The sequence below is a fragment of the Hevea brasiliensis genome, chromosome 7, assembly GCF_030052815.1.
Source record: "Hevea brasiliensis isolate MT/VB/25A 57/8 chromosome 7, ASM3005281v1, whole genome shotgun sequence".
Lineage (NCBI taxonomy): Eukaryota > Viridiplantae > Streptophyta > Magnoliopsida > Malpighiales > Euphorbiaceae > Hevea > Hevea brasiliensis.
This window is the reverse complement of record NC_079499.1, coordinates 36,977,230-37,121,408: the sequence shown is the minus strand read 5'-3', so window position 1 is coordinate 37,121,408 and position 144,179 is coordinate 36,977,230. Positions and strand designations below refer to the sequence as shown.

General features: G+C 35.1%; 1 protein-coding gene across 5 annotated transcripts; it reads left to right on the top strand.

Annotated features, from left to right (window-relative positions):
- Nucleotides 1-75,506: 75,506 nt before the first annotated feature.
- Nucleotides 75,507-128,832, top strand: LOC110662130 (CBS domain-containing protein CBSCBSPB3). 5 transcript variants are annotated; one of them, XM_021821014.2, is made up of 15 exons: nucleotides 75,525-75,855; nucleotides 76,115-76,283; nucleotides 76,370-76,502; nucleotides 79,330-79,500; nucleotides 80,975-81,053; nucleotides 81,170-81,283; nucleotides 81,418-81,484; nucleotides 88,884-88,989; nucleotides 89,059-89,117; nucleotides 115,035-115,141; nucleotides 115,226-115,356; nucleotides 116,737-116,813; nucleotides 116,896-116,985; nucleotides 118,498-118,532; nucleotides 128,130-128,264. In XM_021821014.2, exons 1-14 carry the CDS (start codon nucleotides 75,707-75,709, stop codon nucleotides 118,525-118,527), a joined length of 1,482 nt encoding a protein of 493 aa, XP_021676706.2. In that variant the 5' UTR covers nucleotides 75,525-75,706; the 3' UTR covers nucleotides 118,528-118,532; nucleotides 128,130-128,264. The 5 variants fall into 5 exon arrangements, 4 of the variants coding, with proteins under 4 accessions (XP_021676704.2, XP_058006055.1, XP_021676706.2 ...); XM_021821012.2 differs by lacking the exon at nucleotides 118,498-118,532 and having other exon boundaries at nucleotides 75,507-75,855; nucleotides 128,130-128,832; XR_002496260.2 differs by lacking the exons at nucleotides 118,498-118,532; nucleotides 128,130-128,264 and adding an exon at nucleotides 116,115-116,204 and having other exon boundaries at nucleotides 75,523-75,855; nucleotides 116,896-116,952.
- The last annotated feature ends 15,347 nt before the right edge of the window (nucleotides 128,833-144,179 follow it).

Sequence of the window (144,179 nt, the reverse complement as noted above, 5' to 3'; positions counted from 1 at the left end):
GGTTGTCAAATACATTCTCCATGAAAGACTTAGGGGAGGCAACCTATAATCTTGGGATTCGCATCTATAGAAATAGAGCGAAAAGAATAATTGGTTTATCCCAAAGTCTATACTTGGAAAAGGTGTTAAAGAGGTTTAACATGCTTGATTCCAAGAGAGGATTGTTACCAGTGAGACATGGTATCCATCTTTCTAAAGAGATGTCTCCAAAGACACCTGAAGAAAGAGATAAAATGGCCAGGATTCCATATGCTTCGGCTATTGGAAGTTTAATGTATGCAATGTTGTGTACTAGGCCGGATATTGCATATGCTGTTAGTTTGACTAGCAAGTATCAATCCAATCCAAGTTTGGAACACTGGATAGCTGTTAAGAATATCCTTAAGTACTTGGGAAGAACTAAGAATTTATTCTTGATTTATGGAGGTGGAGACTTGCAATTGGATGGTTATACTGATTCAGATTTCCAATCAGATATCGATGATAGAAAGTCTACCTCTGGATATGTGTTCATTTATAATGGAGGTGCAGTCAGTTGGAAGAGTTCCAAACAGAGCACGACTGCAGATTCCACTACCGAGGCTGAGTATATTGTTGCATCAGATGCTGCAAAGGAAGTTGTTTGGATAAAAAAGTTCGTGACAGAACTTACAGTAGTTCCTTCCATTGAGTCAGCAGTTCCACTACACTGTGAAAACAATGGAGCTGTCATACAGGCTAAGGAACCAAGGTCTCACCAGAAATCCAAACATATAGAAAGGCGCTACCACATTATCAGAGAAATAGTTGGACGAGGCGATGTAGCCATGCAGAAAATAGCATCAGCTGAAAATCCAGCTGATCCATTCACTAAGCCTATGTCAGAGACTCAGCTAGACCGACATCTTGAGAAGATGGGTCTAAGATATTGTAATGAATGGCTCTAGTGCTGGTGGGAGATTGTTAGTAGTATGCCGTAGAGCATATCATTTAGTATGTATCTTGTACATGTTTTTATTAATAAAAGGCATTTCCACTTTTTCATTTACATAAGATATTTATGTGTAATAAAAAAGGTCCATTGATATTTTTGTTAGAAATTCTATTCTTAAGTTGTTAAGAATATGAGTGACAGTATTTCTAGTACAAAGTATCATAAATAGGTTCACAATCGAGGATACTTCATAATAAGGACATGACTTATCCAGAAAGATTGTATTTATGTTTGTTTCCAAGTTATTTATATGAGATATAAATAAGATAGAATGGTGAGTCTCATGCCATATGACAAACATGATAGGCACTTATAAATGATAAGTAGGCCGAACCAGTGACACTTATGACAAGCACATGGAGTTTACTCTTGTCAATGTTTTGTCATAAATCATATCAGTGCATATAATCTTTAGACCTAAGATAGCACAGTTATCTTATATATAGGTAGTTTCAGTTTGATACTGCTTTCATACTTGTACTGTGTATGGGTATATGGGCATGTGTTGGCTCCTACTAGTTATATATGGAGGTAGGTGTTGATCAAGATGGAATCTGTTCCTCTAAGTAAATAAAGATAAAATCCTATGTTCATTTAATTGTTCTTGATGTTTCAAGTTCCTGGCCAGGACAGATAGATTTAATCAGAAAAGAGTTTCTGATGAGAAAATCTTTTTAATCAAGAATTGGAATTAAAAGAGAACATAATATTCATAGCAAATGGAGTTTGACATAAACCATGACTCCAGCTTGAGTTGGGATTTTGTAACAGAGAGATTCTAGTGCATGGTAACATATGATTATAAGTTCATTTGAGGTAAACCTTATTACTAATTGGGTGGCCATGGCATGCTATGCTAGATGTTAACCATGGTCTATGAGGCGCATAAAATGATTTAGAGAAATCATTTATGGTAAGAAAGAGTTCTGATGATATTAAGAGTTCATATCATATCTCATTGCCAATTAGTGATGAGCCTAGTAAGTCACACACATACACAAGTTATCACCTAATTAAATATGATTTAATTAATTAATTAAAGAGTTTAATTGATTAATTAAATAGGTTTGGTTTGCAATTAGATTGCAAAGTCCTTAGCATGACTTGAAATCAAATCTAGATTATTGGATGTATAGTATAAATTAAATTTATATTTAAAGTGTTTAAATATGAATTTAATTAATGAGAAATTAATTAATAGAGATTAATTAATTAATTTATATTTGATGTAAATTGATTAGAAGAAAAGAAATAATTATTTTGGGTTAAGAACTCAAAATTAAGACACAGGGGTATTTTGTTCATTTCACAGGGTGACATGTGGCACCATGAGATGGTGACACATGGCATTATACATAAGCTTGCCAAATATCTTTTAATCATGTAAGATGATTAAAATTAAGATTAAATATAGGTTTGACACTTGGCACAATGTGATTGGGTCAATTAAACCTAGAACCAATCAAAGGGTGACATGTGGCAAGGGTTTAAGTGGTGACCTAGCTATATAAGTATTGTTATGAAAAATAAAACATGCAAGCTGCTGCCTCCCATTGTGTGCCGCCACCCTTGAGACTCACATTCTCTCTTCCTCTTCATCTCTCATCTATTCCAAGAGATTAGAAAACAATCTCTTGAGTTAAAAATACTAGAAATCGTTTCTAGTGTCCTGTTTACATCTTTAATCTCTTAAAAAAAAGAACTTGATTTTCTAAATAATAGAAAAAGCTTTAGAAGCTGTTCAAGGGCTGCCATAGGTATTCTTGGTGTGGACAGGCTAGTGGGACAAAATCTGGTGTCCTGAAGATGAATCTCAAAGGCGCAAATACACTGCAGTGCATTAAGAAGTTAGTGTGTTTATTCTTGATTTAATCTAGGGTTCTAAAATTAATCTGATTAATTCTAAAATCTTAAATGGTAAATACATGTCCAAAAACATATTAAAAGTGTTTTAATATGTTGTTTATCATTGAAATCAAATAGATAAAAATAAATATTGCATGAAACATGTGACCCTAGGTGAAAATTTTTGAATTCAATGGTATAAACTTGTGTTTGCCACGCTTTCGCTCCTTCACCATATTCATTGGTGTATGCATGGAAGCAGTTTTACCAATTGAGGTGAAGATTCCCTCTCTATGGATCTTAATGGAAGCAGAGTTGGATGAAACTAAATGGGTCAAAACAAGACTCAATCAGCTCAATCTAATTGATGAGAAAAGATTAGCAGCAGATTGTCATGGACAGTTATTCTAGTTTATAATGGCTATGATGTTTGATAAGAATTATGACCTTGAGAATTCCAGCCTAGAGACATTGTTCTGAAGAAAATATTGCCAAATCAGAGCAATCCTTGGGGCAAATGGTCACCAACTTATAAAGGACTGTATGTGGTCAAAAAGGCATTTTCTGGGGACACTTTAATCTTCACTCTCATGGATGGAGAAGAATTATAGAAACCTGTAAATGCAGATGCTGTAAAGAGTTATTATGCCTAAAAAAAAAAGTAGGGGTGAAAACTCGAAAGAGTACTCCTAGCAAAATGAGGGAAAGAAGGCAAAACCCATAAGGGCGCTTTCTATAAAATGAGGGAATGATGAAAATCCAAAAGAGCATCCTGAAAAAGTGAGTTAAAAAAAAAACTAGGAGTGAAAACCTGAAAAAGCACTCCTAGTAAGACTAGAAATGGATAAATAAGGCTGGTTGATGAGCTCAGAGTTGAAAGGCAATAAGTGACCATGGCACAAAGGTTCTTCTCAAATGGCTAGTATCTTTGGTATTGAAAGGGTCCTAAAAGTTAATTAAAAGGAATTTGTGAGACTTCCCTTATCTTTTCTTTGAAGAATTGATTACCTTTCTTGTATTCTTATTTCTCATTATCAAAAATCAAAATGTCAATTTTTCCTATACTTTATGCATGACCCGCCAGCCCATTTATTTTGGAATTTGCGCTGTTAACTTATTAACGTTTTATTATAAGGTAAGAATTTAAACATTAGTAACTCTATACATATTGCTTTGAGATTGCAGGGGATAAAAATCAGCGAACAAGCAGCATACTAACGCAAGATACCACCAAAGAGATTGGAACTCCAGCTAAAAAAAGGGGTAGGAGTGAATGAAGCTCCTAACAAAAAAAGGTGAGGATTGGAGAAGCTACTCTCTATAACAAGGAACCTCTAAATGACTAAGAGGAAGGGGATTGGAGACGAATGAAAAAAACCTTGTCTTTGGGTCTACTTTTACTTCTCCCATCAATCATTCGACTTCAGGTTCATGATTAAGTAAACTTTTGATCGGGTACAGTTTCCTCACCAAATTTGCTTTGAAGATTGAATATTCAACCTTTTGTAATTAAACTCATGTTAAATTTGCTAAGCTTAAAATTAGCCTATTTGTTTAGGTATAATAGTAATCATTTGTTCTTAACATCCTAAGCTTTACTTTGTATTAATTTCTTGTTATCAACCTTTGCATTCTAGATCCAAGTTGATTTTAATTTCCTGCAATTTAATTTTCTATTATCAACCTCTGGATTCAAGATCCGAGTTGATTCTAAATTTCCTACAATTTAATTTTTTATTATCAACCTCTGAATTTAATATCCAAGTTGATTTTAATTTCTCACAATTTAATTTTCTGTTATCAACCTCTGGATTTGAGATCCAACTTGATTTTTAATTTCTTGCAATTTAATTTTTTACTATCAACCTCTAGATTCAAGATCCAAGTTGATTTTAATTTCTTACAATTTAATTTTCTACTACCAACCTCTGGATTCAAGATCCAAGTTGATTTTAAATTTTCCGCAATTTAATTTTCTGTTATCAACCTCTGGATTCAAGATCCAAGTTTATTTTAATTTCCTGCAATTTAATTTTCTGCTATCAACCTCTGGATTCAAGATCCATGTTGATTTTAAATTTTCTGTAATTTAATTTTATGTTATCAACCTCTGGATTCGAGATCCAAGTTGATTTTCAACTTCTTGCAATTTAATTTTATGTTATAAACCTCTGGATTTAATATCCCAATTGATTTTAATTTCTTGCAATTTAATTTTTTGTCATCAATCTCTGGATTCAAGATTCAAGTTGATTTTAAATTTCCTGTAATTTAATTTTTTGCTATCAACCTCTAGATTCAAGATCCAAGTTGATTTTTAATTTCCTGCACTTTAATTTAATTTTCTATCCAAAATATGAGTTTACATCTTTACATGTTTCCTATTTAAGGAGAATGAAATTAAAATTTCATTTTCTTTAATAGAAAACATGTAAAGAGGGGCAGCTGTAGACACTATATTTTGGTTGGTTAATTTGTTGCAGAAATGAAAATTCTAGTCTAATTAATTTTCATCTATTAGTTCATCAATTTCATATAGTTTCTGAATCAGGATCCGATCCCAACATTATCCGATCTCGATACAGGTTACAAATCTGTTGTAGTCCGATCTTGAAATTGCCCAAACTCAATAATATCGATTTTAAGTTTCATCAATAATAACGGTCAATAAATTCTTTTTTTTTTGGCAAAAATGACAATTCTAGTTTAATTAATACGCAATTGGCTTACATCTACTGAAGTTTTGATATTAATTAATTTTGTGTAGTAAGTTCTTGAATCGGAGTTCGATTCCAACATTATCCGATCTCGATAAAGGTTATAATTCTATTGTAGTCAGACCTTAGGATTGCCTGAACTCAATAATATTGGTTTTAAGTTTCATTAAGCTCAATCCTATATACTTCGAGTTTCAGTTTCTCGGAAGTTTGAGTGTTGATTATCCAATCTCCAAGCTCATTCTTATTTCAATTTTAATCCAAGTTTGATTTCCTGGTAAATAACCCGATCTTAATAATTATTTTTATTTTGTTCTAGTCCGGTCCTTAGACCATCCAATCTTAATAAAGTTCAATTTATGTATTTGCTTAAATTTCAATTTTGTTCTCTATTGAAGTTTGGTATTATGTTTTATTTCCAATTTTTATGATGTTAGTCTGATCTCTAAAGCTCTTTGCATATAATTGAACTCGTAATTTAATACCAATCATGTGATTATCTGAGCTCGATAAGAAAATAAGAAAGACCAATCTTAAAGAAATCTTTTATTTCATTAAACATTTGATTACATCATTCCGCAAGCGGGTCCTCCTCAGCCCGCTCATCAATCACATTGTTTATATCCTCTCCCTCCAGTTCACTCTCGTTCTCAGCCTCAACACCTGGGGTAAGCTTCTCGAGCCAGGTAAAGTCCTCTTTAGGATAGCGCTTAATGAGCTCGGTTAGGAGATCACCATGGGCCTGCACATAGGTACTGGCTTCCTTCTCTAAGGCTTCATTCTCCTTCACTTTTATCTCCTCAGCAAACTTAGCCAATTGGTAGCTTGACTAGCCTAGGCATCTTTGAGTTCCTTCCGTAGTCGAGCTATTAGCTCTTCAGAAGACTTTGCTTGTTCCTCTAATTCTACAATCTGGGCATTCATAGCCAGGAGCTGGTTTTTAGGAGACATGGCCTCCTGAACTACTTCAGAGATCTCCCTCCTCAGAAAGTCCACTACATAGGAAGCCCTCTAAGCCCAACTCAAAGAACACAGGTGAAATCCATTCCGAACCCAAGTCAAGGGATAAGAAGAATAAACAAAAGGCCAAATAGAAGAATAGGCCGTAATTAGTGAAAAAGATCTTTGATAGAGCAATCTATGTGGAAGCCAGGGGAATGCACTTTGAGGTCCACTTTAAATTCATCAATAAGCCTCATATTTTGCTAGTTGAGATTGCTAAGAAGATGGCAAAGAGTCCATAGTTTGGCTTTGCCTGGAAGAACTAATATTCATTATTGTTTCGTAAGGCGAGCCGATGTAGTTCGACAAAAACTTTCACTGTGGGCTTTAGGCCTTTAGCTTGACATAAACCTCAGGAAGCCACTAGAGTTCACCATGAGTTATGATGCAATTGAGCCATGTAGACTCGATTGTATCTCAAGACATCCTTATAAAATGGATCCGAAGGAAATCACAGCCCAGCTTTGAACTGCTCTTCATAAACCATAATCTGATCTCCCTTCTCAAGAAAGTGATCAGCTCGAAGATCCCCGTGACATCTAATGAGCTCGAAAGCATTGGTCAGGAGATTATACTCTTGACTGATCTGTGCCAGCTTGGAGAAATAAAGAACTAACGCTACCTTGTCCACAGGGAGAGCTTCTTTCCTTGGGGTCAGAGCTTATCCCCGGTTCGACATGGTGGGCTGGTTAGAGATCGTATGGACCGCTATTCCAATCTCAGGTCACCTATTTGGTCTGACCTCTTCACCCTCATCGGAGGTCCATGAAACACATACTGATGGTGGGCTCCCCACTCTCTGACTATTAGTGCTGCTCATTTTCAGTTGAAGAAGGATAATGGCAATGGAAAAAGATCAAACAATATACCTTCAATGAAAAATGTTGTCGAAGATCAAGAATTAGGAGGAAAATCGCCGGAGATTTGAGAGAGAAGAAAGAAAGCAGAAATGTGGAATGTGAGAATGACAGCCTCTCCCCTATATATATAGCCTTGGGCATTTAATGCTAGCGAGACTCGAAGCGATATCTCGATTAACAAAAATATTTAATGTTTTCCTAGTATTCAATGCACACTTGGAAAAAACTGGAGAAGGATAACTCAGATAAAAGGGATCGAATGAAGGGCTTTTGAGTGACCACAAAAATCAGACTAAAAGAGTTAGATAGAGGGCGATTAGAGAGACCGCAGGTTTTTAAGAGATCAGAGAAAGTGACTTTATAAAGGGAGACATAGGACATATCAAGAGAGATCGAATAAGGATGTTTCAAATAACTGAAGATCAATTCAAGCAGAGAGACCTGATAAAAAGATCATAAACCACTGGATCAGAATGATGTCAAATTAAGATCGAGGTAGAAAAGTTGTGAGAGGATTTTTAGAGACATCACTTCGAATCCTAGCCTTTGTTTTACAAAATCAAATTTTCACCATTAGATTTGAGTTAGTTAAAGTGATTGGGGTATAATTCAATCTTCACCATTAATCCTACTTATAAGGATGAATCCGGGCTATTGATTCAAGGCAGTTAAAGCATTTTGGTATGGTCCAGTCTCTACAATTGATTTTATTTATAAGGACAAATCTCAGGCCCTCGGATTAAAGCAATCAATGCAAATTTGATACCTTCCAATCCCAACCCTTAATCTGATTTGTAAGGCATAACTCTCAACCATTGGATCAAAGAAGAAAAGGACAAAGGAGTCCTAGATTGATCGCTGCCTTTAAATCCTTTGTCACTTTAATTCTTGGTCACTTTAATTCTTGACCTTTAAATGTTATCCTTTTAAATCCAAACCCTTCTTCTTGACCTTTGAATGTTATCCTTTTAAATCCAAACCCTTTTTCTTTTTCATTTTGAATCCTAGCCCTCTATTTTAAGGCCCTCGTTTCCTATAAATACCCAAAATTTTTATTCTTAAAGTGGTCCTTTTTTCTCGAAAAGAGTTAAAAGAATATAAGGAGGCTTTAGAAATGTCAGTTTTCTAAAGAATTTTCATTGTAGTATCAGCATCAGACAGCTTACTTTCATAAAAGTACCTTAACCCATCACTTCTACAAATTAGTTTGATAGCGCTTTGGCTCCATTTTTTTGAGCTTCATACCCCAGAACTCATTTACCCCATCATTGTGAAAGCCCATTTGCAGGTAAAACTATTGACATCTACATGTTTCTTTTAAGGGGATAAAGTCATATCCACAATGTTACGTAAGCTAGAATCTGAGCTCTATAAATATGAAGTCATAGCGAACTCTTAGGGGGATAAATTTAACATTAATTTATGCTTGTTTTGTAAATATTATTGTTGTCATTGCAGTACTATAAAATATCATTTTTATCATTTTATTTTATATTAAAAGCATGTTTCTCATTTCAAAATAGTTTAGGAATAATAGTTTGAGTTCGGATCAAATAATAGGTAGTATTTAGAGTTCGGATGTCATAAAGAGAGTGAAGAGAGTTCGGATGTGACTGTAAGAGATCGGCAATAATAAAAGTAGGGTGCGTTAGAATGAGTTCGGGCATTACAGGGTTAGCAAATCTGTGAGATTAGAAATAACACGTATAGAGTTACGGAATAGTGCATTTTTATAGCATTTATGTCATTTTATTGTTTAGGAAATAATAAGAGTTCGGGAAAAATGCTGCATAGTATAAAATATAGGAGTTCGGGAGAGAGTCTTTTCCCTGAACACCCATATGAAAAGTAATTTTTTTTATGAAAACCACAATCTCTTTATATAATAGTGGGAGTTCGAGAAAGAGTCCTTTCCTGGAACCCCTTTCATATATATATGAAAGGCATTTTCTCTCTCAAAGTTTTCCTTTTCAAATATTGTGAGTCCAAGAGATAGTCCTTTTCGGGAACCCCCTTCCATGTTTATGAAAAGCGTTTTCTCTCAAAGTTTTCCTTTTTAAAATATGGGAGTTTGGGAGAGAGTCCTTTTCTTGGATCCCCTTTTATATTTATGAAAAACATTTTCTTGGTTCTCTCAAATTTCAGAGAAAAGTCTTCCATCTAATATGTCAACAAAAATGCAATTTTGAAGCACAAGGGAGAGTCCTTCCTTAGATTATTTTCTTATTAAGGGAGAGTCCTTCCTCTAATTTGATAATCTAAGCTCGCAAAGTTTGACTTCATCTCTCTAGTTGTGAATTCGTCTATCAATACGAGTAAAGATTTTACGATTGATATTGCCGATGATGAGACTTTGATTCAATAACTGAGAGTCTTCATTGATGAAGAAAACTCTCTAGGCTTTAATTAACACATTCCTTTTGAATTGGAGTCCCAATTAAAAGGAATGAAAATCTATACCCATATTGGTTTAATTATAATAATTTACTTCATACACCGCACCTTCAATTGTTTGGATGCCAATGATGGAATGAATGATGAATGAGCCGAGAGTCCTCCTCACTCATCATAAATCTCTAGGAACTAAATAATGCCTCTTCGAAATTAGAGTCCTAATTTTGCAGAGGGAGGAATTTAATAAAAATTATAATAAAAGTCAAAGTCACAATTCACCCTAGGGTCATTCAATCTACTTATGTTTTTTAGACAACCCCGAATGGTGAAACATCATTGAGAATTAACATCGTAATTTAAACCCCAAAATTATTGGTTACAAAGTGCATATCCTTAAATCCATTTACCCTTATTAAAAGACGATGTGGGGTGCTTAACACATTCCCCACATGTATACAGACCCCAAACCCATAATCTCTGTCTCAGAAGTGGTAAAATTATTTTTAACAATGAATAGTTTTCTTTAATTTTTCTTAAAATTAAAGTGGCGACTCCTTACTTCCCACTTCGATGAGAATCATTTGACGACTGCAAAACCCTTGCGACAATCAATATCTAAACTCTCTAAGTTGAGCACTCATTCCTGTTCAAATATTTTTTCTAGGTTATAGGAGGGGCAAGTTTATTTTTGAGTCTGACATGTATTTTTCTTCATAGGTTATAGTGTTTTTTTTTCTAATTAGTAGTTTTTATTGTAGTTAATTTATTTATTTATCTATTTATTCAATTATTAGAACTTAGCTGTAATACTAATGTATACATTTATTTTATTAAGTAATAAAAATTAAATGGCTTATACATGCTAGTATAAGGGTTGAGCTGGGCTCCCCTAGTTGTGGATTCTGACGGTTATTGAGTTGAGCTAACCCAAATTGATTTACAATATTTTATGTTTTTATTTGGGCTATATATTGGGCTTTGAATTTGGCCTTGGTTATGGGTTTGGGAATAGTGAGGCATTTTACAGGCCTTGGGAGTTTTATGCTAGCATAGGTCCTAGTGTCAGTCCGATCCATTGAATCAGGTCGTGACATATCTTATATAGGATTATGGCACAACATACATTTCCCATTGCCATGGTTAGTTCAGGTAGAGCTTATAGGTTCAAGGGCCTCTATCTAAGCATGATGAGCAATTTCCCAAAAAGGATAGTAGGGAATGATAATGTTCTAATGGTCCAGTTAGGGAAGGAGGTATGACAAGCATTTTCCATGGTGAATTGCATGTATTGCATAATACGAATAATAAGGCAGTACAATGTGTTATATATATAATATGAAGAATGGGCTAGTATAAATCAATCACAGAGTGGGATTTCTAGAGGCAACAGAGCTAGAAATCAAGTTAGGATTAAGAAGTAAATGAAAGAGCGAAGGCATGAAAAACATAAGTTTAGATCATTGAATTCAAAAATTTTTCTTCTAGGGTCACATGCATCATGCAAGATTCATTTTTATCTATTTGATTTCAATGATAAATAGCATATTAAAACTCCTTTAATATATTTTTGGATCTACATTTGTCATTTAAGATTTTTAGAATTAACAGATTAATTCATTAGAACCCTAGATTAGATCACGAACAAGTGCATTAACCTTTTGATGCACTGCAGTTGTGTTTGGCATCTTTGGGATGCGCCTAGGACACCAGATGTTGTCCCTCTAGCTTGTCCACACTAAGGTCACTAATGGCAGCCCCTTGAACAGCTTCTCAAGCCTTTCCAATTAATCAGAAATTCAGGTTTTACCTTTAGAGAGATTACAGATATATACAGGACACTGGAAACGATTTCTAGCAATTTTAATTCAAGAGAATATTGGCAATTCTCTTTGAATTGATGAGAGATGAAGAAGAAGAGAGGAAGAGCACTCCAAGGGTGGCGGCACCTATGAAGAACAGCAGCTTATGTTTTTATTTTTTTCATAACAACAAATTATATAGCTAGGTCATCACTTAAAACCCTTGCCACATGTCAACTTCTGATTGGCTCTTAGTTTGATTGACCCAATCACATTGTGCCAAGTGTAAAACTTAAATTTAATCTTAACTTTGATTATCTTACATGATTAAAAGAAAATTGGCAAGCTTATGTGTAGTGCCATGCGTCACCATCTCATGGTGCCACATGTCACCCTGTGAAATGACCAAAATACCCTTGTGTAACACCCTCACTATAGCAATTTCGTGCATTCTACTGTTACGGTGACCTTGTTGGTCCGGACAGCTAGAACGTCTGAAAAAATATTTAAACTAAAGTGAGAAACCATAATTAACTCAAATATTAATAAGAAAAATTTAGAAAAAATTTTAGAAATAAAATACAACCAAGTTAAATGAGCCGGTGCCCTAGCGATGCGTAACCCAGTGAAAAGTTGCAGTTCTCGCAACTAGGAGTCCTAAACTAGGAGGAAAATTTATAAAATAATTTTTAGGACTCCAGAGAAGAGTCATTGAGGTTTCTATGGCATTAGAATACCAAGAAAACGCTTAGAAAAATGAAAATTGATAAATTTAATGAAATAATGAATATAACAAGTATCAAATAAATAAGACTACAAATAATTATTGAAAATTTGTCTGTATAAGACATTAATACATTCACTGTATATTTACTTTCTTTTAGTTCTTTTTATATTATTATTAGCACCACCAAACATTATTGCTTAGCGTGTTGCTTTTTACCACGCATAGGTTCTGGAGAGACTGACAGAGAGCCCAGTAGACCATAGACTGGGTGAGGCCGTCCACAGTTCTGCATAGTGTCCGTGTCACCTCACAGACTTCAGTGCATTGGTAGGACACTAGGTTTCATTTTGGTATTTTGTAATTAAATTTTTATTTTCTCATGTATCATTGAGACTCATATAATATATTTTAATATTAATGTAAATATTTATAATTTGTGTTTATAAATGAAAAATTAAGTATTTATTTATGGTTTGTATATGATTATCATGTGAAATGAATGAATGAGAAAAAGAAGTATTGTTGAGAAATATTGAGACTTTGTTGATATATAATGGAGTTTGGGAATGAGTGAAAACGTATTGGAAGTGTTTTTCACAGGTTTCGAAGAACTGTTTTCTCTATTTTTAGCCGGTACTCTGCCGGATTTTCTATAAAATTTGCGGAACCTCAAATAAATTTATAATTTCAATAAATGACTTAAATGAATTATATTTCACAAATTGTATTTCATAACTATGAAAAAAATAAATTAAGAATATAAATGATTGAAATAAAATATGGTGTTCCGGTACACTTTGTGACATATCTTACTCGGCTATGCTGTAGACAGGTAAGGGGTGTCACACCTTGTGTCGTAATTTTGAGTTCTCAATCCAAAATAATTATTTCTTCTCTTCTAATCAATTTATATTAAATATAAATTAATTAATTAATCTCTATTAATTAATTTCTCATAATTAAATTCATATTTAAACACTTTAAATATAAATTCAACTTACACTACACATCCAATAACCTAGATTTGGTTTCAAGCCATGCTAGGGACTTTGCAATCTAATTGCAAACCAAACCTATTTAATTAATCAATTAAACACTTTAACTAATTAATTAAATCACATTTAACTTGGTGATTACTTGTGTATGTGTGTGACTTACTAGGCTCATCACTAATTGGCAATGAGATATGATATCAACTCTTAATATCATCAGGACTCTTTCTTACTATAAATAATTTCTCTAAATCATTTTAGGCACCTCATAGACTATGGTTAATACCTAGCATAGCATGCCATAGTCACCCAATTAGTAATAAGATTTACCTTAAATAAACCTATAATCATATGTTACTGTGCACTAGAATCTGTCTGATACAAAATCCCAATTCGAGCTGGAGTCATGATTTATGTCAAACCCTATGTCGACACCATATTTTGGCTGATCCCCAGAATTAATAAGCTTTGAAACCGATCCCCAGTACTAAGTCTCCCTTTGACAGCTAACCACATTTCCGATCTCTCTTTGCTAGATAACCACATTTCCGATCTCTCCCCACAAGGAATTGAATCAATGCTAAGTCTTCACATCAGTCAAAGCCTTACCGGTCTATTAAATCACTCACCGATCTCTCAAACCCATTGTCGAATCTCCTGACCAGTCAAATATATTCCTGATCTCTGTTGACAAACGAAATTGAACTGACACTAGATCTTTGTTACCATTTTTGTTGCCGATCTCCCTTTCAAAAGTTTAAGAATAATCAAAGGTTTCGTTCCGGTTTACTGATGATCCCGATCTTAAATGTTCAAGCCAAATTTCTAATTTTAATCAAGTCCCGTTTAGCGTTGGTTCCCTACCGATCTCGTGCTCATTGTGTTTTCCGATCTCTCACACTTAGGTTAATAATCACTTTCAGTTATACTCAGACAATCAAGTGTTTAAATAATTTAGAAATTTTCCGATCACAACCATTCATCGAACAAAAGAGGCATTCCATTTCATTTCATTTCAAGAATTTGTACAAGTTATTCAGCTGGAGGATCACCCCCAGCCTGATCTACATTTTGTCTGTCCCCTCTCTCACCCTCAGCCTCCTCCTCACTCTCCTCACCTTCATCCTCGGGTGCCAGGTTGGCCATCCAGGAGAAGTCCTCCTCAGGGTAATGCTTCTTGAGCTCAGCCAGGAGATCTCTGTGAGCATTCACATAAGCGCCGGCCACTCCAGTCACTATCTCTTCTTCTTTCACCTTGAGCTCCTCAGCAAGGTGAGCGAGTTGAGCAGCTTCATCGGCCCGGAGTGCTTGCACTTCTTCAAAAGCGTGGGCCTGCTCGGCCAGCTTGTCCTCATAAAACTTCATTCGCCCCTCAATTTGAGATATGTAACCCTGAGCGGATGATAGTTGAGATCGGAGGGAAGCTGCTTCATGACCCATCCTCTCGACCTCTTTACCCAGGCGATGCGCCTTCTCCCGTATGATGTGCTGGTTCACCAGGCACTCCATGTTCAGGCTCATGGATCGGGTCAAGATATCGTCAAGGTTATCCGGAGACAGCCTATCCCGATCTTCTCGAAGACAGATAGAGGACACCAAGACCTTAGCGAAACCAGGGTTTTCTCGAACCGTACGATTCTTCTCCAGTGAGTGGACTAAGACTTAGGCACCGCGGGAGATAGTCCTCACGTTAGGTTGAGAAGAACCCTCTTCTGCATTCGGAGCAACTGGAGGAGGTTGAGGCGGCTCTTCCCGGCGAGGAGGGGATCGGACCACTTCTGCGATCACCGGTCCTGAAGGTTGAGACGAGCCTTCTTGTATTTCCCCGGGCTCAGGCCTGGGTGTCTGCATTTCCTCAACTCGCTTCATCTCCCGTACCTTCCGGGAGATCTCCCTCTTTTGCTTCCGGCTCTCCTTGGAGGCTTCGCCGCTTGCCAAACCTGCACAAAGAAGAGGTCAGTGAGATCGCTAAGGTCCTGAGATATGAGATGTAGAAAATACCGATGCCGAGGTCAGAGAGCTGAATCCGGTGATCTTTGCCGGTGATCAATTCCATCGTCCAATGGTGCAGCTCGGCGGTCACTGTATCCAAGCAAGAGAACTTCTCTCTAAACGCCTGCTCCTTCAACTCCATCACCATTGCACCCTCTTCCCTATTCAACATGAGACGCTTCGGAATTAAGGGGCCTTGGTGTAGCCAGCTACGAGGGAAACCCTCAAAGCCGTTCGGAATTTTGCTCCTTAGAATGAAGAAGCGGTTCTTCCAATTTTTCAAGGAGGAGGGCAGATCAACGAAGAGCCCGCAATGTGGCTTCGCCTGGAAAAACTAGTACTCATCGTCCTTTTGACGAGTTAACCTATGTAATTCAGCGAATACTTTAGGCGTAGGGCGGAATCCCTTAGCTCGGCAGAGGCCTCGGAAGGCTACTAAGATCCGCCACGAGTTCGGGTGAATTTGAGCTATACACACTTGGAAAAATTTTAAGACTTCTTTAAAGAAGTCGTCAAGAGGGAACCGCAGCCCGGCTTTCAACTGTTCTTCGTATACCATAATCATGTCGTTCTCTTCGAAGAAATGATCGGCCTGGAGATCGCCGTGACACCGGATAAGTTCATATGAATCGGGCTCAATGTTGTACTCCTGGCTGAATGACTGCAGATCGGTTTCTTGAAGGACCGATGGCAGTTCGTCCATGGGAAGATTCTCTCTCCCTGAAGAAGGCGCATGCCTTGATGACGTCACTTGTTCCCGAGCTGGAACGGAGACTCTAGGAGGTTCAGGTCACACCCTTGGCCCGACCACCTCTACTTCATCAGATGACCATGAGAACTGGATGGAAGGAGGGCTCGCCGCTCTCTGACCTTCGGCACCGCTCATTTTCAAAGGAAATAAAGAATTTGAACTAAAAGAAGGATCAAAACCCTTACCGGAGCTTGATCGGAGTCGGAAGAGCTTGAGAAAACGAGAGAATTTTGAAGTTGTTCTCAAGAAGCTGAAAATGACACAAGAGAGCAAATGGCTAACCCCCACCCCTATTTATACTCGTCCGAGCATTTAATGCTCACGGCATCCCAGGCGGTGCATCGGTCAGCGAGATCTGCCAGCTGTTTCTGACGCATCTCATGAATATTCCGGAAGTTCCATAAAGAGATCGGCTAACTAGAGATCGGCAGATTAGGATAAATCTTTTGAATTGCGGATCGGTTTAGGGTCATTTAAATTAAAGGTCAGATCGGGTAAATACTTCAAAGATCGGAAAATAATTAATGCAGTAATAATAAGATGATAATTGACAAAATAAAATCTTTATTTCCAAAAGATCGGATTACATCATTTGAGCGATTTCTAGAGATCGGATTGCATTAAAATTGGACTACATCATTTTGGTGATCTCTAGAGATCGGATTGCATTAAAATTAGACTACATCATTTTTGTGATCTCTAGAGATCAGATTACATTGAAAATAAAATACATCATTTGGGCGATCTCAGAGACCGGTGGAACATCCCATCTAAAGGACCTATGTCAAAGTCAACATTGTGACTGATCCAATGGATGTCATCGACCGGAACCGAGCTGCTGTCGGAACACCCAATGTGGAGGAAAGCCGCTGTCAGAACACCCAATGTGGTGAGAAGCTGAATAAACTTGGAAGAGCAACCGCCAAGGGTCGGTGGAACATTAGTAGTCTTCTCGGCCGAAATCGGTTCGCCGATTATACCGGTCGAACGACTCGAGATCGGCACGATCAAGGTCCGCGATCTAGATCGGTTAATTGGTCCAGTTCTCTCACCATCATCAGACAAGGTTATCACGATTATTCGAGCACCGGGGTCGTAAATTTTCAGTCGGGGAATAAAGAGGTCCATGGGAAAGGGATCAACAGCCACAATCATGGCCGGAACTTCTGCCGGAGCAGCTAGAACTGGAAAGTAAGAAGGAAGAGAGGAAAATCGAATGAAGAAAGTCTCTTCTGTCAGGGGTATATATAGGGGAAAATCGAGCATTTATTGCTAAGCAGAAAATGAAGTGGACGCTTCGGGAATCGAGAGGAATTAATGCTTTGACCGGACCGGGCCTGGTTAAGGGAAATATTGGAATAATAGAGATCGGAAGAGGGGAGATTGGTGTGAAAGATCAGAGAAGGATCATGTTAAGAAGATCGGAAAAGAAGAGAGAGCAGAAAAATAAAGGAATAAGGCGCCTACCGCCGTCACCATAATCAGAGCCGAGGTAGTTAAAGCGCTGCAGGTAAAATCTCAACCGCACGCCCCAGAATCGCCCGCATTTCTGACATTTGTACGTCAGGACAGCGCTGTACATCCTAATCTCCACCGTTGATCTTACTTGTAAGGATGAGCTCGGAGCCCTCGGATCGAAGAAGAAAATGACAAGATCAGTGCCTTTCACTCCTAGCCCTCGGATCGCCCCGGACAAGAGAATTTGGGACCGTCAGATTAGAAGAAGAAAATGACAAATATTCTGAAGGGGATCTCAGCCGTCCGTTCTGATCCTCTTTAATTCCTGAGCCTCAGATCATGTCCTTTGAAATCCTGACCCTCCATCTCCCTCAAAATAGATCCTGACCCTTCATGGGGAGCACCCAGTTCCTATAAATACCTGCATGAAAACTGTTCAAGGGACGGACGGAGAAAAAAAGGAAGTTACTATAGCGGAAGAACTCTGAAATTTAATTCAAGTCGTTACTCCACTTTCATAAGAAGAACTTTTGGAACCAGTTTTCTGAAGGTTTTTCTTAAAAGATTTAGAACACAGAAACTTTCCATTTTTAGCTCGTTCATCATCCCGCAGCGTTCACATTTTGCAGTTCCTTGTTATCTTTATTTTCACTTCCATCGCCCATGCTCAAATCTCATTTAAACTCAGGTATAATTCTGACTCGATTGCATTTAGTGAAGCACTCTTTGTTCCAAGGCGAACCTTAGTCTCCCGGCTATCAATTTGCAATCTTATTGCATTTTGTGATTCTCGGTTAGTTCACTAGAATCGACTCCTTACAGGTCAGTATTCATGTTGCCATTTTATTAAGTTTAGTTCTTGTTTTACGCATTTCCATTCTTCTTTCTTTATGTATGTTATTTTCTTTAAGTTCATATCACGCTAGAAAGATACAGAAGAAGGTTGTGCTCTAGTTTATTTCCGTATCGATACCTTTGTTAACCTTTATTATTTCTGAGCGTAAGTCATCTAGTTCCAAGCGATACATAAGTAGTTGGATGAGATGTAGGTAACGGCAACTTAAGAGTCCTTTTAAAATGATGAAAGGTCTGAATAATAAGCCTAAAAAATGGTAAAGCTGAGTCACTAGAATAATTCAATAGGTCATAGGGCAAGACATCATAAGACAGAGTAAAACCACACCCTGGATAACTAAATGGAATAGATCGGCTACCAAAAATGCTGGTGGAGCGACCATATAGGAAGGTCGGAGGATTCGGTTTGGCATCCCCTGCCCAGTCCTAAGGTACCAATAAGTTAAAAAGGTCTTGCGCAGACCCCCTGACACTTTTGAACGTCAGAACCCTTAGCCTTAGGTCCTCTCGATAGGTAAAATTTAGAGAGATCGAAAAGACCCTTATCCGACTACCGTTTAAATAGAAGAGAGCAGAAAGGGGTCTTTATTCGATCATCAACCAGAATTTCAGCAAATAATTTTAAAAGAGATCGGAGGAGGGTTTCTTATCCGATTCTCACCTAAAACTTTAACAAACAACTTAAAAGAGGTCGGAGGAGAGTTCTTATCCGATCCTCAAGCTAAAATTTTAATAAACATTAAAAGAGATCGGAGGAGAGTCCTTATCCGATCTTCAAGCTAAAATATTAAAAGAGATCGGAAGAGAGTTCTTATCCGATTCTCAATTCAAAATTTTTAAAAGAGATCGGAGGAGAATTCTTATCCGATCCTCAAGCTAAAATTTTAATAAACATTAAAAGAGATCGGAGGAGAGTCCTTATCCGATCTTCAAGCTAAAATATTAAAAGAGATCGGAGGAGAGTTCTTATCCGATTCTCAGCTAAAACTTTAATAAATATTAAAAGAGATAAGAGGAGAGTTCTTATCCGATCCTCAAGCTAAAATTTTAATAAACATTAAAAGAGATTGGAGGAGAGTCCTTATCCGATCTTCAAGCTAAAATATTAAAAGAGATCGGAAGAGAGTTCTTATCCGATTCTCAATTCAAAATTTTTAAAAGAGATCGGAGGAGAGTTCTTATCCGATTCTCAAATTGAATTTTAACCAAACAGCCCTTCAAACAAAACTAATATACAACAGTAACTCACTAAGGTCATCTCATTTACTTATGTATCTAGGTAATCCAAACTTAGTGAAAAATTAAATATTCCTTTTTGTTAAAAGGATTAACATTTCCATTCAAGCCCTCCTAACTAATTTATAAAAAATGCGAAGTTAAATCTACTTACCCTTATTAAGGGACGAGGTGGGGTGCCTAACACCTTCCCCACCCGTTTACGGACCCCGAACTTAGAATCTCTGTTTTGAAGTGGTTTTATTTCAATTTGTCTTCACAAATGGTTTTCTTTAGTTTCCCTCAAAACTAAGGTGGCGACTCCTCATTCTTTTCCACTTCGGTGAGGGTTCGTTCAGGCGACCGCAAAATCCCTTGTGACAGCTTGGCAACTCCGCTGGGGACCTTGTTTCAACTCAACCCCGGTCTAGAGGTCCAAAAGTAGATTTAATTTTTCAATCAAATTATAGTTAGGTGGGCTCACCCGGTAATATTTTATGTGTTAATTTTTGTTTATTCCTACTAACTGTTCCGCTTGTTTTGCTTGTTTTACTCCTTACAGTGCTCTTCGTTTGAAAAAAAAGGAAAAAAAAAGAAAATGGGAAAAATAAAATCCCCCTGAATTGGGAAGAGGTAAAGATGTCCCTTCACACACTGAACACTCACACGATGTCCTCACACACTTCAGCCCTATACCCGGGCTTTCTTACCCTTTTAGGAAAGTAGGAGGGGGTCATGTAGCGGTACCCGTGGGTTCTACCCCGTTAGTATCCGTGAAGGCTTCTGCTCAAATTGAAACTCGTTCTATTCACTGTGATATCCGTGGAATTTTCCCGACAATATCATGGGGATAGAATGAGGCTCTACTGTTTACAGTAGGGGCAATTTGGGAACCTGTGGCTCTTAGAAAACTAGATCCTGAGCTAAACTATCACGATAGCTGAAAGCCATAGTAAGCTACCTTATAAGATAGAACTATCCAATTAGGTAGCACTCATCCGGTATCAGGAGTCTCCCTATCCTAGGACAAAAGGGGCATACTTACTCTTACCCTATTCTATTTATTTTATTTTGTTCTTACTTTTAAAAGGTAATCTTGAATCATATTGTTAAGAAAACCTACATATTTTCCTACTTTGATAAATGTGTAGGTACCACTCTGCCAACAATGTAATGCAAGATTACCTGAATTTATCCTGCTAACGAGTTTTTCCGCAGGCATCACCAAACCAAAAGTCTGTAAAAAGGATAGGCATCATTTTTATCATGGCATCCTCGAGTCAGTCGGCAGAAGAAGTTCAAAATGCTAAACTTTGGTCCAAATCAGCTCGTACTCCAGTACCCCCGCAAAATGATGTTTCCAAGGCACATGCTAACTTGCTACCTTCATTGGATCTAAATAAAATTGAGGTCAGAATGAACAGCCTCGAGGGTCTGTCTAACGGTTGGAGGTCGCTTCCCGATCAGGTCAAGGCACGATTTGAGAAGAAGTACGGGAGGATTGCAACCCTAATGCGAGTCAATGTCCAAATCCCGGCATTAAAGGCCATGCTGTCGGTTTGGAGTCCTAAGTACGGAGTATTCTCTTTCAATGATATTGATACAGTTCCCACTATGGAAGAATATCAGACATTACTAGAGATTCCTTACCTGACGCAAAATCGAATCTACCTTCATCTCGAGCATAAGCAGGCTTGGAAACGATTGGCACATATGATGGGTATTTCCCCAGAAGAAGTAAAGTCAAAAGAAACTGTCAAAGGAAACACGCATGGTTGGTATTGGACACATCTCAAGAAGTGGTTAGATCAATACATCCAAGAGGAACAGTGGGATCGAGCTTCAGTGACACTCACCTTGGGAATCTATGGCCTGATTTTGTTCCCGGGACCATCGGGAATCATAACCCGCAGCACAGTGGAAGTATTCTGGGCAGTAGAAAAGCAGGAGGTCAATCCGATACCGGCAATTCTTGCGAAGACCTTATTAACCCTTACCTACTGCAGACAACAGGGCAAAGGGTCCATTAAGTGTTGTTCTCAATTGTTGTACCTCTGGATTATCAGTCACATGTGTTCTATGGAGACAAAAGGATTGACTTGGTACCTTGACCAGCCTCCCATCGAGAAGATGACCCGGTTGGTAATCAGTCCGAAGAATGAACAGCAGTGGCGGGAATGGATTTTGAGTTTCAATAGCCATGATTACTGTTGGAGGAAACTGTGGGCATCAGGCCAATCCGTTTTGATCAGCACGGGAGGTAATCAGTCAGTATCCCTAATCGGAGTAACCGGATACACAAGTTACACTCCGGCATTGGTAATGAGGCAGTTTGGCTCAACACAGTCCAGAATCAACATTGAAAAATACCACCAAGGTCATTTCTACCATGAGCTCAAGGAAGAGGAAGGGTTGAAAATGGCTCGCAGATCTTGGGAAAACATCTCTCTAATGGAAAGATCGCCTAAAGGTCCAAGTGCCACACGCGATTATCTTAAATGGAGGGCTGACAGGGACCGAGAACACTCAACTGCAGAATTCGAAGACAGCGACCCTCGCCGAAACGTCCTATTAGAAGAAGCTGATAATCGTCTGGCTGACTCACTACAAAAGGCAAATACCGAGAACTCACAATTGCAAGAACAAATGAAACAGTTGGAGGACCAACAGCAGAACCTTAAAAGAAAGGTGAGAAGACTCAGGGAAGAGGCAAGGGCCAAAAAGATAGGGTTCGAAGAGCAAGAGGAACAATGGGAAAAGGAAAAGACTCTCTCCAAGCTGTGGTAAAAGAAGTAGAAATACAAAATAGTAAGCTTCAGGAAAAAATAAAATACCAAGAAATACTCGTTGAGGAGTATAAACAAGAAAACAAAAAGAAGAAGCTCGAATTGAAAGAACGGGCACTACTCATCGACGATATCTTGAAAGAATGTGCTAAGGAAAGGAAGGAGAAAGAAAGACAAGCTGCTCTTTAACAAGAGCTGAAAGAGAATGTTGACCAGCTGGAGAGAACGATAGCACAGGGAAAACAAGAATTATTACCTGAATCCGAGTATGCTCTGAAAGCATTCAACCCTGCCAAACAAGAAGAAAGGTTATATGAGTATCTCAGAAAATGTCATCTCATTATAAAGAACCTCCCAGAGCCTGGGCCGATGTAAAGAATACGGTGTACAAATTATTCAGTTAGTGAAATTATTTTTGGACCATTGTTTAGCAAATTTGTGAATGAATAATATGACTCCCGTAGGAACTCCCTCGCTAGGGTTATGTGAAAATTGAATGAGCTATATGGATAGGTATCATAAATGCGCATTCAATCCAGTCATTCACAGTCAGATTATCGAATGATGCCATGATAAAGTTGATGCAACCATCCTTTCGCAGATTTCATTCTGGCTCCCAAATGCCACTGTATCCTTCGTCCGGACCAGGACTTTTAGTTTTTTTTTTACAAAATTCTAAATTTGTTAAAACCTTTTTTTACTCCTTACAGAAAATCAACATTGCTTCAAACAAGGCAAGTCTGACCAAGCACACGGTTCAACCCAAGCGAGTGTACTTAACAAGATCTCGAACAAAGAAGATAATGGAAGATCAGGAACAAGTACAGAACCTACAAGGGCAGGTTTCCGAATTGAAGGATCAGGTCTAAGAACTTATGAGACTAATGAGGGAAATGTCACAGAATAAACCTGCTTCAGAACCTAACTTACCACTACCTCCTCCACCTCCTACAACAATGGATCCTCACCAAGCTTCAACTTCTTTTACCTTTCAGTCGCCTATTCCGGACCCGACAATCACTGTCAATCCGGCTACCATGAATAATGACCTACCTTACTCTCATTACCCAACCGTTTCAAACACCGACCCATACCCTTCAATTCTAATCCCTCCAGTTCACTCCACCCCTCACCTCCCAACTGGGGGAGCATTTCATGCAGTGGGAGGAGAAAATAAGACGAGAGAAAACGAGAAACTATTTGCTCTAGAAGAGAGATTGAGAGCAATCGAAGGACTGAATATGTATTGTTCAGTCGATGTGGCATCGCTTAGATTGGTTCCTGATGTGGTAGTGCCGCCCAAGTTCAAAGTCCCTGATTTCGACAAGTACACTGGGAATTCAGACCCTCACATTCACTTGGCCACCTATATCGCCAAGATGTCCGCTCTGACAGATGATGACAGACTGCTAGTCCACTTCTTTCATGAGAGCCTCTCCGGGGCAGCCCTAAGGTGGTGCATTCAGTTGGACAGAAGCAAACTGCGCTCCTGGAAGGATTTATCTGATGCCTTCCTAAGACAGTACAAATTTAACTGTGATGTGGCCCCTACAAGGAGGGACCTCCAACACAGTGCGAAAAGACAGGAAAGCTTTAAGGAGTATGCCCGAGAGATGGAGAGAAAAGGCGATACACCCCATTGACCGACAATGAGCTGTGCTCTCTGTTCATCGAGACTTTGAAAGCTCCTTACTTCAACTTGATGATTGGAAACACTTCCAACAGCTTCTCTGACATCATCCAGGCCAGTGAAAGAATAGAGGCCAATTTAAGAATGGGACGACTGCAGGAGTTGGCTGAGAACCCTGCAAAGAAGACTGCCAATTTTGGCAAGAAAAAGGAGGGTGATGTGCATTCCATCACCTGGCAGAATAATTACTCCCCACTTCCCCAAAATAACTACCGGCCATATCCTTCCCCTCATGGCCAAACCATCGCAAACATTTCGCCTCCTTTCCCGAATTATCCACACCTGCGCCCACAGTATCCCCCACCTACAAATTACCAACCTAGACCACCTCCTCCTCTTGCTCAACCGAGACCACCACAAAACAACCCAAGACCCCCGAGAAACCCTGATCCACCTCTTCCCCTCCCGCTCAGTGAAATATACCGATACCTTGTCGGTATAAACCAGATTGTACCCGTTCCCCTAGACCCAATTCAGCCTCCATATCCTAGGTGGTATGATGCCACTGCCCGTTGTGAGTATCATGGAGGGGCATAAGGGCATTCAACTGATAATTGCGGAGCACTCAGGGGGAGAGTGCACGCTTTAATCTGGAATGGATGACTGAAAATTGAGGGAAATGGTTCCCTTCCCAATGTTACATCAAACCCATTGCCCAACCATAATGCGGGCAATGGTGTCAATATGATAGAGCCTGACGGAGAAAGGTCGACACCGAAGGTAGTCCCGAGAATCGCAGAGATCTTCACTAAACCGGCCATTGAAAATTCGGCAGATGTGGAAGAATCACCTGATGAACCATCCATTGATGTCGTCCACCTGGATTCCTTGTATGAGGCTCTGGTCTCGCCAATAGCTGAGGGGAAAGAGCTAGACAACTGGACAGCAGAGGACATCCCTGTACTCAATCTCGAGTAAAGTACCTTTGGTTATCTACACTTGATCATTTTGTCCATGGTGGCAAGTGTAACTCTGTAAATGGACCTTTTTCTTATGTCATAAATTTTTAATGAATTAATAGCGCATTTATTTCCAATTCTTTTCTCCATTTGAATTCCATCCTTATAATACATTCTATTTTCGCTCATTCAGGAACATTCATCAATTAACACCTAATAATTCAATAGACTCGGAAATTCCTCTGGTTAATTTTGAAACCCCTATAACTGCCATTGCTTGAAGTGATTCTGAGGTGGAGCTCACAGAAGAAAGCGATGAAAGGGATGAACCTTCCTTAGTGCCTTGTGGCGATGAAACACGCACCATAAACCTAGGCACGGAAGAAGTGAAGAGGGAACTTAAGGTCGTGGAGAGCGAAGAATTGGGAGATATGATCAGTTTGCTTAGAGAATTTCTGGACGTATTTTCCTGGAGCTATGATGATATGGTTGGCTTGGACCCCCAGATAGTGGCACACAAAATTCCCCTTATTCCGGGGACAATCCCGGTGAAACAGAAACTAAGAAGAATGAATCCTGATACATTGCTCAAAGTCTGGGATGAAGTCAAGAAAGCGATGTGATCTTTGGATTCACTGAAGTAGTCAAATATCCCCAATGGATAGCTAACGTTGTCCGTGTAATGAAGAAGGACGGAGAGTTAGGGTGTGCGTTGATTACGAGGATCTTAATAGAGCAAGCTTAAAGGATGATTTCCCTCTCCCCACATTGATGTGTTAGTAGACAATCTTTGCGGGATTGGGCAGATGTTCATGCATTGATGGGGCATCTGGGTACAATCAAATCCCAATGGATGAGGAAGACAAAGAGAAAACCGCTTTTATCACTCAATGGGGAGTATTTTGCTATCGGGTCATGCCTTTTGGGTTGAAGAATGCCAGTGCTACCTATCAACGCGCTATGGTCACATTATTCCACGATATGATGCATAAAGAAGTGGAGGTATATGTGGATGATATGATCATCAAATCTAGGGGAGAAGAGAGCCACGTGCCGATGGTGAGGAAAGTATTTGAGAGACTCAGGAAATATCAGTTGAAACTGAACCCCGCCAAATGCATATTTGGAGCTAGGTCAGGGAAATTGTTGGGATTCATAGTGAGCGAGAAGGGAATAGAGGTAGATCCCGATAAAGTTTGAGCTATTCAAGAGATGCCATCCCCAAGAATAGAAAGGGAGGTGCGCAGTTTCCTGGGAAAATTGAACTATATATCAAGGTTTATTTCCAATCTCACCGCTAAGGCCGAGCCTATTTTTAGACTGCTCCGAAAGAACAACACCACTCAATGGGATTCAGTTTGTCAAAAGGCTTTCGAGACAATCAAGCAGTATCTGTCAAGCCCACCAGTATTGGTTCCACCCGTGGCTGGAAGGCCTCTGATCCTGTATATGACAGTCCAACAGAACTCGATGAGATGTGTTTTGGGACAACATGATGACACTGGCCAAAAAGAGAGGGCTATCTATTACCTGAGTAAAAAGTTCAATGATTGTGAGTCAAGGTACTCTTTCTTAGAGAAGACTTGCTGCGCGTTAGCCTGGACGGTAAACCGCCTTAAGCACTACATGTTGAATCACAAGACATGGCTCATCTCCAGGATGGATCCTATCAAATATGTATTCGAAAGACCATTCGTACCAGGCAGGATAGCCAAGTGGCAGGTCATACTTTCCCAATATGAGATAGTCTATATGACCCGGAAAGCGGTGAAAGGTAGCGTGATCGCTGACCTCCTAGCAGAAAATCCTATTCAGGATTATGAAGCCCTGGATTTCGAGTTCCCTGATGAGCATATTAATGAAGAAGACTGCGAAGAAGAGGGGCCAGCCGATGTATGGGAAATGTATTTCGACGGAACTGTCAATTTGTCCGGTAATGGAATTGGAGCTGTGTTGATATCCCCGGATGAAAAACACTTTCCAATAGCTATCAAGTTGAGATTTGACTGCACCAACAACGTCGCGGAATACGAAGCTTGTGTGATGGGTCTACAGGCTGCCATCAAAATGAAAATCAGGAAGTTAAAGGTATATGAAGACTCAGCTCTGATCATTTATCAGGTCAAGGGAGAATGGCAAACTAAGGATCCTAAGCTAATCCCGTATCAGAAGTACTTACTGGAGCTGATTAAGAAATTCGAAGAAATCTCTTTCACTCATCTTAGCAGAGACAAGAATCAATTTACTGATGCCTTAGCTACTCTAGCTGTTATGGCTCAAATCGAAGAAGGGCAGATGACTCAGATATTGAAGATTAAGACAAGGAATGAGCCAGCTTATTGCTTCGTGATTGAAGAAGAACCTGATGATGAACCTTGGTACCATGACATCCTGGTCTACTGCAAAACCCGAGAATTCCCTTCGGGGGCAAGCAAAAACGAAAAGAGGATGATTCAGAGATTAGCATTGGGATACTTCCCTAGTGGAAAGACCCTATACAAGAGGAGCTCCAACGGCGAATTGTTGAGATGTGTTGACGCAAAGGAGGCGAAGAAAATCCTTTTCGAGACTCATGAAGGGAACTGTGCCACCCATACTAATGGACATATGATGGCTAAGCAAATCATGCGACGAGGATATTTCTAGACCACCATGGAAAAAGACTGCATCGAATATTTCCGAAAATGCCATAAGTGCCAGATCTACGCAGATCCGATAAATGTTCCACCTCACAAATTGTTCAACCTCGTTTCACCATGGCCTTTCGCAATGTGGGGCATCGACGTGATTGGTCCCATCAACCCTAAGGCATCTAATGGGCACAGATTTATCCTGGTAGCAATCAACTATTTTTCTAAATGGGTCGAAGCCACGTCATACGCCCATATTACACAGAATACGTTTCTCAAATTCCTCAGAAACAATATCATCTGCCGGCATGGCCTCCCCAATGAAATCGTCACTGATAATGCCAAAAATCTGAATGGTCCGAAGATTCAGAAATTGTGTGATCAATACAAGATCCGACATCTCAACTCCTCCCCATACCGTCCCCAGATGAATGGAGCGGTGGAAGTCGCAAACAAAAATCTCAAAAGAATAATCCGGAAAATGACAGTCACGTATAAGGATTGGCATGATATGCTACCCTACGCTCTTCACGCATATCGGACTTCTATAAGGACCTCCACCGGGGCAACTCCATACTCACTGGTTTACGGGATGGAAGCAGTATTACCTATTGAAGTTGAAATTCCTTCCTTAAGGATTCTGAAGGAATCGGGGATTGATGAGTCAGAATGGATCCAGTCAAGGTTGGATCAGTTAAACTTGCTGGACGAGAAAAGATTAGCAGCAGCATATCATGGGCAATTATACCAGAAGAGAATGGCTAGGGCATTTGACAAAGGCGTTCGCCCACGCGAATTCCAACCCGGGGACCTGATTCTGAAGAAAGTACTGTCAAATCAAAACGATCCCCGGGGTAAATGGTCACCAACCTACGAGGGACCCTATGTGGTTAAAAAGGTATTTTCTGGAGGAGCCTTGATCTTGACCCACATGGACGGTGAAGAATTGCCAAGACCTGTGAATGCTGACACCGTCAAGAGATACTATGCCTAAAAAAAAAAGGGTAGGAGTGAAAACCCAAAAGGGCGCTCCCAGCAAAATGTGTGAAAGAAAGCGAAAACCCCGAAGAGGCGCTTTCTGTAAAATGAGTGAAGGATGAAAACCCGAAAGGGCGTCCTGAAAGAGTGAGCCAAAAAAAAAAAAAGGGGAGTCCCAAGAACAAAAATGGAGAAATAAGGAATGGGGCATGAAACCGAGGATGGAGAAGAAACCGTCACGACATGAAGCTTCAGAGAACTTGAAATAATGGCAGTTAAGGGATTTCAAAGCCAGCCACAAGGAATATGTGAGATCTATCCTTGTACCCTTTTCCTTTGAAACACTATCTTTGTTTTTATTAAAGCTATAATAAAGTCACATTTCGTTCCCTATGCTTTTATCTTCCCTTTATACCCACTCTTTAACATTATCTTTCTGCAATCTCGTTATTTAATGCGCTATTAATCTGTTTAAATTTTTTGCCATAAGATTAGGATTTGACAATTAATAACCTCACGTACTTTACTATGAGATTTGCAGGGAATGACTTGGAGAAAAGGGGGTAGGGGTGAAAACCCGAAAGGGCGCTCCTAGCAAAATGTGTGAAAGAAGGGGAAAACCCCAAAGGGGCGCTTTCTGTAAAATGAGTGAAGGATGAAAACCAAAAGGGCGTCCCAAAAAAAAAAAAAAAAAACTATAGGTGAAAACCCGGAAGGGCGCTTCTAGACGAAAGGGAAGTGAAAATCCGCAAGGGCACTTTTTGGGAGAAAGTCAAAAAACTAAAGTGGGGCATTTGAAGAAGTGAGGCTATAGGTCAAGTCTTGCAACTCGTCCTCCATTCATCATTGGCCTTCGGGATTCTGTTAAGTACACTTTATTGGGGAAGAACTTCTTGTGTCCGGATTAGGCTTGCTTTGTAAGTGCAATTCACATTTCCCATTATCAACCTTTGGTTCCTTGATCTAAGTTGATTTTAATTTCATGCAATTTACATTTCCTGTTATCAACCTCTGGTTCCTTGATCTAAGTTGATTTTTATTTCATGCAATTTACATTTCCTGTTATCAACCTCTGGTTCCTTGATCTAAGTTGATTTTAATTTCCTGCAATTTACATTTCCTGTTATCAACCTCTGGTTCCTTGATCTAAGTTGATTTTAATTTCCTGCAATTTACATTTCTTATTATCAACCTCTGGTTCCTTGATCTAAGTTGATTTTAATTTCATGCAATTTACATTTCTGTTATCAACCTCTGGTTCCTTGATCTAAGTTGATTTTAATTTCATGCAATTTACATTTCTGTTATCAACCTCTGGTTCCTTGATCTAAGTTGATTTTAATTTCCAGCAATTTAAATTCCTGTTATCAACCTCTGGTTCCTTGATCTAAGTTGATTTTAATTTCATGCAATTTACATTTCCTGTTATCAACCTCTGGTTCCTTGATCTAAGTTGATTTTAATTTCCTGCAATTTACATTTCCTGTTATCAACCTCTGGTTCCTTGATCTAAGTTGATTTTAATTTCCTGTTATCAACCTCTGGTTCCTTGATCTAAGTTGATTTTAATTTCATGCAATTTAAATTTCATGTTATCAACCTCTGGTTCCTTGATCTAAGTTGATTTTAATTTCATGCAATTTAAATTTCCTGTTATCAACCTCTGGTTCCTTGATCCAAGTTGATTCTAATTTTCTAGTATTTTAACTTATGTTGCTGATCTCTAGGTCACCAACTTAGGTATGCTTTAGTTCCCTAACTTCCAACACCCAATCGTCCAAAATATGGGTCTGAATCTTTACATAATTCCTACACGGGAAAATTTTTCCCTTTAATAGAAATTATGTAAAGAGGGGCAGCTGTCGACACCATATTTTGGCCGATCCCCAGAATTAATAAGCTTTGAAACCGATCCCCAGTACTAAGTCTCCCTTTGACAGCTAACCACATTTCCGATCTCTCTTTGCTAGATAACCACATTTCTGATCTCTCCCCACAGGGAATTGAATCAATGCTAAGTCCTCACATCAGTCAAAGCCTTACCGGTCTATTAAATCACTCACCGATCTCTCAAACCCATTGTCGAATCTCCTGACCAGTCAAATATATTCCTGATCTTTGTTGACAAACGAAATTGAACTGACACTAGATCTTTGTTACCATTTTTGTTGCCGATCTCCCTTTCAAAAGTTTAAGAATAATCAAAGGTTTCGTTCCGGTTTAATGATGATCCTGATCTTAAATGTTCAAGCCAAAATTCTAATTTTAATCAAGTCCCGTTTAGCGTTGGTTCCCTACCGATCTCGTGCTCATTGTGTTTTCCGATCTCTCACACTTAGGTTAATAATCACTTTCAGTTATTTCAACATACTCAGACAATCAAGTGTTTAAATAATTTAGAAATTTTCCGATCACAACCATTCATCGAATAAAAGAGGTATTCCATTTCATTTCATTTCAAAAATTTGTACAAGTTATTCAGCTGGAGGATCACCCCCAACCTGATCTACATTTTGTCCGTCTCCCCCCTCACCCTCAGCCTCCTCACTCTCCTCGCCTTCATCCTCAGGAGCCAGGTTGGCCATCCAGGAGAAGTCCTCCTCAGGGTAACGCTTCTTGAGCTCAGCCAGGAGATCTCTGTGGGCATTTACATAAGCGCCGGCCACTCCAGTCACCATCTCTTCCTCTTTCACCTTGAGCTCCTCAGCAAGGTGAGCAAGTTGAGTAGCTTCATCGGCCCGGAGCGCTTGCACTTCCTCAAGAGCATGATCCCGCTCAGCCAGAACATGAGCTTGCTCTGCCAGCTTGTCCTCGTAATACTTCGATCGCCCCTCAAGTTGAGATATGTAGTCCCGAGCATATGATAGTTGGGATTGGAGGGAAGCTGCTTCATGACCTATCCTCTCGACCTCTTTACCCAGCCGATGCGCCTTCTCCCGGATCATGTGCTGATTCACCAAACACTCAACGTTCAAGCTCATAGATCTGGTCAAGATATCATCAAGGCTATCCAGAGACAGCCTATCCCGATCTTCTCGAACGCAGATAGAGGACGCCAGCACCTTGGAGAAACCAGGATTCTCCCGAACCGTGCGTTTTTTCTCCAGTGAGCGGACCAAGACCTGGGCACCGCGAGAAAAGGGGCCTCACCTGTTGTTGGGAAGGACCCCCTTCCGCGCCCGGAACAACTGGAGGAGGCGGAGGCGGAGGCAGCTCTTCCCTCCGAGGAGGAGATCGGATCACTTCCACCTCGGAGATCGGCGGTCCCGAAGGTTGAGACGAGCCTTCTCGTATTTTCCCGGGCTCGTGATGAGGTGTCTGCATCTCCTCGGCCCGCTTCATCTCCCGTACCATCCGGGAGATCTCCCTCTTTCGCTTCCGGCTCTCCTTGGAGGCTTCGCCGCTTGCCATACCTGCACAAAGAAGAGGTCAGTGAGATCGCTAAGGTCCTGAGATCTAAGATGTAGAAAATACCGATGCCAAGGTCAGAGAGCTGAAGCCCGCGATCTTTATCGGTGATCAATTCCATTGTCCAATGGTGCAGCTCAGCAGTCACTGCATCCAGGCAAGAGAACTTCTCTCTGCTCGCCTGCTCTTTCAAATCCATCACCATTGCGCCCTCTTCCCTATTCAGGGCAAGGTGCCTCGGAATTAATGGACCCTGGTGCAGCCAACTACGTGGGAAACCTTCAAAACCGTTTGGGATTTTGCTTCTCAGGATAAAAAAGCGGTTCTTCCAATTCTTAAGGGAGGACGACAGATCGGTACAAAGCCCGCAGTGGGGTTTCACCTGGAAAAACCAATACTCGTCGTCCTTTCGACGAGTTAACCTATGAAGGTCAGCGAACACCTTGGCAGTAGGACTAATTCCCTTAGCTCGGCACAGGCCACGAAAGGCCACAAGGATCTGCCACGAGTTCGAGTGAACTTGGGCGATGCATACTTAGTGAAATTTCAGAACTTCTTTGAAGAAATCGTCTAAAGGGAACCGCAGCCCGGCTTTTAACTGCTCTTCGTACACCATGATCATGTCATTCCCCTCAAAGAAGTGATCGGCTCGAAGATCGCCGTGACACTTAATGAGTTTGAATAAGTCAGGGTGAATGTTGTATTCTTGGCTGAACGACTGTAGGTCAGTTTCTTTAAGAATGGACGGTAGCTCGTCCATGGGGAGGTTTTCTCTCCCTGAAGAATGTGTTTGTTTCGAAAATGTCGCCTGCCCCTGAATTGGGGTGGAGGCCCTAATAGGTTCAGTCCGAACGCTCGGTCCGACCACCTCTACCTCATCGGATGACCACGAGACCTGAACGGAAGGGGGGCTTGCCGCTCTCTGACCCTCGGCACCCCTCATTTTCAAAGGAAATAAAGAATTTAAACTAAAAGAAAGATCAAAGCCCTTACCGGAGTCTGATCGGCGTCAGAAGAACTTGAGAAAATGAGAGAATTTTGAAGTTGTGAGCGAGAGACTGAAAATGACATACGGGAGCAATTGGCTAACCCCACCCTTATTTATACTCGTCCGAGCATTTAATGCTCACAATGTTCCAGGCACTGCATCGGTTAGCGGGACTCGCCAGCTGTTCTGACACATCTCACGAATATTCCAAAATTCCATAAGGAGGGACCGGATAGTTAGGGATCGGCTAATTAAAAACGATGTTTGGAAGTATGGATCGGATAAAGACTGTTCAGTTGGGAACCAGATCGAACAAACACTTCAGAGATCGGAAGCAACAATAATAAAATGATAACTGTCAAAATAAAATTTTATTTCCAAAAGCCAGATTACATCATTTGGGCGATCCCAAGAGATCGGATTACATTTCCAAAAGTCAGATTACATCATTTGGGCGATTTCAAGAGATCGGATTACATTTAAAGACCTGATCAAAAGCCGATCTCTAGCGATCAGCGGAACATCCCATCTAAAGGGCCTATGTCAAAGCCCAGGCTGTGACTGATCCAAAGGATGTGTTCGACCAGAAGACCGGCCGACGACATTGGATAGATGTACAGCTTAGATGGCGGTGACAACGACTCTCATGAGAAAGAGAGAGATCGTCACCGGTATTACCGCTCGGAACCGAGCCGCTGTCGGAACACCCAGTGTGGAGGAAAGTCGCTGTCGGAACACCCAATGCGGTGAGAAGCCGAATAAACTTGGAAGGGCAACCGCCAAGGGTCGGCGGAACATTAGCAGTTTTCTCAGCCAAAATCGGTTCGCCGGTTATACCGATCGAACAGCTCGAGATCGGCACGATCAAGGTCCTCGACCCTGATCGGTTAGTTAGTCCAGTTCTCTCACCATCATCAAATAAGGTCATCATAATTCCTCGATTACCGAGATCGTAAATTTTTAGTCGGGGAATAAAGAGGTCCATCGGAAAAGGATCAAAAGCCACAATCGTGGCCGGAACTTCTGCCGGAGCAGCTAGAACTAGAAAGTAAGAAGGAAGAGAGGAAAATCGAATGAGGAAAGTCTTACGTCAGGGGTATATATAGGGGAAAATCGGGCATTTATTGCTAAGCAGAAAACGAAGCGGACGCTTCAGGAATCGAGGGGAATTAATGCTTTGACCGGACCAGGCCTGATTAAGGGAAATATTGGAATAATAGAGATCGGAAGAGGGGAGACTAGTATGAAAGATCGGAGAAGGATCATGTTAAGAAGATCGAAAAGGAAGAGAGAGCAGAAAACAAAAAGAATAAGGCGCCTACCGCCGTCGCCATGATCAGAGCCGAGATAGTTAAAGCGTTGTAGGTAAAATCTCAACCGCACGCCTCAGAATCGCCCGCATTACTAACAGGTGCCAGAATATGTCATGACAGCGCTGTACCTCCCAATCTCCACCGTTGATCCAACTTATAAGGACAAGCCCAGGGCCCTTGGATCAAAGAAGAAGACGACAAAATCAGCGCCTTTCACTCTTAGCCCTTGGATCGCCCCGGACAAGAGAATTTGGGACTGTTAGATTAGAGGAGGAAAAAGACAAATATTCTGAAGTGGATCTCGGCCGTCTATTCTGATTATCTTTAATTCTTGAGCTTAGGATTATGTCCTTTGAAATCTTGAACCTCCATCTCCCTCAAGATAGATCCTGACCCTTCAAGGGGAACACCCGGTCCCTATAAATACCTGCATGAAAAACTGTTTAAAGGACGGACAAAAAAGGAGGAAGTTACTATAGCAGAAGAACTCTGAAATTTAATTCAGATTGTTACTCTGCTTTCATAAGAAGAACTTTTGGAACCAGTTTTCTGAAGTGTTTCCTTAAAAGATTTTGAACACTAAAACTCTCCATTTTCAGCTCGTTCATTATCCCGTAGCATTCACATTTTTCAGTTCCTTGTTATCTTTATTTTCACTTCCATCGCCCATGCTCAATCTCATTTAAACTCGGGTATAATTCTGACTCGATTGCATTTAGTGAAGCACTCTTTGTTCCAAGGCGAACCTTAGTCTCCCGGCTATCAACTTGCAATCTTATTGCGTTTTGTGATCCTCGGTTAGTTCACTAGAATCGACTCCTTACCGGTCAGTATTCATGTTGCCATTTTATTAAGTTTAGTTCTTGTTTTACGCATTTCCATTCTTCTTTCTTTACGTATGTTATTTTCTTTAAGTTCATATCACGCTAGAAAGATACAGAGAAAGGTTGTGCTCTAGTTTATTTCCGTGTCGATACCTTTGTTAATCTTTATTATTTCTGAGCGTAAGTCATCTAGTTCCAAGCGATACATAAGTGGTTGGATGAGATGTGGGTAACGGCAACTTAAGAGTCCTTTTGAAATAATGAAAGGTCTGAATAATAAGCCTAGAAAATGGTAAAGCTGAGTCACTAGAATGACTCAGTAGGTCATAGGGCAAGACGTCATAAGACAGAGTAAAACCAAACCCTGGATAACTAAATGGAATAGATCGGCTACCAAAAAATGCTGGTGAGGCGACCATATAGGAAGGTCGGAGGATTCGGTTTGGCATCCCCTGCCCAGTCCTAAGGTACCAATAAGTTAAAGAAGTCTTGCACTTCGACACCTTTGAACGTCAGAACCCTTAGCCTTAGGCCCTCTCGATAGGTAAAGTTTAGAGAGATCGAAAAAATCCTTATCCGACTACCATTTAATTAAAAGAGGTCGGAGGAGGGTTCTTATCCGATTCTCAATCTAAAATTTTAACAAATATTTTAAAGGAGATCGGAGGAGGGTTCTTATCCGATTCTCAAGCTTAAAAATTTTAATAAATATTAAAAGAGATCGGAGGAGAGTTCTTATCCGATTCTCAATCTAAAATTTTAACAAATATTTTAAAGGATATCGGAGGAGAGTTCTTATCTTGTTCTCAAGCTTAAAAATTTTAATAAATATTAAAAGAGATCGGAGGAGAGTTCTTATCCGATTCTCAATCTAAAATTTTAACAAATATTTTAAAGGAGATCGGAGGAGAGTTCTTATCCGATTCTCAATCTAAAATTTTAACAAATATTTTAAAGGAGATCGGAGGAGAGTTCTTATCCGGTTCTCAAGATCAAAAATTTTAATAAATATTAAAAGAGGTCGGAGGAGGGTTCTTATCCGATTCTCAATCTAAAATTTTAACAAATATTTTAAAGGAGATCGGAGGAGAGTTCTTATCCGGTTCTCAAGCTTAAAAATTTTAATAAATATTAAAAGAGATCGGATGAGGGTTCTTATCCGGTTCTCAAGCTTAAAAATTTTATTAAATATTAAAAGAGATCGGAGGAGAGTTCTTATCCGGTTCTCAAGCTTAAAAAATTTTAATAAATATTAAAAGAGATCGGAGGAGAGTTCTCATTTGATTCTCAATCCAAAAATTTTAATAAATATTAAAAGAGATCGGAGGAGAGTTCTTATCCGATTCTCAACCTAAAATTTAAATGAATATTAAAAGAGATCGGAGGAGAGTTCTTATCCGGTTCTCAATCTAAAATTTAAATAAATATTTAAAAGAGATCGGAGGAGAGTTCTCATCCAATTTCAAAAATTGGATTCTAATAAAATAGCCCTTCAAACAAAACTAACATACAACAGTAACTCACTAAGGTTGTCTTATTTACTTATGTATCTGGGTAATCCGAATTAGTGAAAAATCAAATATTCCTTTTGTCAAAAGGATTAACATTTCCATTCAAGTCCTCCTAACTAATTTATAAAGAGTGCGAAGTTAAATCTACTTACCCTAATTAAGGGACGAGGTGGGGTGCCTAACACCTTCCCCACCCGTTTACGGACCCCGAACTTAGAATCTCTGTTTTGAAGTGGTTTTATTTCGATTTATCTTCACAAATGGTTTTCTTTAGTTTCCCTCAAAACTAAAGTGGCGACTCCTCATTCTTTTCCACTTCGGTGAGGGTTCGTTCAAGCGACCGCAAAACACCTTGCGACAATGAAAGAAGTGATTCTAGATATATTGTATAGAAAATTTCATATGAACCCAGTAAAATTCTTGAGTATAGAAAATATGCTCCAATTATTTTTACTTGTTATACTATTTCCTTGTTATATTATTGCACCACTAAGCAGCAATTGTGCATGAATGGAAATGCATGAAAATGAATATGAAATTGAGATATATGAATGAGATGTGAATAATGAGATGGTTATGAGAATAATTGATGTGATCATTATTGTAAAATATTATTGAAAATTTCAAGTAGGTGAATAGTGAAGTACGCCAACTGATAATAAAATAGGAGAAACTCTGCTGGTTTCTCCGTTTAAAAATAATTGATATTAAAATATAACGAGTTCAAATTATTAAAGGAATAAAGTAAGATAAGATAGGGTGCTCTGGCATCGAATCTAGCACATTTTGCTTGGCTACACTGTAGACGGGTGAGGGGTGTTACAATGCTTAATAATTATTCTTAAGAAAATCTCTTAAATTAATTACATCTTATGCAAGTATTTAAAATTTCTTAAAATACTTGCCTAAATTGAGGGCCTATGTTATAATTACTTTAATTATACCATTTCCAACTTAATCATTTATTTGGAAGATTTTGTGGTCATCCTAATTACTATTATGGTCTCACTTTGCACATTATCCAATTAGCATGCATATATCATATACTTGCATACATTCCCATACATCTCATGCATTCATGGATAATAATAATAATAAATATGGTATGATCATGGACTTTCTAAGGGATTCAATTCTAAGCCACTAAGAATTGAATCAGGGCATTCCTAGGTACATTTCATTCATTTATATTACAAGAGTTGTTGAAGGAGTACATAATCAACACTTGATTTTGAATTCCTCCCACTGGTCACACCAATGCTCTTGACCTCCTTGATCTTCTTGCAATCCAATTACATAGTAATCCTTGGCCTACCAAAGTGAATTTATAAGAACTAAATAAATGAAATTACAACCCAAAAATATTACAACCTTTATAATACATGCCCAAAATAAATTAAAATAAATTAATTAATTTATAACCCAAAGAAACATAAAAGAAATAAATCCAATCACATTGGTCTTTTATTGTCCATGATCATCCATCATGTATATCACTATTTAACAATTAAATAAAACATACATACTTAAATTAAATTGAATATCTCATATTCAACTTAAAAATCCAGATTTGAATATGATTCAAACAAATTTAAAAATTCAGATTTGAATCACATTCAAACAAATTTAAAAATTCAGATTTAAAACAAAATTTAGTTGTGTGATTAAAACTCTAATTAAACAATTTAATTAGACATAAAATGGACCTTAGATCATACAATAATTTCACATTTAAAATCCATCAAACCTTGCGCACCACAATGGTGCCAAAACCATGCACACTATGGTGTTCATCCTCTTACCGCCACCTTTGCTTTTGCAACCAGCAATGAATAATCATCTCATGATCAAATCACACAATTAAATCATATATTAAACAACCTAAATGGCAAATATAGTGGCTCTGATACCAATTGAAAGAGCAGAAGTATGAAAAACATAAGTTTAGATCATTGAATTCAAAAATTTTTCTTCTAGGGTCACATGCATCATGCAAGATTCATTTTTATCTATATGATTTCAATGATAAATAGTATATTAAAACTCTTATAATATATTTTTATATCTACATTTGCCATTTAAGATTTTTAGAATTAACAGATTAATTCATTAGAACCCTAGATTAGATCAAGAATAAGTGCACTAACCTTTTGATGCACTGCAGTTATGTTTGGCACATTTGGGATGTGCCTAGGACATCAGATGTTGTCCCTCTAGCTTGTCCACACACAAGATCACCAATGGCAGCCCCTTGAACAGCTTTTCAAGCCTTTCCAATTAATTACAAATTCAAGTTTTGCCTTTAGAGAGATTACAGATATATACAAGATACTAGAAATAATTTCTAGCAATTTTAATTCAAGAGAATGTTGGCAATTCTCTTTGAATTGATGAGAGATGAAGAAGAAGAGAGGAAGTGCACTCCAAGGGTGGCGGCACCTATGAAGAATAGCAGCTTATGTTTTTATTATTTTTCATAATAACACATTATATAGCTAGGTCATCACTTAAAACCCTTGCCACATATCACCTTCTGATTGGCTCTTAGTTTAATTGACCCAATCACATTGTGCCAAGTGTCAAACTTAAATTTAATCTTGACTTTGATAATCTTACATGATTAAAAGACAATTGGCAAACTTATGTATAGTGCCATGTGTCATCATCTCATGGTGTCATATGTCACCCTGTAAAATGACCAAAATACCCTTGTGTAACACCCTCACTGTAGCAATTCCGTGCATTCTACTGTTACGGTGACCGGTGTTGGTCCGTGATTTCTCAAAATCATTTTAAGCACCTCATAGACTATGGTTAACACCTAGCATAGCATGTCATAGCCACCCAATTAGTAATAAGATTTACCTCAAATGAACCTATAATCACATGTTACCGTGCAATAAAATCTCTCTGTTACAAAATCTCAATTCAAGCTGGAGTCATGATTTATGTCAAACCCCATTTTCTATGAATATTATATTCTCTTTTAATTCCAGTCCTTGATTAAAAAGATTTTCTCATCAGAAACTCTTTTCTGATTAAATCTATCTATCCTGGCCAGGAACTTGAAACATTAAGAACAATTAAATGAACATAGGATTTTATCCCTATTTACTTAGGGTAACATATTCTATCTTGATCAACACCTATCTCCATATATAACTAGTAGGAGCCAACACATGCCCATATACCCAAACATAGTACAACTATGACAGCAGTATCAAACTCAAACCACCTATATATAAGATAACTTTGCTATCTCAGGTCTAAAGATTATATGCACTGATATGATTTATGACAATGCATTGACAAGAGTAAACTCCATGTGCTTATCATAAATATATTGGTTCGGCCTACTTATCATGTATAAGTGCCTATCATGTTTGTTACATGGCATGAGACTCACCATTCCATCTTATTTACATCTCATATAAATAATTTGGGAACAAACATGAGTACAATCTTTCTGAATAAGTCATATCCTTATCGTGAAGTATCCTCGATTTTGAACCAATTTATGATACTTTAGCTAGAAATACTGTCACTCATATTCTTAACAACTTAAGAATAGAATTTTTGACAAAATATCAATGAACCTTTTCTATTACACATAAATATACTATGTAAACAGAAAAGTGAAAATGTCTTTTATTAATAAAACATGTATAAGATACATACTAAATGATATGTTATAGGGCATACTACTAACAGTAAAAAGGAGGTTAGAGTTGATGATGGGATGGACACTTTAAAGGAAAAGGTACAAGGGTGAGGGAGGACAAGATTAAGGACAGACAATATGGACAATTAAGCACAATTGGTATTATAAGCACAAAAAAAGAGTAGAAAATGATAAAGTCATGTTAACAGGGTTATAGGGAATTTAAAAAGAAAAAAAAAACCTTGGTTGTAACATCCTCATTTTCGTAACCCGTACATCCTACTGTTCCTGTAACACCCCTATTGGCATAGCCTGGTATATTTCACTATTCTAGTGACCAGTGTCAGTCCGAATAATTAAGGGAATTAGAATCACGTCTAAGACAACTAGATAAGCCCTGAACACAAATAATTAGTAATTATCAATTAGTTAAGTATAAATAAGAAAAACAAAGCATAAGAAGTTAAATGAGCCGAGAGTCACAGCGATAGGTGACCTTCTCGGGAAGGACTGCGAGGTCGATTTAAACTTGAATTTCGAACCGTAAAATGTGACGCCGCAGTCCTTAGGACTATTGCGAACACAGTGAAAAAGAGAAAATCACAAAAAGAATTGTTAAGCCAGTCAAATAATTAGGTCAGAGATTCGGAAGAGATATTGAATTATTTGCAAACCGGATCAAACCGGTGAGGGGCAATTTGATCAATTGACCCCTGGAATTGACTCCTCACCTGACTGTCAAATAAAATCTGAGAAAAGAAAATTTCAGAATCGAGAATTAAATTAAATAACTAAAGAAAAATAAATGAAAAAGAAAAAGGAAAAGAGATGGGAAGTTATGACATCATAGGGTGACATAAGCATGACCTTATAAATGATTATTAATTAATTAAATAATTTGACTAAGTCAAAATTTGGATAAATAGACATAAAATAACAAAATAAAAAAAAAGTATTTTGGTCTTCTTCTTCCCAAACTTGCCGCCCCATCTCTCTCTCCCAAGCTCTCTCCCAAAACTCCATTAGAGCACCACATTCAAGCTTCATAAACCCTAAACCCCACCATAGAAATTCTACTTTCCATCACTAAAACTTGTATTTAGACCTTGATAAGGAGCTTGATAATAAAAAGAAAAAGAAAGGAAGAGATTTTGAAGAGTGAAAAATTCTGCTCACTTAAGGTTAGTGTTCTTTCTTCATTCTCTCTTTGAATTTATGTTTAAATAGCTAAGTTACACTTGGAATTAACAAATAAGTGAATAAAATTAAGCATGGTGGGCCAAATAGAAATTTGGCTAGCTAGGGTTTAGGTTTGAGGATGGAAAATTTTGATGCAAATTATAAATTAGTTAAGTGTGAATGAGTGTATAAATATCAAATATGCATTTAGAATTCAACAAATGAATTAAACATGGAAATTAGGGTTTTGATCGAGGGTTTGGGAGACAAAATTTTGAGAATTGGTCAAATGGTGTGTTTGACCTTGTTGGAGCTGAAAAAGGGTCATATGTGACCAATTGTGGTATGTTGGAAGTGTTGGAATCAAGTGGAGATTCGGATTGGATATGGCCATTATGTAGGCAGTAGGACCAAGGTCCCTTTCAGGGACCAAAACTGAAAATTTACCAACCCAATTACTGTGAGGCCAATTGGAATGAAATTAGACACAAAATGACACATTTTTCACTTAGGAATCATGCCCAAAAAGTGACCATAGCATAATGAACAAATTAGACAAATCCAAAAATGAGTGTTCTGCCCTGTACAAAAATAACCAATGAACAGTGTTTATTCATTTGGCCATAATATAGGCTAGGCAAGTCTAAATGACCTGAAATTTTACCAGTAGAAATCTGAGATATAGACTTAAAACTTTCATGATGAATACAAACCCAAATTATGCACTTAACCAAGTCATTTAGTGACCCAAAGTTAGTGACCTAAAACTGCCAGAACCAGTTTTGGTACCCAGAAATCTGGGTTAGGCCAATCCGGCCAGCCATGTTCAAATGGCTATAACTTGAGCTACAAAACTCCAAATGGAGTTATTCAAAAAGGGAAATAAAGTTAAGACAATAAGGAATAATTTCTATGAAGAAAACTTATCCAAATTCTAACAACAACAAGACCAATGGAACAGTGCAAAATAGGATACCAAAACTGAAAATTTGTAATTTTGCCTAAAAGACTTAAGTTTTGAGAAAACAACTAAAACCAACAAAATTGGTAATCAAAATGTGGTATGTGAATATAATTGGATTTCCCATACCTATTAAGCATAAGAAAGTCAATATTTTGACTTGAATAGTACCATAAATAGTAACCTCAACATGAAAATTTTCAAGAATGTAAGTTTAAGCATATTGGAGCTAGAATTGAACATATATAAATTAATTATTGGAATTATTGTGAGATAAGATACTGAAATACTATAAATTTCATGTTTCAGCTGAAAAAGAGCTGGAAAAGAATATGGCAAACTGAGTCAAGGCCTAAAGGCGACTCACATCACCTTAATTTATTGTTTTCTTACAGAAAATTTGTTTAGTTATGCATTGTGAAATTATTGTGTTAATTATGGGTTTTGAGAACTACTGTGTTGCCACTTTGGGAATGGAAATTTGACTTTAGAAATTGATTGTGTTTTGTATAAAATATTTGAATAACTTGATTTAAATTATTTTTTAATTCACACTTGGCATGGCAAAATTAATATGTTCCTCCTCCACTTGTGGGATGAGTTTGATATTTGATTATATTCCTCCCTCTCTGGCTTGCCAGTCTGAGGTGAGTTTGGATGAGTACTCATTAGCTAGCTAGCCACCTCCCTCATTGATTTTGATTAGTGGGGTGAGTTTGCCTTGTCGTGGTGTACAATACGGCATATTTGAAAATTTTGTGTCATGGCCTAAGTTGTGTTATTGATTGACAACACTATGATTATTAAATTATTAAATCAAATTTGTATTATATTAAGCTTTGAAAATTATGATTTGCTATAAATGTGATTTGAAAAATTGTGAAATATGATTATGAGATTTTTGAATTATAAATTGTTATAAATGTTTTATATTACGCATTTTGTATTTTATTGTGCACCATTGAGTATTTTTATACTCAGCGATAGCTTTTTTTGCTGTCGCAGGTAGAGACAAGGAAAAAGCAGCAGAGCGAGCTGCTGAATTAGCAAGGCCTTCGCCGATCTTTTTGTACGGGTATTTAATTATACCTTATAGTTATTTGATGTAAATATTGTAATGTCTTACGTATCAATGTAAGTTGAGCAGTTGTACAGTAATTAGTAATAATAATATTTTAGATTTTCTTTTTGGAAATTAAGATCTGTATTTATAAATTAAGTACTATATGAAATGTGAATGAATTTGTGAAATATTTTGAGATGACAAATTTTTGGTTGAGTTGTGGAATTAAATTAAACTGTGCTGACTTAAGTTGATTTTGGGTTGGGAGTTGTGAACCAATTATTGGAAGTGTTTTTTTTCAGGTATTTGAAGAACTGTTTTCTCAAAATATAGGTGGCACTCTGCCGAAATTTTTATAAAATTTACGGAAAAATAAAATGAGATAAAATTTTTTACTAGTTTGGAAACTTCAATTAAATAATTTTAATTCTTACCAAATGCTCACCACTTCCAAGAAGTAAGAAAATGATTTTAAAATCCCTTGTAGGGTACTTAATGAGTTATTGGTAGGTGAAGTTCGGTAGTTCATTAGGTATTCTACGGGATCATGTTATGCCTTACAGAGGGGTAAGGTGTGACAATTCCGATGACTGATGTCTGCCCCGGAAAGTCAGAATGTATGGAACTACACTTAATTGATAGTGAGGAACCATAAAATAATGAAATATGTGATGAGAAAAATTAAAGAAAAATAAAAGAGATAAAATGTGACTAAGTTAAACGAGCCGAACCCGTAGCGATGGGTGACCGCACCGGGAAGTTATGGCGATGACCGTTGACTAGCCCTGGACCACAAGGAACCCGGGAAAATATTTTCGGGACATAATTAAAGGTCTACTGAGGTGTAATTGATATTGGAAATTTCAAAGAAAAATTAGTAAGTCAGTATAAACGGAAAACGAAAATTAAAGAAATCAACGGTACAAGGAGTAAATCGATAATACCGAAAAATCCGAAATACAACCCGAAGAGGGGCATTTTGGTTATTTGACACCTAGAGTTGACTTTTGACCTAAATATCGTTTAAAAATAAATAGTATTAAATTTTGAAAATTCTATGAAAAATAAAATTTCATGTGTAGTATAATTAAAAAAAAATAAAAGGATATAATATGGGATAATTAAAAGTTTAATTATAATAATATTTAAACCTAAGTTAGTGGGGTTAGTGAAAGTATATAAGGATGCGTATGGACAGATTTCACCACTTAACAACCTCATTTTCTTCATTTTACACATCCATGGCCGAAATAAAATCCTCCCAAATCCACCATGGCCGTTTCATGCATGAGCTCAAGTCCTCCATGATCAAGCAATTATTTCTTCAAGCTCCCTTCATGAAAAATGATCCTTACACCATGCGCAACCTATAGGCAGCAAAAAAGAGAGGAAATTCCATGTATTTGTGAAGCTCAAGTTGAGGTTAGTGCTTATTTTTTCTCCCTTGCTTAATTAAACTTTGACTAGATGTTGTGATGAGTTGAATTGTGGAGAAATTGAAAGAATTGGATGAGTATTTGTGGGGATTTAAATTCAGCAGCCAAGGAAGTCCATGGGAAGTTGGTTAATTCTAATTGTAATTGATGGTTAGACATTTTGAATTAAGTAAATAAATGAATTAGAGCTTATGGGCATGTGTATGTTTGAAATGATAATTGAATTAGAGGTTTGAATAAGTATTAGAGACTTTGGACAATTGAGGCTTAAATGTGGCAGCCTTGAGGTACTTAAGGGATTGGTAATTCATGAATTTTATTATTGAATTATGGTATTGATAGATTAGTGGGAGTGTATTGTAAGTTGTTAGTGAAAATTTCAAGTATAAACTAATTGTTTGCAAGTATATATTGTTGACCTTGACTTTGTGAATTAGGGTTCTGTATTGAATAACGAGGACTTGAGTAAACTGTTGGGAATTGACCAATTTGAGACTTGATGAATGAGATTAAAAGTGCCATGAATTCAGAATTATAGTTTTGGGAGGAGGAGGAATGACAATTGGAAGTGTTATTTCATGTGCAAGTTGTATCGTGTTAAAAACAGTTGATAAATTAAGCCATAAATAAAAATGTGTGACCCTAATTGGTATGAGGCCAATTGGAGGTAAAATTAGACTTTTAATGGACCAATTTTCATGTAGAAGTTATGCCAAAATTCTTCCTAGAAATGACCTAAAGAAATGACCAAATCCGGATTGCCATTAGTGAACCTAGAATTTTTGACCATATGAATAGTAGCCATTCAATTAGCCATAACTCACTCAAAACAGGTCCAAATGACCTGAAATTTATACTATGGAAAGCTTAGACATAGAGCTACAACTTTGGTGAAGATCACAGAACCCAGAAATGTCATTTACTAAGTCAAATTGCTTGCATAAATTGAGGTAACAAAGCTGTCCAGAACCATTGCAATCCAGAATTTGACCATTTAAACAGTAGTCACTCATATGACTATAACTCACACAAAATAGGTCTAAATGACCTGAAATTTATATCATGAAAAGCTTAGACATAGAGCTACAACTTTGATGAAGATAACAGAACCCAAAAATGTCATTTACTAAGTCAAATTGCTTACATAAGTTGAGGTAACAAAACTGTCCAGAACCATTGCAACCCAGAATTTGACCATTTGAACAGTAATCACTCATGTGACCATAACTCACACAAAACAGGTCCAAATGACTGAAATTTATACCATGGAAAGCTTAGACATAGAGCTACAATTCTTATGGAGACACTAAAGCCCAAAAATGACCAGAACCAAGTCAAATTGCTTGCCCAATTTAGGGTACCAAAACTGCCAAAACTGAATTTGACCTAAAATTGATCAAATTTTGCACTAAAGATGCAATCTATCCAGCTTTAGTAAATTGACCATATCTTGGTCTATACAACTCAAAATGACCTGAAATCTATGCCAAAAGTTCAATAAGACATAGAGCTACAAATTAGCTTCTTTGACCAGAAGCTAAAAACCAATGAAAATAGAACATTTAGCTAGATCAATCTAGCACACTAAAACTGAAAAATTGACAATAATATGCAATGAAGCCTAAAAATAATTTGACAATAAATGTCAACTTATGAGAATTGTAAATTGCACTATACTGGTAGCATATTGAAATGCGAATTGTGACATGTTGATACTAGAATCAACTTATGTATGATGTATAAAAAGGTCAACATTTTCATTGACCAGTGAATTGCATAATGGCTAGTGAATCCTAAAAATAAATATTTAATCTTGTAATATGCCATAGTTTGCCTAGTTGACCAGTTTGGATAGGTTGGCATACCAATAGGATTTTGACAGCTGTTCTGTAAATGGCTTTACGTCATATTGTGTTTTATGGCTTATTATGCCATACTATTATTTTAATAGCCTATAGCTATACAGATTGTGTTATTATACTCGGCTTAATGCCTGATTGATTATATGGCTTTTAGCCACACTATTTGCACATCGGGAGATACTTTATGACCGATGGTGTGACGACCCGAGGTACTAAGTACCCAGTGCTAGTATATCTGTTTATCCAGTCTGGTCAGTGTATAGGCTACACGGGCAGTCAATTAAAACATTATTCAATTCAGGCAGTTAAGTTAAATTAAGTATAATGAAATTTCAGTACAATTAAATTAAATATTGAATGAAATGAGTAAAAGTGATTAACAATAGAAACATAACAAAAATATAATTTGCAAAACCGTAGAGATTTGAAATACAATACAGTTAGAATAATTTATATACTGAGTAGTATTACTGAAAGGTTATAAACTAAGCACTTCCAAAGAGGAACAAACTAGTATATAAGATCATTGATACTAGAAATACCATACCAAATTAAATTGATTCCTGAGAATCCGAATTATGATTTATTTTTTTCTTTATTTATATATATTATTTCTTATTATACTATTGCACCACTAAGTAGAAATACTTGACGCAATAGAATTGCTTCCTCGCGCAGGTACTGAAGGTAAAATCAGTAGACTGTCGACTGAGATTTTTGGAGTCCAAATCTGCAGAAGTGTTAGAAGTGTACAAGATTGTCACCTTCTCAGCAATGCATATAGATAGGGCTCATTTTAAGCATGTTTTCTAGTCTGTACATTATAATTACTGCTTATATTGCAATGTGAATTAGTAACTGTAATTTCATTTCTATATCCTGTACTTGATAAATTTATGTACTTAATTGGCAAATTATATAAGTTAATGAAATATAAGAATTCTGATATCTGAGTTGATTATCTAATCATAATGATTCTAAATGAGATTGAGTTTGGGAAATTTTGAGACTGAATCTAAGTTTGAGAAACCGTTGAGAAAGCCTTGAAATAATCTGAGTTATGAATTTGAGTATATATTGAAATTATTTTTAGCAGGTTCAAACTGTTAGTCCAAATTACAACCGACACTCTGCCGGATTGTCGTTAAAATTTTTGAAATTTCCAAATTAGTTAGATTTTAATAAAAGTAAAAATAGCCTAAAGCTTAGATAAAGTTTTTGAATAAATAAATCAAGAACTGTAATGAAATCAGATAAGATCAGGTGTTCCAGCACTCCATGTGATACACCTTGCTCGGCTACACTGTAAACGGGTGAAGGGTGTTACATTGGTCATGTCAGAGAATAAACCTAGTTCACTTTTTAACACCTGTAGATGTTGGATGGGGCATTTGGCACTTGGATGAAGCTTTACTATAACGGTCAGGCTCCAACCACTAGAAGAATTGTCCGCTTTGGCCATAAGCCTCACGATTTTATCCTATAGGTGGAATAGAGAACTTCCCAGGAGGTCACCCATCCTAGGATTTCTCTCAAGCGAGCACGTTTAACCCTGAAGTTCTTCCAACTCTCCAGGCCATACCACCAAAAGGCACCTCTAGTGATTAGTTCTCCCATTTTATATATCATTGCTTTCCACTCCCATTCTGATGTGGAGCGTGTTTCCCATCTTTCAGGGAGTTTTTCGCTACCAACGGAATCACTGGGGCACTGCCTTAGGGCCTTGTGTCTCACCAGCTTCTGCCACAAGTGTCCTCACTTATCGCACCATATTGAGGGAGCTTTCGGCTCTGATGCCAATTGTAATAGTCAGGCTCCAACCACTAGAGGAATTGTTTGCTTTGGCCATAAGTCTCACGATTTTGTCCCATAAATGGAATGGAGAACTTCCTATGAGGTCACCCATCCTGGGATTTCTCTCAAGTGAGCACGCTTAACCCTAGAGTTTTTCCAACTCTTCAAGCTATTCCACCAAAAGGCGCCTTTAGTGATTAGTTCTCCCATTTTATATATCATTACTTTCCACTCTCATTCCGATGTGGGACATGTTTCCCATCTTTTAGTGTCACACCCTACTCCTCCGTAAGATGTAACATGATCCTGTAGTACACTTAATGAATTACCGTACTTTACCTATTGGTAACCCATTAAATATACTACAAGGGATTTTAAATCAATTTTCGTGAAATTTAAATCATTGATGAAAATCTAATGTTTTAAAAATTTTTCAAAATTTCGGCAGAGTGCCAGCTGTATTTTGAGAAAACAGTTCTTCAAAACCGGCAAAGAAACACACTTCCAATATGATTTCTCAAATACAACTCCAATAACTTCATTTCATCTCACAATTCAATCTCAATAATCAAAACAATTTATTTTCAAATCAACCTCATCATAAAAGAAACATTTCCTTGATTACAAGACTCAAAATTAATATTACAAAACTATTCAGGTAAATGAAATCTCAAATTTTCATTTACAATAATTTACATTTAATTATATTCCAAAATATTTTACAAGAGTTTTTATACAACTGCTCAAATAATTTACATACATATTATTACAGGCACACATCAAAACCTATGTACATGGGTATACCTGGAGCTAATCTGAATGTCTCTTCAAAGAAGCTTATTCAATTGCTCTATGCTCTTTTTACCTACGACAGCATATAAAGCTATCGCTGAGTTGTGAACTCAGTGGTGCACAACTATAATCTAAAACATAGTACAATATACCTTAATAAAAATTACAGCAATTAATTTGGAAATCTGGATACTCATCAAATTTCAAAACTCAAAATATTCATTGCCAATAATATAAATCATTTGTATAAAATGACTTTGATCACAAAATTCAATTTATCAAATTATAACTAACCATTTAAAGTAATTCCAACAAAATCAATTATACATAAATCATAATTGAAATTACAATTCTTTACTATTAAAAAAAACATTCTTTATCTCGAAAACCATTCTTTATCTCACTAACTATGCAAAACTAATCCGAAAGGGCCATCTTCGGGGTGATTTTAACTCTCTATGGTCGGGGAGGTCGAATTGGATTCTAACTCCCTATGGTCGGGTAGGTCGAATCATCATGCACCGTACACATCACAATAATGAATCTTTCGAAAGGTCCATAACATAAAACTTATATCTAACCTCTAATAAGAGGAGAATCTAAGCCTGTGCACGTACCATGGTAATCAAAACACAACTAACTCCATTGTCTTCTCAACAAATGAGAGAGATGGGTAATAACCTAGTCAAGCATCTATAGTGAGATATAAAACAATATCACAATCCTTTTAGTGAGCATAAATCACAATACGATTCGATTCAAAGTCAATTCCAATATCCAATAATTTTTATGCTCATCACAATTCAAATCATAAATTTGTATTTTTCCATGCAAATTGCCCATTACAATTAAAAATATGTTCTATCACAATTTTTCAAAACATAATTTATTCAATTCACAGCAATGCTTAATACTTATGGAAATACCATTTCACAAAGCTAAATTCATACATAATATAACAATTTCAATAATCATTGAATTAAATCCAATGCTTGTTAAACATAATACATAAGAAAAATATGTCATTTAATCATATGAAATATTTAGAACAAAATCAGTTAAAAACTAGTTGTGCACAAACCTCTGATAAATGCCTCTTAGCTCTGACTCAGTGTTCCTGATGCTTCCCAATATCCTTATCAACTGAAATACACAATTTAAAGTGTTTCAGTACTCAATGAATTTGTTTCTAACAATAAAATCCAATATTTAAATTTTCTTGGTACTACTCCCTTCAATTCATTTCATTAGTCAACCTATAATGTTGACCTTTAATGCACTCTAGGTGAATTAATTTTAATGTTCCCAATATGTCACATTTTAGAGCCCTTTAGTGTTGGTATATGTTATCAATTTCATTTTCAAGTGTATTGCATTTTATTGCAATTTACCGGATTTCGGTATACTATTTTGACCTAGCTGGATGACCTAGTTCCATCGGTTTTCGGGTTTCGGTCCAAACTAAAAACTTGTAGATCTATGTCTTATTACACGCGGGGCAAAATTTCAGGTCATTCTGAGTTGTGTAGACCAAGTTATGGTCAATTTACCAATGCTTGTAACACCCCTAAGTTCGGTAGTGCGTTCTACTGTTCCGGTGACCAGTGTTGTCCGGATAGCTAGAATGCCTAGAACTACACTTCGATATGAGTGAGGAAACATTAAATAATGAAATACAAGAAAAGAAAATACAAGAAAAATAAAGGAAAAATAATAGTAAAGAAATGCAACTAAGTTAAGCGAGCCGAGAACCCTAGCAATGGGTGACCGCACCGGGAAGTCACGGCGTGGACCGTTGACTAGCCCTGGACCGCGGGAAACCCTCAAAAATATTTTTAAGACTTAAAGAGACACCTATTAAAGTATAAATATCATAAGAAATATTAAAGAAAAATTAAATAATTAGTACAAAGAAAAGTGAGAAATCGAAAAACGGACAAAACTCGGTGTTACCAAAAAATCGGGAATACAACCCGAACAGGGGCATTGTGGTCATTTGACACCCCGAGTTTTCTTTTGACCTAAATTTCCATTAAAAATAAATAATATTACACTTGGAAAATATAATGAAAAAAATTAATTTAGTGGTACCTAATGTAAATAACAAAAATGGAGTGTAAATGGAGTAATTATCACTTAAAACTTATTAAATGATTATCCTAGCATGAGTGGAGCACTATGGGAATTAAAAATTCACTAAGTGGACAGATTACTCCACTAATGTCTTCTTCTTCCTCTCAAATCCTCACTTTGCCGAATTGAATTTTCTCTCCATTGTCCACCATGGCCACACCTTGCATGCAAGCTCCACTCCTAATGATCAAGCCACAATTTCTCCAATTGTTCTTCATTAAACTTGTTCTACACATCATGGGCAGCATGTAGGAAGCAAGAAAAATAAGTTTTGGTGAAGATTTAAGAAGTCTCATCCATAGGTAAGTTTGAGTTTTTGAATATTGCTTTGTTAAAGTTTGTAAGCATGTTATGGGTGTTTGAATTATGAAGAAATTTTTGAGGTTTGATGTTGAATGGGAATGTGTAATTTTGGCAGCCATGGAAATACCTTGAAGGCAGCTTATTTGTGCTTGTAAATGGTGAATTAAATGATTGATTAAATGTATATTGTGTAGGAAATTGTTTAGGTGATGTATACTTAGTATATGTAAATGTAAAATAAAATTTAAAGCTTGGAAAGTAATGGAATGTAAGTGTACCATTGTGGTAGTTTGCTAACCCTTGAAGAATGCTAGAATTCATGCTTGGTTTATGGAATAATGATGTTAAAATGTGTTGGTTGTTATGGCAGTTTGAATGTATGTATAGTGGTGTGAAGGTTGGACATGTGAATGAGCTTGGTTATGGAGTTAAATTGTTGTAAATTTAGTTGGGCAAATTCTGTACTTGTTGGTGCACATTGAATGTAATTGTAAGCTGCCAAAATAACCTATAATGTATTGTGAATTATGTTTAGGTCATGGTACAACCAGAATTAGTTTGAATGTTAAGTTTGGTGAGTGTTAAAAGTGATGTTTGATATGTATGCAAGAATTGCAATAAGGCAGTTTGTGTTTTAGGCCTATAACTTTAAGTGTGTGGCTCCAATTGGTATGAGACCAATTAGAGGTGAAACTAGGCACAAAATGTGCCAACTTTCATGAAGGAAGCTTGCCAAAATTCTGCTTGCAAGGTAGCTTGGAAAATGACCAAATCCGGATTAAGTGCAAATGAGGCCTGAAAATTGACTATTTGGGCAGCAGTTAGTGTTTAGGCCATAACTCACTCAAAACAGGTCCAATTGACCTGAAATTTTAACCATGAATAGTTAAGACCCATATCTATAAGTCTTATGAAGACACCAAAGCCCAAAAATGACCATAAGTAAGTCAAACATCTTGCACAATTTCGGGTCCAAAAACTGGCCGAACTTAAAATGACCTAAAGTGACCTAAAGTGACTAATTTTGGTGCAATTTGACCAGCAATAGTAAAATGACCATAACTTGGTCTACATAACTCAGAATGACCTGAAATTTTTCCCCGCATGCAATAAGACATAGATCTACAAGTTTGTAGTTTTGATCAAAACCAGAAAACCGAGGGAACTAGGTCGTCCGGCTAGGTCAAACTAGTATCCCGGAATCCAGCAAATCGCAAGAAAATGCAGTATACACGGAAATGAATTTGGTAACATATACCAACCCTAAAAGACTATCGAATGTGACATATTAATGACATTAAAACCTAAATTACCTAGAATGTACCAAGGGTCGACATAGTAGGTTGACTAAGCGAATAAATGAATTCAGTGAATTAATTATCAAGCATTATCGTTAGAGACAGTTTAAATGAGTACTGAAACACTTCAAATTGTGTTTCTCAGTTAGCAAAGACTCAGGGAGGGGAAGGAAACATTGAGTCAGAGCCAAGAGACAGTTATTAGAGTTTGTGCACAATAAGTATTTCTTTTGAATTTTTCAATTGAAATAAATTACGATTATTTATATGTTATTATTTTAAATTGTGTTTGTGCACAATAAGTATTTCTTTTGAATTTTTCAATTGAAATAAATTACGATTATTTATATGTTACTGTTTTAAATTGTGTTTGTGCATAATAAGTATTTCTTTTGAATTTTTCAATTGAAATAAATTATGATTATTTCTATGTTATTATTTTAAATTGTGTTTGTGCACAATAGCTATTTCTTCTGAATTTTTCAATTGAAATAAATTATTATTATTTTGTATGTTATTGTTTTAAATTGTGTCCGTGCACAATACTTTTATATTCACTGCTTTTAGTAGCAAATTTATTTGGAGAAATGAGTTATGAATAATTTTTAATTGCTTTGTTTTTGGGAATATTATTTGGAACTTATTGTATTGCCAACTTTGCAAATGGAAATTTTGAGATAAAATGTGATTTATGGTTTGTATGAAATATTGTGATTTGAAATTGTTTTGATTCACATTTGGCATGACACTGTTGATATATTCCTCCCTCTTTGACTTATCAGTCTAGGGTGAGTGTGATTATGTTCCTCCCTCTTTGACTTCCCAGTCTGAGGTGAGTGTGGATGAGTACTCATTATTCAGCTAGCTTCCTCCCTCATTGATTTCGATTATTGGGGTGAGTGTGTCTTGTCGTAGTGTACAACATGACATGTGTGGAAAAAAAAATTGTGTCATGGCCTAAATTATGTTATCGATTGGCAACATTGTATTATTCAGTTATTTGATCGAATTGTGTTATTGATTTGCAAAATGGTATTATTCAGTTATTTGATCGAATTGTGTTATTGATTTGCAAAACGGTATTATTCAAATACTTGATCAAATTTGTGTTAGGTGAATTTTGTAAATTGTGAAATAGAATTGTGAATCATTTGATTTGAGAACTGTCAATAAAAGGTTTATATATCACATTTCAAATTGTTATTGTGCACCACTGAGTAAAATTTACTCAGCGATAGCTTTTCATTCTTTATTGTGCAGTAGACAGATCGACAGGCGTGACTAGGCTGCTAGTACATTCAGCGAGAAATCATCGGGTATATTGAGTATACCATATTCTGCATTTTATATTGTAATATATGTTCACACTATGTATATAGCGTTCTTGGTTTTGAGCAGTTGTAAATTAAAATTGTACATTAAAGTTGTAAAATAAATTATGAGTTCTTTGGACTTGTGAAAATTGTATTATATTTCTTGTATCTCAGTCTTTGAAAAATTATTGTGGATTTGTGTTGAGAAACATGTTGGAGTTGAGATTTAGAAATATATATTGAAGTGCTTTTTACAGGTTTTTCTGAAGAACTGTTTTATCCAAAATATAGATGGCACTCTGCCAAAAATTTTACAGAAATTCCAAATAATTCAAATGTGTTAGTTCTATCACTTCAGTTCAAAAAGGTTTTTAACACCTGTAAATAGTGCCCACCACTGTAAAAGAAGTAAGAAAAGTTTTTAAAATCCCTTGTAGTGTATTTAATGGGTTATCAGTAGACGGAGTTGGTAATTCATTATGTATACTACAGGATCATGTTATGCCTTACAGAGGGGTAGGGTGTGACAATGCTGGACAGAATGCATCAAAATGATAACTTTAGGTCATTTACACCTTTAACAACACATTTTTGGTCATTTTGGATAGCTTGTAACCATTCTCAATATGCATACTATAATACAAAATTTTCCAAAGTCCATTTACATCATTTAACCACATGAACATACCCCATTTACATACCCAATTCCAAACCATTATACACATATCCATGCTGCCATCAATAACAACATCTTAAACAACCATAAACAAGTAAAAACAAGCTACATATTCTGAACTTCCATGGCTGCCAAAATGTACATCTCCATTAAAACATCAAACTTCAAAAATTCTTCCATAAATCAACTACCCACAACCTTGGTTACACTTTTAATGAAACAAGAATTGAAAACACTCACTTACCACTTTTGAAGTTCTTCAAAACCTCACCAAAACTTAAATTTCTTACTCCTAGTATACCGCCCAAGGTGTATACTATAACTTTAATGAAGAACTCTTAGAGTATGTTTGGGAAGGGAGGAAAGTAAGAGGGGAAAGAAAATGTGAGGGGAAAATAAATTTATTTTCCATTCTTTTATTTGGATTGAGTAGAAAATAAAGAGAGAGGGAAAATATTGGAAGGAAAATAAAATTATTTTATCTTTTTCTCATTTCTCTCCAAAATGGGGGGAAAGTAAGAAAAAAATATTTAAAAATACAAAAACACCCCTATACTTAATAGTTTTTTTTTTTTAATTTAAGGGTAAAGTTGTAATTTTACTATTCATAAAACAACTTTTCCTCTAATATTTTCCTCTCCCAATCCAAACAAGGGGAAGGAAAATAATTTTTATTTTCATTCCTTACTTTTTCATTTTTATTTTCCTTCCCTCTTTTATTTTCCTTCCTCCCTTCCCAAACATAGTGTTAAGGAAATGGTGGCTAAATGAGGGGTGCATGGTGAGTTGAAAGGTGGGCGGCCATGGGAGCTTCATTTGAGAGAATTTCTGCTGGTTTGCAAGGTAAGGTTGAAGATGAAGTTTCTGCCCCTCTTTGTGATAATCTAATGTCCACTAACTTAACTTAGTGGAGCACTAAGTTTGGTTAAGGATTTAATAATCCAAAGTTTCTAAATTTCCACATTTTACCTCATTTCTTTTATTGTTTAATATATGTACCACTATTTTAATTTTCATGAGATTTTCAAGGTTTAATATCATTTATTTTTAATAGACATTTAGGTCAAAAGACAACTCGGGGTGTCAAGGCTTAGAAAAAATTTTTGATCGGTACAGAAGATTTTGGCTCAATAAGCCAAACAGAGGACATTTTAGTCATTTTGTCCTCATAGATGATTTTTGACCGACTTGTTCAGTTAAGTAAATAATTATTATGAACTAAAATATGAATAAATATTGCTAAAAATTGAATTGAAAATTAGTAGAACAGAAAAGAAAAGAAAATTGAAGAAAATTGGAATTTTGACATCACATGATGTCATTAAGAAGGCCTCCACCCAATCACCATTTGACAAACTAATAAAAAGGGATAAAAATGAACTTAAAATGGGAAAAAGCCATCTTCTTCTCCAGCAAAAAAATTCTACCGTCCCAACACCTCCTCTCCATTTCCTTTATTTTTCCTTCTTTCCACCATTAAAGCACCATCACCAAGCTTCCAAACACCTACCTTCCTTCACCAAAATTGTTGGCAGCCTTGATAAACCTCCATAGCTAGCCATTAAACCCAAGGAAAGTGGGAAGAAAGTGAAGGAAAAATTGAAGTTAGCTAAGGGAAAATCCTGCTCAAAGAGGTTAGTGCCTTACTTTTGTTTCTTTTCCTTTTCATATGTTGAAACTAAGTTCAATGAAGGTGAAATTCATGAAAAATAATATAAATGATGCATGAATGAAGAATTGGATTTTTTTTAGCCAGCTTAATGGGAATGGTAGTTTCATAGTATAACACCCCTATTTGCATAGTCTAATATATTTTACTGTTTCGGTGACTGGTGTTGATCCGGACAATTAAGAGAATTAGAACCATGCCTAAGACACTTAGTTAAGCCCTGAGCACAAATAATTAGTAATTGTTAATTAGTTAAGTATAAATAAGAAAAACAGAACACAAGAAGTTAAATGAGCCAAGAGTCACAGTGATGGGTGACTTTCTCGGGAACGACTGCGAGGTCGATTTAAACTCAAATTTCGAATCGTAAAATGTGACGCCACAGTCCTTAGGACTATTGCGAACACAATGGAAAAGAGAAAATCATGAACAAGAATTGTTAAGCAGGTCAAATAATTAGGTCAGGAATCCGGAAGAAATATTGAATTATTTGCAAACCGAGTCGAACCGGTGAGGGACAATTTGGTTAATTGACCCCTAGAACTAACTCCTAACCTAACTTTTAAATAAAATCGGAGAAAAGAAAATTTCGGAATCAGAAATTAAATTAAAGAATAGATGGAAAAATAAATAGAAAAAAAAAAGAAAAAGGAAAAGTGAAAAGTGATGATATCATGCATGACATCATGCATAATGCAATAAACATTATAATTAATGAATTTATTTAAGATAATTTTTGGTCTTCCATAAGGTTAAAAAAACATAAAAGAAAGAAAAAAAAATAAAACAAAAAGTGTCATCTTCTTCTTCAAAAACGTGACCCATCTCTTTCCTCCCTTCCTCACCAAAAACCACCATTGAAGCTCATCTTTGAGCTTGAAGACTACAAAATCCACCATAGAAAATTGTCTTGTCATGGTTAAAGTTTGTTTGGGCAATTAGAAAAGAAGATTCAAGAGAAAGAAAGAAGGAGAAAATTAAGGAAAGGGAGATTGAAAATTCTGCATTCAAGGTTAGTAGCTAAACTGGGAAATTATAGTTTAATTATTGTACTTATAGCTTAATGAACTTAGAAATTAACATTTAATGAAATGAAAACAACTTTAGAGGACTAAGTATGGATTTCAGCCAGCTAGGGTTTGGTTGGAGAATGTATGAATTTGATTGAACTAAATATGTTAAGAAGCTTAATTGAGTTGAGGAAGTATGTTTATATGTGTTGAATTGGTTAAATGTAACAAATTATGTGAATTAGGGTTTGGACCTAGGGTTTTGGAAGCCAAAAATTGGAGAAATGGTCAAATGGTATGTTTGACCTAGTTTGAGCTGAAAAATGGTCATTTGTGACCAATTGAGGTATGTTGGAAGTGTTAGAATTAGGTTCAAATTCGGATTGATTAGGGACATGCTACAGGCAGCATGACCAAGGTCCTTTTCAGGGACCAAAACTAAAAATTTACCAACCCAATTGGTATAAGGCCAATCGGAAATGAAACTAGACACAAAATGGCACACTTTTCATTTAGGAATCATGCCCAAAAAATGACCATAGCATAGTGAACAAATTGGCCAAATCTGGAATTGAGTGTTCTGCCCTGTACAAAAATGACCAATTAGCCATAACTTGGGTTAGGCAGGTCAAAATGACCTAAAATTTTACCAGTAGAAAGCTGAGATATAGACCTAAAACTTTCATGAAGAATACAAACCCAAATTATGCCCTTAACCAAGTTATTTAGCCACCCAAAGTTAGTGACCTGAAACTGTCATAACCCAAAAATTTGTTCAGAAATCTGGGTAAGCCCAATCCGGTAGCCATGATTCAAATGGCTATAACTTGAGCTACAAAACTCCAAATAGAGTGATTTAAAAAGAGAAATAAATTTAAGACAATAAGAAACAATTTCTATGAAGAAAACTTAGCCAAATTCTAACATCAACATAACCAATGAAACAATATAAAATAGGACACCAAAATTGAAAATTTGCAATTTTGCCTAAAAAACTTAAGTTTTGAGAAAATAACCAAAACCAACAAGTTAGGTGATCAAAATGTGGTATGTGGGTATAATTGGATTTCCCATACCTATTAAGTATAAGAAAGTCAATATTTTGACTTGAATAGTGTTGTGAATAGTAACTCCGAAATGAAAATTTCCAAAAATGTTAGTTTAAGCATATTTGGGCTAGGATTAAGTATTTATGAATTAATTATTAGATTTATTGTGAGATAAGATACTGAAACACTATAAATTGCATATTTCAGCTGAAAAAGACCTAGAAAAGGATAGGGTAAACTGAGTCAAGGCCTAGAGGTGACTCACGTCAGGTTTGTGCACAAAAATTTATAAATTATAGTTTTCACAATGAAAATTGATTTGTTATACAATGTGAATGTTTTTTATTCATTATAAACTTCGAGAATGTTGTGTTGCCTATTTTACAATGGAAATTTGAAATGAAAATTATTTATTGATTTGTATGAAATATTTGAACAATATGGTTTTGAATTTGGTTATAGCCTTGGAATTTTTATTTAAGAATTTATGTGTTGCCTACTTTGGAAATGGAGATTTGAAATGAAGTTTGTTTAATTATTGTATCAATTATAATTGAACATCATAGTTTTAAATTGTTTTGATTCACACTTAGCATGACAGTCCCTTATTATGTTCCTCCTCCATTTATAGGGTGAGTTTGACTATATTCCTCCCTCTTTGGCTTCCTAGTCAGGAGATGAGTTTGAATGAGTACTCATTAGCTAGCTAGCCACCTCCCTCATTGATTTCTATTAGTGGGGTGAGTTTGCCTTGTCGTGGTGTACAACACAGCATGTTTGGAAATTTTGTGTCATTGCCTAAGTTGTGTTATTGATTGGCAACACTACGATTATTAAATTGTTTAATCAAATTTGTGTTATATTAAGTTTTGAAATTTGTGAAATGTTTAAATTGTGAATTGTTATAAATGTGATTTGAAAAAACTTTGTGAAATGTGATTGTGAAATATTTGAACTATGAATTAATGACAATTGTTTTATATTTTATATTTTATATTTATTGTGCACCACTGAGTATTTTTATACTCAGCGATAACTTTCTTTACTGTCGCAGATAAATAAAATGACATAGCAGCAAAGTGAGCTGCTACAGTCAGAGAGGAGCACAGTTAAAGAATTTTTGTATAGGTATTTAGTTATACCCTTGTAGTTTATTTTGATGTAAATAGTTTAATGTCATATGTATTAATGTAAAGTTGAGCAGTTGTACAATAATTTGTAATATTGTTATTTTGGATTTTCTTTTTGTAAATCAAGATCTGTATTTATAAATTGAGCATTTTATGCAATGTGAATGAATTTACAAAGTATTTTGAGATGAAAAATTTTTGGTTGTGTTGTGAAATTAAATTGAATTGCGTTGGCTTGAGTTGATTTGGGTTGGAAGTTGTGAAAAGAATTATTGGAAGTGTTTTTACAGGTTTTTAAAGAACTATTTTCTCAAAATACAGACGGCACTCTACCGAAATTTTTATAAAATTTGCAAAAAAATAAAATGGGAAAAAAATCTTAACTAGTTTTTAAACTTCAATTAAATGTTTTTATTTCCTACCAAAATGCTCACCACTTCCAAAATGTAAGAAAATGGTTTTAAAATCCCTTGTAGTATATTTAATGGGTTATCGGTAGGCGAAGTACGGTAAATCATTAGATGTACTACGGGATCATATTACATCTTACTAAGAGGTAGGGTGTGACACATAGTTTTGATGGATTTAAAAGGCTTAGAAATGGTGATTTATGTGTAAACATAAATTAGAAATTGATTAGTTTGCTTAATTTGATATGTGTTGGGTGAACCTAAAATTGAGAGTTCGGGATTGAGCAATAAATTTAGGATTTTGCTCATGTATTGGTCAAAGGAAAATTTAATGGTCAATTTGTGACCATTTGGTTTTGTTTGAGTAGGAATTGAAGTGATTTGTTCCAAGAGAATTGAAGTTAGGTATGCTGCCCTTGAGTGTCCTACAGGTTTGGATGTGAGTCTAGCATGTTTGGGCAGCTATAACTTGGGTTGTGTAGGTTCAATTAGTGCAACGCTAATTGGACATGAAAATAGACACAAAATGCAACAACTTTGATGAAGGAACCTGTCCCAGAAAACCAACCTAAGTGGCTCTAAAAATTTACCTAATCCGAGTGACCAATATGCAGTCCCTGGAAAATGACCAAATAAATAGTGTTCATTCATTTGGTCCTAACTTAGAATAGAAAGGTCCAATTGACCTGCATTTTTATCAGTAGAAAGCTGAGACATAGACCTACAACTTTCATGATGAAAACAAACCCAAATTTTAACCATAACATGTCCAAAAACTGACCTGCAGTCAGTGTACAAAAAACTGCAGAATTGATTCTGCCCAGAAATTCTAGAAAAATTGCAATCCAGCCAGTTATGGTGTTTAGGCCATAACTTGAGCTACAAAACTCCAAATGGAGTGATTCAAAAAAAGAAATGTAACTAGACACAATAAGGAATAACTTTAATGAAGAACATTTGGCCAAATTCTCACTGTACAAATGACCAATGGAATAGTAAACTTAGTGCTTAAAATATGAAAATTGTAAATAACCAACACTAAGTTTGCAATGGTATTGGTAACCAATGCCAACAATTTTAGAATGCAAAATATGGTATGTTGGTGATATTAGAACCAATATACTTATTGTCTATGAAAAAGTTAACATTTTAGTTGACTAATGAAATGAATAGTAATACTTGAACTTCAATTGCAAAGAACTGCATAATTAAAAGTGTAATATGCGCTAGTAGACCTAGTGTAATTGGTTTGGATAGGTTGGCATGCCAATAGGGTTCTGATAGCAGTACTGCGTATGGCTTAATGCCATTCTGTGATATGATAGCCTATGGCTATACTGATTATGATGTTATACTTGGCTTTATACCTTATTGCTTTCATGGCTTATTAGCCATTCTGTCTGCACACCGGGAGACACATTGTGATCAATGGTGTGATGGCTCAAGGTACTTTGTACCTAGTGCTAATTTACCTGTTTATCCAGTCCGGTCAATTTATATAGGTTACTTGGGCATAGAAAAGTATAAATGCAATTGATTATTAAAGGAAGTAAGGAAATTAAATATCAAGATATAGCAATTGATTATTAAAGGAAGTAAGGAAATTAAATATCAAGATATAGATCAAGAATTATTACAATAAAAAGAAGCTCAAAATCATCAAGAAAACAATTAATAAAATGCTAGAAAGAGTAAATATCATAAAATGTAATTAGCCTTTGACTAAACAATGAGTTAGTAATTATTTATTTCTTATAAGCACAATAACTAGAATTTTATTTTTATTTTTATTCACATATTATATTTTCTTGTATTATTGGCACCACTAAGCTTTATGCTTAGCGCGTCGCTTTTGCAATGCGTAGTTACTGAAGATTTAGACAGAGACGCCAGTAGACTACAGACTGGGTGAGGCCGTTCACAATTCTGTATAGTATCCGTGTCTCCTTATAGGCTACAGTGCATTGGTAGGACACTAGGTCCCATTTTGATATTTTATACTCTTTGTACTGTTTGTAGTCAAACTTTTATTTTCTCATGTATAAATTGAAACTCATGTAATATATTTTAGTATTAATACAAATATTTTGTAATTTGTGTTTATAAATGAAAATTTAGTATTTATTGATGATTTGAACATGATTATCATGTGAAATGAATGAATGTCAAATATAAGAAGTTGTGAGAAATAATTGAGAATATTAAGATTATGTTGACATAAATAGAGTTTGAGAATGATTAAAAATGTATAGGAAGCGTTTTCCACTAGTTCTGAAGAACTGTTTTCTCCATTTTTCGCTGGTACTCTGTCAAATTTTTTATAAGATTTTCAGAACCTCAAATGAATTTAAAATTTCAATAAATGACTTAAATGAGTTAAATTCCACAAATTACTCTTCATAACCATGAAGAAATAAATTTAGGAAGGATAAAAATAATTGAGATAAAATTTAGTATTTCGGTACACTGTGTGGCATATCTTGCTCGGCTATACTGTAGACGTGTAAGGGATGTTACATTTAATTGGTATCAGAGCCACTCGCTTGTCCTCTTGGGTGATAGTGGGGCAAACCTCAGCGAGGACGCTGAGTCCCGAAAGCGGGGGGAGAAAGGTCCCTTAGGCAAATTCCACATCGGCAAAGCACATAGATGGTCTTGGGTTTAAAAAGTAATGATATATAAGATGGGAGAACTAATCACTAGAGGCGCCTTTTGGTGGAATGGCCTGGAGAGTTGGAAGAACTCCAGGGTTAAGCGTGCTCGCTTAAGAGAAATCCTAGGATGGGTGACCTCCTGGGAAGTTCTCTATTCCACCTATGGGACAAAACCATGAGGCCTATGGCCAAAGCGGACAATTCCTCTAGTGGTTAGAGCCCGACTGTTACAAGGAAAGCATCTCATAAGACAATGTGTGGCAAAGAAGGTGAGTCACATCTTTGGGGAAGCAAAGATTGATGAAGCAAAAGAATGAGGATTGGACTTTCGAGAAATCACATCATATCACAGTGTAAGCATAATAGGCATTAAAGTTGGTAGAAAAGGTCAACAAGTAGTCATATATGAGAACTTAGCTTCGAAGGATTAATGACCGTTAGAACACTACAAAAGAGTCAAAATAGTTGAATGCGTTCACTAGCTTATGGAAGATCCAAAGAATAAGTACTTACACTAGTTTCATTCACATACTTTTTGATATCCCCATTTGTGTAAAATTCAGGAACAAATTTTTTTAAAGGGGAAAAAATGTAATAATATGAATTTTTCTTAAATAAAATATTTTAATTGTAGCATTATTTTAATTATCGTACTATTTTATCTAGCCTTTATATTTTCATTTTATTGGTTTTATTAAATAAATACCTTACGTAATATGATTTTCAAAGGAAATTATTTACATGTGTTGAAGAGAAATAGCTGGAGAGGCTCAAAGTGGCGTGACAATTGAGAGGAGAGGCTGCTGGTTATGTTTTCTTTTCATAACCACACTTAAATAGCTAGGTTAACACATTAAACCCTAGCCAAATGTCACCTTTTGATTAGCTCTAGGTTTAAGTGACCCAATCACATTGTGCCAAGTGTCAAACCTATATTTAATCTTGATTTTAATCATCTTACATGATTAAAAAACATTTGGCAAGCTTATGTGTTATGCCATGTGTCACCATCTCATGATGCCACGTGTCACACTGCAAAATGACCAAAATGCCCCTGTGTCTTAATTTTGAGTTCTTAACCCAAAATAATTATTTTTCTTCTTCTAATTAATTTATATCAAATATAAATTAATTAATTAATCTCTATTAATTAATTTCTCATCAATTAAATTCATATTTAAACACTTTAAATATAAATTTAATTTATACTACACATCCAATAATCTAGATTTGGTTTCAAGTCATGCTAGGGACTTTGCAATTTAATTGCAAACCAAATCTATTTAATTAATCAATTAAACTCTTTAATTAATTAATTAAATCATATTTAAATAGGTGATAACTTGTGTATGTGTGTGACTTACTAGGCTCATCACTAATTGGCAATGAGACATGATATCAACTCTTAATATCATCAGAACTCTTTCTTACCATAAATGATTTCTCTAAATCATTTTATGAACCTCATAGACCATGGTTAACACCTAGCATAGCATGCCATGGCCACCCAATTAGTAATAAGGTTTACCTTAAATGAACCTATAATCATATGTTACCATGCACTAGAATCTCTCTGTTACAAAATCCCAACTCAAGCTGGAGTCATGGTTTATGTCAAACTCCATTTGCTATGAATATTATGTTCTCTTTTAATTCCAGTTCTTGATTAAAAGATTTTTCTCATCAGAAACTCTTTTCTGAATAAATCTATCTGTCTGGCAGAACTTGAAACATCAAGAACAATTAAATGAACATAGGATTTTAACTCTATTTACTTAGAGAACAGATTCCTTCTTGATCAACACCTACCTCCATATATAACTAGCAGAGCCAACACATGCCCATATACCCATACATAGTACAAGTATGAAAGCAGATCAAACTCAAACTACCTATATACAAGATAACTGTGCTATCTCGTGTCCAAGATTATATGCCGATATGATTTATGACAAAACATTGACAAGAGTAAACTCCATGTGCTTGTCATAAGTGTCACTGTTCGACCTACTTATCATTTATAAGTGCCTATCAAGTTTGTTATATGGCATGAGACTCACCATTCCATCTTATTTATATCTCATATAAATAACTTGGGAACAAACATGAATACAATCTTTTACGGATAAGTCATGTCCTTATTATGAAGTATCCTCGATTGTGAACCTATTTATGATACTTTGTGCTAGAAATATTGTCACTCATATTCTTAACAACTTAAGAATAATATTTCTAACAAAATATCAATGGACCTTTTCTATTACACATAAATATATTATGTAAACGGAAAAGTGGAAATGCCTTTTATTAATAAAAATATGTACAAGATACATACTAAATGATATGCTCTAGGGCATACTACTAACAATCTCCCACTAGCACTAGAGCCATTCATTACAATACCTTAGACCCATCTTCTCAAGATGTCAGTCTAAGCGAGCTTGTGACAAAGGCTTAGTGCATGGATCAGCTGAATTTTTTTCAGCTGATGTTATTTTCTGCATGGCTATATCGCCTTTGCCCAACTATATGTCTGATAATGTGGTAGTGCCTTTCTATGTGTTTGGATTTTGGGTGAGACCTTAGTTCCTTAGCTCGTATGATCGCTCCATTATTGTCACGATGTAGTAGAACCGCTAACTCAATGGAAGGAACTACCTGTAAGTTCTCACGAACTTCTTTATCCAAGCGACTTCTTTTGCGACATCGATGCGAGAATATACTCGACCTCGATGAGTGGAATCTGCAATGTGCTCTGTTTGGAACTCTTTCAACTGACTGCACCTCCATTACAAATGAACACGTATCCAGAGGTAGACTTTCTATCATCGATATCTGATTGGAAATCAGAATCAGTATAACCATCCAATTGCAAGTCTCCACCTCCATAAATCAAGAATAAATCCTTAGTTCTTCTCAAGTACTTAATGATATTCTTGTGACTATCGATGTTCCAAACCTGGATTGGATTGATACCTGCTAGTCAAACTAACAGTATATGCGATATCCGGCCTAGTACACAACATTGCATATATTAAACTTCCAATAGCCGAAGCATATGGAATCCTGGCCATCTTAATTCTTTCTTTAGGTGTCTTTGGAGACATCTCTTTAGAAAGGTGGATACCATGTCTCACTGGTAACAATCCTCTTTTGGAATCAAGCATGTTAAACCTCTTTAACACCTTTTCCAAGTATAGACTTTGGGATAAACCAATTATTCTTTTCGCTCTATCTCTATAGATGCGAATCCCAAGAATATAGATTGCCTCCCCTAAGTCTTTCATGGAGAATGTATTTGACAACCATACCTTTATAGTCGTCAACATACCTGTATCATTACCCATCAACAGTATGTCATCCACATATAAGACAAGGAAAGTGATAGCACTGTCACTAACCTTCTTATATACACATGGCTCATCCTCATTTTTGATAAAACCAAAAGATTTAATGGCTTCATCAAAACGGATGTTCCAACTCCTCGAAGCTTATTTCAACCCATAAATGGATCGCTTTAACTTGCATACCTTGGAACCATCTTGGGATTCAAATCCCTTAGGTTGTTCCATGAAAATGTTTTCTTCAATGTATCCATTGAGAAAGGCTGTTTTGACATCCATCTGCCAAATCTCATAATCATAGTATGCAGCTATTGCTAATAAAATCCTAATTGATTTAAGCATGGCAACAAAGTAGAAAGTCTCCTCATAGTCTATTCCTTGCCTTTGGCGAAACCCTTTCGCTACTAGCCTTGCCTTATAGGTCTCTACCTTTCCATCAGAACCAATTTTCTTCTTGAAAACCCATTTGTTCCCTATAGGTACAATACCTTCGGGTGGGTCAACAAGATCCCAAACTTGATTCTTATACATGGAATCAATCTCGGATTTCATAGCATCAATCCATTTTGAAGAGTCTATATCTGATATAGCTTCTTCATAGGTAAGTGGATCATCTCCATGATCTACTTCTTCATGAGTAGACAACTCTTGTTCTTCTTCATGAAGAAAACCATATCTCACTAGTGGGTGAGATACCCTGGTTGTTCTACGAGGAACAGCTGTAGATGTTTCATCAATGGGTATAGGTTGACTAGATGGATCTATATCCATCTGATCTGTTAGTTGGTCAGAATTCTCCAATTCTAACTCTATTTGCCTTCCTTTGCCTCCTTCTTAAACAAACTGTTGTTCAAGAAATGTGGTATCTCTACTTATCACAACCTTTTGTGAAGTAGGCAAATAAAAATAATATCCAAAACTATCTTTTGGATATCCAACAAATCGACCTTTTTCTAATCTGGTCTCCAATTTATCAGTGTTCAGCTTTTTGATATAAGCTGGACAACCCCAAATCTTAACATGCTTAAGACTTGGTTTTCTTCCATGCCAAATCTCATAAGGTGTGGAAGAAACTGATTTTGATGGAATCCTATTCAGAATATACAAAGCTGATTCTAATGCAAATCCCCAAAAGGAGATTGGCATATCAGTATAGCTCATCATACTACGTACCATATCCAATAGGGTACGATTTCTCCTTTCAGATATACCATTCAGCTGTGGCGTTCCTGGAGGAGTCAGCTGAGAAACAATGCTATGCTCTCTCAAGTATTCATCAAATTCAGTACTCAAATATTCACCTCCACGATCTGATCGAAGAGCTTTAATATTCTTTCCTGTTTGATTTTCTACTTTAGATTTAAATTCTTTGAACTTTTCAAAAGATTCATGTTTGTATTTCATCAAATACAAGTACCCAAAACTTGATTTATCATCAGTAAAGGTAATAAAATAATGAAAGCCCCCTCTAGCCATTTCTTTAAATGGACCACATACATCATTATGTATTAGCTCCAAAATATTTTCAGCTCTTAGCCCTTGTCCAACAAAGGGTGATCTAGTCATTTTGCCTTGAAGGCAAGATTCACAAGTTGGAGTAGGCTCAGAGCCCAATGAGGATAGAATCCCCATTTTCTCCAATTTTGCAATCCTATCTTCTGCAACATGACATAACCTTAAGTGCCAAATATATTTTGAACTTGAGTTGGTTTTCACCATGGCATTGCATTCTTTTAGATTGCTATACTCGCCGATGGAAACACTTTCTTCGCAATGGAAACACTCTGTTGGCAATGGAAACACTTTCTTTGCCTCCATCGCCTTTAGTCTTCCTTTCTGCTTAGCTATTTTCTTGGAAGGACCAGAATCGAGGTTTCTTTTTCTTATTGCCCTTCTTCTTGTTAGACTTTCCAAAAAAGAAGATGCAACCAAAGCTACCTCTTTTCCTTTATTACCAGCATATTCTTTTGGGCAATAACCAGATGTTAAGTAATTCAACTAAGGTGCATTCTGTTTAGTCATATGGAAATTTGTCACAAAATTCCCAAAAGACTCGTGAAGGGATCAAGGATCAAATCCGTTTGTAGTTGGAAATCCATGTTGAAGTCAAGATGTTCCAACCGCTCAATCACCGAATCATCTTGTGGACATGATCCCCAACATTCTCGTCCCTCGACATCCTCATACGGAATAACTGTCTAGATATCTCATACCTAGCATTCCCCTGTGTGCTCACCATACAACTCTTGTAGGTGAAGGAGGATCTCACTCGCACTGCATGTTCTCATGTTGCTTCAGAACTCATTACTCATGGAAGCAAGCATGTAACACTTAGCTCTCATATCATGCTCCTTCCACTTGTCCAAAGTTTCATGTTCCTCTTGTGTGGCCTCTGGAGGTAAGGGACCAGAACATTTGAATCTAGAACATATCCTATATGTTCAAGGTTCAGACAAGTTTCAAATTTCTTAGCCAATCGCATGATTTGGTCCTGTCAACCTATTGTGATCAAGTATGCTTGCAAGGATATTGGATGGTGGTGGTTGTTTTGTGCTCATTTTTATCGTAAAATTAATCGCAGAAAATAACCAGATTAATTAGTAAATGTATCATGTAATTAACCAAAATGATTATGGTCTTTTAATCAAATTGGTCCTCCCACTAACTTAGCGAATCCTACACTTCCAAAGTAGAAAACTGAAATCCTAGTTGGATGGATTTCTAGTGGGTGATTGAATTCTTATAATTCTATTGATCATCCTCAGGTACATCCATTATTGGAATTACAATAAACTATAAGTGAGCAACTCCTTGCCCATCACATCTCAGGTGAGGTTCAATCCTTTACCTAGCCCCTAATGCTCAAAATCTGTGTACATCCATTATTGACTTATCTTGCATTAGTTAAGTTGATCCTATTGAGCCAGTAATTATGTAAATAATTTTAATGTCCTCAGGTACATCCAATATTGGCCACCAAACCATTTACATATTTACAACATCTCATGCTTAACAATTATTCTTAAGAAAATCTCTTAAATTAATTGCATCTTATGCAACTATTTAAAATTTCTTAAAATAATTGCCCCAATGGAGGGCCTATGTTATAATTACTTTAATTATAGCATTCCAACTTAATCATTTGTTTGGAAGATTTTATGGTCATTCTAATTACTATTAAGGTCTCACTTTGCACATTATCCATTTAGCATGCATATATCATATAATTGCATACATTCCCATACATCTCATGCATTCATGGATAAGCAGTAAATATGGTATGATCATGGACTTTCTAAGGGATTCAATTCTGAGCCACCAAGAATTGAATCAGGGCATTCCTAGGTGCATTTCATTCATTCATTTTACAAGAGTTGCTGAAGGAGTACATAATCAACACTTGATCTTGAATTCCTCCCACTGGTCCCACCAATGCTCTTGACCTCCTTGAACTTCTTGCAATCCAATATTACATAGTAATCCTTGGCATACCAAGGCGAATTTACAAGAACTTAAATAAATGAAATTACAACCCAAAAATATTACAAACTTAATAATACATGCCCAAAATAAATTAAAATAAATTAATTAATTTACAATCCCAAAGAAACATAAAAGAAATAAATCCAATCATATTGGTCTTTTATAGTCCATGATCATCCATCATGCATATCACTATTTAACAATTAAATAAAACATACATACTTAAATTAAATTGAATATCTCATATTCAACTTAAAAATCCAGATTTGAATATGATTCAAATAAATTTAAAAATTCAGATTTGAATCTCATTCAAACAAATTTAAAAATTCAGATTTGAATCACATTCAAACAACTTCAAAAATTCAGATTTGAATCTCATTCAAACATTTTTTAAAAAATCAGATTTGAATCACATTCAAATATTTTTTAAAAAATCAGATCTGAATTTTATTGAATCAATTTTAAAAAATCAGATTTAAATATGATTCAAACAACTTTAAAAATTCAGATTTGAATCACATTCAAACAACTTTTAAAATTCAGATTTGAATCACATTCAAATATTTTTTTAAAAATCAGATTTGAATCACATTCAAATATTTTTTAAAAAATCATATCTGAATTTTATTGAATCAATTTTAAAAAATCAGATTTAAATATGATTCAAACAACTTTAAAAATTCAGATTTGAATCACATTCAAACAACTTTTAAAATTCAGATTTGAATCACATTCAAACATTTTTTAAAATTCTGATTTGAATCATAATTTAATTGTGTGATTAAAACAACTAATTAAATACTTTAATTAGTCAAAGAATAGGCCTTAGATCATACAACAATTGCAGAATTAAAAGCCAAACCTTGAATCACCCATGGAACCATTGTTGCCGCCACCAATGGTGGCTTCACCATGTGTGCCGCCACACCTCTTGATCCAACCAGCAATGGATCAATCATCTCATGATCAAATCACACAATTAAATCATATAATAAACAATCTAAATGGCAAATAGTGGCTCTGATACCAATTGAAGGAACGGAAGCGTGAAAAACACAAGATTATACCATTGAATTCAAAAATTTTCACCTAGAGTCACATGCACCATGCAAGATTTAGCTCTAGGTTTAAGTGACCCAATCACATTGTGCCAAGTGTCAAACCTATATTTAATCTTGATTTTAATCATCTTACATGATTAAAAAACATTTGGCAAGCTTATGTGTTATGCCATGTGTCACCATCTCATGATGCCACGTGTCACACTGCAAAATGACCAAAATGCCCCTGTGTCTTAATTTTGAGTTCTTAACCCAAAATAATTATTTTTCTTCTTCTAATTAATTTATATCAAATATAAATTAATTAATTAATCTCTATTAATTAATTTCTCATCAATTAAATTCATATTTAAACACTTTAAATATAAATTTAATTTATACTACACATCCAATAATCTAGATTTGGTTTCAAGTCATGCTAGGGACTTTGCAATTTAATTGCAAACCAAATCTATTTAATTAATCAATTAAACTCTTTAATTAATTAATTAAATCATATTTAAATAGGTGATAACTTGTGTATGTGTGTGACTTACTAGGCTCATCACTAATTGGCAATGAGACATGATATCAACTCTTAATATCATCGTAACTCTTTCTTACCATAAATGATTTCTCTAAATCATTTTATGAACCTCATAGACCATGGTTAACACCTAGCATAGCATGCCATGACCACCCAATTAGTAATAAGGTTTACCTTAAATGAACCTATAATCATATGTTACTATGCACTAGAATCTCTCTGTTACAAAATCCCAACTCAAGCCGAGTCATGGTTTATGTCAAACTCCATTTGCTATGAATATTATGTTCTCTTTTAATTCCAGCTTGATTAAAAGATTTTTCTCATCGAAACTCTTTTACGAATAAATCTATCTGTCTGCCAGAACTTGAAACATCAAGAACAATTAAATGAACATAGGATTTTAACTCTATTTACTTAGAGGAACAGATTCCTTCTTGATCAACACCTACCTCCATATATAACTAGCAGGAGCCAACACATGCCCATATACCCATACATAGTACAAGTATGAAAGCAGTATCAAACTCAAACTACCTATATACAAGATAATCGTGCTATCTCGTGTCTAAAGATTATATGCACTCGATATGATTTATGACAAAACATTGACAAGAGTAAACTCCATGTGCTTGTCATAAGTGTCACTGGTTCGGCCTACTTATCATTTATAAGTGCCTATCAAGTTTGTTATATGGCATGAGACTCACCATTCCATCTTATTTATATCTCATATAAATAACTTCGGAACAAACATGAATACAATCTTTCTGGATAAGTCATGTCCTTATTATGAAGTATCCCCGATTGTGAACCTATTTATGATACTTTGTGCTAGAAATATTGTCACTCATATTCTTAACAACTTAAGAATAATATTTCTAACAAAATATCAATGGACCTTTTCTATTACACATAAATATATTATGTAAACGGAAAAGTGAAAATGCCTTTTATTAATAAAAATATGTACAAGATACATACTAAATGATATGCTCTAGGGCATACTACTAACATGTGTTACTATTAAATTAAATTAAATGATTCTACAAAATTTTAATGGGTAAAATTATTAAACTTAACTAATTAAATTAATTTGGGGTTAATTATATTCTTATTATTATATATTGTTTAAAAACATGATTTAAATTAATTATAGTGTTTTGGACTTAATTGAATAAAGAGAGGGACTAAATTGAAAGAGCCTTAAGAGTTCAAGGATTTAAAATGAATTAAAAGAGAAAAAAATAAATTCCAGGAAATCGTCCACCCCTCTAGCAACAACCAGTGACACTCATTCGACAGTGAATGGTAGTTTGCTGTAACAAGGAGAGTGGGAGAGAGAAAAGGCGTTCGAAGCTTCCAAGCTTGATTCCAGCGTAGTTTGATGGCAAAATTCAGCGAGACTAGTGGTATTCAACTCCTCACATTCCCAACTTTCAGATGGGACCAATCTCGTCAGATTTCATAGAGTTTTCAACAAGATGGAGGAGAGAGAAGGCAATGGCTTTTTGAGCCAGTTTTGGCCAATCCAGCCATTGGATAGGCAATCTGAGATTACGTTGAACTTAGTGTGTCGCAACCTTCGAGATGGAATTAGCCCCATACTGATCGGACATCGTTTGAAAAAGGCAATTATTCGACGACCTAAATCGATTGGTGAGATTTTTAGTCTTTTTGATTCTTGTAAATTAAATATAATTATATGATAATATTGACACTTTGTGGGCATTATTTAGGTGCAATTTGATCGACGATGGCTCATAGGCACATGGAACCAAGTTTTCAGCCCAGTCCGAATGCCCAATGGGCTATCACAGAAGATGGTCACATTTACAGTCAATCCTAGCATTTTCATACATTCTAGACATATTCTAGGTAGTAGATTTAGCAAAGGTAAACATAAACTTAACTTATATAGTTTTTACCTAGATTTAAGCTACCTGATTAATCTGTAAATACTAATGACTTAGTGAAATTAAGTAAAATGAATATAATTAATAGAAGGACGAAGTAAAGGACTTTCAAGAATATTTTCACAACTTTTAAAGTGTTGAAAATAAGTTTTGAACTATAAAGGAGTTAAGGACCTGAGTTGGAGATTGGAGATTTAGACTTAGATTAAATTTCTTGTAGGCCTAAATGGACATTATAATTATTGTTGTGAGCCTAATGCGCTGTGTGTTGCTGTTGTTGAGTTTTCTTACAGGGGATTATGTCTCATTATAAAAGAAATTCTGTTGAAATTTTAGTAAGACCTTAGGATTTATTTTTGCTTATGTACTTTATATTAATTAAAAATTCAAGCAAGTTAATTGATAGAGGTTAGCATGTTTGCATAGATAATTAGAACTAGCCATCTTTTTCCTTCCAACCGAACCAGTTACTGTCGGGTTGAATAGTCTATGAGTTGGATATTGATTATCTTTATAATTTCAATATTATTTATATTATCTTAGTACATTCATGTATTCACTTATATGTATAAATAAATAATTATTATATTAGAGGCATCCCTTAATTGTTGCATTATAATTTTCTGTGTTGTGCTGCCTTGAGGATAAATTGGAGCTTATATATGTGTATTATGGATGTAGAAATCCTGGAGTAGGTATAGCATGAGAAATTCACTAACTTTTGTGGATATGAATATAGATGGTCGAGGTAGGTACATGCATTATCTTATCGCTAACTCTCACCACTTGGGGGATAGGTATGTGCATTATATTATTATTGACTCCCACAATATGGAATAAGAGAAACTATTTGATTTTAGAGAGTCAGGGTATATGGTAGGCTCCCAATATATATTAGGTGTGTGTGTGGCTCTAATTTATCATCTCAGCAAGAATTAAGTGATTTGTTTGTTTGGTACATTCTCGTTTATAGGACTGTATTAGAAATAGATAGTTATATAAATTATATCTATAATAAATATTTAAATTCTCTAAGTCAAACATTCATTCCTATTTAATATTTTTATTCAAATTATAAGAGGAGCATTTTTCTTTTAAATTCTACTTATTTTTATCTCCGCAGGTTATAGTATTGTTCAGTTATTTTATTTTGTTTATTTAATTTTGTATTTATTTATTTTTATTTTATTTTATTATATTCTTAGAACTCTTTTGTGGTATTAATAATATATTATATTAATTAATAAAATTAATGGTATTAAATGAATTATGAATATTGGTTATTAGGATTGAGTTATACTCTGCAATTTATTTTATAATTTTTTAATTTTATATTTGGGCTTTGAATTTAGATTTGATTATGAGTTTGAGATGTTGAGGCTTACCACAAATTACAAGAGTTTTATATCAACCCAAATCCTATTAGAGATTCGATTTAGAAATTAAATTTATGGTATTTTGCTAAGATTTATAATTTCTCCAATAATCAATCTACTTTTCAGTCAAACATTAAATTTACTTTTTAAAGCTACTATTTACATTTTTTGTGATGATCAATTTTCATTTTGAAGTATAATTTTATATTTTAATGCATAAGCATTCTTTTAATTTTCTAATAACCAATCTCAATTTTCTTAAGTTTTACAAAGTAGATATAAGTACAGATATCGATGAAACGCATGTCAGTGATGTCAAGAAAATTAAAGAAAAATTTGGTTATTTATTTTCTGTCAGTCATTATGATTACAAGTTAAAAGTATCATAAATACATTTACAATTGAGATGTTACCATGTCTGACGCGCCCCCAATTCCATTCACACGCATGAGGAAATGTATGATACGCTTAATTAAATAAAATTAATTTTGCATAAAAATATTAAGTTAAAAGAATTAAACTTTAAATTAATTAAATACTTAATTTAATTAAATTTTTATTTAAAAAATTTAAAATTAACTATATAAATTTTATTTCGTTACTAAAAAATTAATTTAATAAATAAAAAAAATAATTAAATTAAATTCTTATAAAATCCAGTTTTAAAACATTGGTTAAGTTTTTAATAGTTGAATTTAAGGTTTTTTTTTTAAGAAATTTTTTAAGGTTGAGTTTAAATTTGTAATAAATTGTATAAATTTATATGTGGAGATTGGAAAGCACGCGCTACACTGTCGCTCTAAAATTGGAGGTGGAGACGGTAATTGAAAATTTGAATGAATCAAGAAGATTTTGATTTTGAAGTCTGAGCACAGGTGGGAAAGATTTTTTCATTTTTGCGGTCTCCTCAACCTGAGCCAAAGGAAAGGAGAGAGGCTCAACCTCTCTCTTTTTCTCCTTTAATTTTATTTGACCCGAGTCCGCAGAATATTCAAGGATGAGCACCCAAATGGCTCCTCCTCCAGGTCTCAAGAGGAACAGTTTGACTCAGAAACGAGGTCCATCGACGTCCAGGAAGTCCTCATCGTCGGAGAATGTCGCCGCCCATGGAACAGTTGCCAATTCATCCTCTCCTCCTGCCCAATCGTATGGCTTCCTATTTCTATTTATCGTCTTTTATTTTTCAATGAATTTTTGTCTTTTGTTATTGATATCACTATCTATTATGTATGAAAATTGTATTTAGAAACTGTTTTTGATTGCCGAGACACATTTGGGTTGGGACCTGGGAGTTAAATTATTATAATTGATCAAAAGGTGAAAAAAAAACCTCTGTTTTCTTGTAAAACAAATATTGAAGCTTTTTGCCAAATTTCGCTTGATTTTCTTGTTCAAAATTTTGGAGGTCTGTTGGCGGAGAGCGGACAGTGAAGAAATTGAGGTTGTCTAAGGCTCTCACCATTCCCGAGGGCACCACTGTATCTGAGGCATGTAGGAGGATGGCAGCTCGACGTGTGGATGCTGTTTTATTAACTGATGCCAATGCTTTGCTTTCTGGGATTGTTACTGACAAGGTTTTTAGGTTTTTTTTTTTTTCCCTTTTTTTGGTTGCTTTGCTTCGATCATTGTATTTTACCCTTTTGGGCTATGATGCGGTTAGGACATTGCTGCTAGAGTAATAGCGGAGGGTTTGAGACCAGAGCAGACAATAGTATCAAAGATTATGACAAGGAACCCTATTTTTGTCACCTCGGATTCATTAGCCATTGAAGCTCTTCAGAAGATGGTCCAGGGTTAGCTTTTCTTCTAATGCATGGGAAATCTCTTATGTTATTGATTATGGGTTGCTAATTAGGTTGTGTATTCGATTTGGAGATATTTACTGAAATTGCAGGTATGTGTGTATGTATGTCCATAATTCTATTCCCACTGATGTTTGGGTAGGGAACTGTTTTAATTGTATAGTTTGATAATGGACAAAGTAGAAAAGAAAAAGTATAATTTAGATATCAGGATTGCGGCGAAAAAAAAAGCAAAGTCCTAAAAGAAAATAGGAAGAAAGACAAGTCGGAAGTCAGGCTATCAAGGGCAAAGTAATAGAAGTCCAACTGGGTGCTGTGGGCTGCACATGCAGTCACTAATCCTGCATTAGAAGTGTATATCTATAAATGTCTAATGGATGGAGGAAAAATAAGAGGTCTAATTTGCATATTGATATTTGCAGGGGAAATGCATGAAAGATTATTAAGAGCTATTGAAATTGGATTTATTTTTAAGATCATGATTCATTAAGCATTTTCCAGACCTTTTTCCCTTATATCCTAGAATATAAGATCTCCTTATAAACAAAATTGATAAGGATCAAACCTGTATTAATATGCAATTCTGAAAAATTTACGAATGTGATTATTTTGAGGGGATATTTTATGATATTATGTGTTACCATTTACCATTTTGTAGCTTTGACCACCTGGCCATTTGGAAATGTATCCATGAAATTTGGTGCAACAAAGGTTCAGGGATTTAGAAGCATATATTTATTGCTTGGTGGAAAAAGGCATGACAAGTGCTTTGTTATTTTCTCAAAAAAGAAATGCATAGATGTCTATTATACGCGTCTCAATTTTTTGTGTGGTGAGCATTACTTTATGCATTTTTTTATAGTCAATTGGGTCCTTCATAATGAAATCATATCCTAGGAACCCATCCTTCCTGCTTCTATGGGAATTTTGAGGATGGAAATAATGTGTGCCTTTTGATTTCTTCCTTGTTCATGGAAATCAGGTGCTTGGATGTTGGTTTCTTCTTAAAGTTTTTATTTATTGCTTTCTTTTGGGACTGTAAGTGATTCTATCTGACCAAGTTAGCATATATTTCATTGATCTAAGGTGTGCAAGGTTAGCAAGGGAGAAGAGAAGTGCAGATAGATATAGGTTGGACTGAATTGGACCATGGTTTTAAATCGCGGTTGCGGCCTTGTTCGTGATCATGGTCGTGAGCAACAAAAACGGGCTTGTAACGTAACAGTAACGGCTTGTTGCTACGCAAATTTTTTGAAAAATTTGCAAAGTTTATGAAATGAATATATATTTAAAAATATAATTAAAACTAAGATTTACAACTAAATAATAAGCACAAATATATCAAATAAAAACATTAAATTCACCATTTTTATACATCATTAGTATTAATTAATTTAAAACTAAAATAACTAAGAAAATAGTAAATAACTAACCTTATTACAACCAAAATGAGTGCCTAGGAGATTGTTGATTCTCTTGACTTTGATCCTAGGACTGAGATGGGATTAGGAGCTTTGATCATTAACTTACGTTGTAAACTTACTTGTAATGTAATTAGGTTACTTAATTTACTACGTAATTAGGTTTTAAACTTACTATTTAATTTAGAAAATCAATTTCAAGAGTTAATTTTATAATTATTTATTTTTCTTAAATGTTATCTTGCCAAAGCCTAAATTTTACACTTAGCAAATATTATTCAAGTTTAAAAGTTGCTTTGATATTATTTTCTAATTGTCTATGTATTTATCTAAATATGATTCAAAAATAGCTAAAAATTAGAAAAAAAAAAATAACACACCCTCCAAAATCCTTTGCTTCGAGACTACCTTGTTTATTTGATGATCCATGCTTTTGAACTAAACAATTTGTAGAGAAATGAATGATTTCACTTGAGTTGGTTGCGAAGAAAATTGAGAAAAAAATGGCTTAATTGCCTAGAGAGAATGAAAAGATGTTAAAATGAATGAGCCAAGATAGTTTTTTGCCCAAAAAAGGTTCCCCCTACTATATTTCACATGAAAGAGGTGAAAAAAGCCAAGAATTCTTAGTTGAAAAAGTAACTCGTTATGACTGTTACGTATCGGTTCGTAACAGCTATTATCTTTAAATAACAGCCTTAATGGCCTTTACAGTTATAAATTTAAAAATCCGTTAAATAACGGTGGTAACGATAATGGAAAGCCAAAAAACCTCTAAATAACAGCCATTATGTAACGTAACGGTCGTTATTTAAAAATATGAATTGGACACAATTTGATTCTAGGGAGTAGGAAAATGATTCTTTTAGTTTGAAATATCAAAATCAAAACCTTTTGGGTTAGCTCTTTTGATTTCAGGTTTTTGATTATGGATAGTTCTTTTGACTTTAGGGTTTTGATTTTGAATATCAGTTCATAGATTTTGATTCTGGATTTTTTTTTAATTTTCTTTATTTTTTTGAGATTTTTTATTTTTAAAATGGTTTAAAAATTATAAAACAGCTTTTTTTTTAATTTTTTTATTTTTATGGCTCCCAACTCCCAACTCCCACATTTTTCTCTGTTACTTCAGTTTGATGGTTGTTAGTTCATGGGTGCTCATGTGATGCAATCATGGCCTAATTTTTGGTGAAATTGAATATTTAAGGGTTAATTGAAATTATGACCTAATTGTTGGTGAAATTATGGCATAATTAAGAGCTATATTGACTTTTGGCTTTGACTTAGGGGGTCAAATTGATCCTTTGGCCTACATCATATATTTGGATGCTCCTTTGCATTCAATTTTAATTAAATTGATTCAGCCGCATCTCAGATTGTGCTGTGTTGGTCAACAGGCAAATTTAGGCACCTCCCTGTTGTGGAAAATGGTGAAGTTATTGCACTGCTGGATATTACAAAGTGTCTTTATGATGCTATATCTAGAATGGAGAAGGCTGCTGAGCAGGGGAGTGCCATTGCTGCTGCTGTTGAAGGGGTGGAACGTCAATGGGGAAGCAATTTTTCTGGTAGGTTGAATTTCTTTGTCCTTCTGAAATAAAACATATGGAATTGCTAGTATGTATTTTATCCATACTTGTACAGAATTTATAGCTGGCTCTCTTGTTTTGGAAATTTAGATTATTATACATATAACAATTTGATTTAATCTTTTGTGGGCATTGCTAACAAAGAAGAAATCCTTTTTCCAACTGGATATATGTAAAGAGAAATACATAAATGGTGGAAACATTTATAACTAATTCTTGCTATTTATGTTTTGCCAATTTTCTTGTAACTATTCAATATTTCAACTCTTTCATATAAAAAAATGATTTAAAATTAGTTTCTTAAACTTTTAGTGTAAATTTATAATTCATAATTTAAGCTTAATTGTCAAATCATTACTATGAGAAAAGTAAAGAAAAAAAAAGAAAAATGTTTTGTTGGAAGACTAGTGTGTTTGATAATTTAGCATATCAAATATGACTAAAAGGTTATCTTTTTCTTAGTAGATAGTAGAGGTTGAGAGTATTCTATGTTCAATTGAAAATGTGTTAAAACTTATGAATTTGAATAGTTTTGCTGCTTCTCAAAGAAAGACAATTGTAATATGGCCAGATGTTACTGTTACAGTTTGGCCATGACACCTTGAAATAGTCATACTACAATTTTAACTGATTTAAAACTCCGTCAAAGCCTATGGTATGGTTGTGCCTTTAGTAGTTTAGTGTAAATGATAGGGACTGGCTGCATTTCTTTTTTTTTTTTTTTTTTTTTTTTTTTTGGGAACTTCAGTTTCTTTCATTGCTTTTATCATTAACACTCAAGGAATGAGGCATAGTCACTTGTTATTTAACCTCATATAAGTTTACCTAGGTATTTGAAGAATATGTATTTGAGGAATCAATGGGATGCTTGGAATATGTATAGATGGTACAAAATTGCTTTGCATAAGAAATTGCAAACAGTTACCTGCTAATTGTTGACTGATTTGTTTTACATTTGGCAACAATATGTTCAGTATATTTTATTTTAACTAGTGGTTTTTTTTATTCATAGTCTATTTAGGGATTTTTGTTGGCTGCTTTGCCTTGATCATCTGTTGACTGTTCAAATGAGGATATTCAGCAGTGAAATTCAAGGGCTACCTAATTACTTAGGCAATTGTTTGTTTTTCTTAAGATGTATGATTTACTTATAGCAATATATTTTAGGAATTATTCTGGGCATCTTGCATTGGTTATAGGTTAGTTATATTGGCTCAGCCTTCTTGTTTGTACTTTAGATTAGTCTTGCAAAGACAAGTATCTCCAAGCAAGGTGGGGCATAGTAAATGTAATGGCTTCCTTGTGGAACTAACTATACTATCTTATTTAATTTATTTTTTACAGGACAGCAAGCCATTATTTTTAACAAATTGATTCATATTCTTTCATTGCTTTGTTTCTCTAACATTAATTCGTGATGTTGCATTGATTTGTTTTTCATTATCCATTTCAGCTCCATATGCATTCATAGAAACACTGAGGGAGCGAATGTTCAAACCTGCTTTGTCTACCATCATTGGTGAACAGATCAAGTAACTTCAATCTTCGATTGCCTTTTGGATTATCTTTTTAGTAGAATTGTTTTATCTGCATGTGGTGGATATTTGTATTTGTGTTACCAATTTTTTGTAGCTCTACATGTTTTTAGGGTTGCGATTGCTTCACTGTCAGATCCTGTCTACATTGCTGCAAAAAAGATGAGTGAATTGCGGGTTAATTCAGTTATCATTGCGACAGGGAATAAAATTCAGGGGATACTTACGTACTATTCTTTTATTGACAGGCTTTTCTTAAGTATAATTTTTAAAAATATTTTATGGCACTACCTACAAAATGAGATTCATTGTTGCTTTTGACTGATTTCACGTCTCAGTTATTGATATTGCTGGTTTGCAGTTCGAAGGATATTCTCATGCGAGTTGTGGCGCAAAATCTTTCTCCTGAGTTGACCCTGGTGGAAAAGGTTCATTTTGAAAAATTTAAAAATCATGTTGATTTTATTTTGGCTGTGTTTTATGGTGTTAATTCTTCAGTTGTGCAACATGGTTGTATTACTACTGATAGCTAACTTTATTGTCCAAATATAATAGTGTGTGGCAGATCATCCATGGGGGTGAAATTCTTCCCTTCTGATATTTATTCTGTAAATTGTGTCAACTCTTTTAACATTGTCTGAGGGTGATTATTTACCTGGTATAATATGAAAGTGAATTCTCATTTTTATATATTTTATGATACATACAGTGATGATGCTGTATTAGAAAATTAATTTAGTGACTCCCTGGTATCCCTTGAGAAGTTGTCATTTGTATATAATATTTTTGTTTGCTTGTTGATCCATCACACCTTGTTATCCATTAGTAGTGGGCATCCAGATATTGGTGGCTTATGTTGCCTGGTTTGCTAGACTAAACTGATTTCTTCTTTGCTATTGATGGTTGACTTGACATTGCTATGTGGCAACATGAATCTAATTTTTTTCATTTATTTTTAAATTTGTGGCTTTAGTTGCTTATAGTTCAAATTGCTTGGATAAAGAATGTAACTTTTGAAGGACTGTAAAAAAAATCATTCCAACTTAATTGTCGAGTATATTTGAGTTACACCTTTGTAGGTATTTTAAATTAATTCTTAAACAAGTTTGTCTCCATTTTTGAGTCTAATATCCATGCATTAATTCAATTAATAAAAAAAAGATGAAAGTAAAATCCACTATATTAAAATTTGATTGAAGTGAAAAGTTGAATCCAAATCGCTTCTTTCAAAATCCACTATGATAAAGCTTTTGTTAATTTGACAAATTTCTTTGTGTCACTTTCCCACTTTCTTTTCTTAAAAAGGTTAACATTGTTTTTGCAGTTATTTTCCTTAATCCTCTTAGTTCTTAGGGGATGTTTGTTTTATAAACTCAAACTCAAATTCAAACTATGCTTTTATCCCAAAAATTTGGGGTCGGCTATATGAATTCTCTTTCTCCACTCTAAACGATTTTGAGTTAAATCTTCGGAAATGTGTAATGCTTCTAAGTCATATTGTACTACTCTCTTTCAAATCAGTTTAGGTCTACTCCTTCTTTTCTTTTTATCCTCTAACCTAATGTACTCTACTTATCTAACTGGAGCCTCTGTATGTGTACGGTTTACATGACCAAACTACCTCAATCTTCCTTTTTTCAACTTATCTTCAATTGGCACCACTCCTACATTTTCTCTAATACTCTTGTAGAAAGAGATGATTCTCATTGATTTCAATTAATCTGTACATGGGTATATATATACAATTGATTCCTATAATTGTGTTCTATTAATTAGGAAGAAATCCTAAATAAGAAATCCTAAATAAGAAATCCTAAATAGGAATACAGAATACAAAATATACAGAGAAATAATATAGTGATTGACTTTTCATAACATAGTGATTGACTTTCCATAGCACTCCCCTTCAAGTTGGAGCATAGATGTTAATCATGCCCAACTTGTTACAAATGTAGTCAATCCTAGCTCCATTCAGAGCTTTTGTGAAAATATCTCCTAACTGCTCTCCAGTTTTCATGTGTCCTGTTGAGATGATCTGTTGTTGAATCTTTTCATGAATAAAGTGACAATCAATCTCAATATGTTTGGTCCGCTCATGAAACACCGGATTAGAAGCAATATGAAGAGCAGCTTGATTATCACACCACAGTTTCGCAGGCAAGGAGGTCTTAAAACCTGTCTCATCTAGTAATTGAAGTATCCACATTACCTCACATACTGATTGTGCCATGGCTCTGTATTCGGATTCAGCACTAGATCGAGAAACTACACTCTGCTTCTTGCTTCTCCAAGACACCAAATTTCCTCCAATAAAAACGCAATATCCAGTAGTTGACCTCCTGTCAACCTTAGATCCAGCCCAGTCGGCATCTGAAAAACATTCAACATTCAAATGCCCATGATTACCATATAGCAAACCTCTTCCTGGAGCACCCTTCAGATAACACAAGATTTGTTCCAAGGCTTCCCAATGAGCAACAGTTAGGGAAGACATAAACTGACTTACCACACTAACGGCATAAGCAATGTCAGGACGAGTGACTGTAAGGTAGTTCAATTTTCCTACCAATCTCCTGTATCTCTCTGGATCTTCAAACAACTCACTATCCCCTGCTAACAATTGTAAAGTTGGAGTCATTGGTGCGCTACAAGGCTTAGCACCTAATTTTCCTGTCTCTGTCAATAGATCGAGGACATATTTTCTTTGAGACAAGAAAATACCCTTCTTACTTCTCATAACTTCGATACCCAAGAAATACTTTAACAATCTCAAGTCTTTGGTCTGAAACTGAGTTTGGAGGAAGGTTTTAAGAGATGAAATACCTGCAGAGTCACTCCCAGTGATGACAATGTCATCCACATAGACTACCAAGAGAATTAGACCAGCTTCAGATTGCCTATAAAATACTGAGTGATCACACTTACTCTTTTGCATACCAAATTCCTGTACTGCTTAGATGAATCTCCCAAACCATGACAACGGACTTTGTTTCAAGCCATAAAGAGACTTTCGAAGCCTACAAACTTTACCCAACTCCCCCTGAGCAACAAACCCAGGTGGTTGCTCCATATACACCTCCTCCTGAAGATCACTATGAAGGAAAGCATTTTTGATATCCAATTGATGCAGGGGCCAATCATATGTAGTTGCTAAAGAGATAAACAAGCGAATAGAAGTAAGTTTAGCTACAGGAGAAAAAGTATCAGAGTAATCAACCCCATATGTCTGAGCATATCATTTTGCTACAAGACGTGCTTTTAACCTAGCCACAGAACCATCAGGATTTACCTTTACTGTATATACCCATTTACAACCAATAGCTTTCTTACCAGTGGGCAAAGGCAATAGTTCCCATGTACCATTAGCATCTAAAGCCTCCATTTCCTCTTTCATAGCATCACACCAGCCAAGATGAGACAGTGCCTCATCAACAGTATTAGGGATAGGAACAGAGTCTAAAGAAGTAACAAAACACCGAGAACAAGAAGACAATTGATTATAAGAAACAAAAGAAAAGATAGGGTAAGTACATGAATGTTTACCTTTACGAAGAGCAATGGGTAAGTCTAGATCAGAATCATGATCAGTATGAGGTACAGGATCTCCCAACGAAGTAGCTGGTGGAGGATCTGAGTCAGGAATCTCTAATCTCCTGGAATAAACATGAACAACGGGAGGTCTAGTAGGTCTAGAGATAGAAGGAACAGGCTGTGGGAGAGGACTAGACATTGGTTGGACAGTATATATTAAGAGATCACCCTCCTTCTCTTGACTCTCATACACAGATGATGGAGGAAAAAATGGAGTGGACTCAAAAAATGTGACATCTGCAGAAATAAAATAACGATTAAGAGTAGGAGAGAAATAACGGTACCTTTTTTGGAGCCGGGAGTACTCAAGAAAGACACATTTGAGAGATTTTGGATCCAATTTAGTAACCTGTGGACGAACATCACGCACAAAACAGGTACAACAAAAAATACGGGGTTCAATAGGGAACAAAGATTTTGTAGGAAACAAAGTAGTATAAGGAATATCCCCATTAAGGACAGAAGACGGCATACGATTGATAAAAAAACATGCCGTAGAAACTGCATCACCTCAAAAGTGTTTAGGTACTTTCATCTGAAAAAGAAGAGCACGAGTTACCTCAAGAAGATGACGATTTTTTCTTTAGGCCACGCCATTTTGGGATGGGGTATCCACACAGGAAGACTGATGAAGAATGCCATTTTGTGTCATATAAATTTGAAATTGTCTTTGAAAAGTATTCTTTGGCATTATCACTTCTTAATATGCGCACAGAAATATTAAATTGAGTTTTGATTTCATTATAAAAGGCACAAAAGATAGAAAACAACTCAGAACGATTCTTCATTGAATATAACCAGGTAACACGAGAGTAATCATCAACAAAAGTAACAAAATAACGAAATCCAGTTTTAGATGTAGTAACAAGGACCCCAAACATCGAATGAACTAACTCAAAAGGAGATGAAGCGTTTATTGACTCTAGACACGAGAAGGCAAGCGATGATGTTTTGCAACCGACACGACTTACATTCTAGTCTTGATAAAAGTGAAATTGAGGACCACGACTTCTTCATGGTAGACAAAGAAGGATGACCTAATCTACAATGAGCTTCAAGAGGTGTTAAGGTACTGGAGCAAACAAGCGACCGCGTTACATGATTTTCCAGAATGTAGAGACCACCTGACTCGTGTCCTCTACCAATAATCTGCTTCGTCGTAAGATCCTGAAACAAACACTGGTCAGGAAAAAAGGAAATAGAACAATTTAAGGTACGAGTAAGTTTACTAACAGAAAGTAGATTAAAAGAGAATTTTGGTAGACACAAAACAGAAGACAAAGAAATTGACGAGTCGGGTTAGCAGTTCCAGAACCCATGACACAAGAAGTATAACCATCGGCTAAAATGTGATGAGGAAGTGAGATTAGGTAGCGGATAGAAGACTAGAATTGCCTGTCATGTGATCTGTTGCACCAGAATCAATAACCCATTTGGATGAAGAAGACACAAGGCATGTAGTGGATTTACCTGACTCAGCGATCGCAGTGACAGGGGAACTGGTAGGCTTTAGAGATGCCTGATACTGGGAAAATTGTGCAAAATCCTCTGCAGATACCAAAATAGTTTTCTCAAAGGAAGATACTGTAGAATTCTCTGCTGCCATATTTGCTATCTGTGATCGCTGATTTTTTCTCTGAAGTTGCGGACAATTATATTTTGTATGGCCAGGCTCATGGCAATAATAACAAATGACTCATCTTGAGTCCTGATTAGAACTAGCCTCTCCATTCTGCTGATTACTACATTTGCTGTAATTCCTCCTCTACTTCCTCTTCTATTATTCTGTTGTTCATTTGGATTACGGCTAATAAGAGCACTACTGGCAGGCTGTGAAGATTGAGTACTCTCTGTATGAAGGACCCGTGTGAACGTTTCATGCAAAGAGGAAATCTCAGAACTGGAGAGAATCCGAGATTTAGTAGTCTCATACTCTGAAGGAAGGCCTGCAAGAAAACTCATAATGACCGATTGCTCCGTTGGGCTCTTTGAACTTTTACATCAGGACTAAAAGGCAACAATACATTAAGTTCCTCATATACCCGTTTAAAATCCATAAAATAAGCCGTGAGAGACTTATCATCTTTCTCAGCACGGTAGAATGCCTTACAAACATCATAAATACGAGAGATATTCCCTTTACTAGAATACAGAAAATCTAAGTAATCCATCAATTCCTTAACAAATTCACAGTGATTAATTAAACTAATTACCTCACTATGAATCGAGTTCCGAAGCTGCAAAAACAATCGAGCATCCTCCCTTAGCCAAGTTTGTCGTGTATCATCAGTGGGTGGATCTTTAGTAAGGTGATCATCCTTATCAATGCTACGCAAATAAACTGTAACGGTCTTACTCCACTCCAGGTAATTCGAACCATTAAGTTTGTGTTCCGTGATCTTAGTCATCACCGGAATCACATCAGAAATAACATTCTTGTTGTCTGCCATTTGTTGAGACAAAGAAAACTAATCAAAACGCTAATTCAAAGTGCTTATAGCAGCAAAATAACCCAAAATCAGAAATCAAGCAAATACCGAAATAGGGTCTGAGAGCCAAACCTCAGAAGTCCTTTAATGGTTATACTGGATCAGGCAACAGCACACAATAGTGGAATGAGGGGGTTGAGACGACGCCGACGTTGTTGATCGGGGTTGAAACGGCCGGTCAGCGCCCAAGGTCTCTCCTGAGCTGGGTAGTGAGAACAAATAGTCACCCTAGATTGATGACCTGCTCTGATACCATGTAGAAAGAGATGATTCTCATTGATTTCAATTAATCTGTACATGGGTATATATATATACAATTGATTCGTATAATTGTGTTCTACTAATTAGGAAGAAATCCTAAATAAGAATCCTAAATAGGAATACAGAATACAAAATATACAGAGAAATAATATAGTGATTGACTTTCCATAACATAGTGATTGACTTTCCATAACAACTCTCATCATAGATTTTATCTAGTCTAGTATGGTCACTCATCCACCTTAACATTTTCATCTCCGCAACTCTTATCTTAGATGCATACAACTCTTTTAGTGCCCAACACTCACTACCATGTAACATAGCTGGTCGTATAGCTGTACGGTAAAATTTTCCTTTCAACTTATTGGGAATCTTGTGATCACATAAAGCTCCCGTGACACGTCTCCACTTTAACCATCCGGCTTTAATCCTATGACTAATATCCTCTTCACATCCCCCTTCTACTTGAAAGATTGAGCCGAGATATTTAAAGTGATTACTTTGGGGCAATATCACTCTATCCAAACTAACTCCTTCCCTATCACCAGTTCAGCCTTCATTGAGCTTGCAATGCATGTATTCTGTTTTCGTTCAACTTAAAGCCTTTTGACTCAAGAGTACTTCTCCAAAGTTTTAACTTTCTATGGACTGCTTCTCGCGTTTCATCTATTAGAACTATATCATCTGCAAACATCATGCACCAAGGGATACTCTCTTGTATATGTTTCGTCAATTCATCTAAAACTAATGTAAAAAAGTAAGGGTTTATAGCTGAACTTTAGTGTAATCCAACTGAAATAGGAATATCTCTTGTGTCCAATCCCACTGTGCGCACAATGTTTTATAAGGTCTAAAAATAAGTTTACCCATTTATTTATAATATTTTTTGAGCTTATAAGCTAACAATATAAGTTGGGGAAGTGACTAGCTTTTTATTTTGGTGCTTATAAGTCTTGGGGAGGGGCAAACTTTTCATTTTGGTGCTTATAAGCTCTATGCTTATAAGTTAGTTTGACCGAGTATTTCAACATGTTACCTTGATTTAATTTTTAAAATTTCACCACATTTCTCATTTAATATCATTTTAGTAATTTTAACAATAAATATGCTCATAAGTTACTTTTCATCAAATGTTTTAGCTACTTATCAACTACTTATTATAAACATTTTAATCAAACACGCAATTGCTTAAAATTTTAAATTCTTATAAGTTTATATTAGCTTATAAGCAATTGATACTTATAAGCTAATTTTCATAAGTTAAGCCAAATACTTTCTTAATTTATTGTAGTTTAGACTCTGTTCAATGTTATTGCTATGGGGTAATGTTATTGTATGACTTTTTAACTTAAGTTGAAGGCCAAATCCACATTCTGTCTTTTGGCAATGAAACACTCCATGAATCTGGCATATGCTAGTTAGAGCATCTGTGCCTTTTGAGTTATTAATGTTTTTTGTGTTCTTGGTTTTGTTTTCCTAATTACAGGTAATGACACCGAACCCTGAATGTGCAACATTGGAGACAACAATTCTTGATGCATTGCATATAATGCATGATGGGAAGTTTTTACATCTTCCTGTTGTGGATAAGGGTGAGCACTACTCCCTTTAAGTCTAAAAAAACAATTTTTATATCAAATTACTTAACATCTTTTTCGCAGATGGATCTGTTGCTGCCTGTGTAGATGTTCTGCAGATAACTCATGCCGCAATTTCTATGGTAAACTTCATTTCTGATCCTGCATTATGATAATGATATGTATTTTCCAGAATCGAGCAAAGTTAGGCTTTAATTGCAATTTAAGATGTAAAGTTTTTGAACATAATCAGGTTTTTATTTAGATCCATGGAACTGAAATAATGCCCATCCCTGCATGAAGTGCTTTATTGAGAGTAATATATACTATTAATTTGCAATTGTAATTTAATTTTGGGCCTATTTTGTTTGTTGTTGGAGTTGCTTTTGAGAAAAACACCATCTTGAATATGTTGATTAAATGAAATTAAAATTTTTTTTTTAGGTATATTGGACAATTTTTGGTCATAAAACTCCAGAACAGTTAAAGATCAATTTCTAGGTGCTTTGGTGACAGCATCATATACATTTTGTTTTTGACGTCAATGGCAAGATACTACTTGTCTAAAGCTTGTGATATTTGTGGGTCTATTTAGGTGGAATTGCATGCCTCTCTATTCTTAAAGTGCTAAATAATCTGGACACATTTTAGGTTGAGTTATTTGTACAAACATAACTAAAAATTTGAGCAAAGTTGCAAATCTGAGTGTCACATTGAGAACATCTTGGTTGAAAACTTGGAATAAATCTCTACTACTTTGTTTTAAGAATTTATGTTCAGTTTTCTGTTTATTTACGCTGCAAATATAAATATTGTTAGTTATGAGAACAAATGCTTTGTCTATTAAGTACATATGTGCCATTATTTGGTTTAAAAAAAAATATTTGTTTCATTAGTAGCCTTCTCCAATCTAAGGCTTTGCTGAATTCTTTGATTTGTTATAAAAATTTATCTTCTCAATATTAGCTGTGGTTTTTGGAATGAGTGGTGAGTGGTGAACAGCAGCATCTTGATAAGATTCTCATTGTTTTATTCATGGGAAAATTATTATTTAGTCCCTATATTATGCCATAATTAACACTTGGATCCTGGCATTTTAGGAAATCAATGAAAACGTCTCTAAGTTTTGATTCTGTTATACACTTTTGTTTCTCCGTCTATTTTTCTCCACTTTTGCGATTAATGATAAATACTTTTGTCTTTGAGCTTTTACCATTATAAACATCTTCGTCCCTAAGTTTTTACCATTATTAACACTTTTGTCCCTTATTGACCACTTTTTAGTCTCTTGATGACTGGTTAAATTGATAAAAATGGATGGAGGGACCAAATAGTTAACCGAATCAAATGTGAGGGATTAAATCATATACTTCTGAAAATACGAGGACCGTGTTGACATAATTAAAGGACTAAATAGTAATTTATACTTTATTACTTGCTTTCTTAATATATGATAATACTATCATAAATTCAGCTAAAATAGGCACTCAAATCAAGTTGAATATCTAGATTTTCTGTTTAGTATTTTAATGTTGAAGCTAAAACATTGTAAATATATATATATATTTTGTTAGAATCTTGTGTTTATTCCTTGTAGGAGTGTCTCAATCATTATAGAGTTTGTATGTAATTGAAATTACCTTCTTCCTTCTGTAATTATTGTTCTAATGTGTCTAGGTTTCTTATTTTAGTTCTAAAATTATTGTATAAATAGGAGGAAGTGTTCAGAGTTTTTTTACACATAGAAATAAAGATTTTTCTCTCAAAATACCTACTTCAACATGGTATCAGAGCACAACCATTTATTTTTGGCATAAAACACTGCTGCAACCAAAGTTAGGGTTTGCTAGGGGTAGGCTTCTCAGCATAATCATAAAGGGAGTTAACTATCACTGCCCATCCTGGGAGGAAGGACAGCCTCCGATTGGTTTGCCCCAGAAAATCAGCTTCGTCCAGCGCCGCGCGTGGTCACACGCGCTGTTTGAATTCTTGCTGCCATTCACAGTGCCGGCGTGTGGGCCCACTTTTAAGGCCCGTTTCAGGCTGACTCCTCCGGCGGTCTTCCCACGGTTCTGCGCCTCTACCCACCTGTTTTCAACCTTTGGTTTGCACCTTTGATCCCTAGATCCCTGCTATTTTTGCAAATTGCTACTGTTTTCTTTTTTGGCTTGTTGTTTAACAAATGGTTTAGGAAAAAGACTTAATTGAAACAAGAATGAGCCCAATTGGTGACAATCATTCTCTAAAATTTAGTCCTGTAAAGCTTGATGGCACAATCTATCCTTCATGGTCAAGATCCTGTTTGTTATTTATTCAGGCTAGAGGACTAAAAAGATATGTTACCGGGAATAATACAAAACCAAAAGTTAGTAGTTCTACTCATAGCCAGTGGGAACCAGAGAATTCCCTTGTAATGTTCTGGCTAATTAATTCAATGCAATCACAAATAGCCGTGGATATTTGCTTTTGAATAGTGCTGCTGCAATCTGGAATGCTGTGTCTCAAACTTATTCTCAAATGGGCAATGACGCACAGATCTATAAGATACGAAACAAGATTCATAATACAAAATAAGGAGAGATGACTATCGCTCAATACTTTGCTGAACTAAGTGGTCTGTAGCAGGAACTAGACTATTACCAAGATTTTCAATCCACCTATACTGCTGATGCTGTTAAATTCCAAAAGTTGATTGAAAAGGAACGAATCTATGACTTCCTTGCTGGATTGAATGTAGAATATGATCAGATTCGGGTCCAAGTGCTGGGTAAGGACCTCATGCCTTCCCTAAGACAGACTTATTCATATGTGCAATAGGAAGAAAGCCGGGGGAGTGTCATGATTCACTCTATATCTACTGAGAAGGCAAGGTTAGTAGCTACTTCCTCCCGTGAACAGTCACATAATGGTCCATCAGATAAGGATCATTTACATTGTGATTATTGTGGGAAATTTCAACATACAAAGGAACATTACTAGAAGTTACATGGTTGTCCATCTAAAGGGCGTGGAGGGAAATGGACAAGCTTAGCAAGGCCACAAGCAAATATATCTGAGACAGTAGAATTTTCTAAAGACATTGCCCCTACTGCCACCCTTGGGATTCTCTCCAATGAAGAAATACAAATCCTTAAGGCATTTGCTGTCACAGTTGGAATCTCAAAATGCCACAGTTGCCTATTCTAATTTTGTTAAAACAGGTAATGCTTTTCTTGCTAATTTTGAAAAATCTCTTTGGTTTATAGATTCTGGAGCAAATAAGCACATGACAGGCTCTTCAAATAAATTCACAACCTATTCCTCATGTTCAAAGAATTGCAGATGAATCCTTAGCCAATATCTCAGGAACAGGTTCTGCTGAATGTACTTCAACTATAAATCTCACTTCAGTTTTACATGTGTCCAGTTTTCCTATTAACCTTTTATCTGTTAGCTCTATTACTAAAGCCTTTGATTGCAAAATTGATTTTTTTCCTACCCATTGCATATTTGAGGAACTGAAAACAGGGAGAATGATTGGCAGTGGTAGAATGCAAGATGACTTGTATCTGCTGGATGATAGTGTTGGTTTCTCAAATCCTAAAGCTTTGCTAAGAAATTCAACAGGAGCTGATCAGGAGATTATTCAGTGGCATAGAAGATTAGAACATTCTTCCTTTTCAACCTTGGAAAGGTTATATCCCATTTTGTTTAGACAATGCAAATTAGAATTATTAGTTTGTAATGCTTATGAACTTGCCAAACACATAAGGAATTTTTATCCTTCAATTGATTTCTTTTATGACTATTCATTTTGATGTATGGGGTCCTGCTCAAACAATCTCTTTATCTAGTTATAGATGGTTTGTTACTTTCATTGATTGTTGCACTAGATTGACTTGGGTTTATTTGTTGAAAACTAAGAATGAAGTCTTTTCATGTTTTTAACTCAACTAAAACTTTATCCCAAAAATTTATTGAGGTCGGCTATATAGATTTTCTTTCTCCACTCTAAACGATTTTGGGTTAAATCCTCGGAAATATGTAATGCTTTTAGGTCATGTTATACTACTCTCCTCTAAGTTAGTTTAGGTCTATCATTTCTTTTCTTTCTATCTTCTAACCCAATGTGCTCTACTTGTCTAACTGGAGCCTCTATATGTCTACGCTTCACATGACCAAACTACCTCAATCTCTTCACTCAAATTATCCTCAATTGGCACCACTCTTACCTTTTCTCTTATACTCTCATTACGGACTTTATCTAATCTAGTATGATCACTCATCCACCTTAACATTCTTATATCCGCAATTCTCATTTTAGACACATATGGCTTCTTCAATGTCCAACAATTACTATCATATAATATGGCCGGTTGTATGGTTGTACGGTAAAATTTTTCTTTTAACTTATTGGGAATCTTGCGAGCACATAAAACTTCCGTGGTCTATTTCAACCATCCGGCTTTAATCCTATGACTAACATCCTCCTCACATCCCCCATCTACTTGAAGGATTGAGCTGAAATATTTAAAGTGATTACTTTGGGGCAGTACTACTCCATCCAAACTAACTCCTTCCCTATCACCAGTTTGGCCTTCACTGAACTTGTAATGCATGTATTCTGTCTTCGTTCTACTTAACTTAAAACCTTTTTGACTCTGGTGTACTTCTTTAAGGCTCTAGCTTTGTATTGACTCATTCTCACGTTTCATCTATCAAAATTATATCATCTGCAAACATCATGCACCAAGGGATACTCTTTTGTATATGTTTCATCAATTCATCTAGAACTAATGTAAAAAGGTAAGGGCTTACAGCTGAGCCTTGGTGTAATCTAACTGAGATAAGAAAATCTCTTGTGTTCCTTCCCACTGTGCGCATAATAGTAGTTGCTCCTTCATACATATCTTTCAATACTTGTATGTACCTAATAAATACCTTTTTTTGTTCTAATACTCTCTATAAGACATCTCTTGAAACAATATCATAAGCCTTCTCCAAATCGATAAAAATTATATATAGATCTTTCTTCACATCTGTATATTTCTCCATTAAGCTAGTAATGAGAAAGATCGCTTCCATAGTTGAACAACAGGGCATGAAGCTAAATTGATTGGGAGAGATAGAAGTGTCATGACGTGTCGATTTTCCACAACTCTCTCTCGCAAATTCATAGTATTGCTCATGAGTTTAATTCCCCTATAGTTTGAGCAACTCTGCATATCTCCCTTATTTTTAAAAATAGGTATTAAAATACTCCTCCATTCATCAAGCATTTTCTTTGAGTTTAGAATTTTATTAAACAATTTAGTTAACCATGCTGCTCCCACATCTCCTAAACACTTTCACACTTAAATTGGTATTCTATCGGGTCCATAAGCTTTACTCACTTTCATTCTTTTAAGTGCTTTCTTTACTTCTGAAGATCTAATTCTTCTAGTGTAATTCACATTCTTTTCTATTGCTCTGTAGTCTACATTTATGTTATTACTACTTTGACTATTATTAAAAAGATCATCAAAATAAATTTTTCATTTTTTTTTTAATTTCCTCATTTTTCACCAATATTTTTCCTTTTTTATCCTTAATACACCTAACATGATTGAGATCTTGACATTTCTTCTCTCTCCTCGTTAATTTATAAATATCTTTCTCCCCTTCTTTAGTTTCAAGTTTCTCATATAACTTTTTAAAGGCCTGCGCTCTTACTTGACTAACTGCCTTTTTTGCCTATTTTTTTGCTATCTTGTACTGTTTATAAGCCTCATTATTATCACACTTAGGTAATTTCTTATACCATTCTTTCTTTCTCTTCACTGTCTTTTGTACTTCCTCATTCCACTACTATCTCTTTTTCGAGGGTGATCCATGTTCTTTAGACTCTCCAAGTACTTTTCTAGCTACTTTCTAATCTTTGATGCCATTTGTATCAACATACCATTGGTCTCCACATTCAACTTCCATGCTTCGGATTCGAGAAGCTCATTTTTGAATTTTACTTGCTTTACTCCTTTGAACTCCCATCACTTTGTTTGAGCTACAATATTTCTTCTAGTCTTAGTGGAATTATTCCTAAACTTGACATCCAAGACCACTAACCGATGTGGACTTGCTAAAGCCTCTCCCGGAATAACTTTGTAATATTTGTATAGAGCTCTATTTGTCTTCCTGGTTAAGAGAAAGTTAATTTGGCTTTTATGTTGTCCACTTTTGAAAGTTACTAAATGCGACTTTTTTTATAAAGTAGGTATTTGCTAGTATTAGATTGTACGCCATGGCAAAATTCAGGATGTTTTTTCTTTCCTCATTTCAGCTACTAAAACTAAAACCTCCATGAACATTCTCATAACCTTACCTATCACTTTTAATATGTCCATTCAAATCTCCATCGATGAGAATGTTTTCAATAATTTCACAAAATGATTTGCACTCAGTTTAATGCACAGGTCAAAATTTTAAGAATTGATAATGGGACAGAGTATATGAAGAAAGTTTTTCGATCTTATTTAGATTCACATGGAATCCTACATCAAACTAATTGTGTGAATGGTAGTGCACAAAATGAAGTGTCTAAAAGAAAAAATAGACATTTACTTGAAGTTGCTAGATCCCTTATGTTCACAATGAATCTTCCTAAGTGTTATTGGGGGGATGCTGTTATTTGTGCAGCATATCTTATCAATCAGATGCCCCTTCACACATTAAACTTTAAATGTCTTTTGGAAGTTCTTAAATGTAAGAGTTCTTATACTATTCCTCTAAAAGTGTTTGGGTGTGTTTGCTTTGTTCATATGTCACTTGTCGGGAAATTAGAACCCAAAGCAATAAAATGTGTGTTTGTCGGTTATTCTAGTACTCAAAAAGGGTATAAGTGTTATTATCCTCCTTCAAGAAAATATTTTGTAACCATAGAGGTCACTTGGAACCTCCTTCTAGTTACCTCTGCAGGAGGAGAATAATAAGGAAGAGATCACCTTCCCTACTCCTTTTCAGGCGGAGATTCTTAGACTTAAACCTAATTTGAGTAGGGAGAATAAGAGTAGTGAGGATAAGCCAGTTGCTCCTTAACCTACAGAGAGACTGAATAGAATGGATTTAAGAACTTGTCGTGATAATACAGATACAGTCATTGAGCATGATACACCTAATTAGTCAGAATCTCTGGATTCAGCTCCTGCGCATCTTGAGCCTGAAGAATTATGTGGTAAGATCCCTTTTTCTAATACTCGATCTGATTCTTCTGTTGATGAGAAAAGGGGTTAGGGCTTGCACCAAGCATCCTATATCCAAGTTTGTCTCTTATGATTCTTTATCTCCTTTCTATAGAGCCTTTGTTTTGTCTGTTTCTTCTCTTTCTATCCCACAGGATTGAAAGAAAGTATACCTTGATCCAAAATGGAAGGTTGCCATGGTAGAAGAGATGAAGGCTTAGACAAAAAATGAGACGTGATCTTGTTGATCTTCCATTGAAAAAGAAACTGGTTGGATGCAAATGGGTGTTTATTGTGAAGCATAAAACAGATGGTTTCATTGAAAGATATAAGACCAGGCTAGTGGCAAAAAGCTTCACTCAGACATATGGGGTAGATTATCAAGAGACCTTTACCCCTGTTGCAAAGATGAATACTATCAGGATCTTATTGTCATGTGCCGTAAACCTTGAATGGGATCTATAGCAGTTTGATGTTAAAAATGCTTTTTTGCATGGAGATTCCTCCAGGATTTGAGGATGAAAAGACTAAAGGAAAAGCGTGTAGATTGAAAAAGGCATCATATGGCTTGAAGCAGTCACTAAGACCATGGTTTGACGGGTTTAGTAAGGCTATGATTTCTTTTGGGTACTATCAAAGTAGTGTTGATCACACTATATTTATGAAACATCATAGAGGAAAGATCACACTGCTTATTGTCTATGTTGATGATATAGTTGTAGCAGGAGATGATAAGGAAGAAATTGCATATCTAAAGGAACACTTGGCCCAGGAATTTAAAATTAAAGACTTGGGTAAATTAGGTCCTTCCTGGGAATAGAAGTAGCTAGATCAGACAGAGAGATTTTTATTTCTCAAAGGAAGTACATATTGGATTTCTTAGATGAGACTAGCATGTTGGGATGTAAACTAGTAGAATCTCCTATTGAATCAAATAATAAGTTGCAAGCAGGAGTTGGGGAGTCAGTTGACTAGGAGATATCAGAGATTAGTTGGGAGATTGATTTATCTCTCTCATATTAGATCAGACATAGCATATGCTGTAAGCTTAGTGAGCCAGTGCGTGCATGATCCTCGAGAACCTCACTTAGAGGCTGTCTTCCGCATCTTAAGGTATTTAAAATCTGCATCAGGAAATGGACTTCTTTTTTCAAAGTATGGCTATCTCCAAATAAAAGCCTTTACAGATGCAGATTGAGCTGGATCTCTTGATGATAGGAGGTCAACATCAGGTTATTGTACCTTTGTTGGTGGTAATTTAGTCACTTGAAGAAGTAAGAAGTAGAATGCGATAGCGAGATCCAGTGCAGAAGTAGAATACAGAGCTATGGCATAGGGTATTTGTGAGTTATTGTGGTTGCGGAAATTGATGGAAGAAATGGGACAATTAGAAAAAAAAAACAGATTGTCCTTGTTCTGTGACAACAAAGCTGCTATTAGTATAGTTCATAATCCAGTTCAACATAATCGGACCAAGCATATAGAGATTGATTGACACTTCATAAAGGAGAAAATAGTGGATGGATCTTTGTGTCTCATGTTACTTCAAAGGAACAAGTGGCCGATGTGTTTACTAAAGGATTAAGCAGCAAATCATTCCATACTTTGGTCTGCAAGTTGGGCATGTGTAACATATATAAATCAACTTGAGGGGTAGTGTTGGAATCCTGTGTTTTATTCCCTGTGGGAGTCTCTCAATCATTGTAGAGTTTCTATGTAATTGTAATTGCCTTCTTCCTTCTGTAATTAGTCTTCTAATGTATCTAGGTTTCTATTTTTAGTTCTACAATTATTGTATAAATAGGAGCAAGTGTTTAGAGATCCCAACATGATCATTTCCTATAATAACAATGTCATCAACATAAACAATGAGATAAATGCACTTATCATGGCCATTATGGTAGAAAAATACTGAATGGTCAGCTTCACTCCGAGACATTTCAAATTGTTGGATTAATCGTTCAAACCATGCTCTCGGAGATTGTTTCAAGCCATATAAAGAGCGTCGTAGGCGATACACCAAACCAGACTCCCCCTGAGCAACAAACCCTGGTGGTTGCTCCATGTAATCTTCCTCAGCTAGCTTGTCATGTAGAAAGGCATTTTTGATATCTAGTTGATGAAGTGGCCAGTGATGGATGGCAGCTAAGGAAATAAGAAGGCGAATTGAGGCAATCTTAGCCACAGGAGAAAATGTATCACTGTAATTGAGGCCAAAGATTTGAGTATAGCCCTTTGCAACAAGGCGAGCTTTAAGTCTATCAATTTGGCCATCAGGCCCCACCTTGATTGTATAAACCTATCGACAGCCAACAGTAGATTTGCCCTTCGGTAGTGGCACCAAATCCCAAGTGCTATTGTTATGGAGAGCAGCCATCTCTTCAACCATTGCATTACACCATCCTGGATGTTCCTGTTATGGAAAGTCAATCACTATATTATTTCTCTGTATATTTTGTATTCTGTATTCCTATTTAGGATTTCTTATTTAGGATTTCTTCCTAATTAGTAGAACACAATTATAGGAATCAATTGTATATATATAACCATGTACAGATTAATTGAAATCAACGAGAATCATCTCTTTCTACATGGTATCAGAGCAGGTCATCAATCTAGGGTGACTATTTGTTCTTACTACCCAGCTCAGGAGAGACCTTGGTCGCCGATCGGCCGTTTCAACCCCGATTAACATCGTTGGCGTCGTCTCAACCCCCTCATTCCACCACTGTGTGCTGTTGCCTGATCCAGTACACCATTAAAGGACTTCTGAGGTTTGGCTCTCAGATCCTATTTCGGTATTTGCTTGATTTGTGATTTTGGATTATTTTGCTGCTATAAGCACTTTGGATTAGCGTTTCGGTTAGTTTTCTTTGTCTCAACAAATGGCAGACAATAAGAATGTTATTTCTGATGTGATTCCGGTGATGACTAAGATCACGGAACACAAACTTAATGGTTCGAATTACCTGGAGTGGAGTAAGACTGTTAGGGTCTATTTGCGTAGCATTGATAAGGATGATCACCTTACTAAAGATCCACCCACTGATGATACACGACAAACTTGGCTAAGGGAGGATACTCGGTTGTTTTTGCAGCTTCGGAACTTGATTCATAGTGAGGTAATTAGTTTAATTAATCACTGTGAATTTGTTAAGGAATTGATGGATTACTTAGATTTTCTGTATTCTGGTAAAAGGAATATCTCCCGTATTTATAATGTTTGTAAGGCATTCTATCGTGCTGAGAAAGATGATAAGTCTCTCACGGCTTATTTTATGGATTTTAAACGGGTATATGAGGAACTTAATGTATTGTTGCCTTTTAGTCCTGATGTGAAAGTTCAAAGAGCCCAACGGAGCAATGGTCATTATGAGTTTTCTTGCAGGCCTTCCTTCGAGTATGAGGCGCTAAATCTCGATTCTCTCGATTACGAGATTTCCTCTTTGCATGAAACGTTCACACGGGTCCTTCGTACAGAGAGTACTCAATCTTCACAGCCTGCCAGTAGTGCTCTTATTAGCCGTAATCCAAATGGACAACAGGGTAATAGAAGAGGAAGTAGAGGAGGAATTACAGGCAACAGAAGTAATCAGCGTAATGGAGAGGCTAGTTCTAATTAGGACTCAAGAGGTGTCATTTGTTATTATTGCCACGAGCCTGGCCATACAAAATATAATTGTCCGCAACTTCGAAAGAAAAATCAACGATCACAGATGGCAAATATGGCAGCAGAGAATTCTACAGTATCTTTCTCTGAGAAAACTATTTTGGTATCTGCAGATGATTTTGCACAATTTTTCCAGTATCAGGCATCTCTAAAGCCTACCAGTTCCCCTGTCACTGCGATCGCTGAGTCAGGTAAATCCACTACATGCCTTGTGTCTTCCTCATCCAAATGGGTTATTGATTCTGGTGCGACAGATCACATGACAGGTAATTCTAGTCTTCTATCTGCTTTTCAGTCTAATCTCACTTCCAACACTGTTACTTTAGCTGATGGTTCTACTTCTTGTGTCATGGGTTCTGGAACTGCGAACCCAACTTCGTCAATTTCTTTGTCTTCTGTTTTGTGTCTACCAAAATTCTCTTTTAATCTACTTTCTGTTAGTAAACTTACTCGTACCTTAAATTGTTCTGTTTCCTTTTTTCCTGATCAGTGTTTGTTTCAGGATCTTACGACGAAGCAGATTATTGGTAGAGGACGCGAGTCAGGTGGTCTCTACATTCTGGAAAATCATGTACCGCGGTCGCTTGTTTGCTCCAGTACCTTAACACCTCTTGAAGCTCATTGTAGATTGGGTCATCCTTCTTTGTCTACCATGAAGAAGCTGTGTCCTCAATTTCAGTCTTTATCAGTACTAGAATGTGAGTCGTGTCAGTTTGCAAAACATCATCGTTTGCCTTCTGTGTCTAGAGTCAATAAACGGGCTTCATCCCCTTTTGAGTTAGTTCATTCTGATGTTTGGGGTCCTTGTTCTGTTACTTCTAAAACTGGATTTCATTATTTTGTTACTTTTGTTGATGATTACTCTCGTGTTACCTAGTTATATTTCATGAAGAATCGTTCTGAGTTGTTTTCTATCTTTTGTGCCTTTTGTAATGAAATCAAAACTCAATTTAATATTTTTGTGCGCATATTAAGAAGTGACAATGCCAAAACACTTTTCAGCACAATTTCAGTCTTATATGACACAAAATGACATTCTTCATCAGTCTTCCTGTGTGGATACCCCATCCCAAAATGGTGTGGCCGAAAGAAAAAATCGGCATCTTCTTGAGGTAACTCGTGCTCTTCTTTTTCAGATGAAAGTACCTAAACACTTTTGAGCGGATGCAGTTTCTACGGCATGTTTTTTGATCAATCGTATGCCGTCTTCTGTCCTTAATGGGGATATTCCTTATACTGCTTTGTTTCCTACAAAATCTTTGTTCCCTATTGAACCCCGTATTTTTGGTTTTACATGTTTTGCGCGTGATGCTCGTCCACATGTTACTAAATTGGATCCAAAATCTCTCTAATGTGTCTTCCTTGGGTACTCCCGGCTCCAAAAAGGGTACCGTTGTTTCTCTCCTATTCTTAATCGTTATCTTGTTTCTGCAGATGTCACATTTTTTGAGTCCACTTCATTTTTTCCTCCATCATCTGTGTATGAGAGTCAGGAGGAGGAGGATGATCTCTTAATATATACTGTCCAACCAATGTCTAGTCCTCTCCCACACTGCCTTCATACGTCTCTAGACCTAATCGACCTCTCGTTGTTCATGTTTATTCCAGGAGATTGGAGATTCCTGACTCAGATCCTCCACCAGCTACTTCGTTGGGAGATCCTGTACCTCATACTGATCATGATTCTGATCTAGACTTGCCCATTGTTCTTCTTAAAGGTAAACGTTCATGTACTTACCCTATCTCTTCTTTTGTTTCTTATAATCAATTGTCTTCTTGTTCTCGGTGTTTTGTTACTTCTTTAGACTCTGTTCCTATCCCTAATACTGTTGGTGAGGCACTGTCTCATCCTGGCTGGTGTGATGCTATGAAAGAGGAAATGGAGGCTTTAGATGCTAATGGTACATGGAAACTATTGCCTTTAATCTTGGTAAGAAAGCTATTGGTTGCAAATGGGTATTTACTGATGAGTAAATCCTGATGGTTCTGTGGCTAGGTTAAAAGCACGCCTTGTAGCAAAAGGATATGCTCAGACATATGGGGTTGATTACTCTGATACTTTTTCTCCTGCAGCTAAACTTACTTCTATTCGCTTATTTATCTCTTTAGCAGCTACATATGATTGGCCCCTGCATCAATTGGATATCAAGAATGCTTTCTTTCATGGTGATCTTCAGGAGGAGGTGTATATGGAGCAACCACCTAGGTTTGTTGCTCAGGGGGAGTTGGGTAAAGTTTGTAGGCTTCGGAAGTCTCTTTATGGCTTGAAACAAAGTCCTAGGGCATGGTTTGGGAGATTCAATGAAGCGATCAGAATTTGGTATGCAAAAGAGTAAGTGTGATCACTCGGTATTTTATAGGCAATCGAGGTGGTCTAATTCTCTTGGTAGTCTATGTGGATGACATTAACATCACTGGGAGTGAATCTGCAGGTATATCATCTCTTAAAACTTTCCTCCAAACTCGATTTGCACCAAAGACTTGGGATTGTTAAAGTATTTCTTGGGTATCGAAGTTATGAGAAGTAAGAAGGGTATTTTCTTGTCTCAAAGAAAATATGTCGTCGATCTATTGACAGAGATAGGAAAATTAGGTGCTAAGCCTTGTAGCGCACCAATGACTTCAACTTTACAATTGTTAGCAGGGGATAGTGAGTTGTTTGAAGATCCAGAGAGATACAGGAGATTGGTAGGAAAATTGAACTACCTTACAGTCACTCGTCCTGACATTGATTATGCTGTTAGTGTGGTAAGTCAGTTTATGTCTTCCCTAACTGTTGCTCATTGGGAAGCCTTGGAACAGATCTTATGTTATCTGAAGGGCGCTCCAGGAAGAGGTTTGCTATATGGTAATCATGGGCATTTGAATGTTGAATGTTTTTAAGATGCCAACTGGGCTGGATCTAAGGTTGACAGGAGGTCAACTACTGGATATTGCGTTTTTATTGGAGGAAATTTAGTGTCTTGGAGAAGCAAGAAGCAGAGTGTAGTTTCTCGATCTAGTGTTGTATCCGAATACAGAGCCATGGCACAATCAGTATGTGAGATAATGTGGATACTTCAATTACTAGATGAGACAGGTTTTAAGACCTCCCTGCCTGCGAAATTGTGGTGTGATAATCAAGCTGCTCTTCATATTGCTTCTAATCCGGTGTTTCATGAGCGGACCAAACATATTGAGATTGATTGTCATTTTATTCGTGAAAAGATTCAACAAAAGATCATCTCAACAGGACACATCAAAACTGGAGAGCAGTTAGGAGATTTTTTCACAAAAGCTCTAAATGGAGCTAGGATTGACTACATTTGTAACAAGTTGGGCATGATTAACATCTATGCTCCAACTTGAGGGGGAGTGTTATAGAAAGTCAATCACTATATTATTTTTCTGTATATTCTGTATTCTGTATTCCTATTTAGGATTTCTTATTTAGGATTTCTTCCTAATTAGTAGAACACAATTATAGGAATCAATTGTATATATATAACCATGTACAGATTAATTGAAATCAACGAGAATCATCTCTTTCTACAGTTCCAAAGCTTCTCTAATAGTCTTAGGTACAGATACATTAGACAAAGTGGTGACAAAAGCATAGTAGGAAAGAGACAAACGATGATAACTCACAAAATTGTAAATAGGATGAGGATTTCGAGACGAACGAATGCCTTTTCGGATGACAATGGGAGGAGTAGCATCGTTTATTGAAGGCGAGATCGGAATAGGTGAAGATGAAGGAGAGTGAGAGTCACTAGGAGCCAGTATTGTACCTGTACCAAGCAAATAAGTATCAATGGTGTTAGTGGGAGGATTAAGACGTTGTGATTAGACGTGTAGAGGTGGTGGACTGATTGGTGGTGAAGGAAGAGTAGGAACTAGTAAGGCGGTGGGAATGAAAACCTTAGATGCGGTGTTGGAGAAAAAATAGGGAGATGTTTCAAAGAAGGTTACATCAGCTGACACAAAGTATTTATTTGTAAGTGGATTATAGCATTTGTAATCTTTTTGAAGTCTAGAATATCCCAAAAAGACACATTTTATTGATTTGGGCTGAAGTTTGTTTTTGCCAGGAGTGTGATCATGAACAAAACAAATACAACCAAATACATGCAGGGACAACTGATGGGCATTTTGGTCGGGAAACAAAATGGAATGAGGACTTTGATTCTGCAAAATAGAAGAAGGCATTCGGTTAATTAAGTAACAAGAAGTAAGAATAGTATCTCCCCAAAAAACTAAGAGGAACATTATGGTGAATGAGTAAAGTGCGGACAGTCTCAACTAGAGATGACGATTCTTTCGTTCGGCAACCCCATTTTGTTGAGGGGTCTAAGCACATGAAGTTTGGTGATTAATTCCCTGAGAAGATAAGAAATGAGTAAAGGGAGTAGACAAATATTCTTTTGCATTGTCACTATGAAGTATTTTAATAGAAACACAAAATTGATTACGTGTTTCAGTAGAAAATTTTTGAAATATAGAGAATAATTCAGAACGAGTTTTCATTAAAAATAGCCAAGTGCAACGAGAATAATCATCAATAAAAGTAACAAAATAATGAAATCCCAAAGTGGTACTGACACAACTTGGATCCCAAATGTCTGAATGGACAATTTCAAACATGGACTTAGACTCGCTTGGGAAAGGAAACACGACTTTGTTTTCCAAGTTGACAGGACTCACATTCAAAAGAAGATAAACTAGAAAGACTAGGAACTAATTTTTGCAATTTGGCAAGACTCGGATGACCCAGACGATTGTGAAGAAGATCAGCGGAAGTGGTAGAGGCAAGAGCAACTAGAGAATTTGAAGCAGAAAGATGGTAAAACCCTTGTGACTCATATCCTACTCCAATCATCTTTCCCGTACTCCAGTCCTGCACAACAACAGAGTTCGCTGTAAAGGTGAAAGAGCAATTGAGATTTTTAATCAATTTATTAATGGAGATTAAATTATATGGGCATTATGGAGTGAACAAAACTGTGGTTAAAGGAATAGATGGAAAGATTTTTACGGTTAAAGGAATAGATAGAAAGATTTTTACTTCTTCTATGCCCTTAACTAAAGTTTGTGAACCATTAGCCAAAGTAACTTTAGACAATCGGAGAAGAAACTAGAGATGAGAAAAGACTTTTGTTACTAGATATATGATCAGAAGCACCAGAGTCTAGGACCCATGGACCAGTGAGCAAAGACTGTATTAGACAAGCAAATGAATTACCAGAATGAGCACTGCTAGAAGATTGCTGTTTGGCTGTTTGATATTGCAAATGATCATTGTAATTAGCTCCAGTTAATAGGATAGAATTTGACACCTGATGCTTTCCATTAGGTAATGGAAGAATATCATTTTCACTGGATTGAGCTATATGAGCAGTTGATTGGCCCAGATTATTTGACTAAATGGGGCGTGGTGGTCGACCATGAAGGGCCCAAGTGTGATTATTCTTATCACAATAAGTGTGACATCCCTTGCCCGTCTACAATGTAGTCGAGCAAGATATGTCACACAGTGTGCTGGAATACCATATCTTATCTCATTTATATATTTCTCATTTCTTAATTAATTTATTTAGGATCACTATATGAAATTTATGAAATTGATATCATTTATATCATTTATTGAAAATTTAAATTTATTGGAGGTTTCGAAAATTTTACAGAAAATCTGGCAAAGTGCTGGTTAAAAATAAAAAAAAAAACAGTTCTTCGGAACCTGTAGAAAATATTCCCAATAATTGTTCAAATCCACAACTCCAAATATCACATCAATTCTCAACAATTTCTCAATTTGTCATTCATTCAATTCATATTATAATCATACTCAAATCATAAATAAATACTCAAACTTTTATTTATAAACACAAATTTACAAGTAATTACATTAATACAAAATTACATTACAGAAGTTTCAAATATACATGATAAAATAAAAGTTTAATTACAAAGTTTGCAAAATTACAAAGTTTGCAAAATTACAAAATACAAAATGTAACCTAGCGTCTTACCAATGTACTGTAGCTGTGAGTTGATACAGGACACTCACAAATCTGATCCTAACCCGGACTAGGGTCTACTGGAATCACGCTCTGTATCTCCAGTACCTACGCGTGGCAAAAGTAACACGCTAAGCAATATTGCTTAGTGGTACCAATAATAAAATAAAAAGAACTAAAAAGAAATAAACATGCAGTGTGTATGTTGATTTCTCATATGGACAAATTTTTGATAATTATTTATAGTATTATTTATTTTGTACTTTTTTTTATATCAATAATTGATTAAAATTTATCAATATTTATTTTTTTTTGTTGCCCAAGTAACCTATACCAATTGACTGGATTGGATAATGGGTAAACTAGCACTGGGTACTAAGTACCTCGGGTCGTCACACCATCGGTCACTTTGTGTTTCCCGGTATGCAACAGAAAGCTAATAAGCTGTAATAAATATTAGGCACAAGGCCAGTATCACAGTAGTGTCAGAATGGCTAAAAGCCATAAAATCACAGAATGACCATTTAAGCCATGAATCACATAATAACATGATGCCATATGCAGTACTGCTAACAAAACCCTATTGACATGCCAGCCTATCCAAACCAATCACACTAGGCCTACTAGGGCATTTAACATTTTTAATTATGCAATTCTTTGAAATTGAAATTTAATTATTACTATTCATTCCATTAATCAACTAAAATATTGACTTTTTCATAGACAATAGGTATATTGGTTCCAATATCCCCAACATACCACATTTTGCTTTCTAAAATTGTTGGCATTGGTTGCTAATACCATTATAAAGCTTAGTGTTGGTTATTTTAAAATTTTCAGATTTCAAGCACTAACTTTACTGTTCTATTGGTTATTTGTACAGTAGGAATTTGATAAAATTCTCTTCATGAAAGTTGTTCTTTTATGTGTCTTCTTTAATTTCCTTTTTGAATCACTCAATTTGGAGTTTTCTAGCTCAAGATATGCTAATTTGAATAAAGCTGCCCGGATTGGTATCTGCCCAGAATTTCTGGGCAGAATCCCATTCTACCAGATTTGGTAGTTCAACTTTGGCTAACAATTTCCTTTGGTTAAGTCCAGAATTAGAGTTTGTGTTCTACATGAAAGTTGTTGTAAATTGTCTAAGCTTTTCATTGATATAAATTTCAGGTCAATTGGACGTTTCTACATTGAGTTTTGACCAAATGAATGAACACTGTTCATTTGGTCATTTTGTCCAAGCAGAATGTATACTACTCGGATTGGGTCAATTTTTAGGGCTACTTGGTTTGGTTTTCTGGGACAAGTTTCTTCATCAAAATTGTTGTATTTTGTGTCTAATTTAACCTCCAATTGGCCTTGCACCAATTGGAGTTACCTAGCTTGAGTTATAACCCCAAGAGTACACTGGACTCATAGGGTCCAGACTGCACACTTAGGGCAGTCCACTTCTTTACCTTACTTAAGGTCACAATTCACTCAATTTCCTGTTCAAACTATAACAAATGGTCATTAATTGACCAATTAAACATCAATGGAGTATCAATTCAAAAAAACCCTACTTAGCTCAAAACCCTTGTTATGGAAAGTCGATAACTATGTTATGGAAAGTCAATCACTATATTATTTCTCTGTATATTCTGTATTCTGTATTCCTATTTAGGATTTCTTATTTAGGATTTCTTCCTAATAGTAGAACACAATTATAGGAATCAATTGTATATATATACCCATGTACAGATTAATTAAAATCAATGAGAATCATTTCTTTCTACTCATCTCTTTGTACATGGTATCAGAGCAGGTCATCAATTTAGGGTGACTATTTGTTCTCATTACTTAGCTTAGGAGAGACCTTGGTCGCTGACCGACCGTTTCAACCCCGATCAATATCGCCGGCGTCGCCTCAAACCCCTCATTCCACCACTGTGTGCTGTTGCCTGATCCAGTATACTATTAAAGGACTCCTGAGGTTTGGCTCTCAGATCCTATTTCAGTATTTGCTTGATTTGTGATTTTGGGTTATTTTGCTGCTATAAGCACTTTGGATTAGCATTTCAGTTAGTTTTCTTTGTCTCAACAAATGGCAGACAATAAGAATGTTATTTCTGATGTGATTCCGGTGATGACTAAGATCACGGAACACAAACTTAATGGTTTGAATTACCTGGAGTGGAGTAAGACTGTTAGGGTCTATTTGCGTAGCATTGATAAGGATGATCACCTTACTAAAGATCCACCCACTGATGATACACGACAAACTTGGCTAAGGGAGGATGCTCGGTTGTTTTTGCAGCTTCGGAACTCGATTCATAGTGAGGTAATTAGTTTAATTAATCACTGTGAATTTGTTAAGGAATTGATGGATTACTTAGATTTTCTGTATTCTGGTAAAGGGAATTTCTCCCGTATTTATAATGTTTGTAAGGCATTCTACTGTGCTGAGAAAGAGGATAAGTCTCTCACGGCTTATTTTATGGATTTTAAACGGGTATATGAGGAACTTAATGTATTATTGCCTTTTAGTCCTGATGTGAAAGTTCAAAGAGCCCAACGGAGCAATCGGTCATTATGAGTTTTCTTGCAGGCCTTCCTTCAGAGTATGAGACTGCTAAATCTCAGATTCTCTCCAGTTCTGAGATTTCCTCTTTGCATGAAACATTCACACGGGTCTTTCGTACAGAGAGTACTCAATCTTCACAGCCTGCCAGTAGTGCTCTTATTAGCCGTAATCCAAATGGACAAAAGGGTAATAGAAGAAGTAGAGGAGGAATTACAGGCAACAGAAGTAATCAGCGTAATAGAGAGGCTAGTTCTAATCAGGACTCAAGAGGAGTCATTTGTTATTATTGCCATGAGCCTGGCCATACAAAATATAATTGTTTGCAACTTCAGAGGAAAAATCAGCGATCATAGATGGCAAATATGGTAGCAGAGAATTCTACAGTATCTTTCTCTGAGAAAACTATTTTGGTATCTGCAGAGGATTTTGCACAATTTTTCCAGTATCAGGCATCTCTGAAGCCTACCAGTTCCCCTGTAACTGCGATCGCTGAGTCAGGTAAATCCACTACATGCCTTGTGTCTTCTTCATCCAAATGGGTTATTGATTCTGGTGCGACAGATCACATGACAGGTAATTCTAGTCTTCTATCTGCTTTTCAGTCTAGTATCACTTCTTCTACTATTACTTTAGCTGATGGTTCTACTTCTTGTGTCATGGGTTCTGGAACTGCGAACCCAACTTCGTCAATTTCATTATCTTCTGTTTTGTGTTTACCAAAATTCTCTTCTAATCTAGTTTCTTTTAGTAAACTTACTCGTACCTTAAATTGTTCTGTTTCCTTTTTCCTGACCAGTGTTTGTTTCAGGATCTTACGACGAAGCAGATTATTGGTAGAGGACGCGAGTCAGATGGTCTCTACATTCTGGAAAATCATGTACCGCGGTCGCTTGTTTGCTCCACTACCTTAACACCTCTTGAAGCTTATTGTAGATTGGGTCATCATTCTTTGTCTACCATGAAGAAGCTGTGTCTTTAATTTCAGTCTTTATCAGTACTAGAATGTGAGTCGTGTCAGTTTGCAAAACATCATCGTTTGTCTTCTGTGTCTAGAGTCAATAAACGGGCTTCATCCCCTTTTGAGTTAGTTTATTCTGATGTTTGGGGTCCTTGTTCTGTTACATCTAAAACTGGATTTCGTTATTTTGTTACTTTTGTTGATGATTACTCTCGTGTTACCTGGTTATATTTAATGAAGAATCGTTCTGAGTTGTTTTCTATCTTTTGTGCCTTTTGTAATGAAATCAAAATTCAATTTAATATTTCTGTGCGCATATTAAGAACTGACAATGCTAAAGAATACTTTTCAGCACAATTTCAGCCTTCTATGACACAAAATGGCATTCTTCATCAGTCTTCCTGTGTGGATACACCATCCCAAAATGGTGTGGCCGAAAGAAAAAATCGTCATCTTCTTGAGGTAACTCGTGCTCTTCTTTTTCAGATGAAAGTACCTAAACACTTTTGGGCGGATGCATTTTCTACGGCATGTTTTTTGATCAATCGTATGCCGTCTTCTGTCTTTAATGGGGATATTCCTTATACTACTTTGTTTCCTACAAAATCTTTGTTCCCTATTAAACTCCGTATTTTTGATTGTACCTGTTTTGTGCGTGATGTTCGTCCACAGGTTACTAAATTGGATCTAAAATCTCTTAAATGTGTCTTCCTTGGATACTTTCGGCTCTAAAAAGGGTACCGTTGTTTCTCTCCTACTCTTAATTGTTATCTTGTTTCTGCAGATGTCACATTTTTTGAGTCCACTCTATTTTTCCCTCCATCATCTGTGTATAAGAGTCAGGGGGAGGAGGATGATCTCTTAATATATACTGTCCAACCAATGTCTAGTCCTCTCCCACAGCCTATTCCTTTTGTCTCTAGACCTACTCGACCTCCCTTTGTTCATGTTTATTCCAGGAGATTGGAGATTTCTAACTCAGATCCTCCACCAGCTACTTCGTTGGGAGATCCTGTACCTCATACTGATCATGATTCTGATCTAGACTTACCCATTGATCTTCGTAAAGGTAAACGTTCATGTACTTACCCTATCTCTTCTTTTGTTTCTTATAATCAATTGTCTTCTTGTTCTCGGTGTTTTGTTACTTCTTTCTATTCCTATCCCTAATACTGTTGATGAGGCACTGTCTCATCCTGGCTGGTGTGATGCTATGAAAGAGGAAATAGAGGCTTTAGATGCTAATGGTACATGGGAACTATTGCCTTTGCTCACTGGTAAGAAAGCTATTGGTTGCAAATGGGTATTTACAGTAAAGGTAAATCCTGATGGTTCTGTGGCTAGGTTAAAAGCACGCATTGTAGCAAAAGGATATGCTCAGACATATGGGGTTGATTACTCTGATACTTTTTCTCCTGTAGCTAAACTTGCTTCTATTCGCTTGTTTATCTCTTTAGCAGCTACATATGATTGGCCCCTGCATCAATTGGATATCAAGAATGCTTTCCTTCATGGTGATCTTCAGGAGGAGGTGTATATGGAGCAACCACCTGGGTTTGTTGCTCAGGGGGAGTTGGGTAAAATTTATAGGCTTCGGAAGTCTCTTTATAGCTTGAAACAAAATCTCTTTATGGCTTAAAACAAAGTCCTAGGGCATGGTTTGGGAGATTCAGTGAAGCAGTACAGGAATTTGGTATGCAAAAGAGTAAGTGTGATCACTCAGTATTTTATAGGCAATCTGAGGCCGGTCTAATTCTCTTAGTAGTCTATGTGGATGACATTGTCATCACTGGCAGTGACTCTGCAGGTATTTCATCTCTTAAAACCTTCCTCTAAACTTAGTTTCAGACCAAAGACTTGGGATTGTTAAAGTATTTCTTGGGTATAGAAGTTATGAGAAGTAAGAAGGGTATTTTCTTGTCTCAAAGAAAATATGTCCTCGATCTATTGACAGAGACAGAAAAATTAGGTGCTAAGCTTTGTAGCACACCAATGACTCTAACTTTACAACTGTTAGCAGGGGATAGTGAGTTGTTTGAAGATCTAGAGAGATACAGGAGATTGGTGGGAAAATTGAACTATCTTACAGTCACTCGTCCTGACATCGCTTATGCCGTTAGTGTGGTAAGTCAGTTTATGTCTTCCCCAACTATTGCTCATTGGGAAGCCTTGGAACAAATCTTGTGTTATCTGAAGGGCGCTCCAGGAAGATGTTTGCTATATGGTAATCATGGGCATTTGAATGTTGAATGTTTTTAAGATGCCAACTGGGCTGGATCTAAGGTTGACAGGAGGTCAACTACTGGATATTGCGTTTTTATTGGAGGAAATTTGGTGTCTTAGAGAAGCAAGAAGCAGAGTGTAGTTTCTCGATCTAGTGCTGAATCCGAATACAGAGCCGTGGCACAATCAATATGTAAGGTAATGTGGATACTTCAATTACTAGATGAGACAGGTTTTAAGACCTCACTGCTTGCGAAATTGTGGTGTGATAATCAAGCTGCTTTTCATATTGCTTCTAATCCGGTGTTTCATGAGTGGACCAAACATATTGAGATTGATTGTCATTTTATTCGTGAAAAGATTCAACAACAAATTATCTCAACAGGACACATCAAAACTGGAGAGCAGTTAGGAGATATTTTCATAAAAGCTCTGAATGGAGCTAGGATTGACTACATTTGTAACAAGTTGGGCATGATTAACATCTATGCTCCAACTTGAGGGGGAGTGTTATGGAAAGTCAATCACTATGTTATGGAAAGTCAATCACTATATTATTTCTCTGTATATTTTGTATTCTGTATTCCTATTTAAGATTTCTTATTTAGGATTTCTTCCTAATTAGTAGAACACAATTATAGGAATCAATTGTATATATATACCCATGTACAGATTAATTGAAATCAATGAGAATCATCTTTTTCTACTCATCTCTTTCTACAACCCTAAATTCCCAATTTTGAATTCTTGCATTTCTACTCCTAAATCAAGTTTTAACCTTGAATTCATATCAAGGGCAGCCTAAATACCACATTTATTCAAAGGAAACAATCAAAACTCTACCCCTCACATGGCTGTCGAAAATTGAAGGACATCAATCATGCACAATTTGTTTAATTTCTCTCAAATTCACACTAAATTTACACTCCCAATAATGCATACATAAAATTTTAAAGGGTTAATTGACACTAACCTTATGTGCCAACCCAAGCTTGACAAACTCCTTTGTTTTCACTTCTTTTTGCTGCTCAAGTCTTGCTGTAGTAGTGATGACCAATTTTTGTGAAGGAAAGATGGGGTTTTGAGGTGGTTTTGTGGGTGGAATCAAGCTCAATCAAAGCTTTCATGGAGGTTTCTCTCCTCTCTCTCTCTCTCTCAAGCATTTCGGTTGCCCAAGGTTAAAGGTAGCTGTTGATTTTTTTTCTTTTTGTTTTTATCTTGTTTTGTTTCATTTTTATCCCTTTAGTCATTTTGTTAAGTTGTGATTGGGTGGAAATTTTTAATTACATAGGCATGAGGTCATAATTATCAATTTAACTCATTTTATCTTCTTTTCTTTTCTACTCATTTTCAATTTAATTTTTAGCAATATTTATTCATATTTTGTCATAATAATTATTTATTTAACTGGACAAGTTGACAAAAAATCATCTCTGAAGACGAAATGACCAAAATGCCCTCCGTCTGGCTTATTGAGCCAAAATCGTCTGTACTGATTTAAAAATTTTTCTAAGCATTTTCTTAATATTCTAATGCCATCGAAACCTCAATGACTCTTCTCTGGAGTATCAAAAATTATTTCACGAATTTTCCCCCCTGGTTTAGAGTTTCTAGTTGTGAAAACAGCAACTTCCCATTAGGTTACCCATCGCTAAGGCACCGATTCATTTAACTTGGTTGTATTTTATTTTTAAAATTTTTCTTTGATTTTTCTTATTATTATTTGAGTTATTTATAACTCCTCACTCTAGTCTAGATATAGTTTCAGATATTCTGGCTGTAAGGATCGAAACCGATCACCGGAACAATATAATGTAGGGAATGGCTACAGTGAGGGTGTTACAATAAGTGCAATGAAGCCTTTTACCCTTGCCTCTCTAATAAATATCCTGTCTCGGTTGGTTTTCACTTTGTACAGCAAAAACTGAAGATTCAATTTCGGAGAAATTATTCTTATTGAGTGAGATGCGTAGAAGCCTGGGAGACACATGTTCTAGAGTGGGAATAACCGGACTAGTTAATATCTGGTCTCTACTAGAATCAAGGTCAAGTCTTAGCCCAATTAATGCCAAAACGATGAAGAACCTATCCCGCTGTTGCTCAAAAATATTATCAGTACATGGCATGATAGAATTAAATTCATCTTTCAACAATTCTACCTGTCCCAAATAACTTGACATATCTTGTTGATTTTGCTGCAGATGAACCTTATCTGATACTAATACGCTGCACATCATTTGTATATAAGGTTTTCGCCTTAATTCAGACTTTGCAATAGGTTTTACAAGACTGAAAAATATTAAATAATTTTGGGTCTAGAGAATGCATAATCTTAGTTCAATTAGCTTTATTTGTTAAAGCCATATCTATAGCATTTTTAACCAAGTGGTCATCATACCCCTGCCCCATAAACCATAATTCCAGGTGCAGCCCAAGACATAATTTTGACTTCCTACTAATTTAACAGTAGTAATAGCTGATGAATTACCAATGGAAGAAAATATGGGTTTGAGAATCTTAGAACCTGTGTTGGATATGGGTGTGAGAATCTCAAAGGCTGTGTTGGAGGACTCCTCAATCTCAGACATGTTGGCAAGAGAAGCACACTGAAATGTTGCTCATAAATATGTCAGAAAAGCCTATCGTATGAAGAGGTAGTGACAAAAAAGTGAGAAACAGGTGATAGGAACAGCGTGGTTGAGGTCGCCTGAGGCCGGCGAGTCGACGGGAAGAAGCGCGTGAAGGCAAATGTATTGGAGTCTTTCGCCGGCGGTCAGTGGAGAGGCCGATCCTGGGTTGGGTAATCCACTAGGCTAGGCTGTGATAGCCACGGACTCCCAGAAAGTAACTGGAAAAAGAGGGAAAGTTCCTCCCTATCAGGACTTTGTTTCAGATTTCAAATTAGACCTATCGATGGCTCTAATACCATGTGAGAAAATAGAACAGAAGAAGAATATTGAGAATGATTAAAGAGCTTAATTATTCCCTCAAGCTAATGGTGTCAATTGATAATCTGTACAGGACAACTGAATAGGAAATATAATCCTAATTAAATACGTAATTATAGCCACGATTATAGCACCTAAATATATTCACACAATCACTACAGATACACATATCCTAGCTGTTTATGGTACATATCTTAACAAGGTGTTTACCTCATTTCTACCCCTGAACCTTTGTCAGTTAATTTGTCTGCTTCATGCTTATTATGCATTTGACATGGACAGGGAGCATCTTTTAATGTCTTATTTAAATCCGTATACATGCTAGTTGTGTCAATCAATTAACGTACCATGGCAACTAAATAAATGTTAAGACAATGCTTGGTTAGTGAGTGATACAAGTGAAGTTCTCATAACTCTTTATGATCATTGTTCATTACCATTATTTTTATTTCTCTTTTATTTTAATTATAATTTCAAAAATTTAACTGAGGTATGTTGAACCTTGCAAGGTTGAAAATAGCTCTGGAGCAGTTAATGATGTAGCAAACACAATGATGCAAAAGTTCTGGGATTCTGCCCTAGCTTTAGAGCCACCTGATGATTGTGATACTCAGAGGTTGTTACTGTTACAAAATGATTTTATCTTGTGACATGGCTATTGCTGTAACTAATGCTGTAGGGTGTTGGATTTTGATTTTAGTGAAATGTCAGCAATAATTACCTCAGATGGGACTGATGTTGGGAAGTATGCTTATCCATCCCTTGGTGTTGGCAATTCATTTGCCTTCAAATTTGTGGATCCTAAGGGTCGAGTACATCGTTTCAATTGTGGTATGTGTGTTTCAAGGCTATATTTTGATTGGCAATACTTGTTTAATATGATGTTCCTGTTCATATTATTATTGTGGTATTGGGTCTGCATGTACATGTGCATGTCATGAACTCATGATTTATTACTTTTGCCAAAAATTTAAACAAAAAAAAAAAAAGAGAAAAAGATGAGTTTCATCTTTTAAACAAGTAAGATGGAAGCTTAAGGCAAAACAACTCTAAAGTTCTAATAAATTGTGGCATTTTTATCTTGTTCGAATTCCAATTAAGAGGGTGTTTGTCTTAGGTTATAAGCAAGTTTGACCAGCTTATAAGCTCTAAAATTAAGTTGATCTTTTTTGGGCTTACAAAAAGAATAAGTTAAGGGGATTAGCTTTTCATTTTGATGTTTATAAACACTATGCCTATAAGCTAGTTTGACCAATACATTACCATGTTACCCCCTTTTAATTTTAAAATTACGTCACATACTTTATGTAATGCCTTTTTTAATAATTAAAAAAAAAATGTGCTTATAAGCTAATTTTTACCAAACTTATCGGCTTTTTATAAATATTATAACTATATATGTAATTGTTTAAAATTTTAAATGCTCACAAGACAAGCTTAAATTAGCTTGTAAGTAATAAGTGGTTATAAGCTAATTAATCATAAACTATGCCAAACACCCTCGAAGTCGTTTGCTCTCTTTGTCTCTCTTATGATGAAGTCTTGATATGTATAACATTACCCACTATTAGTTCTTGTGATATGAGAAGAGAAGAGAAGAGGAGAAGAGCAAAGAAGAGAATAGAAAGAAGAGAATATTTGTGGAAGGAAAGCTTGATCCATTTCTTTGAGCTTGATCTGTATGTATACAATTACAATGTGTTAAAATAGTATTTCGTATGTCCTGTAAATTAGGGGATTAACTCAATACCGATAATCAAGAGATTCCTTGATTATGTATATCTTTCTATTTAGGTTCCTGTAATTGTGTATATATACTGTTTATAACTTTGAGAAAAATAATCAAGCAATTTTTTCACAAATTCTCTATTTCTCTTCTATTCTCTCACAACAAATGCAAAAAAAAAAAAAAAAGGAAGCTATCATAATTACAAGGATCCTAATTCCTAATTACATAATTACAGCCTAAATTAGAGCAACTAATTAGGAACAAATCAGGGAACATATCTCATTACTCCCCTTCAACTATATTATGTGAATTGATAAATTGATGTGAAAGGTTAGAAAAAATTGTAAAAAATGAATGGAAATTGGCATCTTGCTGTAATATTAGGTTAGAAGGGCATTTTTGTTTCAGGCTCTATGGAATGAATTAAAGTATCCAATCAAGTACAAAAATAAAATTTTACTTCGCTTTTGGCATTTTTTCAGGCACTGAAAATTTAGATGAGCTTACATATGCTGTGTCGCAAAGGATTGGTGTTGGTCGGGATCATCCTCAACTTTTGGTGAGATAGTCCAATATTATATGATTTGTTTTCTATAGTTCTACTACTTTCAGATCATATTTAACTTTTTAACGTTTTACAGTACGAGGATGATGAAGGTGACAAAGTTTTAATTGCAACCGATGGTGATCTCATTGGTGCTATTAACCATGCTAGAACAACAGGATTGAAGGTAATATTTTCCTTATTTGGGTATGTTGCTATGTCTCATTCTATGCTTTTAGAAATCTATGTGCTGGCTCAGCTTGACTTGGCTTAGTTAAAAACACTAAGCTTGAGTTTGGGATTAAGGTTGACCTTATGTTGATGCTGCAATGGAGTCTATAAAAGAAAGCGTACCTTGTAGGAGTGGAAGCGTGGATTAAAGGGCATTAGGAGTTTGAATTTCAAAAAGTAATCTAGAGTTACATGCCACATGCTAGATGAGTTATGTGCCTAATCAATTTCCAATGCCCAATTGCGTGCCAAAACACATTTTAGCATGCCTTAAACTTTCATTGCCATTATAGATTGTGAATTAACATTTAATTCAATTAAACCCTAACTTAAAAAGGGGTTTTTGAATACTAACATCTTGATGCACAATTGATGCAATTCCCACTCTTAGGATGCTCTTAGGACCCTAAATATTGTCCCTCTAGCTTGTACACCACAAGCATACTAAGAAGCAACTATTGAAGCCCCAAATTGACTTCCCAAGCCTATTCAACCACTTGAAAATGGGGTTTAGTGATTTAGTAAAGGTTAATGGGTGTTTAGGATACTAGAAACATTTTTTAGCAATTTTAATTCAAAGAAGATCAAGGATTTCTTACCAAATTGCCGTCCACTTTGAAGAAGAAGAAGAGAATTGTTTTCTCTTTCTTCCTTTTCCCCTTTTATAGTAAAGTCAAACCTTATTAACTTTTGTCACATGTCACCACAAGATCCCATCTTGCTTTTGGTTGACTTAATCCTATGGAGCCAAGTGTCAAGCTCCATTTAAATCATCATAGGAAGACAAGTGGCAAGATCGTATGGTGCCATGTGTCACCCCTGTGAAATGATCAAATTAACCTTGTGTTTTAATTTTGAGTTCTCAACCAAAAATAATTATTTCTCCTCTTCTAATCAATTTATATCAAATATAAATTAATTAATTAATTAATTTCTCATAATTAAATTCATATTTAAATACTTCAAATATAAATTTAACTTATGCTATACATCCAATAACTTAGATTTGGTTTCAAGCCATACTTGGAACTTTGCAATCTTATTGCAAATCAAATCTATTTAATTAATCAATTAAACTCTTTAATTAATCAATTAAATCACATTTAACTTGGTGATTATCTTTTGTATGTGTGTGACTTACTAGGCTCATTACTAATTGGCAATGAGATATGATAGTAACTCTTAATATCATCAGAGCTCTTTCTTACCATAAATGATTTCTCTAAATCATTTTAAGCATCTCATAGACCATGGTTGACACCTAGCATAGCATGCCATGGCCATCCAATCAGTAACAAGGAATACTTTTGAATGAACCTATAATAATATGTTACCATGTGAAAGAATCATGATTTATGTCAAACTCCATTTGCTATGAATATTATGTTCTCTTTTAATTCCAATTCTTGATTAAAAAGATTTTTTCATCAGGAACTCTTTTCTGATTAAATCTGTTTGTCTTGGCCAGGAACTTGAAACATCAAGAACAATTAAATAAATAGGGTAACAGATTCTATCTTGATCAACACCTACCTTCATATATAACTAGTAGGAGCCAACACATGCCCATATACTCATACACAGTACAAGTATGAAAACAATATCAAACTCAAACTGCTTGTATACAAGATAACTGTATTATCTCAGGTCTAAAGATTATATGCACTGATGTGATTTATGACAATGCATTGACAAGAGTAAACTCCACGTGCTTGTCATAAGTGTCACTGGTTCGGCTTACTTATCATGTATAAATGCCTATCACGTTTGTTATATGGCATGAGACTCATCATTCTATCTTATTTATATCTCATATAAATACCTTGGGAATAAACATGATTATAATATTTCTGGATAAGTTATGTTCCTATTGTAAAGTATCCTCAATTGTGAATCAATTTATGATACTTTGTGCTAGAAATACTGTCATTCATATTTTTAACAACTTAAGAATAGAATTTCTAACAAAATATCAATGGATTTTTTCTATTACACATAAATACATTATGTAAACGAAAAAGTGAAATTGCCTTTTTATTGATAAAATATGTACAAGATACATACTAAATGATATGCTCTAGAGCATACTACTAACAATCTCCCACTAGCACTAGAGCCATTCATTACAATATCTTAGACCCATCTTCTCAAGATTTCGGTCTAACTGAGCTTGTGACATAGGCTTCGTGAATGGATCAGCTGATGCTATTTTCTGCATGGCTACATTGCCTCGCTCAACTATCTCTCTGATAATTTGGTAGCGCATTTCTATGTGTTTGGATTTCTAGTGAGATCGGGGTTCTTTATCCAAATAGCCTCTTTTGCAGCATCTAATGCAACAATGTACTCGGCCTCTGTAGTGGAATCTGCAGTCGTACTCTGTTAGGAACTCTTCCAACTGACCGCACCTCCATTACAAATGAACACAGACCCAGAGGTAGGCTTTCTATCATCGATATCTGATTGGAAATCAGAATCAGTATAACCATCCAATTGCAAGTCACCACCTCCATAAATCAAGCCTAACAGCTATCCAGTGTTACAAACCTGGACTGGATTGAAACCTGCTAGTCAAACTAACAGCATATGCGATATCCAGCCTAGTACACAACATTGCATATATCAAACTTCCAATAGCCGAAGCATATGGAATCCTGGCTATTTTATCTCTTTCTTCATATGTATTTGGAGAAATCTCTTTAGAAAGGTGGATACTATGTTTCACTGGTAACAATCTTCTATTGGAATCAAGCATGTTAAACCTCTTTAACACATTTTCCAAGTATAGACTTTGGGATAAATCAATTATTCTTTTTGCTCTATCTCTATAGATGCGAATCCCAAGAATATAGGTTACCTCCCCTAAGTCTTTCATTGAAAATGTATTTGACAACCATATCTTTACAGTTGTCAACATACCTGTGTCATTACCCATCAACAAAATGTCATCCACATATAAGGCAAGGAAAGTGATAGCACTATCACTAACCTTCTTATATAGACATGGCTCATCCTCATTTTTTGATAAAACCAAATAACTTAATGGCTTCATCAAAACGGATGTTCCAACTCCTCGAAGCTTGTTTCAATCTATAAATGGATCACTTTAACTTGCATACCTCGGAACAATCTTGGGATTCAAAATCCCTAGGTTGTTCCATAAACATGTTTTCTTTAATGTATCCATTGAGAAAAGCTGTTTTGACATCCATCTGTCAAATCTCATAATCATAGTATGCAGCTAGTGCTAATAGAATTCTAATTAATTTAAGCATGACAACAGGCAAGAAAGTCTCCTCATAGTCGATTTCTTGCCTTTGGCGAAATCCTTTCGCTGCTAGCCTTGCTTTATAGGTCTCTACCTTTCCATCAGAACTAATTTTCTTCTTGAAAACCCATTTATTCCCTGTAGGTACAATATCTTCAGGTGGGTCAACAAGATCTTAAACTTGATTCTTATACATGGAATCAATTTCGGATTTCATAGCATCAATCCATTTTGAAGAATCTATATCTGATATAGCTTGTTCATAGGTAAGTGGATCATCTCCATGATCTACTTCTTCATGAGTAAATAACTTTTGTTCATCTTCATGAAGGAAACCATATCTCATTGGTGGGTGAGATATCCTGGTTGATCTGCGAAGAGTTACTGTAGATGTTTCATCAATAGGTGTAGGTTGACTAGATAGATCTATATCCATCTGATCTGTTGGTTGGTCAGAATTCTCTAATTCTAACTCTATTTGCCTTTCTTTGCCTCCTTCTTGAACAAACTGTTGTTCAAGAAATGTGGTATCTCTACTTACTACAACCTTTTGTGATGTAGGCAAATAAAAATAATATCCAAAACTCTCTTTTAGATATCTAACAAATCGACTTTTTTCTGATCTGGTTTTCAATTTATCAGTGTTCAGCTTTTTGATATAAGCTGGACAATCCTAAATCTTAACATGCTTAAGACTTGGTTTTCTTCCATGCCATATCTCATAAGATGTAGAAGATACTGATTTTGATGGAATACTATTCGGAATATGCAAAGCTGATTCTAATGCAAATCCCCAAAAGGAGATTAGCATATCAGTATAGCTCATCATATCACGTACCATATCTAATAGGGTACGATTTCTCCTTTCAGATACACCATTCAGCTGTGGCGTTCTTGGAGGAGTCAGCTGGGAAACAATGCTATGATCTGATCGAAGAGTTTTAATACGTTTTCTTATTTGATTTTCTACTTCAGATTTAAATTCTTTGAACTTTTCAAAGGATTCATTTTTGTATTTCATCAAATACAAATATCCAAACCTTGATTTATCATTAGTAAAGGTAATAAAGAAATGAAAATCACCTCTAGCTATTTCTTTAAATGGACCACATACATCACTATGTATTAGGTCCAAAATATTTTTAGCTCTTAGTCTTTGTCCAACAAAGGGTGATCTTGTCATTTTACCTTGAAGGCAGGATTCACAAGTTGGAGTAGGTCTAGAACCTAATGAGGATAAGATCCTCATTTTCTCCAGCTTTGCAATCCTATCTTCTGTAACATGACCTAATCTTAATTGCCAAATATATTTTAAACTTGAGTTGATTTTCATCATGGCATTACATTCATTTAGATTGCTTGCATTAGATTTGTATTTAACATTATTTTCTAAATAATAAAGTCCATTATACATATAACCCGATCTAACATATTTATTTCTAAAATAAATATTGCAAACACCATTTATGAACTGAAATTCATAACCATCTCTGGTCAAACTAGATATAGAAATGATGTTCTTAAAAGCATCAGGTATATGCAAAACCTTATTTAAATACAAAACATGTCCACACATGTATAAAGATTTAGATTCTATGGCTAAGGCTTCAACAGTTGAGCCATTGGCAACCCGGAGTCTAATATCTCGTTACTGCAAGCTGCTACTACTTGCTATAGTCTGGGCAGTTCCTATTCCAGTGCCCATCCTTCTGACAGTGGAAACACTTTCCCTTGCTTTTGTCAACTTTGGTCTTTGTTTTCTGTTTGGCTATCTTCTTGGAAGATCATAGAACTTGAGGTTTTTCTTCTTATTGTCCTTCTTGTTGGACTTTCCAACAGAAGAAGATGCAATCAAAGCTACCTCTTTTCCTTTATTGCCCGACATATTCTTTCGGACAATAACCAGCATGTTAAGTAAACCAGCCAAGGTATATTCCTGCTTAGTGATATGGAAATTTGTCACAAAATTCCTAAATGACTTAGGAAGGGACTGAAGGATCAAATCCGTTTGCAGTTGGAAATCCATGTGAAAGTCAAGATGCTCCAGCTGCTCAATTAGCCGAATCATCTTGTGGACATGATATCCAACATTCTGTCCCTCAGACATTCTCATGCGGAATAACTGTCTAGATATCTTATACCTAGCATTCCTACTGTGCTTACCGTACAACTCTTGCAGGTGAAGGAGGATCTCACTTGTATATTGCATATTTTCATGTTGCTTCTGTAACTCATTACTCATAGAAGCAAGCATGTAATACTTGGCTCTCATATCATGCTCTTTCCACTCGTCCAAAGTATCATGTTCCTCTTGAGTGGCTTCTGGAGGTAAGGGATCAGGAACCTTTGAGTCTAGAACATATTTAATACGTTCTAAGTTCAGAACAAGTTTTAAATTTCTTAGCCAATTAGAAAGATTAGGTTCCGTCAACCTATTATGGTCAAGTATGCTTGTAAGGATATTGGATGATGGTGGTTGTTGTGTGCTCATTATTATTAGAAAATTAACTGCAGAAAATAACCAGATTAATTAGTAAATGTATCATGTAATTAACCAAAATGATTATGGTCTTTTAATCAAGTTGGTCCTCCTACTAACTTAGCGAATCTTACACTTCTCAAGTAGGAAATAGAAATCCCAGTTGGATGGATTTCTAGTGGGTGATTGAATTCTTATAGTCTTATTGATCATCCTCAGGCACATCCATTATTGGAATTACAATAAACTGTAAGTGAGCAACTTCTTGCCCATCACATCTCATGTGAGGTTCAATCCTTTACCTAGCCCCTAATGCTCAAAATCTCAGGCACATCCATTATTGACTTATCTTGCATTAGTTAAGTTGATCCCATTGAGCCAGTAAACATGCAAATAATTTTAATGTCTTCAGGCACATCCATTATTGGCCACCAAACCATTTATAAATTTACAACATTTCATGCTTAACAATTATTCTTAAGAAAATCTCTTAAATTAATTGCACCATATGTAAGTATTTAAAATTTCTTAAAATAATTACTTCAATGGAGGGCCCATGATATAATTACCTTAATTATACCATTTCCAACTTAATCATTTGTTTGGAAGATTTAGTGGTCGGCTTAATTACTATTATGGTTTCACTTTGCACATTATCCAATTAGCATGTATATATCATATACTTGCATACATTCCCATACATCTCATGCATACATGGATAAAGAAATAATATGGTGTGATCATGGACTTTCTAAGGGATTCAATTCTGAGCCACCAAGAATTGAATCAGGACATTCCTAGGTGCATTTCATTCATTCATATTACAAGAGTTGCTGAAAGAGTACATAATCAACACTTGATCTTGAATTCCTCCCACTGGTTCCACCAATGCTCTTGACCTCCTTGATTTTCTTGCAATCCAGTTACATAGTAATCCTTGGCATACCAAGGCGAATTTACAAGAACATGGATTTTAAAGTCTTTAAATAAATGAAATTACAACCCAAAAATATTACAACAATTATAATACAATGCCACCAAAATAAAATTAATCATTTTACAACCCAAAGAAAAATAAAAGAAATAAATTCAATCACATGGGTCTTTTATTGTCCATGATCATTCATCATGCATATTACTATTTAACAATTAAATAAAACATACATACTAAAATTAAATTTAATATCTCATATTCAATTAAAAAATTCAGATTTGAATCTTATTTAACCAAATTTAAAAATTCAGATTTGAATCTTATTTTAAACAAATTTAAAAATCCAGATTTGAATCTCATTCAAACCAATTTAAAAATTCAGATTTGAATCTCATTCAAATAATTGAATCAAAATTTAATTGCGATTAAAATTCTTAATTAAACAATTTAATTAAGTATGGGTCTAATTATGAACCTTAGATCATACGACAATTGCATCATGAAGCCCAAAACTAACCCAAGCCATACGCACCATTAAGGTGCCAAACCATGCGCACCATTGAGGTGTTTTGAACCATGCCGCCACATATGGTTAAACCAAAGAGCAATGAATCAATCCAAATTGATTAAATCACACAATTAAATCTCATATTAAACAATCTAAATGGCAAATATAGTAGCTCTGATACCAATTGAAGGAGCGGAAGCATGAAAATTGTTAGAGTAGAACATTGAATTCAAAAATTTTCTTCTACGGTTTCATGCATCATGCCACATCCATTATGTGCCTAATTGATTTCAATGTTTAATTGCATACTAAAAATCTTTTAATATGTATTAGGATCTACATTTGCCATTTAAGATTTTTTGAATTAACAAATTAATTCATTAGAACCTTAAGATTAAAAGAATAATATGTGCACTAACCTTCTGACGCACTGTAGATGTAATTGGTACCTTTGGGAAGCACCTAGGACCCCAAGAGTTGTCCCTCTAGCTTGTCCACACCAAGATCACCAATGGGCAGTCCCTAAACCAGCTTCTCAAGCCTTGTCAACTAATTAAAAATTAGGGATTTATCTTTAGAGAGGTTGTAGATGTGTATAGGACACTAGAAATAATTTCTAGCAATTTTAATTCAAAAGAATTTGGGTAATTCTCTTTGAATTGATGAGAGAAGAAGAAGAGAAGAGAAGGTAGAGGTGCCGGCACACTTGAGGGAATAAGAAGAGTGGCTGATTTTTATTTTCTCATAACATCACTTTATATAATTAGGTCATCACTTAAAACCCTTACCACATGTCATCACCTGATTGCATCTTAATATTAATTGACCTAATCTCATTAAGCCAAGTGTCAAAGCTAGATTCAATCTTGACTTTGATCACCTTGCATGATAGGAAGACAAATGACAAACTTATATGGTGCCATGTGTCACCATCTCATGGTGCCACGTCACCCTGTGAAATGACCAAATTACTCGTGTTTTAATTTTGAGTTCTCAACCCAAAATAATTATTTCTCCTCTTCTAATCAATTTATATCAAATATAATTTAATTAATTAATCTCTATTAATTAATTTCTCATAATTAAATTCATATTTAAATACTTTAAATATAAATTTAATTTATACTATACATCCAATAACTTAGATTTGGTTTCAAGCTATGCTAGGGTCTTTGCAATCTTATTGCAAATCAAACCTAATTAATTAATTAATTAATTAATTAAACTTTTTAATTAATCAATTAAATCACATTTAATTTGGTGATTATCTTGTGTATGTGTGTGACTTACTAGGCTCATCACTAATTGGCAATGAGATATGATATTAACTCTTAATATCATCAGAACTCTTTCTTACCATAAATGATTTCTCTAAATTATTTTAGGCATCTCATAGGCCATGGTTGACACTTAGCATAGTATACCATGGCCACCCAATCAGTAACAAGAAATACTTTTAAATGAACCTATAATCATATGTTAGCATGTGAAAGAATCTCTCTGTTACAAAATCTCAATTCGAGTTGGAGTCATAGTTTATATCAAACCTCATTTGCTATGAATATTATGTTCTCTTTTAATTTCAATTCTTGATTAAAAGGATTTTCTCATTAGAAACTCTTTTTTGATTAAATCTGTCTATTCTGGCTAGGAACTTGAAACATCAAGAACAATTAAATGAACATAGAATTTTATCCCTATTTACTTGGGGTAACAGATTCCATCTTGATTAACACTTATCTCCATATATAACTAGTAGAGTCAACACATGCCCATATACTCATACACTGCACAAGTGTGAAAGCAGTATCAAACTCAAACTACCTATATACAAGATAATTGTGTTATCTCAGGTCTAAAGATTATATGCACTGATATGATTTATGACAATGCATTGACAAGAGTAAACTCTACGTGCTTGTTATAAGTGTCACTGGTTCGGCCTACTTATCATGTATAAGTGTCTATCATGTTTGTTATATGGCATGGGACTCACCATTGAATCTTATTTATATCTCATATAAATACATTGAGAACAAACATTATTACAATCTTTCTGGATAAATCATGTTCTTATTGTGAAATATCATTGATTGTAAATTAATTTATGATACTTTGTGCTAGAAATACTGTCACTCATATTCTTAAAAACTTAATAATAGAATTTCTAACAAAATACCAATGGACCTTTTCTATTACACATAAATATATTATGTAAACGGAAAAGTGAAATTACTTTTTTATTAATAAAATATGTACAAGATACATACTAAATGATATGCTCTAGGACATACTACTAACAATTCCTCCACTGAATTCCCTTGCCTAATTTTCATAAACTCTTCTGCAACATCTTCAAGGCCCTCATCCTCAAATCTATCGGAGTGCCCTCTCAAATTCGTCCCCAGGACTTTTTCCCCTGGTCCAGTTATGAAACCAGGCACTAGCCTTATCCATCAAGAACAGACTTGCAATTCCTATCCTTTGATCTGCAGGAACCTTCTAAACTTCACAGTATTTGGCACATTTTCTAAGCCAAGACCTACGTTCTTTGCTCTCAAGGGTAACCAACTCTATTTTAGCCGTCAAAGACTCGCTATCATCATTATTGGTTAGAATTTAGGCAAAGGACCCTTATTCTCAGCAACTCTAACGCTTCCCCCAATGCCTTCCACATTTCCACTAGTCCCTTCACTATTTTTACCCTTCAATTCTTTCAACACAATACCCGTAAAAGTTCTTCTCGAAACATACTGCCCTCACAGCTAGCCTTCTTCATTTCATCCTGTATCCTTGAAATATCATCTGCATGCCTCTGTACAGTAGATTACAGATTACGGAATGGCTCCTCCAATTCTGCAACCCCAACACCATTGGGTTCCACCACCACTCTCCTGGTCATCTTGCAACACGAGTAGAACAGATTGGAAGCAAGGCCCACACAGAACAGAGCTCTGATACCAAATCGTCACAGAAACCCTTAGATTAGGGTTACTGCTTCTCGAGAATTAGAAAGAAAGAATTAGAGAGAGAGAGAGAGAGAGAGAGAGAGAGAGAGAGAAGAGGAGAGAGAGAGAGAAGATAGAAGAGAAAGATAGGAATTTTATTAGATTCTTCAGATGACCTAATACAAGGATTCCTTATCCTTCTACACAAGATCCAGCTACCATCAGCTGTTGTAACTGCAATTGATAGTCACAACTATTCTAATAACAGCTTCTTACAACTACTTATCCAATCTTAACCAATTCTATTCTTTCCAACAGAATTATTCTCCTAATTTCCCCCCAATTACTTAACCAATCTCAACGCCTTATCCAAACAAGTCAGCAATCCAATTCTACTGACAACTCATCAATCCCCCATATTTCTCTTCTTTCTCCTTTTATATGCAACAGTTGGAGGCAAGACAAATGAATATTGTTATCTAAATTTAAAACAGGAACAAAGACCTCAATTTTAATACCCCCGACTTTTTAGTTTGTGTGTATATATATATATATATATATATATATATTCTTTTTTTTCACAAGGAGCTGATGGGGCTGGCTTCTATGTATTAACATTAATATACTATCTATGAAAGGGTAACAATGTGCTTGTTTAATTATTCTTTCCAAGAAACATAAATGAGTCCTTATTCATGAAGCTAGGTGATAATGTGAAAGTCTTTTTTTATATATGTTCTTTGATGCATTGTTCACATGATATCTGAGAATTCACATTCACTTGGGTTATCAGTTGTCTGGCTCGGTCCGAGCTTAAGATATATGTGGGAGTTGTCTCATAGATGATCAGTTTTAATATGTGATCGTTTTTGTTTTTTTGTTTTTTTTTTTGTTTTTTTTTTTGTTTTTTTTTTTTTTTTTTGGGGTACCTAATTGTAATCTCTCTCGCACACACAAACACAGGTTTTAAGGTTGCATCTGGATTTTTTTGATTCAAGTTATCAAACAAGATCACAGCCAGGTACACTGACCACCCAAAGGACGCCATGGAGTTCTTTCCACACTTCTATTTTGGCAAGCGCTCTTGTTTTAACGGGCATTGGTGTGCTGGTCTACCTAAAGCGCTCAAAGTTATGAAATTATGATGACTTGATGAAATTGAATTACTAAGAAAGTAGATGAATTGAGGATTCCGCCAACATCTGCAGATATTTGTTGTGCAGATCTTTGAGAATGAATTAGCTTTAGAGAAAATGCCTTTTAGTGATATCAGGAGACGTCAACATGATCAGAAAAGACTGATTCTGTTGTGCATGAGGATTAAAATTAATCGCCAATACATTTAAAATGCAAGATGGATTGCATTTTTCGCAGGACAATTTGTTTTGAATGATAAGAGCTAGACTCCAAATTTTAGGTGTTACATGAACCGTTAGCTAAATAGTTTCACTTTTAGTATTCATTACTGTTCTGCAAGCAAATATCTTCGACGTTACTTCACATGGAATTTTTAAGGGGGATTTTCTTTTACATGTCGGTCATGAAAAAGAAACTACTCTTAAGTGGTTAGCCTAAGCTTGATGTACTCACTTCCTTAGCATGAAATTTGTACGTCCCTTAGTCAAATTTTATAAGAAACCAATATTATGCCTGCAAAATTAGAATACTTGCGACCTTCAAATTGATTTAGACGCTGTTTGAAATTGAGGCGTAAGTTCTCTCTCTCTTTCTTTTTTTAATTATTCTTTTTAATAGATTAATTTATAATTTTAATTTAAAGTAGTGTTTGATATAAATGAATTTTATAAAGTTTTGTGAAATTTATTTATAAATCTAAAATTTGAATGTTTGATTTGAAATGAAAGAAAATCCTTTTAGAATTGTTAATAATCAAATTTAAAAATTTATTATAATGAAATTAAATTTCATTAAAATAGAAAGAATTTATAAAATTATAATATTTTAAGTGTCAAAATTACCTTCTTATTGTCTCATTTTATTTTATTTTTTCATGTCATTTAAGTTCTCTCATTTTGTGTATGACATACAAATAGATATGTGAATAGACAGATAGAAACACGGACATAGATAGGCATAAATAGACGTTGACACAGATATGAACAGATATAAAAAAATAGACACGGATATAAAAATAGACACGGATATAGACAGAGATAGAAATGATAGAAACATATATATACAGACAAAAATAGATATATAAAGATATAGACAGATAAATAAACAAACAAATAGAAATATAAATGGATAAATATAAAGAGGTATAAACAGATGTAGATAGATAGGCACATAAATACAAATATAGAATTAGATAGATAGACATATATAAATATAGACAGATAAATACAGATATAAATATAGACTAAAAAATAAGCATAAATATAGATATGTATAGACATAGGTAGATAGACACAAACATAAATAGATGGACAGGTACAAATATAGACACAGACATGCACTGATGTAGATAGACAGATAAAAACAAACACTAATAAAAATAAGCTTAAGTTTCAATTTACCCATCTCCCTGTACTTGTTGGAGAGGTTTAATTTAGTTTATTTTTAACTTTTAGTTCAATTTAACTCTGAAATTTTGATTTATGCTCAAATTAGCTCAATTAACAAAAATGTGTAATTATTTAATTCTTTTTTAAAATATTAAAATATTATTTTTATATTGTATAATTAATTAATAAAAATAAAAATATTATTTTTATTATTCAATATTATTAATTGGAATAGTAATAATTTTTAATTTTAATTAATTATATGAAAATATAAAAATATTTTTATATTTTTAGTTTAATTAATAATATTGAATAATAAAAATAATATTTTTATTTAATTAATTATACAATATAAAAAAATATTTTAACATTAAAAAATAATTAAATATTAAATAATTTATTTAAATAAATTATTTGATATATAAACAAATTAATTAATTAATTATACAATATAAAAATAATATTTTAGTATTAACAAAAGTCATTTTTTAATATTATTTAAACAAAATAATTAAATATTTTAAAAATGATATTAAAATATTATTTTTATATCGTATAATTAAAATATTAAATAAATTATTTTTATATTATATTTTAATATTAAAAAATGATATTTTAGTTAATTGGGTTAATTTGAGCATAAATCAAAACTTATGAGTTAAATTGGATCAAAAGTTAAAAATGGACTAAATTGAATTCCCCAATACATGGGGCAAATTGAACCTTATTCCAATACAAATATAGACTTATACATATATAGATGTAGATAGGTAGATACATACATAAATACAAAAACAAAAATAGACAAAAGATATATACAAATGTGGGTAGACAAATACAAATATAAATACAGATGTAGATATAGATATGGATATATACATACATATACATATTGAAATAGACAAATATAAATACAGACATAGACACATACAAACAAATAGTATTATAACTATTTTAAATGTTTATACTTTTAATAAAAAAAAAAGATGTATGTAATAATAGATATAACATTTTAAATTAAATTCTTCATTCATACTAAACACAATTTATTTCATTTGAAATAAATTCTGTATTTAATCGGACAAGTCTATATGTTTGTTATTTAATTCCAATGTTCAATTTTTGAAACAATTGTTTAAGATTTTAAAATTCACAAATTTTTTCCAAAGTTAAAAATTAATTTGGTGGGAGTGCCTATAAACTGTTGGATTTGAAATTTTGAGGAGTTTGACAAAACCAAAATTTGGGTATCTATTCTTTTTAATTTTAAAATTTAAATAAATAAAAATATAATGTTTATTAATATCATTTTTGAAATTTTAAATCTAGTTTTTAATTTTTATTTATTTATGGGTTTCACTATATTAAAAAATAAAAAGAAAATCGAATTTTAAAATTTTTATTTATTTATAGGACCTACTTATTAAAAAAATATATAATTTAATTAATATTTTATTTTGTTTCTACTTACCAGAATATATATATATATATATATATACAGACACGCACATTTGATTCCACAACTAATTTATTATATATAAATATTTTCCACCATTTTAAATTCACTGATGATTGACGAGATTCATGTTGACCTTTAAACTATTGTTAAATAAGTCTTTAAATTATTTTTTGATTTAAAGAAGTCCTTACATATTATACTAAATTTAATAGAAATCAGTTCATTTTTGAGCTAAAAGTTAGTCATGCGCCATGTGATAACCAACGAATTATGTAATACTCTTTTTATAGCTTTCTCGCAATGCCTTTTATGATTTGTATTATTTATGATACTAATACAAATATATCTATAACGACAAATGTATATATTTGTCTCTGATAATGTACACTAGTGATGAAGTTTTGTCATTAATTACCTTTAAAGACAAAGTATTCGTTGCTAATATTTTCAGCAATGAAATGTTATTCTTTGTAAATTTATTGCTAATAATTTTTTGCAATGACCTAAATATCAGTAATACTTTTAGTAATAAGAATCTATTTTATACAAATTTATCACTAATGATTTTTAGTGAGGATTTGTAAATAGTTTGTAAATAATTACTAAATTTGTAAATAGTTTTAATTTTTAATATTACTATAATTAATATAAATTAAAATTTTAATATTATTTTAATAGTAGTTTTACTTACACCAAAAATCCTACTTTAATTCTATATTCTTAATTCTATATGTATTATTAATTCATTAAAAAATATTTAATTTATTATAATAAAACTAATAAACAACCTTAAATATCAAATTTCCAACTTTAAGTAATTTGTCATCTTTACTTTCTTTCAACTACTTGCCTAAGTCTCTTGTGTAAGAACTGTTGGATTTGCAAGGGGGTGGTGGTAGTGGTACTTGCTCTCTTGTGACTCCCTCCCTGAGATTTTGAGTTCCCATGTGGTAGAAGAACTTTGGGGATACTGCTGTGAAGGGTACATAGGATATGGGTTGTACGGTAGGAAGCAAAGTATGTAGGGCATAAAAGGGGGATATTGGGGGTAGCCCATAAACTCAAGGTTTCCAAAACTCTCCTGTTGTAGTTATTGATACTCAAACCATACTCTAATCTTGATTATGGAGGAGATACAAACTTTGATTCATCTCCTCCTTCCTCTAGGCTGTCTTCTCCCATCCTTCCCACATCAGAAGGCTTGGGATTCTCATGCTGTTGGGAGAAACCTCCTTCTTGCATCTACAGACATTTTAGGTGCCTGTGCAGTCTCCTTACTAACTTTAAATGACCTTTTAGGACCTTTTCAAAAATCTCCCCTTCCACCTTTGCTTGCTCTCTCCCTGATAACAAGGTTGGTGGGTAGTTCTTCCATATCCTCATTCTCGAATGGAGTGCTGGTCAACCTTGTGGACCATCTTGAACCTCATATTTCTGAAAGCAAACAAGAAGTATTGAGCACATAAAAAGTTCATGTGTATTCGTATGAACACACAACACATAATCAAACATAACATTCACATACATTCATCACATAACATATAGGGACTCAACTCTATTGGACATGTATTTCCCTAATTATGCTGGTCAACACACTTTCGTTCACCTTTCTTCTATACTATAGCTAGCATCAAGGTCCACTCATCTAACCTAGAGCTATGATACCAACTTTGTAATGACCTAGGCTAGGGGCCATTATCGGCGCTAGGGATCGGGTCAGCTTAAGGCTGTCGGAACCCGTAGTAAGCCTGAAACCTGTGAAACATACATACATCCCTACATCTCAACATTTAAACATACATCAAATCAATACGCCTTTATCTTTTCATCCATACATAAACATGCATAACATAATAAAGGTTCATAATTTGAACCTTAACATATATAAGATTCATAGTGTAATGGTTCAACATGTGTACCCTCACAAGGGATAACGCAACACATACATCCTTATACTTAAACAATTATTACATTTTTCTAATTTCCTTTAATTACCAGTACAATATTATCCATTCATAAATTATATGGCCATCTATCCATACATCATACATAAAGAAAGGTTAAGACTACCCCTGATGCTCTCTCTTCAAGGAACTCTTCTAGTCCTACAACCCTGCACTTTGGGGGTTAGGCGAATGGGGTAAGCTTACACAAGCTTAATGAGTAAACTAACCATCATTAACTTTATCATTCATTCATGCAAGTGCAATGCATCATTCATATGAATTTTCACATCACAAACATTTCACAAAAAATGGACATTATCATCAATAACTCCCCAAACTTTTCTTTTAAACATGTCACACTTTATCATTTCATAAGAAATGACATGATCCCGTAATATGCTTAATGAATTACCAAACTCTATCTACCGATAATGTATTAAACATACTAAAAGGAGTTTTAAATGATTTCCAATTTATTTTTAAGTTAAACTTGGTGCCAAAAGATTTAATAGTGATTCTTTAATTCAGGAAAATACCATGAAATTAATTAAGAAGGAAATAAGTATTTTTTTTTTCTTAAAGAAAATTTGACGAAAAATCAGCATGGTGATGGCTCTAATTTCAATTATCCAAAAATTTAAACATGTTTAATAAAACTTGTAGCAATATATATATTGATCACAAATACTCATCAAATCAATAATTCATCAAATCCACATTTCATCACGGCTTTTCTTCATTCACAATCAAAAGAAATAAGTCTTTGCAAATTTACATTCATTTAAAGTTAACAAAATAATATTACATTAATTTTGTACAATTGCTCAAATGATTCTTACATTTACATGTAGTTCATATTGAAGGAACGGAAGCGTGAAAAACACAAGATTATACCATTGAATTCAAAAAATTTCACCTAGGGTCACATACACCATGCAAGATTTATTTTTATCTATTTGATTTCAATGATAAACAACATATTAAAACTCTTTTAATATGTTTTTGGATCTGTATTTGCCATTTAAGATTTTAAAATTAATCAGATTAATTTTAGAACCCTAGATTAAATCAAGAACGATTACACTAACCTCTTGATGCACTGCAGCGTGTCTGCGCCTTTGAGATTCGTCTTCAGGACACCAAATGTTGTCCCTCTAGCTTGTCCACACCAAGAACACCTATGGCAGCCCTTGAACAGCCTCTAAAGCTTTTTCTATTAATTAGAAATTCAAGTTCTGCCTTTTAAGAGATTAGAGATGTAAACAGGACACTAGAAACAATTTCTAGTGTTCTTAATTCAAGAGATTGATGGCTAATCTCTTTGAATTGATGAGAGATGAAGAGGAATAGCTGGAGAGGCTCAAAGTGGCGTGACAAATGAGAGGAGAGGCTGCTGGTTATTTTTTCTTTTCATAACCACACTTAAATAGCTAGGTTAACACATTAAACCCTAACCACATGTCACCTTTTGATTAGCTCTAGGTTTAAGTGGCCCAATCACATTGTGCCAAGTGTCAAACCTATATTTAATCTTGATTTTAATCATCTTACATGATTAAAAAAACATTTGGCAAGCTTATGTGTAATCCCATGTGTCACCATCTCATGGTGCCACGTGTCACACTGTGAAATGACCAAAATGCCCCTGTGTCTTAATTTTGAGTTCTTAACCCAAAACAATTATTTTCTTCTTCTAATTAATTTATATCGAATATAAATTAATTAATTAATCTCTATTAATTAATTTCTCATCAATTAAATTCATATTTAAACACTTTAAATATAAATTTAATTTATACTACACATCCAATAATCTAGATTTGGTTTCAAGTTATGCTAGGGACTTTGCAATTTAATTGCAAACCAAACCTATTTAATTAATCAATTAAACTCTTTAATTAATTAATTAAATCATATTTAAATAGGTGATAACTTGTGTATGTGTGTGACTTACTAGGCTCATCACTAATTGGCAATGAGACATGATATCAACTCTTAATATCATCAGAACTCTTTCTTACCATAAATGATTTCTCTAAATCATTTTATGAACCTCATAGACCATGGTTAACACCTAGCATAGCATGCCATGGCCACCCAATTAGTAATAAGATTTATCTTAAATGAACCTATAATCATATGTTACCATGCACTAGAATCTCTCTGTTATAAAATCCCAACTCAAGCTGGAGTCATGGTTTATGTCAAACTCCTTTTGCTATGAATATTATGTTCTCTTTTAATTCTAGTTCTTGATTAAAAAGATTTTTCTCATCAGAAACTCTTTTCTGAATAAATCTATCTATTCTGGCCAGGAACTTGAAACATCAAGAACAATTAAATGAACATAGGATTTTATCTCTATTTACTTAGAGGAACAGATTCCATCTTGATCAACACCTACCTCCATATATAACTAGTAGGAGCCAACACATGCCCATATACCCTTACATAGTACAAGTATGAAAGCGATCAAACTCAAACTACCTATATACAAGATAACTGTGCTATTTCAGGTCTAAAGATTATATGCACTGATATGATTTATGACAAAACATTGACAAGAGTAAACTCCATGTGCTTGTCATAAGTGTCACTGGTTCGGCCTACTTATCATTTATAAGTGCCTATCATGTTTGTTATATGGCATGAGACTCACCATTCCATCTTATTTATATCTCATATAAATAACTTGGGAAAAAAAATGAATACAATATTTCTGGATAAGTCATGTCCTTATTATGAAGTATCATCGATTGTGAACCTATTTATGATACTTCGTGCTAGAAATATTGTCACTCATATTCTTAACAACTTAAGAATAATATTTTTAACAAAATATCAATGGACCTTTTCTATTACACATAAATATATTATGTAAACAAAAAAGTGGAAATGCCTTTTATTAATAAAAATATGTACAAGATACATACTAAATGATATGCTCTAGGGCATACTACTAACAATCTCCCACTAGCACTAGAGCCATTCATTACAATATCTTAGACCTACCTTCTCAAGATGTCGGTCTAACTGAGTCTGTGACATAGGCTTAGTGAATGGATCAGCTGGATTTTCAGCTGATGCTATTTTCTGCATGGCTACATCGCCTCGCCCAACTATTTCTCTGATAATGTGGTAGCGCCTTTCTATGTGTTTGGATTTCTGGTGAGACCTTGGTTCCTTAGCTCAGATGATCGCTCCATTATTGTCACGATGTAGTGGAACTGACTCAATGGAAGGAACTACTGTAAGTTACATCACGAACTTCTTTATCCAACGACTTCCTTTGCGACATCGATGCGAGAATATACTCGGCTTCGTAGTGGAATCTGCGATGCGTGCTCTGTTGGAACTCTTCCAACCGATCGCACCTCCATTACAAATGAACACATATCCAGAGGTAGACTTTCTATCATCGATATCCGATTGGAAATCGAATCGGTATAACCATCCAATTGCAAGTCTCCACTCCATAAATCAAGAATAAATCCTTAGTTCTTCTCAAGTACTTAAGGATATTCTTGTGACTATCCAGATGTTCCAAACCTGGATTGGATTGATACCGCTAGTCAAACTAACGAGATATGCGATATCAGGCCTAGTACACAACATTGCATACATTAAACTTCCAATAGCCAAGCATATGGAATCTGCCATCTTATCTCTTTCTTGGTGTCTTTGGAGACATCTCTTTAGAAAGATGGATACCATGTCTCACTAGTAACAATCCTCTCTTGGAATCAAGCATGTTAAACCTCTTTAACACCTTTTCCAAGTATAGACTTTGGGATAAACCAATTATTCTTTTCGCTCTATCTCTATAGATGCGAATCCTAAGAATATAGGTTGCCTCCCCTAAGTCTTTCATGGAGAATGTATTTGACAACCATACCTTTATAGTCGTCAACATACCTGTGTCATTACCCATCAACAGTATGTCATCCACATATAAGACAAGGAAAGTGATAGCACTGTCACTAACCTTCTTATATACACATGGCTCATCCTCATTTTTGATAAAACCAAAGGATTTAATGGCTTCATCAAAACGAATGTTCCAACTCCTCGAAGCTTGTTTCAACCTATAAATGGATCGCTTTAGCTTGCATACCTTAGAACCATCTTGGGATTCAAATCCCTTAGGTTGTTCCATGAAAATGTTTTCTTCAATGTATCCATTGAGAAAAGCTGTTTTGACATCCATCTGCCAAATCTCATAATCACAGTACGCAGCTATTGCTAATAAAATCCTAATTGATTTAAGCATGGCAACAAAGCAGAAAGTCTCCTCATAGTCGATTCCTTGGCTTTGGCTAAACCATTTCGCTACTATCCTTGCCTTATTGGACTATACCTTTCCATAATAACCAATTATGTAATTTAAAACACTTTTGTTCCCTATAGGTATAATACCTTCAGGTGGGTTAACAAGATCCCAAACTTGATTCTTATACATGGAATCAATCTCGGATTTCATAGCATCAATCCATTTTGAAGAGTCTATATCTGATATAGCTTCTTCATAGGTAAGTGGATCATCTCCATGATCTACTTCTTCATGAGTAGACAACTCTTGTTCTTCTTCATGAAGAAAACCATATCTCACTGGTGGGTGAGATACCCTGGTTGTTCTACGAGGAATAGCTGTAGATGTTTCATCAACGGGTATTGGTTGACTAGATGGATCTATATCCATCGATGCATTGGTTGGTCAGAATTCTCCAATTCTAACTCTATTTGCCTTCCTTTGCCTCCTTCTTGAACAAACTGTTGTTCAAGAAATGTGGCATCTCTACTTATCACAACCTTTTGTGAAGTAGGCAAATAAAAATAATATCCAAAACTATCTTTTGGATATCCAACAAATCGACCTTTTTCTGATCTGGTCTCCAATTTATCAGTGTTCAGCTTTTTGATATAAGCTGGACAACCCCAAATCTTAACATGCTTAAGACTTGATTTTCTTCCATGCCATATCTCATAAGGTGTGGAAGAAACTGATTTTGATGGAATCCTATTCAGAATATACAAAGCTGATTCTAATGCAAATCCCCAAAAGGAGATTGGCATATCAGTATAGCTCATCATACTACGTACCATATCCAATAGGGTACGATTTCTCCTTTCAGATACACCATTCAGTTGTGGCGTTCCTGGAGGAGTCAGCTGAGAAACAATGCCATGCTCTCTCAAGTATTCATCAAATTCAATACTCAAATATTCACCTCCACGATCTGATCGAAGAGCTTTAATATTCTTTCCTGTTTGATTTTCTACTTCAGATTTAAATTCTTTGAACTTTTCAAAAGATTCATGTTTGTATTTCATCAAATACAAATACCCAAACCTTGATTTATCATCAGTAAAGGTAATAAAATAATGAAAACCCCTCTAGCCATTTCTTTAAATGGACCACATACATCACTATGTATTAGCTCCAAAATATTTTCAGCTCTTAGCCCCTGTCCAACAAAGGGTGATCTAGTCATTTTGCCCTGAAGGCAAGATTCACAAGTTAGAGTAGGCTCAGAGCCCAATGAGGATAGAATCCCCATTTTCTCCGGTTTGCAATCCTATCTTCTGCAACATGACATAACCTTAAGTGCCAAATATATTTTGAACTTGAGTTGGTTTTCACCATGGCATTGCATTCTTTTAGATCACTTGCATTCAATTTGTGTTTGTCATTATTATCCAAATAATAAAGACCATCATTCATATAACTCAACCAATATATTTATTTCCAAAATAAATATTGCAAACATCATCGATGAATCAAATTCATAGCCATTTCTAGTCAAACTAGATATAGAAATGATGTTCTTAAAAGCATCAGTACATATAAAATATTATCCAAACACAAAACATGTCCAAACATGTAAAAGATTTAGATCCTATGGCTAAAGCTTCAAGCTTGAGCCATTGCCAATCCGACTCTAACATCTTGAGAACGCAAGTCGCTACTATTTGCTAGTTCCTGCATATCATTAGAAATGTGAGAAGCGCACCAGATATCTAAAACCCAAGTGTAGATGAACTATGAGTATCATCGAATCTAAATAACAAGATATGGACATACCTTCCGAAGGTGTATCCTTCTTGTCCTTCAGAGAAGCAAGATACTCAGGCGTTCCTTTTCCAGTGCCCATCCTTTTGGCGGTGGAAACACTTTCCTTGCCACCATCGACTTTAGTCTTCCTTTTCTGCTTAGCTATTTTCTTGGAAGGACCAGAATCGAGGTTTCTTTTTCTTATTGCCCTTCTTCTTGTTGGACTTTCCAGAGAAGAAGATGCAACCAAAGCTACCTCTTTTCCTTTATTGCCTGGCATATTCTTTTGGGCAATAACCAGCATGTTGAGTAAACCAGCTACGGTTCATTCCTGTTTAGTCATATGGAAATTTGTCACAAAATTCCCAAAAGACTCAGGAAGGGACTGAAGGATCAAATCCGTCTGTAGTTGGAAATCCATGTTAAAGTCAAGATGTTCCAACTGCTCAATCATCCGAATCATCTTGTGGACATGATCCCCAACATTCATCCCTCGGACATCCTCATACGGAATAGGCTCTAGATATCTCATACCTAGCATTCCTGTTGTGTTCACCATACAACTCTTGTAGGTGAAGGAGGATCTCACTCGCACTCTGCATGTTCTCATGTTGCTTCTGTAACTCATTACTCATGGAAGCAAGCATGTAACACTTAGCTCTCATATCATGCTCCTTCCACTTGTCCAAAGTTTCATGTTCCTCTTGTGTGGCCTCTGGAGGTAAGGGACCAGGAACATTTGAATCTAGAACATATCCTATATGTTCAAGGTTCAGGACAAGTTTCAAATTTCTTAGCCAATCAGACAGTTAGGTCTGTCAACCTATTGTGATCAAGTATGCTTGCAAGGATATTGGATGGTGGTGGTTGTTTTGTGCTCATTTTTATCGTAAAATTAAGCTGCAGAAAATAACCAGATTAATTAGTAAATGTATCATATAATTAACCAAAATGATTATGGTATTTAAATCAAATTGGTCATCCCACTAATTTTGTTATTCCTACACTTCCAAAGTAGAAAAGCAAATCCTAGTTGGATGGATTTCTAGTGGGTGATTGAATTCTTATAATTCTATTGATCATCCTCAGTACATCCATTATTGGAATTACAATAAACTATAAGTGAGCAACTCTTTGCCCATCACATCTCATGTGAGGTTCAATCCTTTACCTAGCCCCTAATGCTCAAAATCTCGGTACATCCATTATTGACTTATCTTGCATTAGTTAAGTTGATCCCATTGAGCGATAATTATGCAAATAATTTTAATGTCCTCAGTACATCCAATATTGGCCACTAAACCATTTACATATTTACAACATCTCATGCTTAACAATTATTTTTAAGAAAATCTCTTAAATTAATTGCATCTTATGCAACTATTTAAAATTTTTAAAATAATTGCCCCAATGGAGGGCCTATGTTATAATTACTTTAATTATAGCATTTCCAACTTAATCATTTGTTTGGAAGATTTTATGGTCATTCTATTTACTATTAAGGTCTAACTTTGCACATTATCCATTTAGCATGCATATATCATATAATTGCATACATTCCCATACATCTCATGCATTCATGGATAAGCGATAAATATGGTATGATCATGGACTTTCTAAGGGATTCAATTCGAGCCACCAAGAATTGAATCGGGCATTCCTAGGTGCATTTCATTCATTCATTTTACAAGAGTTGCTGAAGGAGTACATAATCAACACTTGATCTTGAATTCCTCCCACTGGTCCCACCAATGCTCTTGACCTCCTTGAACTTCTTGCAATCCAATATTACATAGTAATCCTTGGCATACCAAGGCGAATTTACAAGAACTTAAATAAATGAAATTACAACCCAAAAATTATTACAAACTTAATAATACATGCCCAAAATAAATTAAAATAAATTAATTAATTTACAATTCCAAAGAAACATAAAAGAAATAAATCCAATCACATTGGTCTTTTATAGTCCATGATCATCCATCATGCATATCACTATTTAACAATTAAATAAAACATACATACTTAAATTAAATTGAATATCTCATATTCAACTTAAAAATCCAGATTTGAATATGATTCAAATAAATTTAAAAATTCAGATTTGAATCTCATTCAAACAAATTTAAAAATTCAGATTTGAATCACATTCAAACAACTTCAAAAATTCAGATTTGAATCACATTCAAACATTTTTTAAAAAATCAGATTTGAATCACATTCAAACATTTTTTAAAAAATCAGATCTGAATTTTATTCAATCAATTTTAAAAAATCAGATTTAAATATGATTCAAACAACTTTAAAAATTCAGATTTGAATCACATTCAAACAACTTTTAAAATTCAGATTTGAATCACATTCAAACAATTTTTAAAATTCTGATTTGAATCATAATTTAATTGTGTGATAAAAATTACTAATTAAACACTTTAATTAGTCAAAGAATAGGCCTTAGATCATACAATAATTACAGAATTAAAAGCCAAATCTTAAACCACCCATGGAAGCCAAACCATGTGCACCATTGATGGTGTTTTTTCAAGTATGCCGCCAACTTGCTTTGCAACCAGCAATGAACTTTTGATCTCATGATCAAACACACAATTAAATCATATAATCAACAATCTAAATGGCAAATATAGTGGCTCTGATACCAATTGAAGGCAGGCGTGAAAAACACAAGATTATACCATTGAATTCAAAAATTTCACCTAGGGTCACATGCACCATGCAAGATTTATTTTTATCTATTTGATTTCAATGATAAACAACATATTAAAACTCTTTTAATATGTTTTTGGATCTGTATTTTCCATTTAAGATTTTAAAATTAATCAGATTAATTTTAGAACCCTAGATTAAATCAAGAACGATTACACTAACCTCTTGATGCACTGCAGCGTGTCTGCGCCTTTGAGATTCGTCTTCAGGACACCAAATGTTGTCCCTCTAGCTTGTCCACACCAAGAACACCTATGGCAGCCCTTGAACAGCCTCTAAAGCTTTTTCTATTAATTAGAAATTCAAGTTCTGCCTTTTAAGAGATTAGAGATGTAAACAGGACACTAGAAACAATTTCTAGTGTTCTTAATTCAAGAGATTGATGGCTAATCTCTTTGAATTGATGAGAGATGAAGAGGAATAGCTGGAGAGGCTCAAAGTGGCGTGACAAATGAGAGGAGAGGCTGCTGGTTATTTTTTCTTTTCATAGCCACACTTAAATAGCTAGGTTAACACATTAAACCCTAGCCACATGTCACCTTTTGATTAGCTCTAGGTTTAAGTGACCCAATCATATTGTGCCAAGTGTCAAACCTATATTTAATCTTGATTTTAATCATCTTACATGATTAAAAAAATATTTGGCAAGCTTATGTGTAATCCCATGTGTCACCATCTCATGGTGCCACGTGTCACACTGTGAAATGACCAAAATGCCCCTGTGTCTTAATTTTGAGTTCTTAACCCAAAACAATTATTTTCTTCTTCTAATTAATTTATATCAAATATAAATTAATTAATTAATCTCTATTAATTAATTTCTCATCAATTAAATTCATATTTAAACACTTTAAATATAAATTTAATTTATACTACACATCCAATAATCTAGATTTGGTTTCAAGTCATGCTAGGGACTTTGCAATTTAATTGCAAACCAAACCTATTTAATTAATCAATTAAAATCTTTAATTAATTAATTAAATCATATTTAAATAGGTGATAACTTGTGTATGTGTGTGACTTACTAGGCTCATCACTAATTGGCAATGAGACATGATATCAACTCTTAATATCATCAGAACTCTTTCTTACCATAAATGATTTCTCTAAATCATTTTATGAACCTCATAGACCATGGTTAACACCTAGCATAGCATGCCATGGCCACCCAATTAGTAATAAGATTTATCTTAAATGAACCTATAATCATATGTTACCATGCACTAGAATCTCTCTGTTACAAAATCCTAACTCAAGCTGGAGTCATGGTTTATGTCAAACTCCTTTTGCTATGAATATTATGTTTTCTTTTAATTCTAGTTCTTGATTAAAAAGATTTTTCTCATCAGAAACTCTTTTCTGAATAAATCTAACTGTCCTGGCCAGGAACTTGAAACATCAAGAACAATTAAATGAACATAGGATTTTATCTCTATTTACTTAGAGGAACAGATTCCATCTTGATCAACACCTACCTCCATATATAACTAGTAGGAGCCAACACATGCCCATATAGCCATACATAGTACAAGTATGAAAGCAATATCAAACTCAAACTACCTATATACAAGATAACTGTGCTATTTCAGGTCTAAAGATTATATGCACTGATATGATTTATGACAAAACATTGACAAGAGTAAACTCCATGTGCTTGTCATAAGTGTCACTGGTTCGGCCTACTTATCATTTATAAGTGCCTATCATGTTTGTTATATGGCATGAGACTCACCATTCCATCTTATTTATATCTCATATAAATAACTTGGGAACAAACATGAATACAATCTTTCTGGATAAGTCATGTCCTTATTATGAAGTATCCTCGATTATGAACCTATTTATGATACTTCGTGCTAGAAATATTGTCACTCATATTCTTAACAACTTAAGAATAATATTTCTAACAAAATATTAATGGACCTTTTCTATTACACATAAATATATTATGTAAATAAAAAAGTGGAAATGCCTTTTATTAATAAAAATATGTACAAGATACATACTAAATGATATGCTCTAGGGCATACTACTAACACATATTTACATCAAAACAATTTCAAAAAGGTAACTTAGAAGTATACCCTGCTAGTACAACAAGGTAGTGTCTATTAGTCTCTACGGTCTTTTCTTTTCCTTTACCTATGACAGCATAAGAAAAACGTATCGCTGAATATATAACTCAGCTGTAATGCCCTCACTTTAGATAGTCCGTACATTCTACTATTTCGATAACTAACATTTATTTGGACAGCTAGGATGTCTGGAACTACACTCAAACTAGAGTGAGAAGTCATGAGATGA

Excerpts from the sequence above, each read along its gene's own strand:
- LOC110662130 (XM_021821012.2), top strand. The coding sequence starts at position 75,707 with ATGAGCACCCAAATGGCTCCTCCTCCAGGTCTCAAGAGGAACAGTTTG. Across the intron at positions 81,485-88,883 it reads AGTTGACCCTGGTGGAAAAG|GTAATGACACCGAACCCTGA; the intron begins GTTCATTTTGAA and ends TCCTAATTACAG. Across the intron at positions 116,814-116,895 it reads GGGATCATCCTCAACTTTTG|TACGAGGATGATGAAGGTGA; the intron begins GTGAGATAGTCC and ends AACGTTTTACAG.